Below are 121,896 nucleotides of genomic sequence, written 5' to 3'. Positions count from 1 at the left end.
TACTGAGGATCTGTCAAGTTGGAGCTTGACAGATCAGAAAAGAGTTTTCAGCGACTGAAAACCGGCTTTTACGATGCCTTCCCGGTCCGTACACACTCCGTACGGACCTGGGGAGGCCGGGATTTCTGGGCCTTTATGTCCACCTGAGACAGCAGACGGTGGAGGGGGGACTCCTGAGGTGCGATCCGAAAGACAGCACCTCCGATAGTCCAGCACTCTCTCCGCACTGGAGATGTTTGTAAGTGCTTAAGTCTCTGGAGTAGGACTTGACTCAACGAACCTCTGACTCAGAGGCGAGGGTGCTTCCCACTGAGGAGGGTGGGGTTGAGAAAGGGAAAGCTCCCCAGCCAGCAGCTCCAGGACGGAACCCGAACTGCGTCTCCCCACAGCAACGCGACCGCGCGCAGCCGGCGCTCGCTCCCGCGCTGGCCTGCCTGACGTGCGCGGCCCCGCCTCCGGGCGGTTGAAAAGCTCACGTGATGCGTTATCCCGTCACACGGCGCGGCGGGACGATGGCGGCCGCTTCGGTTTTTCATCGGCTGCGGACCGGTTCCAAACTGGGGCCGCAGTACGACCAGGAGGGCAACGTCATCGAGGTAAGGCCACGGGGAGGGAAGCGGGCGTCACTGGTCCTCTTTCCTGGGGCAAAAGTCTCTTCAGCAAGCAGGAGCTTGGAGCCCGGAATAGTCGCCCGCACCCCGGGAATGGGTGTTTTTCGTGTCTGAAGTACATTCGCCATTTCTGTTCTTTATATGGGCTGCCCAGTTTGAGATTGTCAGCCCAAAGAGGAAGGACCAAGGTTACTCGCAGAGCGTAGGAGACTTGCTGTCGCTTCGCACGTTTTAGCTGAGTGAGGAGAGGAGCTTGTGCAGCCGGTCGATCAGCTGGCTGAAGCAGCGCTGTGCTGGACTAATTGTCACAGCACATCTGGCGCTGCTGTGCACGGGTCGGGCCAGCAAACCGCTTTTGCTCACGTTAAAGCAGAACCGTATAAACTAAAGCGGTCGCAAAGCTACTGCCGCTTGCCGGCGCTCTTCCGATAGCCTGTTTTTTAAATCTTTCTTTGCTTCAAATATTCATTGGCTCTGCCTCAGCCACTCACTGGCAAAGCATTCCATGCGTCACTCCTGCTCTCTTGCTCTCGTGACATTTTTTTTAATTGATTAGTATTTGTCACCGACTCGCCAAACAGTGGAAATAGTCTTTTTGTTTTATCCGGACCCCTCATAATATAAACCACCTATCAAATCACTTGTTTTCTTTACTCCAAAGGAAATATTCCCCTATCTCTGGTCTCTCTCCATAGCTATCATTTCCATCACGGGTATCATCCTGTGCTGTATGTTCTCTGTCAGCCGGTTGCACTATCGCACTTGGCTCCTTGATCGCGATCACTGACGCAGTGGTAAGTTAGAACAGCCCAAGCACCCACACTACAACCATCAGTCTGCCAAATGAAAGATTTCAATTCCTGGTTGGGGGAAGGCCAGGGTTCCTTGAAATCATTTTGTGATTCTTACTAAAATTAAAATACATCTTTTTTAGGTGTCAGCCACAAGTAAAACAGTTATATCCAAAATATATTTCCAACGTTTTATTAAGTGAACCAATAAAGTATTTCTAGCACTCTCTTGTTCAGAAGATCATCGTTTAATTTTATTCCATTACCCAATTGTGCCAATAGTAACAGTCATTCCTATCCATCCTAGTTTCATAGGATGCACAATAATTTAAAAGGCCTCTGGTTCCTTGGTACAAGTATTGTCCAGTGCACCTAATGCTGGGCCAACTTTCATCTATGTATATGTTTGTTCCATACCTGACTTGATTTTAATATGTGGTTTGTGTCCTTCAGGTATGCGCTCCACTCTGGTTTGAAGGTAGCTTGCAACTGCCACAATAGCTTTTATATTTGCATTCTGGCAGTTTTTTTTCTCCTAGTGACTGCATTTTTCTATCTCCCACTCCTACTGTATTTCTACATGCTACTGTTATGCTTTTTAATGCTACACCCAGTTTCTTAAAATAAATTGCACACCTCTAAGCTCCCATGACTCCTTTTCCCAATTCTTAAAATTATATATGATTTTTATATATATCCTACCTTTTTAGCCCATCACTTATTTTGTCGTAACAACGCTAACTCCCTCTTGCCTGCTCAGACCTCATCATCCTAACACATTTTCTACGCTGAGCACTCCGAATGTTTGACACCTCCATCACTTAAGCATTACGCCCCAAACTACCCCTACATCCATTACATGTCCAATTTCACAAATATAAAATTCTATTGATACTTGGTAATATTATCTGTAAACAATGAAAAGAAAAAGAAAGACTTGATTTATATATCATCATCATAGGCAGTCCCTCGAAACCGAGGAAGACTTGTTTCCATTCTAAAAGTGAGTTCTCTGGTGAATTTACAGTCTCTCAGATGGGACAGACAGTTGTTGAAGGAAAGGATGAGTGGGGAGTCTGGTTTTCCAAAAGGTCTGTTTGGTTTCTGCATACTCTCTGCAACGAGACTCGAGGTGTTCAGCACCCTCCTGGATGCTCTCCCTCCACTTAGGGCGGTCTTGGACCAGGGATTCCCAGGTGCCGGTGGGGATGTTGCACTTTTATCAAGGAGGATTTGAGGGTGTCCTTGAAATGTTTCCTCTGCCTACCTGGGGCTTGCTTGCCGTGTAGGAGATCCAAGTAGAACTCTTGCTTTGGGAGTCTCGTGTCGGACATGCGGACAATGTGGCCTGCCCAACGGAGCTGGTTGAGTGTGGTCAGTGCTTCGATGTTGGCCTGAGTGAGAACACTAACATTGGTGCATCTATCCTCCCAGTGGATTTGCAGGAGCTCTCTGAGGCAGTGCTCGTGGCGGTACTTCAGCACTTTGAGGTGTCTACTGTATATGGTACATGTCTCTCAGCCATATAGGAGGGTGGATATCACTACTGCCCTGTAGAACATAAGCTTGGTGCCAGATTTGAGGTCCTGGTCTTCAAACCCTCTTCCTCAGGTGACCAAAGTCTGTGCTGGCACACTGGAGGTGGTGTTGGACCTCAGAAACATAAAAAATAGGTGCAGGAGTAGGCCATTTGGCCCTTCGAGCCTGCACCACCGTTCAATAAGATCATGGCTGATCATTCCCTCAGTACCCCTTTCCTGCTTTCTCTCCATACCCCTTGATCCCCTTAGCCATAAGGGCCATATTTAACTCCCTTTTGAATATATCCAATGAACTGGCATCAACAACTTTGCGACAGGGAATTCCACACGTTAACAACTGAGTGAAGTTTCTCCTCATCTCAGTCCTAAATGGCCTACCCCTTATCCTAAGACTGTGTCCCCTGGTTCTGGACTTCCTCAACATCGGGAACAATCGACCCGCATCTAACCTGTCCCGTCCCGTCACAATCTGGTATGTTTCTATGAGATCCCCTCTCATCCTTCTAAACTCCAGTGTATAAAAGGCCAAGTTGATCCAGTCTCATAAGAACATAAGAATTAGGAACAGGAGTAGCCCATCTAACCCCTCGAGCTTGCTCCGCCATTCAACACGATCCTGGCTGATCTGGCCGTGGACTCAGCTCCACTTACCCGCTGCTCCTCGTAACCCTTAATTCCCTTATTGATTAAAAATCTATCTATCTGTGATTTGAATACATTCAATGAGCTAGCCTCAACTGCTTCCTTGGGCAGAGAATTCCACAGATTCACAACCCTCTGGGAGAAGAAATTCCTTCTCAACTCGGTTTTAAATTGGCTCCCACATATTGAGGCTGTGCCCCCTAGTTCTAGTCTCCCCGACCAGTGGAAACAATCTCTCTGCCTCTATCTTGTCTATCCCTTTCATTATTTTAAATGTTTCTATAAGATCACCCCTCATCCTTCTGAACTCCAACGAGTAAAGACCCAGTCTACTCAATCTGTCATTGTAAGGTAACCCCCTCATCTCCGGTATCCGCCTAGTGAATCGTCTCTGTACCCCCTCCAAAACTAGTATATCCTTCCTTAAGTAAGGTGACCAAAACTGCACACAGTACTCCAGGTGCGGCCTCACCAATACCCTGTACAGTTGCAGCAGGACCTCCCTGCTTTTGTACTCCATCCCTCGCAATGAAGGTCAACATTCCATTCGCCTTCCTGATTACCTGCTGCACCTGCAAACTAACTTTTTGGGATCTAAAAGAGTTTCATGCACAAGGACCCCTAGGTCCCTCTGCACCGCAGCATGTTGTAATTTCTCCCCATTCAAATAATATTCCTTTTTTACTGTGTTTTTTTCCAAGGTGGATGACCTCACATTTTCCGACATTGTATTCCATCTGCCAAACCTTAGCCCATTTGCTTAACCTATCTAAATCTCTTTGCAGCCACTCTGTGTCCTCTGCACAACCCGCTTTCCCACTAATCTTTGTGTCATCTCCTCGTATGTCAGTCCAACCATCCCAGGAATCAGTCTGGTGAACCTTTGCTGTACTCCCTCAATAGTCCTTCCTCAGATTAGGAGTCCAAAACTGAACACCCCATTCCAGGTGAGGTCTCACCAAGGCCCTGTACAACTGCAGTAAGACCTCTCTGCTCCTGTACTCAAATCCCCTAGCTATGAAGGCCAATATACCATTTGCCGCCTTTACTGCCTGCTGTACCTGTATGCCAACTTTCAATGACTGATGAACCATGACACCCAGGTCTCGTTGCACCTCCCCTTTTCCTAATCTGCCGCCATTCAGATAATATTCTGCCTTCGTGTTTTTTCCCCCAAACTGGATAACCTCACATTTATCCACATTATACTGCATCTGCCATGCATTTGCCCACTCACCTAACCTGTCCAAGTCGATGTCTGCCCTTGCTGATGGTAGGCTCCTGAGGTATGGAAAATGATCCATGTTGTCCAAGGCCGTGCCATGGATTTTGATGACCAGGGAGCAGTGCTGTGATGCGGGGTCAAGTTGGTGGAAGACCTTTTGCTTTACGGATGTTTAGTGTAAGGCCCATGCTTTCGTACGCCTTGGTGAAGAAGTTGACGATGGTTTGAAAATCGGCCTCTGTGCACAGATGCAAGCGTCGTCCTCATACTGTAGTTCGATGACGGAGGATGCGGGCGACCTTGGATCTAGACTGGAGGTGACGAAGGTTGAACAGGTTCCCATTCATTCTATAGTTTAGTTCCACTCCAGTGGGGAGCTTGTTGAGTGAAATGGAACATTGCAATGAGAAAAATTGAGAAGATTGTTGGCGTGATGACTCAGCCCTGCTTGACCCCAGTGTGGACGTGGATTGGGTCTGTGGTGGATCTGTTGATTAGGATCACAGCATGTCTTCGTGGAGCAGGCGGAGGATGGTGACAAACTTTTGGGGGCAGCCAAAACCGACAAGGACGCTCCATAGTCCCTCATGGTTAGCAGTGTCAAAGGCCTTTGTGAGGTCAAAGGCGGCCATGTACAAGGGTTGGTGCTGTTCCCTGCATTTCTCTTGTAGTTGTCGTGTGGTGAAGAGAGGCAGTCAGGGCCCACTGAAAGGAGCACTTCGAAGATCTCCTTAATTGAGATTCTGCCTTTGACACGAGTGTCCTCTACTCCATCCCGCAGCATGCTACCCGCCACCATCTCGGGGGGGAAAACCCCAGCCCTGCACGAGGAAACAGAGGCCATCCGTCAGCTCAAGAACAAGGCATCAGGAGCAGATGGAATCCCCACCGGACGTCTCAAAGCGCTTTACAGCCAATGAAGTGCTGTTGTAATGTGGGAAATGCAGCAACCAATTTGCATACAGCAAGCTCCCACAAACAGCAATGTGATAATGACCAGATAATCTGTTTTTGTTATGTTTGAGGGATAAATATTGGCCAGGACACCGGGGATAACTGCCCTGCTCTTCGAAATAGTGCCATGGGATCTTTTGTGTCCAGCTGAAAGCAGACTGGGCCTCTGTTTAACGTCTCATCCGAAAGACGGCACCTCTGAACAGTACAGCCCTTCCTCAGCATGGCACTGGAGTGTCAACCTAGATTTATGTGCTCTAGTCCCTGGAGTGGGACTTGAACCCACAACCTTCTGAACTCCAGCAAGTGTGCTACTCACACAGTTGACAATTATACACTTAAATGCAATCATATACACTTAAACTTGAACATTTTCTTCTTGCATCTATAAATATTTTTTACTGTGCTATTTATATATTTTACATACTATCAGACCAGCTGCAAACTCTGTACTGATTGACTGGAGCAAATGAAATTTTACACTGATATTGCAGCTTTAGACATTAAAAATGAACTGTGATAATCATGTGCTACAAATGGTACTTCATCAAATTATCTTTTTTTATTGATTGCTTCCACTGATTGCTTAACTTGCATTATTTGTGGCTTATAGTGTTGTGTAATATTTAATTTTGGAAGCTCATTACTTAAGACAAACTTCTGAAGACCCATTTTCTGCTGTAAATTACTGACATCTTTAGACAAAAAGGATTAGATTGTATACTTTTCAATTTTTAATAGAATTTTCATTGATCATGTTTGAGAGTTGTGCTTCAAAGCCGCCTCAGTTGATGCAACAGATCATGTAGCTGGGAATTCATTGTTAGGATTGTTTGTGGGAATGGGCAAATAGATTTGAGTTTTGGGGATAAGTTGAAACTGTCAGCTATACTGTTGCTCAATGTCAGTGCCACAATTGAGCACAGTCTTACCCTTGAAATTAATACCCTCTTGCTCTGCTGTCAAGGTTGGGCAGTAGAGCACCTCATCAGGAGAGACTCTTTCAAACCTCTTCTCTCAAAAGATTATCATCTGCTTTGGAGCATCCTATTGGGACTAATTTACATAGGCTTATCCCTCGGTTCATAAGAGCACCTTGGAATCTTAACTTTTCCAGCCATTGATAGTTTTGCTGTTGACTATATCAAAGCAAAGAGGTCAATATATAACTCGCATATCAATTGCCTTAGTGATTGATTTTATTAGTGTTATGTTTCTTGCATTTCCTCAATGCCAATCGAATTCACCTGTCTAAATGACCAGTAAGGTAAGACCCTATTGAAGAAATGCTTGGTACTGTTGAGGCACACACAATTTCCATATCGATCTAAACATACCTGAAATTAGATGACCCAGTTCTTGCACTGTGGCAGATTCAGGGTACTTAACATCATCCCAGGGAGGCTTCCAGGATATGATCAGTTTGTCCTTGATAGCTAGATTTCCTGACTCTAGTGCCATAATACCCATTTGACCTTTCAGCTTTCTAGTGAAGGATTACCTCTACCGGCTACAGAATCTGTACAGCCATATGCTCATCTTTTCATATGAATGCCCAGGATATCTTTGATCTACAGATAGCAGCATTTTAATTGCTTTTGAAGCAAAATAACTTCCCTGACTAGGATTTGCCCAAGAGGACCATGCTGCCAAGGCTCTCTGAGGTTTTTCTTCAGACACGTTCTGAAAATCCAGAGGGATTTCTGGAATTGCTTACCATTAAAGCCTTTCTTTGCATTAGATTAGCCTGACTGTACAATTCTCTACTTGTGTCGTATTCATGTATTCAGAAAGTTTGCTTTGATCTCTGCCACAGAAAACCCCGAACTCCGATTCTTTGAGAGTTCTTTACTCATACTTTGCAATGCTTGGCCTCTGTAAAGTAGAACACAAATTGTGGAAAGGCAGCCACAATTATATACAGGACTATTGAGATTCAGGCTGAGGCATTTTCAGTTTTACATGGTATTCTTGTTTAACATCTCTTCTGACTATATGTATTCAGGCAATGTGCACATTCTTCTAGTTAATTGCTATGATACAGTTCCATGAGTTTTTCCAGCACTGTGCAAGTGAGTCTTAACAATTAATATAGGCAGGCTTTTTGATTGGGGTGGGGAAAAGGAACATTGTAACCAAGGCTGATTTTATCTTTGCTAACTATATATGCATATTCCCAGCATGGGTTGCTGAAAATTGATCAGGAGGAAAATTCCTGTTTTCTCAATGTCCAAACTTTTTGTATTGCCTGTCGCTTCTCCAGGCTGTGATTGGCTAACTCCGCTTCGAATAGGGAATCAAATCTTCAATTTTCCTACTTTGTATGGCACAGCTTCTCATTGCATAATCTCTTTGGGGTCAAGTTTCGGCTGGAGTTGCTCCTATTTTTTTTGGAGCAACTGGTTTAGAATGGAGTATCTTAAAAATTGCAATTCTCAGCATTTAGTTTGGTCCAGTTCTAGTCAGTTAAAACAGTTTCATTTTGGATCAGATTTATTTTTTCAAAAAGGGCCGTGTCCGGCCATTTACACCGGTTTTGAAAGTTTAGGCAGTGAAAACTTACTCCAAACTAACTTAGAATGGAGTAAGTCTAGATTTTTGTACGCTCAGAAAAACCTTGCCTACACTTTAGAAATCAGGCGTAGGGAAGTAATTAAAGTAATTAAAACATTCAACAGTCTTACTTATACAAATAAAGAGCCACCCTGAATAAAAAATCATAAACAAAGCAAATAGAAAATATTGAATATTCCTACCTGTGTGAAGCAGCAGCAGCAGCCTTCGAGCTGCGGTGCTTCAGGCAGACCTTCCATCCATGTAGGAGACGGGTGGCCTCAGTAGCTCGACGGCAGCCAAAGACACAGCAAGCGGCCTTTGAGCTGCGAGGGAAGCTGAGGCATTCGGCCACGGGATAGAGGCGGCGGCAGTGGCTGATGGCAGCCGAAGACACAGCAAGCAGCTTTCGAGCTGCGAGGGAGGCTGAGGCTATTCGGCCAGTGACAGGGAGAGGCAGCCAGATAGCTAGTTTGAAACTTAAATTTGTAATTGTAGAATGGATGCTGCATTGTCAACACCACGGATTATGCAATGGCTCGCCAGCAATTCACTGCATAGGAGAGAATTAATTAGAGCTCACGCACCAGGAACATCATAGCCTGTAGGCTGATGGGCAGGAGACCTTGCCCACGTCTGCAATATCGAGCTAGGCGCTCGTACCTGGACATGAGCGAGGCTGATTGTGTCAAAAGGCTGCGTTTCCACAGAGAAGTTATCGTTGAGGTCTCCGATATGCTGAGAGCAGATTTGCAGCCCAGAAGCAGAACGCCAACTGCCTTGTCTGTTGAAGTGAAGGTAACCGCTGCACTTGCCTTTTATGCCTAGGGATCGTTTCAGGCTACAACTGGAGCTGTGTGTGTCATGTCAACATGCAATACATGCCTGCATTTACCAGGTCACGGCTGCACTGTATGCGTGGAGGAATGACCATCAATTTCCCAATGACCGCACAAGCGATCCATGAGAGCTGTGGGCTTCTTCAGGATTGTTGGCTTCCCAAAGGTACAGCGCTGCATTGATTGTACCCACATAGCCTTGCGAGCACCTGTGGAGGATTCTGAGCAGTACAGGAATAGAAAGGGTTTCCACTCCATTAATGTGCAGCTCGTGTGTGACGACAAGCAACACATTATGTCAGTCGATGCGAGATACCCTGGCAGCACCCAGATGCGTTCATCCTACGCGACAGCATTATATCTGACATGTTTGAGTAGCAGCCAGAAGGGCAGAGCTGGCTACTGGGAGACAAAGGATACGGCCTGACAACCTGGCTCATGAAACCCCTACGCATGACACGGACAGAAGTTGACCGTCAACACAACATGGCGCACATTGCGACACGCAGCACCATTGAGAAGACCACTGGCATATTGAAACAGCGTTTCCGATGCCTGGATCATTCCGGATGCCACTTGCAATACTCTCCTCCAGATTGTCGTTCACTTCACTGTTGTGTGCTGCATGTTCCATAACTTAGCCATCATGAGGCAGCAGGAGCTGGTAGTGGAACCAGAAGACCCACGTAAGCCTGATAGTATTTTGGAAGAGCAGGATGAGGATGATTACCACGATCAGGAAAGCATGCAAGTGCCTGATGCCGGAACACGAGGTCAGAGGAGTGCCGTCCATCGTGCTCCTTTAACGATTGCTCGAGCCCTGCGCCAGCAGCTCATCCGTGAACGCTTCAACTACTGATGCCTGAGGACTCTGCGACCACTTGCACATGGACATGTTTATTCTTTGGACTTATTCCTATGTTGTGTTGTGTTAATGGAAGATGATTCAGTTTTAATGAAAATATTTTATTGAAAAGTTAACGTCACTAATATATTTGGATCAAATTTTACTTTAATATGACGCTTGAAGATCACTGAAATGGTTTTGTAACTTTCCAAGTTTAAATGTGAAAAACCTTACACTCAAGATTACTTAAACTTCAAGATCACTTTAGGTGCAAAATTAAATAAGATACAAAATGTGAGCGTTTACACTGTAAGATCACTTAAAAATCCTCAGATCACTTAAGTTGTAAAGTTACAAAACAATTTCAATTTGAAAAACTCTACTACAGCTACATCAAGAACAAGAATAAAAGTAGTAAAGAAAGGCGGCAACCATCTCTCATCCACATCTCCGTGAATGTTCACTTCTTCATGGGGGTGTCATTTGATTGACAGGGCTGTGTGCCCTTATTGCAGCAGCTTCCTCCATGAGGGCCTGTGCCGTCACTTGCATGCCCCTCCCTGACGGTCTATGCCACCGATTGCACTCCCTCGGACATTCCTTCAAGTTCCCGTGTCATTACTGCTATTTCTCCCGTCGGGTCTGTCGCCTCTTCATCCACTGCACTGACGCTACTGATGAGTGATCGGGTAAGCTCATTGGTCTCCATACCTAATGCCACAACCTGAGCCGCATCTGTTGCACACTGCAACTCAAGAGAGCGTGTCTCCAATCTCATTCTCCTCTGCCTGGGTCTGCCTCGCGGCACCACTGCACTGGGAGCCACAGGCTGGGACGGTGGGACGCTCGGTGTTCCAGACAGCAGTACTCGCATGCGAGCCGTGGGCTGGGATGGTGGGTGAATGGGTGTAAACTGCTCCATGATATCACCAGCACCACTGGGACCCACAATGTCGGAATCAAAACCATGGAAGGTGGAACCAGAACCTATGCAAGGGGTTGAAGCTCTGATGCCCCTTAATGGGGGCTCATAAACATTAATTTGGAAGCACTCCCCTGTAGACATTTGTCATCGCCGCTATCATCCAGTCTGGATCGTCCGCATCTGGTTGTACTGGTTCTTGTTCTGTATCTTCAGGATCCTCAGGGTTGGCGGCAGCAGCATCAGAATAGTCAAATGTTTAACGGTAAGGGAGGGGGCAGGATGGGTGGCATGAGTACTCACACATAGCAGGCCAGGCAGGTTGATTTGAAGTGCCACGATGCATTTTCAGGACTTGCCCTCTTCCTCGCATGCGGGCCCAGCTTGTGCTGTACTGATTGCTTTTCTCCATTTATGACTCATCATAGCAGCTACCCTCTGTTCCAAAGGTGTCAGTGGATGCAGATTGGGCGTGCCTCCTCCTGATCGAGTTGTTTCCCTTTTTGTTCTGCAAAGAGTAAAATATAACTTTTTACAGAGTGCGTCTTTCTGCAGGGTGGAACATATAGTCACATTACAATTACGATTACATTAAAAAAATGAAAATATTACTTGCACTAACTACTTAACCAAGGTTGTGCCATTTCTTTTTACACTGGCTTCCAGATCTCATGGTATGCACCACTGCGCAGTAATCTTCTGCAACTTGGTTCCAGCGTTTCTTCATTTCTTTAGGTGACACTTTTATGCGACCTCTGTTGCTGGTACCTAGCTCCTGCCATCTCTGCTCAATGACGTTGACTAATATCTCCCCTTCCTCGTGCAAGAAATTCTTTGTTCTTGGACCTTGTTCCATTGCTGTATTGAATTGACACTCTTATTTTTCAAAACACAGTCCTTATTTTGCATGCACCTATGCAGCACCTGTTCTGGAAGCTTAGCAGTGAAAAGCAGCACTCACTGATTTCAGCAGGTGATTTCTTCATCAGTGCTGCTAAAAGCACTCTTTCAGACACCAAAAAAGCGCCAAAATTCAATCCCAAGCCTTTCCAGAGGTCTGAGACAAATCAGCACTTCTTTAAGTTCCTTTTTTAAAAAAAAAAATAGCTGAGTGCCAAGGTTTATGGGCTACTGCGCATATGCACGCGCTCCAATGCGCATGCGTAGGGCTGCCGGCACGACGTGTTCTCATTTGACTTGGTCCCGCCTCCCTGGACTTGCAGAATCGGCGCGACTCTGTGGCTCCGCGCTGAGCTCCGAGGGACCTGCAGGGAGCCCAAGAATTACGAGGTACATTTTTGTCGCGCTTTTAGGCGCGAAAAACAGGCGTCCATGTCGGAGAACGGCACGGCCCGAAACTTGACCCCATTGAGCCATTGGGGAGAATTTTGAGTCCTTTTTGTGCCTTCTTTCTAATTGAACATTTCATTGCACAATAGTTTTATCATTCTTGATGTTTCATCAATTCCTGTAATATTTGACAATGTAGAGATCAAAGGGTTCAGTCATCTCAATCTTAATATTTCTAAACCAGATAATGTTTAGGTGATTGTATACATTTACATGTTGTATGCATCCCTGAATTTCTGAAGTCCTGAGTTAATTGTGACCTAAATGTTAAATATTTGTCAAACATAACCTAATCTCATTTAATTAATATTCCATACTTTGTGAAGTAATGGCATGAATACAGTACAATCTTTGTAGGAACCAACAATATGTAATTTTTCTACTTAAAGGTTGAAACTCGTGAAGATGAGGAACAAAATATCAAATTGACAGAAATTTTAGAACTGCTGGTTGCTGCTGGATACTTCAGGGCAAGAATTAAGGGACTATCACCATTTGACAAGGTGAGAGCTGCAAATGCAATTTTCTAATACTTCTCTACCAGGTTAATAACTTGACAGTAGCAAAGATATTTCATGATTAACATTATACTTTGGGCTGGCTGCCAATTATAAAGTAATGCATGTGTTGGGATTGATGTAAAAATTAAATCTGACTTTTGTGCCAGACAGCCACATCATAATGGTCAATTGCACTTGGAATTTGGAAATCATTGTGATTGATGTAAAGGTGTGACTTGTGCAAGATTACGGTTTTTAATGACATGCAGACATCTTTGGAGAGCATCTACAGTTACTGTGCTGGGTATAGGATATTTCTGCATAGCTAGTTTGTAATATAGTGGAGATGTCTGAAGAGGTTTGTACAATGGTGACTTTTCCCATTGTAGTCAAAGATCTGAATAATAGTAGGCAAGTGTGAGATCCTGAGATGAGCTTGTATGGGAGAACAATTGCAGCCATAATTATCAGTGGCACGTTGGGTACGTTGTCTCCTAACTTCTGTTCAAAATTGCTGTTGTCACTTTTGTAGATTTGTGTATGATGGGCAGAAATACAAATTGGAATATATACATTGTTTCACATCAAATGAATAATGCTCATTAAATCTCTGTTAACCAGCAATTTGCTTCAATGTTCATTTCATTTGACAACTTTGTAAGGAAAAGACACTTCAATTTTTTTTCCACAGGTTGTGGGTGGTATGACATGGTGTATTACAACATGCAACTTTGATATTGATGTTGATTTGCTTTTTCAAGAAAATTCTACAATTGGTCAGAAAATGTAAGTTGCTTGAAACATATATTTTTCTGTTGCTTGAAATATTTTGACAATCTTTCTGATTGAATGTAATGGTTCAAGTTTAAAATATAATGACTAGAACAATTACGTTCATTTGGGTAACACCTTTAACATAAAATGCCTCATGGTGCCTTGCATAGGTGAGGAGAATTAACCAAGCAATACTAGAAGAGTTGACTGAGTACAATTGCAAAGAGAGGTTTTGCGGTGCTTTTAAAGCTAAGGCGTGATGCAGCAAGGGAGATAAGCTGAATGAATGACTGATTTCAAAGGTAGGATCTGCAAGCAAGTGAGGAGCGGTGGAACTGGATTGGTCAGAGTTAGAGAGCTGTAGGATGTGGGCTAGAATATAGGGCTTCAGGACGTAAAACTGCACTTTAGAACATTGCAAGACTGCGTGAGAGTATTCCTTTGTGGCTTTTGAGCTAAACACTCGCCTTATAGCAAAGTAACATTCTTCCCCTGCCCCACCCCCCCATGAAATAACATTGAGGCATTATAGAGGACGTTTTTAGTATTTTTAACATTTTATAGCTAATATGTTTTAAAACTCATCTGAAAAATATTACGTTACTTTTTACATGTTAGAGCATTGACGGAAAAAATTGTATCTGTTTTGCCAAATATGAAGTGTCCTCATCGCTTGGAACCACATCAAATCCAGGGTCTGGATTTCATACACACATTCCCTGTTGTGCAGGTAAGGATTTTGTTTGAACAATTATTGAATAGCAATAACATTTATTTGAATCTCTTGTTGAACGTCTGACTTAAACTAGACTTCATTTTTCTGAATCTTGTAACCTATATAATATGCTTGTCATTTAAAAAGTTTGACATCATATGTCTCATCGCTGAGAGCATGCAGAAACCAGGCGCAGGCAGCGGAAGGAGTGTGTGGCAAACCTGTCCCACCCACCCTTTCCTTCAACGACTGTTTGTTCCATCTGTGACGGAGACTGTAATTCCCATATTGGACTGATCAATCACCCAAGAACTCACTGATTTCGAGGGACTGCCTTTGATGATTATGATTACTACTATTCCCTACACACATGTAGTTAACTCATTTGAAGATTAACAGCCATTTTTCACAACAAAGGGAAACTTCAAATAACTCCATAATTGACGTTTTTAACTTGTCAGGTTGCTATAAAATTATTAGCTCAAGTAATCTCATAAATTAAAAGCTCTTCTATATATTGAGCAGGCAGCAGTAAGTAGCCAGCATAAAAGGGAGAGCTATCATTCACAGTTGAACAAATCACTCAATTTTGCTTTAATTTGTATCATTGGCCATGTTGCCTTGAGCCACTGGTTGTGTATATCTAAAAATTAAATTTACTAAAGATTTAAGAAATTTTAAATCCCAAATCTTATTGTGTGATGCCATAATCTTGGATCAAAAAGAAAGCCCTTATTTGTTTTAGTTGATTTTGGGAAGATTGTTTTGCATCAAATTTGACCATTCTTATCATAACAAGCTCCTTTCTTGTCTTAGCGAGGTATTTTCTCACCAGAGAACCGTTAAGCTATTTTGTTCTTTAGGACACAGTTGTAAAGGCCCATATTCTGAGTATGTGAAAATCTGTAGATGAATTTAATATCGGCAGAAAAACTTTTGTAGAAAGGCATCATTATTTTCTTGGTGAGCCATGAGTTTTGGGCTAAAATTTCCTGCTTTCATTTCCCCCAATTCTTCCACTTTGTTTAAAAATAATTATTGTTTTTCTAAAAGGTTTCACATATGAAAGTCTTCAGGTAGCTGTTGTAAGTTTACTTTTGTGATTTATTTGTGACCTTTAGTAGATTTTGCAGCAAATTACAAATCTTTACACCTATTACTGAGTAACACTCAACTCTTATTATTTTTTTTAAGTGGTTGGTAAAACGTGCAATTGAGACCAGAGAAGAGATGGGAGATTACATTCGGTCTTTTTCAGTATCTCAATTTCAGAAAACTCATAGTCTACTTGAGGTGAGTTTCCCAGTCCATTTAAATTCTAAAGTATTGTAAATGCTTTAATATAGAAATGGGTGTTCGTGAAGTTGTAGGAATGTACAAGGAAGGATCTGTCAACAGGCAACTTGCAAAAATATTTCAAATTTGCATTTTGCTTTAGTCATTTCAATTTAAGTTCTGATGCTTAACTAGGAAATTGAAATAGTTTAAATTTTCAACAATTGCTGCTAACAGGGGACTCCAATCGTTAAATATATTGAATTTTCACATTTTATTACTTTTTAATGTAGTCTGAAATGTTTGATTTTGATCACCAAGATTAGATTTATTTTGTCTTCTCGGAATAAAACTAATTCTGGAGATGTTGAGTCTAGGTCAAAGGATAATTTTTTTTCTCCAACATTTCTTCTAGCTTTGGCTAAAGTAACTTTATTTTAAAGCACAAGTTGCAACTTTAAAACATTACCATAGAATTCTAAATTGTAGCTGTATTTAAATAATTTAGGCATTCTATACTTTAAAGTGACAAAGTGTAAAAACCAAGAAGCACAGTAATGGTAGGAAGGATGTTGAGTTATCAACAATCAGAGTGACTGCTGAGCAGATCAGTGAGCATCTGATAGTCAGTAGATTATTGAACGTTACGTAATCCAGTGTACTTGACCCTTTGTGATCAGCTATTTCAGTCAGTTCTGTAAAGAGCTCCTAATCTGGCCATATAGTGAAAGATCACCATCCAAAATACAAACTTTTTATCTAAAAGATAAAGCTAAGCTGTATTCAATATTCAGGAAGGAAAAGGATGGGACTGGAAGGCCGATAAATCCCCAGGGCCTGATAATCTGCATCCCAGAGTACTTAAGGAAGTGGCCCTAGAAATAGGTGCATTGGTAATCATTTTCCAAAATTCCATGGACTCTGGATCAGTACGATTGGAGGGTAGCTAATGTAACCCCACTTTCTAAAAAAAAGGAGGGAGAGAGAAAACAGGGAATTATAGATCAGTTAGCCTGACATCAGTGGTGGGGAAACTGCTGGAATTAATTATTAAAGATGTAATAGGAGCGCATTTGGAAAGTTGTGACCGGATCAGTCCAAGTCAGCATGGATTTATGAAAGGGAAATCATGCTTGACAAATCTAGAATTTTTTGAGGATGTAACTAGTAGAGTGGACAAGGGAGAACCAGTGGATGTGGTGTATTTTGACTTTCAAAAGGCTTTTGACAAGGTCCCACACGAGATTGGTGTGCAAAATTAAGGCACATGGTATTGAGGGTAATGTATTGACGTGGATCGAGAACTGGTTGGCAGACAGCAAGCAAAGAGTGGGAATAAACGGTTCCTTTTCAGAATGGCAGGCAGTGACTAGTGGGGTGCCGCAAGTTCAGAGCTGGGACGCCAGCTATTTACAACATACATTCAATTCCTTCGTCTAAATCATTAATGTAATATCTCCAAGTTTGCAGATGACACTAAGCTGGGTGGCAATGTGAGCTGTGAGGAGGATGCTAAGAGGCTGCAAGGGTGACTTGGACAGGTTATTTGAATGGGCACATGCATGGCAGATGCTGTATAATGTAAATAAATGTGAGGTTATCCACTTTGGTGGCAAAAACAGGAAGGCAGATTATTATCTGAATGGTGACAGATTAGTAAAAGGGGAGGTGCAATGAGACCTGGGTGTCATGGTACATCAGTCACTGAAGATAGGCATGCAGGTACAGCAGGCAGTAAAGAAAGCAAATGGCATGCTGGCTTTCATAGCGAGAGGATTTGAGTACAGGAGCAGGGAGGTCTGACTGCAGTTTTACGGAGCCTTGATGAGACCACACCTTGAGTATTGTGAGCAGATTTGGTCTCCTAATCTGAGGAAGGACATGCTTGCTATTGAGGGAGTGCAGTAAAGGTTCACGAGACTAATTCCCGGGATGGCAGGACTGACCTATGAAAGACTGGATTGGCTAGGCTTATACTCACTGGAATTTAGAAGAATGAGAAGGGATCTCATAGAAACATATAAAATTCTGATGGGACTGGACAGGTTAGATGCAGGAAGAATGTTCCCGATGTTGGGGAAGTCCAGAACCAGGGGTCACAGTCTAAGGATAAGGGGTAAACCATATAGGACCGAGCGATGAGGAGAAACTTTTTCAGAGTAGTGAACCTGTGGACTTCTCTACCACAGAAAGTTGTTGAGGCCAGTTCGTTTGATATATTCAAGAGGGAGTTAGATGTGGCCCTTACGGCTAAGGGGATCAGGGGGTATGGAGAGACGGCAGGAGTGGGGTACTGAAGTTGCATGATCAGCCATGATCATATTGAATGGCGGCGTAGGCTCGAAGGGCCAAATGGCCTGCTCCTGCACCTATTTTCTATGTTTCTATGTATCTCCAGTAAATCAGAGTTTGGAACCAATTCTTTAGGTCTGCCCGAGATGAGCAATATGAAGGAGAGAATGGGGGTGAGGAGATAACAGGCAAAATAGAAATAACATTTTGGAATTTTTTGAAGCCTATTTAACATTGCAAGGACTACACTAAATACTGCACCTGACATTTCCTGCCAATTGCGCACAGCAAGCTCCCACAAACAACAATGTATTCATAACAGAAGAAATAGGAGCAGAAGTAGGCCATTGGCACCTTGAGCCTGCTCCACCTTTCAATACGATCATGGCTGATCTGATCCTAGCCTCAACTCTACTTCCCCGCCTGCTCCCCATAACCCTTCACTCCCTTTTCTTTCAAAAATCTGTGTCTCTCCACCTTAAATACATTCAATGACCCAGCCTCCACCGCTCTGAGGTAGAGAATTCCAAAGATTCACGACCCTCTAAGAAGAAATTCCTCCTAATTTCCATTTTAAATGAGCGACCCCCTTATTCTGAAAGCTCCCTGGTTCTAGATTCCCCCACGAGGGGAAACATCCACTCTGCATCTATCTTGTCCTGCTCCCTCAGAATCTTATGTTTCAATAAGAGCACACCTAAGTTTTAACTCCGAGTATAGGCTCAACCTTTCTTCATATGACAACCCCTTCATCTCAGGAATCAACCTCGTGAACCTTCTCTGAACTACCTCCAGTGCAAGTATCCTTAAATAAGGAAACCAAAACTGTACATGGTACTCCAGGTATTATCTTTGCCTTCCTAATTACTTGCTGTGCCTACATGCTAACTTTTTGTGTTTCATGTACAAGGACCTCAGATCCTTCTGTACCACCGCATTTTGTAATCTCTCTGCATTTAAATCATTTGCTTTATTTTTCCCACCAAAGTGGATAACTTCACATTTTTCCACATTATACTCGATCTGCTAAATTTTTGCCCACTCACTTAGCTTTTCTATATCCCATTTGTAGATTCTTTGCATCCTCCTTACAACTTGCTTTCCCACCTATCTTTATCAGCAAATTTAGCTACATTGCATTCTGTCCCTTCAACCAAGTCATTAATATAAGTTGTAAATAGTTGAGGCTCCAGCACTGATCCCTATGGCACCCCACTAGTTACAGTTTGCCAACCTGAAAATGACCCATTTATTCCAACTCTCTGCTTTCTGTTAGTTAGCCAATCCTCTATCCACGCTAATAGATTACCCCCAGCCCCGTGAGCTCTTGATCTTGTGCAGTAATCTTTTATGTGGCACCTTATCGAATGCTTTCTGGAAATCCAAATAATGGACAGATAATCTGTTTTTAGAGATGTTGATTTGAAGGGTAAATATTGGCCAGGAGGCTAGGGTTAACTCCCATGCTCTTCTTCAAAATAGTGTCATGGGATCTTTTACGTCCACCTGAGAAAGCAGACGGGGCCTCGGTTTAATGTTCGTCCGAAAGATGAAACCTCTGACAGTACAGCCCTCCCTCCCATATTGCAATGGAGTGTCTGCCTAGATTGAGTTCAAGAACTATCACTGCTATATTTCTCAGTCTCATGGGTGAAAGCAAAAATCTTAAACCTTGAAGGAGTAGAGCTACTGATGCTGTAAGTTAAGTACACTCCCAGTGGTATTGGTGAATAGTATTAGTAGTGTCTGTTGAGATCTCTTCCCCACCCCTACCAAATAAACAGAGGCAGAGAAACATTTATTTTACCATCAAAATACCGAGGGCCGGATTTTCAGCTTATGGTTTTTTTTTGCCAAAAATGGTAGCGATACGTGAAACTTATCATTTCACTATCATTTTTAGGCCAAACTTTCGGGTTTTACGTCTTGGTAATGGGGACGTTGCACAAGGATTCGCGGCGCAAAAACATGAGTTTTGCCAAATTTAGTCTGGGGACGGGAGCGCTGAGTGAGGGGTCTTGGGTGGGGGGGAAGGGGGTAATTGCAAAAAAACACACAACCCTTAGCTAGCAAATCGCTGAAAGTTTTTATTAAATTCTAATTTTTTTTTTTTTTTTTTTTTGCAGCTTTTCATACTTACTTACCGCTGCTGGCAGGACTGTACCGACAGCCTGTCGGTATTCTGGGTACAGCGTACGGGTTGGGAGAGTGCCAAAAGTACGACGGTAATGCAATCTGTGTCGTTGCACCTCTCCCTGGCGGCACTTGAAACTGCTGCCGCAAATAGGTACCCGAGGATCCCGTCTGGGCTTTGCGACCGGGTTTTTGCCACGGTGAGTCAAATCGTGGCAAAAACCTGTCAAATCCGGCCCTCATGAGTTTTCATTTGCATCTATCATTAGAAGTAGCTAGTGAACTTTTGTATAATATCTTAAAAAGTGATGCTGTATTTTTCAATAAACTAAATGTGTACGTTCAATTTTCATCTGTAATAGGATGATGACTTCAAAGAACAGAAAGGCAAGGCTATGAAAACCGTTGTAGAAGTTTCTGTAAGTAGAGATTGCTCGTTTCTCAATTCCAACACTGTGAAACGGCAGTCAATATATCACCTACTTTAAGTGTTTCTATATCTTTTAACATTTCAAATTCATTCCTTCATGTCTTAAATTACTGTTTGCCTAACTTCACCCAAAGCATTTTTTGATTGAAATCTGCAAAGAATATCACCAAACCGTGCTAGTATCAAACTGTATTGCACAAAAGAACATTACATTTTGCAGTCGCCTGCTATTTGTTGTGTGTATATTGTGTATATGCACAACTTGAATTGTATTAATTTTTTTTTAGGGACTGGTCGATCACCTGTGGAGTCACAAGCTGAATCATGGTCAAGTGAACTATTCAGATCAAGAAAGATTAGGGGGTGGGAGAATATTTGTAGAGAAGAGGGCCAAGAGAATAATCTCTGGATTTTCATCACAGCAGGGGGATGTCACAACTTCAGTTCAGGCCTAGAATTCGATCTCCGAAGTGCCCCAAATTTAGTCTCTGGGGTGGAGGTGGGTGGGGTGACATAATTAATTATTCTCAGTGGAGGTAGGGTTTCAGTCAAGATTTTATCAAGCTTGATTTTTCTATGGAGTGAGAGGTATGGTGGTGGGGATTTAGTTGGATCCCTTGATCTTGACTATCAAGACTTTTTTTTTCTGTTATGGGGAGGTGTTCTTGCCTTTATCAAATCGAGATTTTTCCCTCTGGTGAGGTAATGGGTTTATCCAGTTCAGTCTTTTCTCCACACTGAAGGGGGGGGTGGTCTGGTTACCTGTCTAATGTTCGTCTGGCTCAATTTTTTTTTCTCACTTGCTGTTGTGATCTCATTTTTATGTTCTCACTTGCTTTTTTTGTCCTGTGCTGATTTATTAAGACCTCCTGTGGGTTTGTTTCTGCTTGGGCTTTTCAAGTATTGAGTGGGGGTGGGGTGAAAAAGTCATGCAACCATTAAGAGGGCTGGAACATAGTCATCTATGTTTAAGTTCACAGGCAGCTGGAGGAGATTAGGACAAGAGGTTGCTGGCGAGCTAAAGAAGATGAGCGAGTGATTTGTTCATGCACCTTAACTAAAAAAAAATTGCCATGCATTTGAAACTGTTGGTGTAGAGCCACATGATGGCCAATACATGTCGTGCACTTCATTCTCAAATGACCGAAAAAACAACATAAGAACATAAGAATTAGGAACAGAAGTAGGCCATCTAGCCCCTCGAGCCTGCTCTGCCATTCAACAAGATCATGGTTGATCTGGCCGTGGACTCCGCTCCACTTACCCACCTGCTCCCCATAACCCTTAATTCCCTTATTGGTTAAAAATCTATCTATCTGTGATTTGAATACATTCAATAAGCTAGCCTCAACTGCTTCCTTGGGCAGAGAATTCCACAGATTCACAACCCTCTAGGAAAAGAAATTCCTTCTCAACTCGGTTTTAAATTGGTTCCCCCGTATTTTGAGGCTGTGCCCCCTAGTCTCCCCGACCAGTGGAAACAACCTCTCTGCCTCTATTTTGTCTATCCCTTTCATTATTTTAAATGTTTCTATAAGATCACCCCTCATCCTTCTGAACTCCGAGTAAAGACCCAGTCTACTCAATCTATCATCATAAGGTAACCCCTCATCTCTGGAATCAGCCTAGTGAATTGTCTCTGTAGCCCCTCCAAAGCTAGTATATCCTTCCTTAAGTAAGGTAACCAAAACTGCACGCAGTACTCCAGGTGCGGCCTCACCAATACCCTGTACAGTTGCAGCAGGACCTCCCTGCTTTTGTACTCCATCCCTCTTGCAATGAAGGCCAACATTCCATTCGCCTTCCTGATTACCTGCTGCACCTGCAAACTAACTTTTTGGGATTCTGCTAAAGACAACTTTTAATGTGGTTGCAGCCAACACTTGCACTGCAACTAATCCCAGCCTTGTCTCTTCCGCTCTTGCATCCGGTCCAGGGTGTCCTTGGAGATGGAGCTCGCGGCCTTCCGCGAGAGGTGGGCACCGGAGGGACTGGAGTGCATCATCACGCCCGGCAACCAAATTTTAATTTGATTTTACGTTTTAAAGTTTAATTTGTTTTAATTGCCGGTGCTTTTAGTGTCCCCCTTCCCTTTTATAGGGGGCACTGGGGGAAAATTGTGATTTTAGTGCCCAAAATAAAAACCAAAAAGAAAAAGAAAAACACAAAAAAAACAAAAAAAGGGAAAAAAAAAGGGCCTTGTAAATGTCTGGTGTGTCACCCAGGTAGGGTGGCACGGTTTAATGTCTTTTGTTTTTGCAGATAAACTCCAAAAAGAGTTTCATGCACAAGGACCCCCAGGTCCCTCTGCACCGCAGCATGTTGTCATTTCTCCCCATTCAAATAATATTCTCTTACTGTTTTTTTTTTCCCAAGGTGGATGACCTCACATTGCAGATATTCAAGTGAAGTGTAGTTTAGGGAGTGGGGAATAATTGAATTGGGCAAATAGGAAGGTAGAGGTAGGGGAGGAAAAGGCAGCATGGGAGTGCAAGAGAGGACTGATGATGGGGAAAGGAGGTTGGAGACTTTCCCATTTAAGTTCTATTTCTGGAAATCTGCCAATTGTCTCAAGTAATCTCATTTAGAGACTTTTAAGTAGTATAATGCAGTTAGACTAATCCTGAATCAGCAGTAACTTTCTGCTCTACTGGCAAAACATTAATACAACATTTGAATTGCTGTTCTTTAAAATGTAGCCTAGCCTATTGTATGGTTTGCATTGAAAGAACATTTTCCTCCTGGCTAATGATCACTGACTTTACCCAATTTAATCTCTTAAGGAACAATGATGTGAACATTTTCTCTACCTTGATTGTCCACTTTCTGTAGCATGCTGTTTTTTCATAGAATACTTGACAATCTCATTTTATAATTCTATTTTTAACTAGAATTTAATCCAACTCTAAGTTAATCAACACTGCATTGACTGCTCTTGCTGCAGTTTCAGTGCAAGATACTTTCTTGTACATCTACATCTGAGCATTGCTTTGACACTGAATTGTTTAGAAAATTAGTTTGAAATGGAATTTGAGTGTGGTTAATTGGAAGTTTTGGGAACAGGCTAGTGAAATTCACCATATACTGCAATTTCAATTACACACCTAATCATTAATAGCTAGTCAATTGCAATCTTTTCCTTGGACCTCAAAGTTTGCAGTTCAAGGTAAATCATTAATATGGTCAACTGTTTCAAATAGAGTTAAGTACTTAAAATTCCTTCTACTTGCCCTTTGCATGCTATGATTCTCCTTTTAACACCATCTCTCTCTACTGCCTCCACTGTCTGACATCCAGTACTGGATGAGCAAAAATTTCTTCCAACTAAATATTGGGGGAAGACCAAAGCCATTGTCTTCGGTCTCTGCCACAAACTCCATTCCCTAGCCATCCCTCTTCCTGGCAACTATCTGAGCCAGAACCAGACTATTCGTAACCTAGTGCCGTATTTGACCCCAAGATGAGCATCCAACCACATATACGCGCTATCACTAAGACTGCCTACTTCCATCTCTGCCCTTGCCCTCAGCTTATCTGCTACTGAAACCCTCATTCATTCCTTTGTTACTTCCAGACTTCCAATGCACTCCTGGCCAACCTCCCGTCTTCCACTCTTCATAAGCTCATCCAATACTGCTGTACATCCTAAATTGCACCAAGTCCCGTTCACCCCTTTGCTCGGTGACTTACATTGACTCCCGGTTGAACAATTCCAATTTATATTTATTAAAAAAAAAAATTCTCATCCTTATTTTCAGTTCCTTCCATGGCCTTACCCTTCCTATCTTTGCAAACCCCTGCAACCCTCAGATATCTGGGCTCTTGCGCATCCCTGATTTTAATTGCTCCACCATCGGTGGCCATGCCTTCTGCTGCCAAGGTTCTAAGCTCGATGTGCTGCCCAAAACCTCTGCCCCACTATCTCTCGTCCTTTTAAGACGCTCTATAAAACCTACCTCTTTGGCCAAACTTTTGGTCATCTGCCCTAATATCTCATCGTGTGGCTCAGTGTCAGATCTTGTTTGATAACCCTGTGCAGCACCTTGCGACATTTTACTACATAAATGCGCTACATAAATGCAAGTTGTTTTAACAGTTGATTTCATGTTGAATCCTTTTGCTTTCAAAGGATGTTTATAAACCACAACGTAAGTACAAACGGTTGGCTGCAGCAGGAGAGTTGGTGGATGAAGAATCCAGAGTCCATTCTACCCTTCTGGAGTTTGGCCGGTAAGGTTTGAAGAGAATGATATCTTAATTTTTTTTTTAGTGTCTAATTGTAGATGACCTGTATTTAGTGTCTCTTAAAGAAGTTAGGTGTATAGACAGTTAATTTGGGCTCTATATAGAGCAGTTGCAACTGCAGGTTATTCAAATTACATTAGTAATTATCTCTTGCCTATGTGACTTTGTTTAAGCTTTTTAAAAAAAAAAATTGTGAAGTGTGCTGTCAAGCTGCTTAATGCATATATGTATCTTTATTAAATAAGATTCATTGGTCATCTGTTTTTATGAACTGGTTGTTCTATTCATCATGGCTTTCTCCTATCTTGTAGATCCAATGTATTTCATTGATATGAGATGGGGGATATACCCGAGAAGGGAGGCACACAGTGCTATTTGTATTTTTTTGATAAACTTTATCTACCAATAGAGGGTTCTAAGTGAAAAGCACTGCCGTCTCACTCCTTGATGGAGGAGACATATGTTGCCAAAGCCCCCAGCTTAGTGTGCTTATTAGAATCTATAAATATTTACAGGAGGAGCAGAGAAGAAATGGACATCTTTGTTGCTTCAGCAATGAGAAAAAGCAGATCCATGAATCTGTATTGTCTGAGCTAGAAAATGGTTTGAAAGAAAAAAACACATAATTTATATAGTGTCATGTCCTCGGTGCTGTAAAGATCTTCGCAGATGATGACTACTTTTTATTAATTGTAGTTGGTTTTATTACATAATTAGACATTTCAGCCAGTTTGCAAAGCGCAGTTCCACATACAACAAATTTACTTCTGGTTCCCCTAAGGTAAAGCCACATTATTCAGAGTACATTAGTTAGTAAAAAAATCAAGCCATAGACAATTAGGTATGCGCATTGCCACTGGTTGGTGCAGAAGACTTTCAGGTTATGCTGAGGATCCTTCTGCATTTGTTGGTGCCAGGAGTTGACTGACACCAAATTCTATATAACTTAACAGCCAAATTATACCCTATTGTTTCATAGAGCTAACGGCCACTCAATTACACGGGATCCAAACAAAGCAAAAGTTATGCTAGGGCTTGTAGACCTTTATTTTTCAGACATGACTAGAGGATCCCATTGTCTTGCAGGAGAAATGCGTGCTCTCAATTGGAGTGCCAAATACTTTATCCAAAACTGGAAAACATCTGGTTGATGAACTTGTCACTGAAAGCATGATTGGCAGATACCTTGGTTAGTTCCTGCAAGGAATCCACTAAGAGTTTATTATACAAAATGGGACTATGTCTGTTAGTCCAATATTCTGGAGTGTCTCCAGTATCTGTTCAACTTTGGTTTAAAGTCTAGGTTTTTTTTTGTTAATATTTCAGTCTTTCATAGCCCATTTGCAGTGGATTATTAGATCACCACTAGTTGTTTCATTTGTGTACGAGCTATTTGGAAGAGTACCTACTTTGGCTCTCATTGGTTTCCACTTGGGAATTTGATTCTTCAGGTTGTTTTACTCGCTGTTACGGCCATACGGTCCCTTGAGCCTGCTCCCGTTCAGTAAGATCATGGCTGATCTTCAACCTCAACTCCACTTTCTCGACCGATCACACATTTACATTTACTAATCACATAAGCATAAGACATCACTGCTGCCAAGACTTAACTGCAGTACATAATGATGCCTTTGGCAGTTCTGCTTTGACATCTGGTGTTTATAGATCCTGCAAACAGGCCTCTGCTGCCCTCCTAATTTTATACTACTTTGGTACATTCCAATGAAATGTCGATGATGCAGAAAGCTAGATGCATAGCGCTATTATTTTTTAAATGATATGCATCCACAATCCCTTTTATCCATGTGGCCAATCAGGTATAGATTTTTTTGCGGTTGGTTAGCTTGATATAATGGTGTTCATCCCAGGGCTTTATGTGGTGCAGCAATAGAAGGCCACATTAGTTCTGCAATATCATATTTTAATGTGCATTCTCAGCAGTTGGTTTCTCTAACTTACTGAGCTAGATTACACTGCTACAGTGTGTGAAGGGTGCATGTCACTTGATAAAGCTCCTGCCAGGTAGGTAATCTGATTTGTGGCAGTAGGGTGAGAGGCAGAAAATAGTCCCTGGTATATCTCCAGTTCGAGGGGCTGTATGGCCTACTCCTCCTATTTCTTATGTTCTTGTGTTTAGGAAAGGAGTGGAATTCGTTAAGAAAACTGAGGATATAAGTAAGAGTCTCGCAACCTTGTATGGAAATAAAATGCTATTTTCATCAGAGCAGGAAAGACCAGCACAAAACCAACAATGAGACTTGCAAGTAGCAATGATGCAGCTATTGAAGCATTTAAAGGGTATCGTCAAAATATCGGACACCTGGAAGATGAATCCAAGTTGATCCTTGGAGGTGGAAAGATACTTTACTAATGCAAAAAAATAATTAACAAGGCATATGCTACAGACCACTTGGGCAGCATAAGAATGAAGCGGTTTCTTTTTTTGAAGAACAGGAAGGATATATAAGCACCCTCTACTATATTAATGTGAATGTTTCGATTTTAAACCTCTGCTAACCTTTTTGAGCAAGTTTGTTTGTTTTGTTTTGTGTTGAGTCCATACCCATTACAAACTAGATTGGGGCTGCAAATTCCTTTTACTCCAGAAGTTGTAATAGAGGAAGAAGGCTTTTATCCCATTGTTGTGTTGGGTTTAATCACGTGTACCAGAAACTGAAGCTTTTTCAATGCATTTTACTATCCATCTGATGCCTAACTGTCTCATTCCATCAACTGGAATTTGATTGTTTATTCCTAGTTGCAGTATTCATGTTGATTTTGTGTTATCATAAATTTGCTCCAAACAAAAATCTGTTATTTAAAAACAGAAAATGCTTGGGCCAGACAAGTTAATGTTTCAGGTGTAGACCCTTTATCAGCATTGTTTTCTTTTGACCTCTAGGGAGCATTATACAATGAGCAATACAATATATTTTCTGTTTGTATATTCATGAATTCTGTCTAAAAGAAAACTTGCCCATCATAAAACGCCATTTCCAGTGTTTGTAATTTAAAACTGTTGGACAAATCTGACTTTTAAAATTGCAGGTGTCTTTGAGTTTTAGCAGTTTGAATTTGGACCCTTTTTTAAATTGAGTGGCATGTGAACTGATGAAAATCAGGGGTCACGGTCTCCGAATAAGAGGTCGGCCATTTCGGACTGATGAGAAATTTCTTCACTTGGAGGGTTGTTAATCTTTGAAATTCTCCACCCCAGAGGGCTGTGGAAGCTCAGTCATTGAGTATATTCATGACTGGGATCAATAAATTTTTGGATATTATGGGGATAGTGCAGGCAAGTGGAGTTGAGATCGAAGATTAGCCATAATCTCATTGAATGGCGGAGTAGGATCAAGGGGCCAAATGGCCTACTCCTGCTCCTATTTATGTTTTGTGAATCTGCATATTTTAACAAACTTTTGTATGGGAATTTGAAAATTGGTCTCAACTGGGCAAGTACAGCTCTTTTCACAGAATCTGAACAAGTCAGAAAGGTCATCATAAATATAGGGTCCGATTGGAATGGAATTGGTGGCACTATCTATCCATCCATTGAAAAATTTGAGATTCAAATTGATTGAATTTATTTATCGTGAATTAGAAACATAGAAAATAGGTGCAGGAGTAGGCCATTCGGCCCTTCGAGCCTGCACCACCATTCAATAAGATCATGCCCTCAGTACCCCTTTCCTGCTTTCTCTCCATACCCCTTGATCCCTTTAGCCATAAGGGACATACCTAACTCCCTCTTGAATATATCCAATGAACTGCCATCAACAACTCTCTGCGGTAGGGAATTCCACAGGTTAACAACTCTCAAGAAGTTTCTCCTCAACTCAGTCCTAAATGGCCTACCCCTTATCCTAAGACTGTGTCCCCTGGTTCTGGATTTCCCCATCATTGGGAACATTCTTCCTGCATCTAACCTGTCCAGTCCCGTCAGAATCTTGTAAGTTTCTATGAGATCCCCTCTCATCCTTCTAAACTCCAGTGTATAAAGGCCCAGTTGATCCAGTCTCTCCTCCATTTGTCAGTCCCGCCATCCCGGGAATCAGTCTGGTGAATCTTCGCTGCACTCCCTCAATAGCAAGAATGTCCTTCCTCAGATTAGGAGACCAAAACTGAACACAATATTCCAAGTGACACCTCACCAAGGCCCTGTACAACTGCAGTAAGACCTCCCTGCTCCTATACTCAAATCCCCTAGCTATGAAGGCCAACATACCATTTGCCTTCTTCACTACCTGCATGCCAACTTTGACTGATGAACCATTGCACCTCCCCCTTTCCTAATTTGCTGGCATTCAGCAAATAATCTGCCTTCGTGTTTTTGCCCCCTAAGTGGATAACCTCACATTTTACACATTAGACTGCATCTGCCATGCATTTGCCCACTCACCTAACTGTCCAAGTCACTCTGCAGCCTCTTGGCGTCCTCCTCACAGCTCACCGCCACCCAGTTTAGTGTCATCTGCAAACTTGGAGATATTACACTTAATTGCTTCATCTAAATCATTAATGTATATTGTAAATAGGTGGGGTCCCAGCATTGAGCCCTGCGGTACTCCACTAGTCACTGCCTGCCATTCTGAAAAGGACCCATTTATCCCAACACTCTGCTTCCTGTCTGCCAACCAGTTCTCTATCCACGTCAGTACATTACCCCCAATACCATGTGCTTTGATTTTGCACACCAATCTCTTGTGTGGGACCTTGTCAAAAGCCTTTTGAAAGTCCAAATACACCACATCCTCTGGTTCTCTCTTGTCCACTCTACTAGTTACATCCTCAAAAAATTCCAGAAGATTTGTCAAGCATGATTTCCCTTTCATAAATCCATGCTGACTTGGACCGATCCTGTCACTGCTTTGCAAATGTGCTGCTATTTCATCTTTTAATAGTTGATTGCAACATTTTCCCCACTACTGATGTCAGGCTAACCGGTCTATAATTACCCCTTTTCTCTCTTTTAAACAGTGGTGATACATTAGCTACACTCCAGTCCATAGGAACTGATCCAGAGTCGATAGACTGTTGGAAAATGATCACCAATGCATCCATTATTTCTATGGCCACTTCCTTAATCTGCATCCCAGAGTACTTATCAGGACCCGGGGATTTATCGGCCTTCAATCCTATCAATTTCCCTAACACAATTTCCCACTTTATAAGGATATCCTTCAGTTCCTTCCTCCTCACTAGACCTTCGGTCCCCTAGTAATTCCAGAAGGTTAATTGTGTCTTCCTTCGTGAAAACAGAACCAAAGTATTTGTTTAACTGGTCCACCATTTCTTTGTTCCCTGTTATAAATTCACCTGCATCTAACTGCAAGGGACCTATGTTTGTTTTCAAACTAATCTTTTTCTCTTCACATATCTATAGAAGCTTTTGCAGTCAGTTTTTATGTTCCCGGCAAGCTTCCTCTCATACTCTCTTTTCCCCTCCTTATTAAACCCTTTGTCCTCCTCTGCTGAATTCTAAATTTATCCCAGTCCTCAAGTGTGCTGCTTTTTCTGGCCAATTTCTATGCCTCTTCCTTGGATTATTTATAGATTTGACATGTTCAGTGCTGTACTCTTGCTTCCCCCTTGACTCGAGGAAACGTCAGGAAGCAGAGTGAGGTGGCAGTATTATGAAAGTGATTTGTTTCTCACTGCAGAGTCTGATTTAATAGTGCGAGGTATGCGACTGAAATCCAACCTGCATTAAAATGATTGGTTAACTTGGGGAAGAGATGTGATCCCTTAACTGCACCTAATCTTGTGACTAAATTATAATGTTATGAAGTTTGAAAGTGAGTAGTGTCCATCAGTTGTCAAAGCTAGTGTTTTCTTCCACAACGTAATGAGAATTATTGTATTGCTTATTTTATACTGTAATTTGTTATCGGCACACATTTAGGTATTTTCTTTTCTTGCCACTGCTTTTTTCTTTCTTTTGTATTTCAATACTACTGATTTTAATGGCTATCAAATCTCTCAATTACTTACAATTTATTCTTTCTGTTTTGTTTAAACTCTTCTTTTCTCACTCCTTTTTTTGTTTTCTTGCATTCTTCATTTTCATTAGCTTTCCCGATTCCCTCATGTGAGTATTTAGTCTTAATTTTCATTTGAAAGCTATCTATAGCACAAGTTTAAAAAGCTAGTACACATTTTTAAAACTTTGCACTTCATTATACCCAAATTTAGTATTGTTGCTTTCTTAATTATTACTAAATCTACAACAACTTGCATTTATATAGCACCTTTAACTTGGAAAATTTCCTGAGGTGCTTCACGAGAGTGTAATCAGACAAAAATTGACACGAGCTGAAGGAGATATTCATAAGAGTGACACACAGCTTGGTCAAAGAGAGATTTTAAGGAAGATCTTTAAAGGTGTAGAGGAAGAGAGGTTTAGAGAGAGAATTTCATAGCTTAGGTTCTAGATGGCTGAAGGTGTGGCTGCCAATGATTGAGTAAGGGAGTGGGGGATGCACAAGGGGTCGGAGTTCTTGAAAGGGTGGAAGTAGTTACAGGGAAGGATGGGACCATGGAGAGATTTGAACACTGAGTAGGAGAATTTTTAAATCGAGGCGTTAATGGACTAGCAGCCAATGTAGGTCAACGAGCACGGGTTTGATGGATGATCAGAACTTGGTCGGGTTATGATACTAGCAGCAGAGTTTTGGATGAACTCAAACTTGGAAGATTGAAGATGGGAGGCTGGCCAAGAGAGCATTTGAATAGTCGAATCTGGAGGTAATAAAAACCTGGAAGAGGCTGGGATGGAGATAGGCAATGTTACGGAAATGGAAGTAGGCTGTCTTCCTAATGGAGGATATGGGGTCGGAAGCTCAGTCAATTAAGGCACCAATGTTGTGATCCAGTCTAGTTCGGCTTGAGATGGTGGCCAGGGAGAGAGATGGAATCTGTGCCGAAGAACAAAATCTGTGGTGGAGGCTTTCGACATTGACGTTTTTTCCCCAATTGGAGGAAATTGCGGCTCATTCAAGACTGGATGTCGAGCAAGCAGACTGACAGCATGTGCGTAGCGGAGGGGTTGAGCGAGATGATGCTGAGGTAGAGCAGGGTGTTGTCCATATACATGTGGAGCCTGTCTTCAGATGAAGTCATTGAGGAGCAGCATGTAGATGAGAAATATAGGGTCAAGGATGGGGGACTCGAGGTAACAGGGCGGGAAGAGAATCCATTGCAGGAAATTCTGTGGCTGCGACTGGATAGGTGAGTGGAACTAGGCAGGGCCATCCCACTTAGCTATGAGGAAGAGGAGGAGGATGACGTGGCTTATTATGTCAAAGGCTGCAGAGAAGTTGAGGAGGGATAGTGCACCACAGTCACACAGGATGTCATTTGTGAGTTTTGATCAGGGCTGCTGCAGGGGTGGAAACTTTTTTTTATTTCATTGGAAATATTAATGCACTTTGTGCAGTTTAAATTTAGAGTAATAAAGCTGCATCCCGTTCTTTACAAAGAAAACTTACATTCCAAAATTATTAGCAAAAAATCTATTCTTTACAAAGTATTGCAATACTTAATTGTATTTTGAAATGTCTTCTGGGATGTATGGAATGTATTTACGAAGCAAAGATAAAACATACCATATTTATTATAGTTAAGAAATTCAAATTTTTCCAATTCAAACACCAGTTATAAGTTTCTAATTGAAATAATTTGTGTCTTCATACAACAGGTACTGGTCTCTGACTAGTACTCGGTGTGATGCACAACAGCAGACCTGAGTTATATTGACAGTTGTATGTTGCACTGTGCCTGTCAATGAACTCTGCAGATGTGTTTGGTGCATGCTTCCATACATGCACAGTACTCTGCTTGCTGGCTAGTTGTATTTTAGTGTTTGAAATACTTTTAATGTATTTAAAGTACCAAGTTTCCAGTGGGTCACTGGAACTTTTTAACCTTGACTGCACTGAGCAAGTTATACTGGTTTGAAGCTCTTCACCTTGTCAGATCATTGTCCTGACTCACTCCAGTTAATGCGTATCCAAGGTTATTTTGCAAAGCCAGTAACATAATGGTATGGTAAGTGGTTAATTAACTGCCAGCTTTAGAAGTCTACCCAGCTTATTACTACTTGAAATTGAATCATACTTAGAAATTGTTTTCAAATGATGTGGGAATAGCTGGGCACTGCATGTGATGGCAGCTTGAATGTTGCTACTTGAATATGATCGATATTGGTTCTAAAGCTAGTATATTAATATGATGCAATCACCTTAATGGAGATGCTTCTGATCATTTGAAGAATGTCCTTACTCAAGTATTTTTCCCCTCTTTCTGCAGTAAGTATGGTTTCAGCAAACAGTCTAAAACAGAAAAGGTAAGAATTTAATTTGAATAATCTCATTTATTCAAAAGGTTTAATTTTATCTTAAGTTTAAGAGTTTTCCTTTTCATTTGCTTTGCTCTGCTCCATCCAAACTGAATTATAGTATATATTGGTTAAAATAGTTTTGTTCAATAAATCCTAAGAGATTCCCACAGTAAGCAGTATTTAAAGGATAGTTTTTTTAAGTTTCTCCCTACAGCCACATAATTTTAGGGGAGGCAATCAATAGGAATTAGTTTGTGATAACTCCTTGTGGAGATAGCTTTTAAAGTATAGTCACTTCTATAACCTGCCAACAATTTGCATCCTTAAATGTTTGAAATCGGAAAAAGACAGTTTAATCAAACTTGCCACATACAAATATGTTATAGTTTACTGATCTGACCAGATTTGCTGATGCTATAATCACTTTGAGGAGATACAATCGAAAATGATTATGCAGTTGAGTAATGTATGTTTCAATATGACTTTACAGACTGAGGACAAAAAAGGAGCCCTGACAACAGGGCTGGCAGCTGGGATGACTGAAGTGTCTGAAGAAGATGATCTGCAGGCTGTTGAAGAGGTATATTATGCATACAGTCTTTGTAATAAATAATATCCTGAAGCATTTGCCTTTCCTTCTTTTCCCCCACGCCTTGTATAATTCTACAGCTAGTTCAGATAATTCTACGGCCACAAATAACATTTCTTTTACTTTGCATATTTCAAGTTGTGGATACTGACCATTTTGCTAAAAATGGTCCTTTTCAACCCTCAGAATATGCAATACAAAGCACAAATTGCACTGAAATTGTGTGGGCTTTGAGGGCTAGATTGCCTACGCTCTTGACTTAGATCAGAATTGCATAGCCCAATATAAGTATAAGATTTTATTTTCTTGAGTAACATGGCAAGACCTCTCATCTGCCCAAAATGCTTTGTTTTTAAAAAAAAAAAAGTTTTCTCCAAATACTATAAAAGCTCATCTCATGGCTCTGTATTTGGCTAAAGGTGTTATAGTCCAAAAATTATGTTTTAATCTTCCATAGTAATCACAGGGTCATCTTGCTGATTTTACTTTAGTTCATTGCCAAAGTATCAATTGCATTCTGGAAAGGAAATTGCTACATAATTCAATAGAAATATTTCTTTCCGCAGGCCAGAAAACATGCTAAGTTATTAATACACAATGTGAAGATGACCCAAAAACTCCTCTGCAACTTCGTAGTCACAAATGGATACATTCTCTCTCTTTTTTTAAAATTCTATCAAGTTTTGCTATTGGACATTATTATTACAACAGTATTTGTAGACTCTCCATTATGTAAACTTTATCCACATCAAACTAAAGTCATACGAAACTTATAGCAGATGTTTAATTCTCCTTGTTACCTTCAGGAGGAAGGAGGACTAACTCTCACTGAGGAACAGTTCCACAGGCACCACCTGTCCTCCTCTCCTGTACCTTGCTCAAGTGACCATTTTTCACAATTGCAGCTTGGGCAGTGTGCTGATCGTTTTACTTTTATTATTTTTCCAAAATTTGTTGGCTGGCTGTTTGCTTGTCCAAGTTTGCAGTTACATCATTAATTCAAATGTTACGGCTTCTATCAGCAATGTGCTGCTGATCAGAGTCATGGAGCCTGCCTCATCTGTGTTTCCTGCTTGCACTTGCTTACTATAGGCCACCCACACACTCACTAGCTACCATCAGAAATTGTTTTTTTTTTTAAATTGAAGGTTTTGTATAGCACTTATAATTTTCGTTTCAATTGAAGTTTCGTGAGAACTTTTGCAGACTGAAGCAATGCTAACAATCCCCTGGGGTGATGCTAACAGGTATATATTGATACGGCAGCACCGATCAGTGTTCTACCTATACAAGATGTACAGTGTTTTAGGGTTATTTCATGACTAATCAAAGTAGTTCGATATAATTAAATGCCATCTTAGCAGAGAAGAGTATTTGCTATGCAGGGGTACATTTTGATGAACTATTTAAGAATTGTGGACTTGATAGCCAACAAATTGAATTTTATCCCAATGGAACAAATAATAATGTTTAGAATATGTGTCGAGTATCCGATTAATTTCACTTTTTTTTAAAACTTTTTTGTGGCTTCATGACTTAAATTATAGAACAGAATAGTTTATGCTCAGGTTCTGATTTTGAATCTTTAATTATCTTATAATTGACATTTTATTTGCAGCTTCGTATTAAAACGCTGATGACTGGAATGGCTGCAATGGCAACTGAAGAGGTAATTCATTTTAAATGCTGAAGGACAATATACAAATGCATATGTATAATTCATGAGGTTTTTTTTAAAAGAATTGATGATTCCAGGTTTTAAGACTTTCTTGTGCATAACTGTTTCTTCTGAATTTTACTAATAAGCTGCAAAAAGGAAACGGTTTTAGGTTATTGTTGCTTGTTTCTAGAGCTTGTGTGTGTAACATACAAGCCTAAAGGTTTGAGGACTAAATAGCATTTCTATACCATATCCAGAATGACAAGATTTAGAATTGTGTATTTTCTTGCAAAAAGCTTTGCAAGGTTCTTGCAGAATCTGATTCCAATCCAATGCGTGTAGAAATTTAAAAAAATTAATCTTGAAGCAGAACAATTCCGAATTTTATATAAAACACTGCCAGTAATGAAATGAGATGTATTGGATTTTTGTGTATATGCAAATTTAAAATGCAGTGTTATTTATGCAGGGACTCATTCACAGACACAAGCAGGTTTTTCCATTACACTCAAGTCTGCCAGGTTTTTGGAAATGGTTCACATTCCCATCAAAGTGACAGCAATGTAAGACAAATTTAATAAAACAAATGGCAGCGATTATCTATTGCTCTTGGTAATCATCAAAAAAGTGGGGTTCAGTCGGCTTTTATTTGCTTCTCCCATTTGTGCTGAAGAATAGCAGGTGCATCATTAATTCAATTCCAATCTATTTGCTGTAATAACTCACTATAGCCGATTTAAAAAAAAAATACTTACTCCACAATAATTTATTTTTGGATGCTTCTATCTTGTTCACATTCCCAGTAGTATACCATGCATTGCATTTTCCAGAATTCTCTCCCTACATTTCATATCTTGTATCTCTCATCATGCTTCCTGCGATCATTAAACCATTGCGGTGTGTGGAAAGTTGCTGAATTGGAACCAGATCAACAGGCTATACATCTGGTCTTTACAATTTGAGGTGCATTTAATCCCACTGAAATGATTGAAGATATCAAATTGACAGCAAACTACGTCTGTGTCTTAAACAGAAACTGCTGTAAATCTCAGCGGGTCAGGCAGCATCTGTGGAGAGAAAAACAGAGTTAATGTTTTGGGTTGTGACCCTTCGTGAGAACTGGCAAATGTTCGAAAAGAACGCATTCCTAAGAAGCACTGAAAGGGGGAGAGGGAAGAAAGAACAAAAGGGAAGGTCTATGATTGGATGGAAGGCAGGAGAGATTAGAGAGACAAAAGGGATGATGGGCCAAATTGAAATGGATGATGGGCCAAATTGAAATGGTTTTGCTTTTGTGTAAGTCTGTGTCTTTGTTTGAACCAGACTGTTTATACCCTTTGCATTCTGTTTGACCCCAAGTTGAGTTTCCAGCCCATATCCTTGCCATCACAAAAACTGCCTGCTTCTACCTCCATAATACTGCTCACCTCAGCCCATCGGCTGCTAAAGCCATTCATACATGTCCTTTTCCAGACTCAAGTACTTCAAATACTCACCAGTATTTCCTGTTTTTACTTCACATGCTCTGCTTGCTATCTTCCCATCTTACTCTCTCCTTAAACACCAGCTCATCAGAATACTGCTGCCAAAATCTATCCTGAATTTTTGTTTGTCAACCCATCCTTACTCACCTACTTTGCCTCTAGTGGTAACAGCATTTAATTTCCAAATTTTTAAAAGCTGTATTCAAATTCTCAGTCATTTGAACTTATGTTCTCTAGATTACTAGTCTAATACCATAACTACTACATGACCCCACACAATCTCTATAACCTACTGCAGCCATCCCCCATTCCACCATCCAAAACACACTTTTTTACACTCCTAATCTTGTTTTGCGGTTTCTCTTCCACTTTCCTTGCAACTCTGAAATTCCTTGGAATATTTCTCTATATTAAAGTTGCTTTATAAATGCAAGTTGTTATTGTTTAAGTCTTCGTAATTTCCTTTGTAAATTGTAGTATTGTATCATTGATTACATTCTCTCAAGTATCCCAGCATATTCTTGTGCAGGGATTGAAGGCACTTTGAATTGTTTTTTTTTTTAAATTAATGAGAATTCTTCAAATGGATAGTGCCATAACACGAGTGTGGTGGGAATAACATAGCTGCTTGCAGCTCTATCTGACACTAAAGACCCATCGTTTCTATTCTGCCACTTCAGCCTTTCTCTTCCACATACCAAAAAACATCTGGCAGTTGACTGTAATCATAGGAAGCCATGAAATCAATGCCGTGAATAAACAGTGTTAATGAAAGCACTTGCCAGCATGACTAAGCACTCACTTTGCCCCTGTCCAGGTATCCTTTTTATTAAGGTGGTAAAGTTGTCTTAGAAACTAGTAGTAAAATACTGTATCCATTTGCTCACCCTAACACTGCAATACTGTTAATCATAAAAGCATGCTTAAATGTAGCCCAGTGGCACCATTTGACATTGAGCTGTTTAACTTCTTGCTATCCCAAGAAGCAACAACTGTCAAACACTGAAAAATTTAAAGTGATCTTGTCATTCTAACTTTAGAACCTTTACAGTTTATAGCTTGTTGCTTGACATTTGCTTCATATTTTATGACTTTCAGGGAAAACTGACTGCCAGTACAGTGGGTCACATAGTAGGGCTACAGTCAGAAGAAATTAAGCAGATTGCATCAGAATATGCTGAAAAGGTAAGGTACCTTATCACATCCTATGGACATTCCAATGCATTTCACAACCAATAAGTTACTTTTAAAATGAAGTCGCTGTTCTTGTATAGGTAATTTCGCCCACGATAAATGGCAAATTTGATAATTTTTCAAAAATTAATTCTGGGATGTGAGCGCTGCTGGCCAGGCCAGCATTTATTGCCCATCCCTAATTGCTCTTGACAAGGTGGTGTTGAGCCACCAGATCACTTTTTTTTTATGCAGTCATCATTGGGCCAGGATACCAGAAGAACTCTGCTGGTTGAATAGTGCCATGAGGTTTTTATGCCCACCTGTACAGACAGATGGGGGATTTGGTTTGACACACAATCTGAAAGACAGCACCTCCTGAGAATGCAGCATCCACACAGTACAACATTTAAAATCTAAGCCTAGATTATTATTCAAGTGCTGGATCACAGTAACAAGATTTGTATTGCTTTTAAGGATGTGGAGATGGTCAAGATGTAACTCAGATATTGTACTGAGAAGACTAAAGTTAAGTACTTGGGAATGCAATTTAAAGGAAATTGAATATAGAGTGGACAAGATTCGATGATTAGACAGTTCTTTTCAACTAGATTGATGGGATGAAGTGTCCTGCGTACCACAATAAGGGTGCGAAGTGAAATGTCTCAATTCAGTTTCTCATAGCTGAATCCATAGTAATTTTGCATGACCTGTCTGGCTAGCAAGATAGCTGGTGTGGAAATTAAAAATGTTACCCTTGTGTAATAGGTAATTCCTTGTTTAGGTACATTATTGGGGCAGTGTATTACAAAAACTTATCCATTTATTTCCCCCATCCATCCACACACACACATGAGAGATGCAACTTTAAGTGTCAAGTTCCCAAATTGAACTGCATATTTCCCAACAGGTATATTTTCTCTCCTCCCTTACTCGTCCCTTGGTTGCAGTCATGTGCTAACTGTTTCGCTGCCCCACAGTCTTGATCACATGTACCTTTGGGAAGATGCTACGCTAAAATAAAATGAAAGGGGGAGGAAATAATTCACTTTGGATCAGCCAATGTCACTAAGGATACCTAGTTGCATAGGGCCCAAGTTTTGGGCCGCGCCTAGAACGGTGCAGCCCCGACCTGGGCGCCCATTTTTCGCGCCACAAAATGCGCCTTAAAAAAAAACTTACAGATTCTCCGGCTCCCTGCTGGTCCTCTTGAGTCTGGCGCGGCGCAGCACAAGCTGTGGGGGGCAGAGCCAGGTCCCTGCGCTGAAAACAGTGCCGAGACCGCTGCACATGCATGTGCAGTAGCTCCAGGCGCCCAAAACTGTGTGGGAGGGGCCCGAAGCACGCAGCCCCTAGCCCTGGCCGAATGGCCTCACTGGGGCTGCGTGCATAAGGCTGCCTCCCACGCCCAGCTCCTGCTTCCTCCCAACCCGACTCGACTCCCGCTTCCCCCCCCCGCCCCCGGACCGAACCGACCCGCGCGCTCTTTTTTTTTTTTTTCCCTCCCCCCCCCCCCCCCCCCCCACCCGACCTGACCTCTTTCTCCCACCCACCCCCCCAACCCGAACCGAACCGACATCCCTCCCACCACCCCCCCGACCTGACCCGACTCCCGACACCCCCTCCCTCCCCCCGACACGAACCGAGCTGACCTCCCTCCGCGCTCTCGACCCCGGACCCGACTCAACACCACCTACCTGTAAATCTGCTGCTGCGGACTGGCCCTGCCCGAAGTCTTGGGCCTGGCCCGTTCAGCTCTCCCTCCTCCCTCCCCTTCTCTCTCCACCTCCCTCCCCTTCACCCTCCTCCTCCCTCCCCTTCTCCCTCCTCCTCCCTTCTCCCTCCCCTTTTCCCTCCTCCCTCCCCTTCTCACACAGACACAGAGAGAGAGACACAGACACCGAGAGAGGGGGGGTGGGGGAATCCCAGCACGCTGTTGGAGGGCTCCCGGTGCTGCAGTCGGTAAGTAGAAAATGTTTTATTTATTGATTTCTTTTTTTTTTAATTATTTCTTATTAATTTTTTTTGATTGATTTATTGATGTTTTTATCATTTATTATTGATGATGGCTCTATTTGTAAAACTGAAGTGTTTAATGTTTGTAAACTTCCCTTTAAACCCCCCTCCACCCCCCATTCCCTACCCCTGATTTGTAACCTACGCCTGATTTTCTAAAGTGTAGACGAGGTTTTTTCGAGCGGATAAAAATCTTCACTTGCTCCATTCTAAGTTAGTTTGGAGTAAGTTTTCACTGACGAAACTTTGAAAACAGGCGTAATTGGCTTTTTGAAAAAAAAATTCTGTTCCAAAGTGAAACTGTTCTAACTGACTAGAACTGGAGCAAACTAAATGCCGAGAATTTGAATTTCTAAGATACTCCGTTCTACACCAGTTGCTCCAAAAAATCAGGAGCAACTGAGGCTGAAACTTGGGCCCATAGTATCTTCACGTATAGTTGAGTAGTAAACGGGTCATTCTGCAATCTCATTAGAAATCTAGTAAATCTGGGCTAGTTTTGGGTGTCAGTTGGGATATATTTGAGCTTGGAAAATTAAGCACTAGGCTAATACTGAATTTTCTGTGATTTAAATTAATTTTGATCCTGCCTACTTTCTGACTGAAATCAAAGCGAAATATATGCTTGCGACCTCATCAAAGGTCCCCCACAGGGATGTTTAAAATGTTCTCTCTCTGGGAGATTTTGGTGCTTGCTTTATAATCTGGCACTTATACCTTCTGACTTACTCTGTTCAAAGAACCACATAGGACTGTACTTCAAGAAACTTGACTGTCTCGAAGTTGAACTTCAAACAAATTCATTACAAAACTGTAATAAGTGGGTAGTAGAGTGTAGTTTTTCTCTTCCATTCTTCTTGTCACAGTCACTTCATTTGACACTAATTATTTTCGACACTAATTATTTTCAACACACACGTGCAGTTCCTTTGTGACTCAGCAGCAAGTAGTTGTATTTATAGGTATTGATGTGAAGTGATCCGATTATTTAAAGTGGAAATTTTTATAATTGCAGCAATCTGAGCTTTCCGCTGAAGATCGCCCTGAGCGGCTTGGAGCTGCTCAACAGCATCGAAGAAAAGTTGCATCTCTCAACAAACAAATCTTTCAAAAATCAAAGCAGCTGGAAGAGGTAGATTTCTAGAAATGTTTCCTATATTTTTAAAAGGTTGTTTTTTTTCTCAATATAAAGCTTTGCTGTCAAGTGATCTAATCAAAACTGTGAAATAAGAATTACTGAAGCTGCTATTGGGTCATACTAGGTGTGATTGACTGTCAATCAGGTGATGACTTGAGTAGAAATAGCATGAAAATTAGTTACGCAAGGCTCTGTTGAAGTAGTTAGGGGGGTATGTGGCAAGGCAGAGAGGTTTAGGGAGAATGTTCCAGATTACTCTGCCATCAATCATAGAATGAAGAAAGGGCCCAGAATGTAAAAGCAGGGATGTTTCAGAGATAGGCAAGAACAAGGCTGAGAAGGAATTTAAGACCAAGGTGAGGATTTTGGTATGTGTCGTGCATGCGTGTACACTACCCAAGACACCTTGGATTAATAAAATACATTCTTTAAAATAATTGAAGGATTAGACAGTCCAAGTGAATAGACTATGAGCTAGATAGGTTGGGATAGACCAGGGGATGTGAGTATAAGTCACTAAAGTACAAAGCTAGGTTAGATGTTGGGTACTTTTTGCAGAGGATAATTGACCCTCTGGAAAGTTGTGCATATGTGCAGTGAGTGCTGATTAATTCCAGACATTCAAAACTGAGCTGTTAACTCTTGGGTTATAGCTGTGACTGTATGTAAATGACCAACGAGGGCAATGAAATTATAGTGAATGTTTATGCTCCAATTTCTCAATAGCTTCAAGCTAAATATAAGGAGATTCAGGCTACATGTCAGGAAGAAAAGAAGAAACTGGTGGAGGTAAGATTACTGCATTTTACATAACCAGCAAATCTAGCATCTAGAAATTGCCTGAATCGCTTGTAGAATTGTACAATAGTACAGCACAGAAGGAGGCCATTTAGCCCATCGTGTCTACGGCAGCTCTTTCGAAGTGCAATCCAGTTAGTCCCACTCCTCGGCTCTTTCGCCATATCCCTACAATTTTTTTTTTTCTCCAAGTATTTATCCCATTCTCTTAAAAGCTGTTTCTGCCATCCTATCAGGAGTGCATTTCAAATCCTAACCACTTGTCACGTAAAAGTTCCTCCTGTCTCCTTTTGGTTCTTTTGCCAATCACCTTAAATTTATGTGCTCTGGTTATCGACCCATCAGCCATTGGAAACCGTTTCTCTCTCTTTACTCTATCGAAAGCCTTCATGATTTTAAACACTCCTGTCAAATCTCCTTGTGGCCTTCTCTACTCTAAAGAGAACAACCCCTGCTTCTCTTGTCTATCTACATAACTGTAATCCCTCATCCCTGGAACCATTCTACTAAATCTCTTCTGTACTATCTCCAATACCTTCACATCCTTCCGAAAGTGTGATGCCCAGAATTGGACACAATACTCTAGCTGGGGCTGAACTAGTGTTCTTTATAGGTTTCTGTAGTTAGCATAACTTCTTGGCTTTTGTACTGTGTGCCTCTATTTATAAAGCCCAGGATCCCATATGCTGTATTAACTGCTTTACATAGGATAAGCAAGCCATTTGACCAAACCAGTCCATGCCAGCGTTTATGCTCCACTTGAGCCTTCTACCATCTTTTCCCATCTAAATCTATCAGCATAACCCTCTCTTTCCTTCTCTCTCATATGCTTGTCTAGCTTACCCTTAAATGCATCCATACTATTCGCTTCAACCACTCCCTGTGGTCATGAGCTCCACATTCTCATCACTCTTTCGAGTAAAGAAATTACTTCTGAATTCCCTAATGGATTTCTTGGTGACTATTTTGTATTGATAGCCTCTAGTTATGCTCTTCCCCACAAGTGGAAACATTCTCTCTCTCCACTCTATCAAACCCTCTATTAGGTCACCCCTCAGCCTTTTTTCAAGAGAAAAGAAACCTGGCCTGTTCATCATCCTTTCCTGATACATATACCCCCTCATTTCTGGTGTCATCCTTGTAAATCTTCTGCACCCTTTCCAGTGCCTCTTCTGGTCACCATATTATAAAAAGAACTGTACACCATACTCTGTGTGATCTAACTAGGTTCGATACAGGTTTAGCATAACTTCAATTCCTTCTGGAAATAAACCTGAGTGCTTGGTTTGCTTTTTTAATGGCCTTGCCAACTTGTGTTACAAGCTTTAGTGATTTGTGTATGTGTGCTCCGATATACTTTTGTTCCTCTACCCCACCTAGACTCGCACCCTCCAAGTAATGTGACCTCCCTATTCTTCCTACCAAAATGTAATACCTCAAATTTATCTGTTGAATTTCATTTGCCAATTATATGCCCATTCTGCAAGTTTATTAATGTCCTCCTGTTATTTGTTGCAGTCCTCCTCCATATTGACTATGCCCCCCCCCCTCCCGTCTCCGTCCCCAATTTAGTGTCATCCACAAATTTAGAAATTGTTTTTGATTCCAAAGTCTAAATTATGAACAACAGTGGTCCTACCACTGATCCTTGTGGAACACTGCTACCCACCTTCTGCTGCTGTGAATAGCTACTCTATAGCTCTACTCTCTGCTTTCTGTCTTGAAGCCAGCTAGCTATCCATTCTGCTACTTGTCCCCTGACTCTGCATTCTCTGACCTTGTTCATCAGTCTATTATGGGTGGATAATTGAAGGCCCTTTGAAAATCTCGATAAATTACATCTACTATATTACCATTGTCTACTCTGTTACCGCTTCAAAAAATTCAGTGAGTTTGGTCAAGTATGACTTTCCCTTTTGAAATCCATGCTGACTATTATATTTTTGGTTTTGAGATGTTTTTATTTTCTCGAGTAGTGATTCCATCATTTTTTTTTTCTACCACCGATGTTAAGCTGACTGGTCTATAATTCCCTGGGCATGTACTATCCCTTTTCTTAAATGTAGGTATTACGGTAGCTTTCTGCCAGTCTTCTGATGCTACAGCTTTTTCTAATGTATTAAATATGTGTAGTAATGCCTCTGCTATCTTGTTCTTAGATTCTTTTAAAATGTGTGGATGCAATCCATCTGGACTAGGGATTTCATCCTAAGTTTGATTAGTTTATTTAATATATACCCTCTTTATTTTAACTGTACTTATCTCATTACTAATTTCCTCATCTGATATCATGTCCACCTGTTCTATCTCCCTGGCGAATACTGAAGCAAAATAGTTATTATTTCTACCATGCCTCGATCATTACCTGTGGTATTATTCTGTCTATCCCTTAATCTGCCTATTCCCATCCCAACCTTTGTTTTATTGATGTGCCTGTAAAATATTTTACTATTTTGTTTTATGTTCCTTGATACTTTAATTTCATAGTTCCTCTTTGCCACCTTAATTGTTTTTTTGACTTCTCTCCTAATCTTTGTGATCTCCCCTATCATGCTGTCTTTGTACTTTTATTTTTCTTGCACTCTGTTGAACACCATTCTAAATGTTTCCCATTGCTGTTCTGCATGGTTTTTTGCCAATATTGTTGCCCTTTTCTATTCTCAGCCCCTCAATCAGCTTTTCTTCAATCTGTTATCCTGGTTTTCGTCATACTGATGTCCTTCTCAATTATAAAGTGTATTATATTATGGTCACTATTGCCTTGATGTTCCCCTACTTTTGCTTCTCTTATCTGCTCTGGTTCATTCCCCATTACTAAATCTAATAGCGAATCCTCCCTTGTTGGGCTTTTTACGTTTTGGGTTAGAAAGGAGTCCAATACACATTGTAGGAACTCCATTCCCTTATCCACTTTACCCTCATCTGTCCAATTAATATCAGTGTCGTTGAAATCTCCCATGATTATTCTGTGTTTTGCTCATTTTGCCAATTTGTCTGCATATTTATTCCTCTACCTCCCTTCTACTATTGGATGCTGTGTTAACCTGTCCTGCCACCTTCAAAGATTTGTGCACAAATACCCCAGAATCTCTGTCCATGCACCCCCCTCCTTAATTGTACCATTTAGCCTGTATTGTGTCTCCTCGTTCTTCCAACCAAAATATATTGCCTCTCTTGTACACTTGTCCTTAGTTCCTTGGAAGACTAAGCCATTTAGATAAAATGATAAATGTAATACTAATATCTTCTGCCAGCAGCTACAATTACCAAAGCAAAGGGTACAAATGGAGAATCTCTGTGGGTATTTTGGTTGGGAAAGAGGGAGAGACAATGAAGAATTTTGGATAGGTTGACTTGATTTATGAAACTTTCTATTGGAAAAATGGAACTGTCATTTGCACTGATGTGGAAATTAGTTACTGTATCAATGTCCTGAAAGTTCTAAATTGAAGAATGCAATATTTTATCATTTATTTTTCACATCTGCATTCAAAATGAGTGTTTTAATTTTATTTAAAAGTATTAAGTCTCCATTCTACATCCTCCACACATTCTGATGTATGGCCTAACTTGATGGGTTCTGGGACAACTACATAATGAGCACATGCATGAAAATGTTATGATTAGATGGTGCTGTACATGGTCTACCCATGTTATATAAAGCCTCAAGAATTATGCCAGTTTTTCTCTCCAGCTAAAGGACCATTTACCAAAGTTTGGGAAAAGTCTCTAGCCTCTTCAGAAGTACATTAAATGAGACTGATTAGTATTAAATTCATCATTTATCTAAATGGGATTGGTCTTCCTAGGAACTAAGACAAGTATACAAAAGAAAAAATGTTGCAGCTAATATAGTAATGTCATAGACCAATCTTTTGCACCTTGAATGACGATCAAGAGCAAACAAAACTATTGGCATACAAGGTGTTAGAAACAAATTGTAATTTTACATTTCGCACAAGTGTGTAGCCCAGCTGGAGTATTGTCATATGGTATGCCCTTCATTGATCCATGCAGTACATTGTCAGCATTACAATTAAAGAATAAAATAGATGAACATAGCAAGCCCAAGTATCATAAAAGAAATCCAGTTGGGTGTGGATGAGCACATATCAGCACCAATTGGTACTAAGGACTTTGAACAGCAAGGGCTTCCAACAGCATGGACTTGCTCACATTGGACAACAACAACTGATACTGAATTCCATGTATTGAGCAGACTACACCTGATCCCTCCAAGGAGATAACACACTGATTAGTAACATGGCTCCACCTGCTCAGTGCAAAAGTATAATTGCTGCACATTAAAATATTATTGAAGTAACTTTGGTGGCATTCTGAGCACTTTTTTCTTTAGTATATTCTCCCCAAGATGAGTGCTGCACTGGTGGAGGTGCTGTCTTTCGGGTGAGATGTTAAACGGAGGCCCCGCCCTGGGTGCTCAAGTGGACGTAGAAGATCCTGTGACACGATTCAAGGAAGAGCAGGGGAGTTCTTTCTAGTGTCCTGGCCAATATTTATCCCTCAACCAATATCACAAAGAAACTATCTGGTCATGATAATGTTTGGGTATCTTGTTATGTACAAATTGGCTGCTGTGTTTCTCTACACTACAATTTAAAACAAAGTATTTAATTGGTTGTAAAGCACTTTGGGACATCCCCTGAGGTTGTGAAAGGCACTATATAAATGCAAGTTCTTTTTGTTTGTTCATTGGTTGCAGGTGTGTCTTTTATCACTTCCATAGAAAAGGCTGGAGATGGCACTTGGGAATGATTTCAAAACTTATCTGGTTACTATCATCATTACAGTTGAATGCTATTTTTGTTTATGCTCCATAAAGGCTATAATGACAGAGAACTTGTTTTTATATAGTGTCTTTCATAACCTTAACACGCTAAGTGCTTCACAGCCAATGAAGTCCTTGCTATTAAAAAGTAGGGATTCCAGTAAATATACCGTGATACTTTTTTTTAAGGAATCATTACTTTTTAAATTTAAATCCAATTTTAAGTTAATTATATATTACTTTGCTTTGTTCTTGCCTATTGTAGATGGACTAATTACAATATCTGATGGACTCGCCCAAATAAGCAAAGCAAAGGAGGGAGGGGTAAAAAAAACTTTAGCATGCAGCTAATTTGTTAGTGGATTCTATTACATCTGTACCCACTCACTTGAATAGCAATCACTTAGTCCCTATCCCCATTCTTTAATTTTTGATTTTTCACATATTCACTTTTCTCTTTTAAAAGCTGTTGTAGATTCCTCTTCCAAAACTATTATCCTAACCTAGTTTTTTGTTCTTTTTGCAGGGATCTTAAATTAACAACTAACAAATCTAATTAATAACTCGCTGACCAGAAATAGTTCTTGTTTGTTTCCCTTATCAAAAACCACCTTAAACAATTCTACCAGATTTATTTTATCCTTCTGTGCTCTAATGAGAAGAAGCCCCAGTTTCTCCTCTTATCTAGACCCTCATGATTCTGGACTGCAAAAGCTTCTATAGATACGTAAAGAGAAAAAGGTTAATAAAGACAAACGTTGGTCCCCTCCAGTCAGAATCAGGGGAAGTCATAACGGGGAACAAAGAAATGGCAGACCAATTGAACAAGTACTTTGGTTCGGTATTCACTAAGGAGGACACAAACAACCTTCCGGATATAAAAGGGGTCAGAGGGTCTAGTAAGAAGGAGGAACTAAGGGCAGTCCTTATTAGTCGGGAAATTGTGTTGGGGAAATTGATAGGATTGAAGGCCGATAAATCCCCAGGGCCTGATGGACTACATCCCAGAGTACTGAAGGAGGTGGCCTTGGAAATAGCGGTAGCATTGACAGTCATTTTCCAACATTCCATAGACTCTGGATCAGTTCCTATGGAGTGGAGGGTAGCCAATGTAACCCCACTTTTTAAAATGGGAAGGGGAGAGAAAACAGGGAATTATAGACTGGTCAGCCTGACATCGGTAGTGGGTAAAATGATGGAATCAATTATTAAGGATATAACAGCGAATTTGGAAAGAGGTGACTTGATAGGTCCAAGTCAGCATGGATTTGTGAAAGGGAAATCATGCTTGACAAACCTTCTGGAATTTTTTGAGGATGTTTCCAGTAGTGGACAAGGAAGAACCAGTTGATGTGTATTTGGACTTTCAGAAGGCTTTCGACAAGGTCCCACACAAGAGATTAATGTGCAAAGTTAAAGCACATGGGATTGGGGGTAGTGTGCTGACGTGGATTGAGAATTGGTTGGCAGATAGGAAGCAAAGAGTAGGAGTAAATGGGTACTTTTCAGAATGGCAGGCAGTGACTCATGGGATACCGCAAGGTTCTGTGCTGGGGCTCCAGCTGTTTACATTGTATATTAATGATTTAGACGAGGGGATTAAATGTAGTATCTCCAAATTTGCAGATGACACTAAGTTGGGTGGCAGTGTGAGCTGCGAGGAGGATGCTATGAGGCTGCAGAGTTTCTTGGATAGGTTAGGTGAGTGGGCAAATGCATGGCAGATGAAGTATAATGTGGATAAATGTGAGGTTATCCACTTTGGTGGTTAGAAACAGACTATTATCTGAATGGTGACAGATTAGGAAAAGGGGAGGTGTAACAAGACCTGGGTGTCATGGTACATCAGTCATTGAAGGTTGGCTTGCAGGTACAGCAGGTGGTTAAGAAGGCAAATGGCATGTTGGCCTTCATAGCAAGGGGATTTGAGTACAGGGGCAGGGAGGTGTTACTACAGTTGTACAGGGCCTTGGTGAGGCCACACCTGGAGTATTGTGTACAGTTGGTCTCCTAACTTGAGGAAGGACATTCTTGCTATTGAGGGAGTGCAGCGAAGGTTCACCAGACTGATTCCCGGGATGGTGGGACTGACATATCGAAGACTGTATCAACTGGGCTTGTATTCACTGGAGTTCAGAAGAATGAGAGGGGATCTCATAGAAACGTTTAAAATTCTGATGGGTTTAGACAGGTTAGATGCAGGAAGAATGTTCCCAATGTTGGGGAAGTCCAGAACCAGGGGTCACAGTCTAAGGATAAGGGGTAAGCCATTTAGAACCGAGATGCGGAGGAACTTCTTCACCCAGAGAGTGGTGAACCTGTGGAATTCTCTACCACAGAAAGTTGTTGAGGCCAATTCACTAAATATATTCAAAAAGGAATTAGATGTAGTCCTTACCTCTAGGGGGATCAAGGGATATGGCGAGAAAGCAGGAATGGGGTACTGAAGTTGCATGTTCAGCCATGAGCTCATTGAATGGCGGTGCAGGCCCGAAGGGCTGAATGGCCTACTCCTGCACCTATTTTCTATGTTTCTATTTTTCTATCATCTTTAGGGAGAACTAGAGACTTAAAATTTCCATTGTCCCAAACTAAAATAATTTATCTGTTTCAAACATTTTTAAACCATGTCCAGTAGTGTGCAGCATGTATCTATTGCAGGTGTCAAACTGAATAAAATGTTATAATTTGTACATTTGTCAGTATTGTTTGGCAAACAGTTCAAAAAATAAAATGTTACAGTGGAATGCAGTACAGGCAATATATTACAGGGATTATATAATACAATCTCACCCTTAAATTTTTATTTTCAGGTTGTAAATTATGGAGGGAAATTGGATAAAGAGTTATCTACTCTTGAAGCTGCAGAATCCCAAGCTGATTCCAGGTATGTGATGGTCACATTTAAGATATTAAATTTAGTCTTTGTAGATTTTGCAAATAAACAGTAACTGTTGCATTCCAAGCAGACCATAATTTTGAGTTCATGCAATATAACGGACGCCCAGTGGTGTCTACAGGTACTAACAATGTTTTATATTTGCTAAATATAAACATTATAAAACTTGTGGGAGAATGGAGTTATTAGTTAAATAAAATGGGAATAATGGAAAAAAGTGGCAATGGGAACTGTACAAAATAAAATGGAGAAGTGGATTGCAAGAGAGATGCAAAGGTTTTTTTTAGGTTATAAGTTTAGTACATTATGGGCCCAAGTTTCCACAGGATAAAAAACGGGCGCCCCTCTGAGCTGGGCGCCCATTTTTCGCGCCTAAAACGGCGCCAGAAAAAAAACGCGCTATTCTCGAGCGCTTTGCAGCTCCTTGTCTGTTTGGCGCGGAGCCTACACTCGTGCCGATTTTGTACGTGGGAGGGGGTGGGTACTATTTAAATTAGTTTTTTTCCTGCCGGCAACACTGCGCGTGCGCATTGGAGCATTCGCGCATGCTCAGTGTGAAAAAACATTGGCACTCAGCCATTTTTGTAGTTCTTTGTAGCTGTTTAATTTTTGAAAATTTTTTAATAAAATCACATTGCCATCAGCACTGAGGCTACCCTTCTCACTGTCTCCTTCCCCTCCCTCCCCTGCGCGGCAACAAGCCGCTGTCTCCTTCCCCTCCCTCCCCTCTCTCCACGGCAACAAGCCGCTGTCTCCTTCCCCCTCCCTTCCCTCCCCTGCGCGGCAACAAGCTGCTGTCTCCTTCCCCTCCCTCCCTCCCTCCCCTCCCTCCACGGCAACAAGCCGCTGTTTCCTTCCCCTCCCTCCACGGCAACAAGCCGCTGTCTCCTTCCCCCTCCCTCCCCTCTCTCCACGGCAACAAGCCGCTGTCTCCCTCCCCTCCCCTCCCCTCCACGGCAACAAGCCGCTGTCTCCTTCCCCTCCCTCCCCTCCGCGGCAACAAACCGCTGTCTCCTTCCCCTCCCTCCCGCTCAGCGGCACAGACGGCTTTCTCCCCCCCCCCCCCCCCCCCCCCCCCTCCCGTTCAGCGGCACGAACGGCTGCAGAATTTTCCCTGGCTGAAGCACTTTCACACAGGTAGGAAGATGGTTTATTTAATCTTTTCTTTGCTTATAAATGTTTATTCAGGTTGGATTTATTTGTATAAGTATAAATAAGGATTTATTATAGAATTTAATGACTTCCCTTCCCCCCCCCCCCACCTCGTTCTGGACGCCTAATTTGTAACCTGCGCCTGATTTTTTAATGTGTAGAACAGGTTTTTTCAGTTCTACAAAAATCTTCACTTGCTCCATTCTACTTTAGTTTGGAGTACGTTTTCACTGTGGAAACTTTCAAATCAGGCGTCAGTGGCCGGACACGCCCCCTTTTGAAGAAAAAATTCTGTTCCAAAGTAGAACTACCTGACTAGAACTGCAGAAAAAAAAATGTGGAGAATTGCGATTTCTAAGATAGTCCGTTCTCCACCAGTTGCTCCTAAAAATCAGGCGCAAATCATGTGGAAACTTGGGCCCTATAAGTGTAGTACATGACTAATAAGGCTGAATGTCTTGCAGACAAATGGAATTAAATTACAGATAGTTAGAAAATAGAAGTATTTACAAATGATGACTAGACAAATTCCAGATCCAGTAATAATTCAAGAATGTAATACATACAGACTTCAGAGATTTTGTTACAAGGGAAAAGATGCAGATGCGGCATCTGGACCAGGGCTAGAATCCCAGAAATAATGGCATCGACAAGAGTCTTCAACTTTTTTAGGAGCTCTCGTATGAGAGCTGTGCCTGAGGTGGAGGATAATGAGACAAAGTATGAAATGATTGCAATTTCCATTCACTTCACTTGTACAATCTGTTCTATCTTGGATTCTTCCCAAACCATTTAATCTACAATGGAAAATATTTTCCATTTTGCTCTCTATCCTCATGGAGTAAATCGAACTAACTCTCCATGCCACTTTGGTTCTGGTTGCTTGGTATATTTCCATGGCCCTAGCAATTCAGGAACTATTTGGTTTTACAGGACATTGAATTATCTGAAACCAAAACAAAACTCTGGATGCTGGAAATCTGAACTATCAGGCAGCATCTGTGGAGAGAGAAACAGGTCAATGATCTTTTATCAGAACTCATTAGCTATCGTATTCAGTTATCTGTCTTTACTTCTCACGGACATCAATCCTGCTCCTGAGCAGACATTCATCTATCTGTCTTAAGATATGTTAATTGATACAGCATTATCCGTCTCTATTTCGGTCTATTTCACACATACACCACTTGTTGAGGAAAGGTGAATTCCTTCTAATTTGAATCGTGCATAATCTTGTTGTATTCATGTCCTCTAATATTGAGCAGACTAAGCTATAAAGTTATTTAATTTGAATAAAGACCTTGATTATATCATCTGTCTTTCTCTTCTCTTAATAAATCATAACTGAGTCTTGGGAATCATTCTTGCATAGAAGATACAACACAGAAACAGTCCATTTGGCCCAACCAGTCCGTGTCAACATTTACCCTCCACATGAGCAAATCACTTTTACCTGCACTGTTCCTATATCCCTCCAACCCTTTTTCTTCCATCTATTCAATTTAATTTTGAATGTTTCTGCCTTGGACACTAACCTTTGAAATGAATTTCATAGCCTCTCAATTCTGTGAAATTTCTTCTGCTCTCTGTTCTGAATCTCTTTTTTGTACTCTTTATACCTATGGGAACAGTGTGCATCTATCTAGTCTGCCCCATCCTTTCATAACTTTAAAAAAAACTTCTATAGTAACGCTCCGTAATCTGCATTCTAACAAAAAGTCCCAGTTTAAGTCTGCATAGTTGTATTTCCTCATACCAGGCAGCATCCCATTGAATCTATGTTGTACCTTTTCAGGGCATGAATATCCTTGCTATAGTGTGGAGCCCAATGCTGCACACCATACTTATTGTTGTTCAATATGTCTGGCTTCCAAGGTGACCTGCACAGCATATTCCAAAAATTACCTTTGCCCATTGATCTGCATTGTACTGGTCATGTATCTTTCTTGGCCACTGTTGGTACTATATCAAGGTGTGCCACCAAAGGCACAGCAGTGGGCGACTCGTAGGTGTGCCTGGCCAAGTGTAAAAGGCAGGCCACCAGGTGTGATCCTCACTCTGGAGTTAACTAATAAAGGACTAAGGTCACTACAGTTCAAGTACAACAAACTGCCTCGTGGAGTCATTGTTGGAGCATCTAAGGACACAACAGTACTGAATAACTTGCATCAATGGCCCAGAAATTGCAGTCGGAGGCTTCCCGCGGGCGGATGCCTCTGACCTGAGAAATTTCTACAAATCCACCTGGTGGTGCTGAAGGTTCGGAGACTTGCGGTCCTGGCCCTCCAAGCGATATGCATCAATGTGATCACGGGATCCCCATTCATACTTATGGTGATTCTATATACAGAATCATCATAAATATGAATGGGAATACCCCCCAAAACACAAACACTGACAATAACTTTTTTTTTAAACCATCACATATTTCAAATTAATTAATTATTAAATTAATTATTTAAAACACAAATTTAAGTGTTTGAAAAATAAATGTACACATTTTAAAGGATCTAAAAATAAACTTGCCTTATTTAACAGGATTTTAAATGTTTAAATTATATTTTTAAATGTCTTTTTCTGTACTTTTAAGAGTCATACACTGAAAAGCAGGCCATACACCTTTTTTCAGTCCTAAGAATTTGAAGGACATTCGCTGGGCAGAAGTTGGACAAATAACCCAACTCTCTGCCTGCGGAGGCCTTTTACTTCCAGATGTGTGTGATCTGTCAAAAGATGCATGCGCTTTGCATACCTAAACCCGGAACTTTCGGGGACCCCATGGGTGCGTGCGCACCTCATACACGTCCGTGGGAGCGTGATTTTGGCCCAATGTCATCGTGAATAATATAACCTTCAAATAAGAAAACTATTGAGATAGAATACCAGAATACCAGTAGGTCTAATACATATCTTCCTCCTTGTTCCTGTTCTACTTTCTACTTTTTATGACACACATTTTAATATTTTGTGCTTGCAAGATCCACAAATGTGATTTCAAATGAAAGGAGCTGCAATATCCTTTTTTCTTGCTGACCTTGATGTGTTTTAATGTAAATTTGTGTTTACACTGGTATAATACAAGTACCCTGTTCCCAATTAGCATACTGGAGAAGCTGAGAGCATTGGTCACAATGAATGAAGGTCTAAAGGACCAGGAACAACAGTTTAGGAATCATTGCAGGGTAAGAATGTTTTACATTTTGTATTTTATGTATAATTTGGCATTGTTTAGATTAGCAGGTCACTGAAGTGGCAAATGTCTTTAAGTGGCTTAACTGGCTGGATGATGTCATTGAGCCTTTAAAGAAGTTTACCACAAAAGCTGATTTTTGTAAGTTTGTGTATCTTGCAGCAATCCCACTGGTCCTGCTCCGGTTATGCAGGAGACCTGGGGTCCTCTTTCCCCCCCCCCCCCTCCTTTTCTGCCAGTAATAGCCAACTGTGGGTATTCCAGGTCTCTGTTTTTCCTTACTACCTCTCGCCCTCATCAAATGATGTGCTTATAGTTCAAATGGCTCTTTTTTTTTCAACTTGTGCTGTTTTTTTTTAAATCTAAAAATTGCTCTTTTTCAGATCTGAGTGTGCATAGATCACTTAGTATTTTACTGTAGAAGGTGGACAGACTGGCTACAAAATCTGAATTCTATTGCCACAGATATTGGCCTTTTTTATTTTCTCTAAGCACTTACAACCTCACACAATGTGTTGTACATGTCCAGTAAAGTTAATTTATAATGTCAAAAAGTTGGCAACATAGCATTATTCTCAAACTGGTTGATGTGTTCTTTTGCAATAATGTGAGATGCTAAGTTTGAGCATCTTTTATGATGAGCATCATCTGCTCCCATAGTCTGTACAGCCATACTATTTCTTCAGTTGAGGTCGTCTCATCCTCTAATCCATTTCTTCCATTGCTTTTACGTTCAGCAGATCAAGCTCCTGCTTGTTTCTATAATGAAAAATATTTTTCTTTTGTGGCCATGTCGTTGTTCTGACTGGGGTGGGGGGGGGAAGGAAGAATTGCCACTCTACTCCCATCTGATAAGAGTGCCTTGCTGGATGTCAATCCAGTATTCAGAGGCTGTATTACTAGTCTCCTATTCATCAGGGCTACAATGGGGGAGCCACTCCTTACATCAGATGCGAGTACCCCGCTGGATGTCAACCCGGTATCCAGAGACCGAAACTCTCGTCTCTGCTCTCCAGGGCTGTATAGAGTGGGGATTGAACCGATAACCTTCTGACCCAAGTCAGTAAATCTACCACTGAGCCAATAAACTATATGATATTAAGTTACACTTCCTATAAATATTTGTTATTGAACAGCAGGTGAAGTGTGGGATACTGCAAAAGAGACATGGGTGCAATAGTTGCATTTTATTAACATGAGTCATGTGTTTTTAAATGTGAATTGAGTTTCAATATTTTGCTGAGTAAAGATTACCAATCTAGCTATTATGACACGACCACTTGCTTATTAATAGAAGGGACTTTCAGCTTGATTGCAGGCAGCTTGCATCACGTGATTTTTGAGCTGTTTGTTTGTAGGAGGAAATGGTTCGATTGCAACTGAATATCGAAAACCTTAAAGGTTTAGCAGGGAATGAGGAAGCTGAAGAAAAGGTATGTGGCACTTTGTAAAATGATGTATGCCTTAACGAACAGATTATCTCTACTAATATGAGTAGATTTTTCATGAAATAAGCAGAACAATATGGAGATGTCCAATTCGGACCATAAATGAGTACTGAAGTCGGCATGACCCATAGTGAAAGTTTTAGAGAAGGTTGCAACATCTTTATCTGCCCTTCTGACGAACACTGTTCTCGTGGTATTTCTCCTCCAGTAGAAAATAATTGAAGAAATCAGCTGTTTGTATAGAAGTGTAGAATTTACAGCACAGAAGGTGGCTATGTGGTCATTGTGCTGTTAGTTGTTCAACTGGAGCTATCTAAACTAATCCCATTTCACTCTAATTCCATATCCCTGCCATCTCACCATTTCATTTTGTATTCATACTGTCACTATATAGTATTGAGAAGTCATAATTTATTTTAGCCCAAGTGCTTTTTTTTCCCAATTTGTTCAGTCCCACACCATAACCGATAGGCTCCATACCCAAAATATTCTCTCACAAATATCATGGTCTGTATTTTGCTGCTTTAAAAATTCATTCTGAATATTTTGCATCCAGTTCCTGGGAAGGTCAAAAAAATGACCAAAGAACCTAAAATGGTTTCAGTATTGTCCTCCAGTATCTTGCCCTCTTGCTCGCATGGAGAAAAGCTTGTCAAAAGGCATTGTAAATGCATTTCATCATGTCAATCATGCCTATGTCATTTTAACATGATGAACACAAGAAAAAGAGTAGTGATTCTACTTTCTGTGTAGAGTGAGGTCCTCTCACTGATCGGAATAGACAATGGAAAAGTAATGAAAGAGCTAACTTGCATTTATATAACGCCATTCATGACCTTGAGACATCCCAAGCACTTCACAGCCAGCTAAGAACTTTGGAACTTTTATAACATGGCAGACCGTATGGTCCCACTAACTGTAATGAGATCAATTATAAATGGCTGGATCTATTTTAGTGATACTGGTTGATAGATAAATGTTGGCTGGGACGCTGGAGGAATCTGCCTGTTCTTTGAAAGCCATGGGATTTTTTTGCATCTGCCTGAGAGGTATGGGGGGATTCTTCATTTAACGTTGTTTCAAAAAGATGGGGGAAAATGAAAGTATCTACATCTATAGAGTCAGAGAATGATTTTTAAAAAGGCCATTCGCCTATTGTGCCTGTGCCAGCTCTTTGAACGAGTTATCCAATTAATCCCACTATCCTGCTCTTTCGCCATATCCATGCAAAGTTCCCCCCTTCAAGTATTTATCCAATTCCCTTTTGAAAGTTATTATTCTGTTTCCACCAATCATTCAGGCAGTACATTCCAGATCATCATAACTCACTGCATAATTTTTCTTTTCCTCATGTCATCTCTGCTATTTTTGGTACTCTAAGTACCCTTAAATCTGTGTCCTTTGGTTACCAACCATTCTGGCACTGCAGACAGTTTCTCTTATTTACTCTATCAAAACCTTTCATAATTTTGAACCCCTCTATCAAACTTCCGATCACCATCTCTGTTTCAAGGAGAACAACCCCAGTTTCTCTCCTCTCCACATAACTGAAATTTTTCATCCCTGGTACCATTCTAGTAAATCTCCTCTGCACTCTTTGACATCCTTCCTAAAGCATGATGCCCAGAATTGGCCTTAATACTTCAGCTGGGGCCTAATCAATGTTTTCTGAAGGTTTAGCATGACCTCATTCCAATATATTCTTAAGTTATTCGTATTGAATGATTTCAAAGCCATGTCAGATTGGTTAGACTATGCATTAACCACATTTGATTTGATGCTCTGAATACTGGACCAGTGATTCTCTATCAGAGCCTAAGAAATTAATTGTGATACCTTTTGATCTCCAGAATTGTATTCTGGCAGATTAAACAGTTGGTAGCCACACCAACTGCTTTCCTTGCTTGTATTCCACTAGCAGCACCAATATAAAGTACATGAGGTTTTTCTACCAATTCAAGATTGGTTCATTCTCCTCTGCGTTTTGTGTTTACAGGTTACTTTACGTTCCTGATACCTTATCATTGGTACAGGAGGAATTATGATCCAAATGGTAGCTAACTCTTCCCTCCCTCCTAGTTAAATTTTACTTCTAATAGTCATATGCTGTTCATGGTAGTTTCTCCTGGAAGACTCTTCAGTAGGTTAGCAGATTCAAAAGGAGAATAATTTCCCCAAATAAGAAATCCCTGGGATGAGACGTGCTATACAACACATTCTGCAAATGAGGGTGACCCAATAGTACTGGAAATGTGTAAATTGTTGATCCTACAGTGAATACTTTAGTAATTGGTGATGTCAAGTGTATTTAATTTACTTCTAGCAGTTAATAGTTTGAATTGCAAAAAAAGGTTTTCAAGGAATTTGCAGGATAGTGTCATATTAAAGCTGTTAACAAGGTTTGTTTAAATTGTCCTAAAACTATCTGTTTTAATTTTAACTAGGAACACAATGAATTAATAGAGCAACAGTATAAAGCAGACAGAGAAAAACTTCAGAAAATACGACTGTTGTTGGTAAGAAGAGTGGTACCTTTTTTTATTTTTATAACCATACAAACAGATATAAATGTGAATGAAAAATGGCATTCAGGCCATCTTGGCTTATCTATCTAGAAAAAAAAAAACTAGTTGTTTTTCTCTCCTTCAAGCCCTCCTCCCTAAAATCACAACATCCAGCTGTCTTGTTAAAGGATTTTAGGTATTTTCCTTCCGTTGCCCTACCAGAAGCCCATTCTACGTCTTATTGCGTGAACACAACTCGTGACGACATGACTGCATTTTCCAATTTGAACCTTTATTTCCCTATCTTACTGTCACAGTTTAAACTTGGCAGTGTTGTGCATTTTTTTTATACCATTTATTATCTTGCAAAATTCCAGGTGAGGAGCCCAAGTTTCTCTAGTCTCTGTTCATAATGCGGATGCTCGATGGTAGTCTTGTGGCTATTCACTGTAGAGCTTCAACGTCTTGAATGACTCCTTTTATGTCTTGTCAAAGCTAGATACAATATTCAATTATGTGCTCTGAACAAATATTTTTTTTTCTTTTATACTGAAAATCCTTGCTGTATCCCAGATGAAGTACATGAATGGGATAGCATTCATAACTATATATTTAAATGGCCTACATTAATCATTGGTCTGTGCTAAGTTAGCTGATAGCAAGGCAAAATCATTTGCTGCAATTTATTCCTGATTTAATATGTAGATTCTGTTGGCTCATTTTATATCAATATAATCAGTCAGTACAGGGCATAAAATTATTGAAGAAAATACACACTACACTTCTGTCCATCAAGTTGCTGTATAGGATGTCTAGTTTTGAGATTTTGGAAACCAAGGTAACTTGTGAATAAATTTGCTTGTTTTCAGGCCCGACGAAATAGAGAAATTGCTGTTTTGCAACGAAAAATTGATGAAGTACCAAGCAGGGCTGAATTGACGCAATATCAAAGACGATTTGTTGAGCTCTACAACCAAGGTGTGTATTTGATCTGCCACATTTTTAACCTCTTAAAATAATGTGTATCCTTTGCTAATTACTTCTTTGAGGTCTATTAATGGACATATGTATATGACCACTAACCCTTCTAAATGCTGAGAAAAAAAAAGTACTTGCCTAATGCACATCCGTACCCAACAACTAATGACATTAGTCAGGATTTTTAAATTTTTTTTTACAATAACTGCATTTCGATAAGTCATCATGTGTAAAGAGATGTCTTGGAGAGCTTTACATGTCTTTGCATAGTGCTATAGAAATGTAAATTATTGTAAACACTTTTTTTAAAATTCCAACTATCATGATATGGGCTTCAGAAATCCATCTCTGGACCGTTTGCTTCGAATCCAACTGAGCTACAGCTGGATGTTGCCTGGACAGAGCAGAGATGAGTAGATGGGATGCAAGTGGGTCAGAAACCTGCAAGAGGGAGTTGAGGTTGGGACACTGGGGTATATCATGGGTGATCTTTCAAAGAGAGACTATTTGAGGAAGTGTAGTGTCTGGTGTGGCAGGCAGGAGCGGAACCAGAAGGGAGCAGTGCTATGATTTTGGACTGTGGAGGAGAAATGTCCAAGAAGGATGGAGTAGTCACCACTATTTAAAGAAAGCAGAGAGGTCCAGGATAATAAAAGTTCACTACTATGGTTGCAGTTACGGAAGGTATTGTTGAATTATGCCAGTGTGGTTTTTGTGGTACAAGAGGCGCAGATGCCTGATTTTGGAGGGCCTCAAAAAATAAAATGGGAATGTAGTTACAAGGCAGCAGTACATTCCAGAACTTTAGAAAGGAAAGGTTGAAGATCGGGTAGCAGTTGAAGATTTGGGGGGGGGGGGGGGTCACTGAAAATATGTTTTTTGAAAGATGTGGGATCTCTTGGCGACAACATTTATTGCCTTTCAAATAAAAAGTGAAAGATTCCTGTAACATTTTGAAGAACCCACTTGTAGATTACATTTTACAGTAATAAGCATTTAAAATGTTCTTTGAGTCTATTGTGAGTTCCTCCTGAAGTGGTGGATTTGATCGAATTAGCCTTTAAGCTACTACTGGTGTCAATTTGTTCTATTGCAGTTGCAGCAACTCACAAGGAAACAAAACAGTTCTTCACACTATATAATACACTTGATGATAAAAAAGTGTACTTGGAAAAAGAGGTAAGAAAATCAAAGCCAACCTTTTTTTGTTTCGTATCCTAAGTTACTGTTTAACATTTTGAAATAATAATACCCACTAAGCCACTCGAACTTAAATTATGGGGTTTTAATTACTCCGTTCACCCTTCCCATCCCTCTGGAAAAACCCATAGATTTGGGGAAATTAGTAAACTAGTTTGTGATTGAAATATCCATAATTGAGCTCAAAATAGGTTCTTGTTTATGTCTACACCCTTTTTGTGATTTAGTCCTGTTTTTGTAATTATTTTGCTTGGGGAAGAGGAATGTGTTGATCAGTGACGTCTGTACCACAAGGAAAGGAGAGTTATCCACGTATGAGCACAATCAAATTCATCACCTCTGCTTGACTGGCTATAAAATTTCAACTACTAAATAATTGTAAATGGCCTGAATGTATACGGAAGCAAGTGGCTGTTTCACCCAAAGCTCTCTGGATAGCAAATTCGTTTTGAGTATTTGTATCTTATCTAAGTATTTTTGAAGTCGTAAAAGCTTGAAGGGCTGAATATAGTAATGCATAATTTTAATTAGAATATATATGCAACGACAGTCATTTTGGGAAATAGTTTTAGTTGTACCCTGTACCAATAATGAGATAATTGACTTTAATTTGATTTCATAAATTTGAGATTTAAATGAATCCAAAGTTTAGTTGTGTAAATTAGTTATACGGTAATTATTGTGACTTAGATGGATCAAATTCCCACCCAAAAAAAATCAAATATCAAGAAGCATTCACCAATTCTGTTAATAGAAAGATGCCCTTGAAATCTAAGTTGAATATTAATCATCCAGCAAACAGTGGTCAACATCATTCAGTTTAGCATAATTATGAAAAGAGAGCAGAAAGTATCAAAGGTAAAAATGGCTAACTGGCGAGAGCTAATTTCAGTGATTTAAAGAAGGGACCCTCGCACAGATGGATTGAAAAAGATGATGGCAGGGTAAAGCAGCAACTGAGCAGTGGAAACACTCTGAAGAAATCGTTCAGGTACAAACCAGGCATATTCCATTTTGAGGGGAAAAGGTAGAGCATCCAAAGCTTAATGTGCCCTGGATGACAGGGAAATAAAAGTTTAAAATAAAACCGAAAAAGGAGGCTTTTGGAAAGTACAGGAGGGAATTGGAAAAAGTTAATACGGAAGGCAAAGAAAGGTTACAAGAAGATTAGCAGGCAACATTACAAAATGTTTTAGGGTTCAATTTAAACACAATGTAAGCGGTTAGCTAGGAAAATGTTAGGCCTTCAGGACCCAAAGGGAAATCTTAATGTAAAGGCAGAGGACATGGCTAAAGTATTAAGTAAGTACTTTACATCTGTCTTCACAAAGGAAGATGATGATGTGAAAGTTGCACTGAAAGAGGAGAGAGAAGTTCTGGACAAGATAGTAATAGATAGAGAAAATGTACTAAAAAAAAATTTGCATTACTGAATACAAAAGCAAAATACTGCAGATGCTGGAATCTGAAATAAAAACAGAAAATGCCTGACCCGCTGAGATTTCCAGCACTTTGTTTTTATATTGGCATTACTGAAAGTTGGTAAGTCACCTGGAATGCATCCAAGGTTGCTGAAAGAAGCAAAGACTATGAGCACTAAATAAGAATGTTTCATTTATCATTATGTATCAAGGACTGATCCAACTTTCTTTGTTACCAGGTTAACCTATTGAATTCAATTCATGATAACTTTCAACAGTGAGTACCATGCAAGTTGGTTATATTGTATAAATGTACACTGGGAGGGACAGTTAGCCACACTGTTTTGTACCTATGCTGAAGCTATAAATGTTCATTTGTTAATCATGCTACATACTTTGGGAATATCTTTTTGTCTGGGGTTGGTAGGTCTACTCTGCCTGTGTGCTTCTTGTGTGTCCACCGTGTGCAACCCTTGAGGGAATTTGTTTCCAAAAACAGATAAGCACTTTAAACTGGTATCTTGCTCATATTAGTTCCTCCAGATTAGTGAAATTATTTTATTCTTGGATATCTTGCAGACTGAGGATAAACAACTGCATTTTCATAATTAAATGCAAAATCCCATAAGATCATCAAAATAATTCTCAATACATGCAAGTAAGGTTCGTACTAAAAAGATTAGCATTACTGAACGTTGGTAATTCACTTGGTTCAGCTGGAATGCATCCTTGGTTGCTGAAAAAAGCCAAGACTATGCGCACTTTAGTTGGACATAGTTCTTTTAGTTGAGCATGGAACTTGTCAGTTTTGAATCAAAGGAATAATCCAATTAATCATTATCCATGTTTTAAATGGGGGTGTTCTTTTTCATTTGGTTATCTCCCTCCCAACAATGGTTTTGACCAGTGATTGCAAGAATAAGACTTGCAAACCTGGTCATTCAAGTGTTGTACAATCGCCTCCCTTAATTTCCATACTGCATAGATACTGTATTTTTGTTCCACTCCTAATCTCTTTCTCTAGTCCTTTAGTATCGCCATTTGCTTTCTTGTGTGATGGGAAGGATGGGTAAGAAAGTATTGGGTTTGTTGTGTGTAATTGTCACTGTTTCTTTTCCACATCTTGAAATCTAAAATCCTTACTTAACATATGTATTCTGCCTTTGGAATATTTCTGATCTGAACAAATAAGGAATATTCCATAATTTGGAGAAACTGCAGGATCGTGACCTTTTTGAGTCTGGTGCCTAGCATTACCATTGCAGGAAGATTTTGATGTAAGCCCCCCACTGTAGCATAAATATGGGCTGTGTCACATGGCATCTGTCTATTTTCCTTGGATGGGTGCACAGATCTAATCCATTGATGTGCAGGGATAAAAATTTACATTTTAAAGAAGCATGAATAGGAGTATACTTTAATTGTTTTCTTTCAATTAGCACTATATTAAACTTGCTTCTGGGATCTGATTGTTTCTAGTTTGATGCACTGTGGAATGTTTTAGTAAACTTGTATTTTGAAATATGTTTCAGGGCTATGGCCTCTACGACTGCTCGAGATCAGTTCTTGCGCCAGATGGAACAGATTGTGGAAGGTATTAAGCAGAATCGCATGAAGGTAATAATCTAGTTAATTTCAGAATATTTCATTTAGCAATATAATATGAAACTATTGGGCAACACAATTTTAATTGAGAGAAGATGGGAAGAGAAACCTGAGCCAGTTGGAGTGAGGGTGATGGTACAATTTAAAAAAAAGGATTTTGAGAAGAACGTTCATGGCAGGGATGGAGGTAACTAGGCCGAGTTCTAGAGTGCCGAGCATAGTTACTGAATTAAGTGGTCGATTGGAATAAGTGGGAGGAAGCTTGTGTTTTTTTGTCCTTGGTGCAGAAATGCTGGCTGTATATTTCTTCTTCGCATAAATAAAACACCTGGAACTCTGCAGAGCATCTGAACCAAACAAGATGTTTCTTTGAATTATTAGAGTATGCAAAACTAACTTTTGATATTTTCTGCAGTGCTATAAATTACAGGTCTGTTTTTGAAAACTTGAAAATAGATAATGGAAAGGAAGAAAGCTTGCATTATATATGATAAGCAATGTCGCAAAGTGCTTCACTCCCAATTAATTACTTTCTGAAGTGCTATTACTTTGCTATGTAGGTTAATGAAGCAGCCAATTTGCGCACAGCAAGACCCCACATACAGCAAATGAGATGAATAACCAGTTAACATGTTTTGGTGGTTGGGGCACAGATGTTGGCCAGGACACACAGAACACCCTGCTCTTCAAATAGTGTCACAAGATCTTTGTCCACTGAACATACAGACTAGCCTTTCAAGTTCACATCTTATCCAAAATGCACCACCTCCAACAGTTTTTTTTTTAAAGTGTAGCAGCATGTTCTTTACATTTTTAATATCCATATTTATTAGACTCTTTTGCAGGTACTAGATTAACTTAAATGGAATGAAAAGTCCTCATTAATTAATGGCTAGTGATTTTAAAACTCTTTACTGTTTTATTTTTTCATTCTATTCCTTCTCTCTTCCATCCCATCCCCAACCCAAGTTGGAGAAGAAAAAGCAAGAGAACAAAATGAGACGTGACCAGCTGAATGATGAGTACCTTGAACTGCTGGAGAAACAGCGTCTGTACTTCAAAACTGTCAAAGAATTTAAAGAGGTAATACATTATATCACCTTGTATAATGAACTATGAACATTTGTAGAGTTGTAACATTTTTTTGTAATTATGCATTGTTTGAGTGTTGTGCTTTGGGAATTATGGGGAGGAAAGGACAAATGAGGAGAGGATGATGAAATATGTTTAGGATCTTTCAATCCAAGTTTTAGCATGCTTCAAACATATTTTAGTAGTATAAATCTTAGTTAAACAGCATTTTGGTGTAATATTGTGTAGTTATAGAGCAGTAGACATGGATTTGTACCCAGGGGTTCTTGTATGGTAAAACTATACCATCTGGAAGAGACAGAGATGAACTGAAGCACTCAGTTGAATAATTTTGGCAAACGTCAAAAAGCAGATTGCTTCACTAAGTGGGTGAATGGCCAAAGGAACAAAAGGGAACATAGTGTGGAAGAGAAGTGTAAATCCGCCGTTGTCAAATCTTCAGTGATAATCTTGTATGTCTATTTGCATAAATTAGTAATATAATTGGAGATGACCATTTCAGTAATTACGTGAAACCACAGAATGCCTTGATTTAAAAGTACTACTGACATGGCATTGTGCACTGACAAAAAAGAGAGTCTATTCCAAATCTGCCTCTTTGCTTTTTTCATCTCACTTTTTGTATTTTTTAATTTTTGTTTCTGTATTTTTATTTACATCTTCTCATTCCCATCATTGAATCACACATTTGTTTCCTATGGCTTGGTCTCGCGTCTCTTTCCACTCTTTCTTCCCGCCCCGCCCCCCTTTTTTTTTCTCTCACTGGGAGTGAGTCAGATCTTTGCTACCAGGTGTGGGTCAGGAGTAAACCGGATTAGTGGAGACCCCACCACACACACACACATACCCACAACTCACCAAGGCTTCTTCGGCAGCACCTCCCAAACCTGCGATTTCTACCACCTAGAAGGACGAGGGCAGCAGGCGCATGGGAACACCACCTCCATGTTCTCCTCCAAGTCTCGCATCATCCTGACTTGGAAATATATTGCCATTCCTTCATCGTCACTGGGTCAAAATTCTGGAACTCTCTCTCTAGCAGCACTGAGAGTACCTTCACCACATGCACTGCAATGGTCAAGAAGGCAGCTCACCACCATCTTCTCAAGGACAATTAGGGATGGGCAATAAATGCTGGCCTTGCCAGCGACTCCCACATACCATGAACAATTTTTTAAGTCCAGGTGTGAGGAACAAATATTATTTTATTCACTTTTTTTAAAGTCCAGGTTAGAGGGAGCAGGGTGACTGGAACATGAGACTCCAGCATGGAGGGACAGGGACAACTAGGGCTTGGATACAATGTGATGATACAGGAGCAAGGGAATTGGTTGCTGATAATTGCAGGAGCGATAATGCATTAGCGACCATGTGGTTAGCACTGACCAATTTGATTTGCAGCTTACAACGGTCAACCAAATTAATGAAATACTTGAACATGCTAAATTTATGTAAATTGCCCAATAAATCAAATTACAAATGACTACCTTTAAAAATTACATTGCAGGTGTCCATAAATGATCAAAAACGACAACCGAAAAGTGACTGGTTTTCATGGTTTCTTTCTACCTCACAATGTAATACTATTTTTAAAAGGCTACTCAGTATTTACTCTCCACCATCTTTGGATTCTGGTGGGATTGGAGAGGCTGGCTGCACTCGGTCAGGTGGAACAGTTAACTGATTGATTGTTTTGATCGTGGTGGAGTAGGGCTGAGCCAATAGTTGGAAAGGAAGTAGAAATGTGGAGGCAGAACTTGAAACACTCTGGGTGGATCTTGGTGGGAGAAAGTGGAGCCAGAGGCCGAAGATGGATCAAGTGCTGGTGGATGATTAATATGGCGTGGAGAGGTGAAAAGGTGGCAGAAAATAGGTTGAAAATTATTTTCTTGAATGCATGTCAGTCTGCTATCGCCTAACTACCAATCAGTGATGTTAAAGGCACACTGCACTATTATAATCTTGCACAAGATTCTTAATGTCAATTGTTCTGCTCATACAAAAAAGTTTAATGGTAGTTTTTGACCAAATCAGATTCAAATAATTGTCTTTTCAAGCTGTCAACACTTCTTGTGGTTAAACATGTACTTCCTTATAAACAAGTGTCTTCCTTAAAACTCTTTAATGTTTAATTTGTTTTCATCTGCAGGAGTGTCGTAAGAATGAAATGTTATTGACCAAAATGAGAGCAAAGGGTGCTTCCTGAATGAATTCACCAGGGATCCAAAGAGTGGACTTGCTATGTTCTTCCAGTTGATAGCCTGAGTTTATTATTTAATAAAAACTAAAATGCAAGCATGGAACTGATTGCATTTCATCACCTTATGTTTGTTTAAGTGTAATTTGATCAAATGAAAAATTAACGCATCTGTTTATCAGTGACTCAGTAAGATGATCTGAGCAAACATATTGTATTACAGTTGTAAAGCAATCTGTTGCATAATAAAAACAATGGCAATATCTTTTCTGAATTTGAGCAAATTACAAGGTTCTCGACTACTAAAGCTGAACTGACTTATGCAAGTCACCTGTGCTGCTGCTTACAGTAAGTCAAAGGGTACACTGTTGTGCGACAGGAACATGTGCTTGTGTTTTGCTGCTAAAATGTTGGTGCTTTATAGCTGTAAAGTCTAATTGATGAGTAAACATTGGATGAGTTCATTCAAAGGTTAATTACCAATGTGGCTCTAGCATTTTCAGATCCTGCTGTTTTTCAGTACATTGCCTTTATTTTTTGTATTGTAATACGGAATTTTTCACTGGGTAGCCTGCATCATCTGAAGTGTGATAGACAGGAAATGTGCCCATATATACAGGTAACTCTCGATTATCCGGGGCCCTCGGGGATCGGGCTATTCAGGGTAAACGATTTTGCTGCTAGGGCGAGTGCATGTACTTGCCGAGAAAGTTTGCGTCCCAAATTTATACAGTACTTTGATGCTTTTCTGCTTCTGTGCACTCCAGGATGGGATTGTCCACCTATTAATTTTAATATAAAGTGAAGAGACCCATGTTATGTGTCTACTTTTTCTCAAAATGGCCAGTCTAAAGGCTTCAACCGCTGGAGGTCGAATGAGACTCGGCTTTACTTACCCCCGAGGCGGTACCCTCAGTGATACTCCAGATGCACAAGTGCACATTCACCAAGATCAGAAAACGGAAAGACAGCGGGGAAGGGAGGAAGAGTTGGATAAATCTTTTGCCCCTCTGAACTTACTTCCAGCGTGATGATCTGGACAGTGCCCTAAAAGAGCAGGGTTGGGAGCAATGCCTTCGATCTGATAACGTGAGGATGGGTCGCAGTATGAGCAGACAGACTATCCAGGTCCAAGTTAATTTGATTGCTTTACAAGGATTCCTTTAAGGTCGAGACAGCATTAAACTTTATTATAAAATAAAGCCCTTCCTCTGTGTGTAGTGATAATGCTGTGTGTCAGCGCAGGTCTGTGTATGGGGTGGTGTGCAGCTGTACACGGGACAGAATCACAGTTTTTAAAAGTGCCGTTGCAGCGGGTTCTCCGTTAGATCTGTGTACGGATAATCGAGAGTTGCCTGTGGTTTTAATAAGAACTTTTAGCATCATGCATAACTTTTTGTGAGCGGACTATGCACCTTGAACAAAGGTTGTGATTTAATATTTTTGTTCTATTTTATCTAACACTCAACTTCTCTGAACCTGCTTCTCCATTTCCTGACTGATCGTCCTAGTCACTGTTGACTGATGTATATTGACTTAACATTGTACCTAATAGCGTCATTCATGGCTCAGTGCTGGCACACTAGTTTCTCAGTCAGTAGATCATGGGTTCAGAGACTTGGAACACATACTCCTAAAAGATACTTCAGTTCCATATTGAGGAGTGCTGCACTGTCAGAAGTGCTTTCTTTCGGATGAGCTGTTGAACTGAGATCCCCTCTGCCCCCTCACTATTTGAAGAACAGGGAGGTTCGGTTGTCCTGGCCAATATTTACCCCTCCACCCACATCACAAAAACTGATTATGTGGTTATTTCCAGTGCTGCTTTGGGACTTGTGTGAAAATTGACTGCTGTGGTTGCTCACACTAAAAAATTCAAGTATAATTTATTTTAAAGAAAGGTACTTCATTGGCTGAGAAGTACTTTGCCACATGGGGTGAGGACCTAAAATATGATGTATAAATGCTCGTTCGTTCTAACAAATACTTGTGACGTTGAGAATTTAGGTATTCTGCTCTAACAATTGCAAATGCTTTTTGTAGAAATTATTTGCCATCAACTATGTTTAGTTGGGGTTCTCCTGAGTCCATTCTGGCCTGTTTAACCCATCAGGATTGATTGTCATCATCCAATACTGAAATCACTTGCCACTAGTATAGCTAACCTGTTGAGGACCTGTTCCAGCTTCCTTTGATCCATCAGTTTACCCTAAAGCATAGTCTGCTAGAATTGCTACCTGTTTTAACTAGGTTGTTCCATTTCTCATAATATCCATAAAATTGTAGTATTCGTGATTCTTTTGCTTTAGTGTCAATTATCTCATGTGGGGATCCTCCAGTCAATTTTCTACAAGGATGCTGAATCTAACTAAATACAAAGTGGGCAAGTGCAAATCACAGCAGAATGAAGGTAACTACAATATGTTGATACAAAGGCTAAAGGAGATGTGTAGATCAGCCCTTTTTGTAATCTAAGAGACAGACCAGATTTTTGACAAGCACATGAAGGAAATAATAATGGATCAAGTCTCATTCAACTAGATTTTGAACAATATGCCCTGTCTAGCAGAATATTTCTAAAAATATATATGGAGTAAAATATTTCCTAATATCTAAATTTACTTCTCTCCAATGTAAGTTTTTTAAAACTTAATATAATTTAAAATATTAAATACCTGCATACCTGTGGAATATTAATAGGATTTCAAGAATTAACAAAATCCAGAAATCTCTTGTACTGACTAAGAATGACTTGGAGTCTTCAAAACCACACTTCTCTATGGAGGAGAAATCTGCACTTCAAGATCTTTACAAATGAGCTAGAAGTAAAAGGAAAATTTAGTTGGGCAGCTGGCATAGATTCAGGGAGGGGAGGTTGTGCTTAACTAAATTGCTAGACTTTTTTGCTGCTATGTTAGGAATGTAAGGGATGTTAAACTTAAATTTTCAAAACTTATTTGTCAAAATTCCATGTTAAATGTTAATCACAGATTAAGAGACAAAATATTGTGCTGGATGATTTAGTTTAGGAACAATAAACAGAAGGTGGTCAGAAATGAAGTGTTCAAGCAAGAAAGGAGCACTCTGGTCTGAGGCCCCTGCTGAGTTTATATTATGAACAAATTACTTCAATGAGGATATCAAAAGCAAATTTTCTTAACAGTTCATAGAGTTTCAATTGAGTTAAATGAGATCGTGTTCTAGCTCCTACCTTGTTTAGTACATTGTTTGCTTCTGTGCTTGTTTATGTTCTCAGGAATTTGGATAAAGGAGTGTATATTTACTTCAGGACAGGGTACAAATTGTACAATCTCCATCTCCTGCAGTCCAAAGCCAAGACATCTGAAGAACTTGTTTGCTGATTATTGTGCTCTTGTTCCCCACGCAGAAGAGGGCATGAACTATTTCTCGGATGCTGGTAAGACATTTGGCCTCTGTGAAGAAGACGGTAGTTATATACCAGCCTGCCCCTGGAAAATCTTATGTGCCACCCAATAATACCATCAAAGGGCACACATTGTACAGTGGATAGGGTTGCCTACCTTGAGCGCACCATGTCATGTGATGTGCTCCTAAATGATGGTGAGCTACAGACTAAAACCAGTAGTGCTTTTGGAAGGCTGTGATGAAGTTATGGGATAAAAGGGGCACTAAACTAGCAACTGAACATACGGTCAACAAGGCAATAGTTATAACATTCTTGCTGGATGTGTGCTAGCTGGACCACTTACAGTTGCCATATCAGAAAATCAAATTATTTCCACCTAGGTTGTCTCAAAGATAATGACAATTTGATACTGGCACAAGAGTCAGGGCTCCAATGTCCTCAGAAGAGCAAATATGTCATGCAGCGAGGCAATGATAAGATAGGCTAGTCGCTTAATCCGAATGCCTGATATCAGACTTTTTAACCAACAAGATGTTCTACAGAGAGCTGAAGCTTGGTAAATACTTGTGGTCAGTTTTTTGAAAAAAAGGATTGTCTAAAGACCAATCTAAAAATATGTAGCATGATGCTTGAGACAGGAAAAAGTGGCAAAATATGATTCACGATGGTACGATAAAGCAAGTAGTATCCAGCTAGCTGGAAAAAAAAAGAGCCCCAAGGAAATCAATGAAAGATCAGACCTTTCGGCCAACCTGACATCTGATGTCCTGTGTGGGGAAAACCTTCCTCTTGAAAATTGGACTTTACAGTCATACAAGAATCCACAACCTGTATTAATTAGAGATGAAAAGAATTATTGACTCATTAACAATGGACAAAGCATCTTATTGAGCTTAATGTCACTTAAATTGAGGCCAAAGAGGGAATTCATGCAGAATTGTTTCGTAAAGGTAGTAGGCATAAGTAAATCGAGGAAAATCACAAACTAATAGTATGAAACATTTTGAATTGTTACAGCCAGGGTTAGCAAAGTAATATTTTACTGGAAATATAATTAAGTAACTGATTTATGTAATTTCAGTACTACAGAAATCTTAACATCTATTTTAATAAAATATTTATTTTTTGTATCTGTACAACTGTGACTCAATTGCATTTATGAAAATGAAAGTTTCTTCCAGCAAAGCACTTGACATTTATGGGCTGTGGGAGGTGTTATACACTTAACTGTTTTTGTTCTTTGTTTTCTTATTGTTATGGTAACTCTGATCAAAAGATATCAAAATATAGTGGTACTCTGGTAGTATTTTTGGTTTCTGATGTTGGCCCAGGCAAAGAACAGCATTGTACCAGGACTCAATTGCACTGATTCATTGTTGCATTAACCACCTGAGCCACCTTATCTGTTTATAAAATGCAAGCATTATAATAAAAGTAATTACACTGCACCCTTGTGCAGACCAGTGGTAATGGTCTTTTATTATATACTAGTGGATCTCCTGTGCTGTTGCTTTTGATAATACCGAGGGTTTTATAAGAAATGGATGTTATGCCCTTATCAGGACTGAGGGTGGGTCCTGCCCTCTGCCAGTACTGTGATGGGGTCTCAGGACCTTTTTGAGCATAGAAAAAAGTATTCAAGATTTTGGGGGAACATTGGCATGGGATGTTCATGGAAAATTGGGGCAGGTCCTGGGATCTGGGAAATGTGGAAATGGCTGAGACCTTAAACAATTATTTTGCTTTGGTCTTCACAGTGGAAGACACAAAAACCATGCCAAAAATTGCTGGTCACAGAAATGTGGGAAGGAAGGACCTTGAGACAATCACTATCACTAGGGGGGGTAGTGCTGGACAGGTTAATGGGACTCAAGGTAGACAAGTCCCCTGGTCCTGATGAAATACATCCCAGGGTATTAAAAGAGATGGCGGAAGTTATAGCAGATGCATTAGTTATAATCTACCAAAATTCTCCGGACTCTGGGGCGGTACCAGCGGATTGGAAAGCAGCTTATGTAACGCCTCTTTTTTTAAAAAAAGGGGGCAGACAAAAGGCAAGTAACTATAGGCCGGTTAGTTTAACATCTGTAGTGGGGAAAATGCTTGAAGCTATCATTAAGGAAGAAATAGCAGGACATCTAGATAGGAATAGTGCAATCAAGCAGCTGCAGCATGGATTCATGAAGGGGAAATCATGTTTAACTAATTTAATGGAATTCTTTGAGGATATAATGAGCATGGTGGATAGAGGTGCACCGATGGATGTGGTGTATTTAGATTTCCAAAAGGCATTCGATAAGGTGCCACACAAAAGGTTACTGCAGAAGATAAAGGTACGTGGAGTCAGAGGAAATGTATTAGCATGGATCGAGAATTGGCTGGCAAACAGAAAGCAGAGTCGGGATAAATGGGTCCTTTTTTGGGTTGGAAATCGTTGGTGAGTGGTGTGCCACGGGGATCGGTGCTGGGACCACAACTGTTTACAATATACATAGATGACCTGGAAGAGGGGACAGAGTGTAGTGTAACAAAATTTGCAGATGACACTAAGATTAGTGGGAAAGTGGGTTGTGTAGAGGACACAGAGACTGCAAAGAGATTTGGATAGGTTAAGCGAATGGGCTACGGTTTAGCAGATGGAATACAATGTCGAAAAGTGTGAGGTCATCCACCTTGGGGGGGGGAGAAAACAGTAAAAGGGAATATTATTTGTGTCATGTATTCAACCAGCATTGTAACCCATGTATAAACTGACCTAAGTTGTACACTGTGAGAACACTGACCACTAGGTGGGAGACACTCCTAACCTTGACCTTCAGGTATAAAAGGGGAAGCTCCACCTACCTTCATCGCTTGAGTGCTAAGGAATAAAGGACAGGTCACACACTAACCTTCTCTCAAGCATGGGCCTCTTGTGTATTTATACTGTGTAGTAAGGACGTATCAATGGCGACAAGAAACTGGGATTTAAACCACGTGAGCATGGCCACTAGCAGAACAGACGGGAGGTACTGTGTTAAGGAATGGTTGGGACAGAGATTCAACATTGTTAAAGCAGCACACAATTCTCCAGGCAGACAAGGGCAGTCAGGCATACCCTAACATGTAGTCGAACCCAGAGGGGGAGTTCGACAGAGAGAATGGCAAGCTTAAACAGCGATTCACGCCATTGCAAGGGACAATGCGGCCAGTAATGGGGCCATCGACACCTGTTAATGGTGCACTCAAGGACATTAACAGGGGCAGTCAGGGACAATCGACTGGCAAGGGACCTTTCGTTTCAAACCGCAACCCATGCTGAAGGCGTGGAGGCATACATTCAGCCGGAGTTTGCAGAGATGAGCAAAATACCGGCAGAAATGGACACTGGGGGAAATCGCTGGAAGCTAAAGTTCAGCGAGTTCATGTGGAGCACGTATACAGTTCATACACCAGGACGCCACCGATAATGATGAAAGTGCTCCTCAATGGCATCCCAGTATCAATGGAGTTAGACACGGGTGCCAGCCAGTCCCTGATGGGTATCAAACAGTTCGAAAAGTTGTGGCCATCCAAGGCCAGAAGGCCAAAATTATCGCCGATTGACGCATAGCTACGGACTTATACAAAGCAGATCATTCCGGTGCTAGGCAGCGCCACGGTAGTCGTGACCCACAAAGATTCGGAGAACAGGTTGCCACTCTGGATTGTCCCAGGGGACGGTCCCGCACTACTGGGGAGGAGTTGGCTTGCTGTCATGAACTGGAAATGGGGCGATGTCAATGCAATTTCCTCTGTGGAGCGAGTATCATGCTCACAGGTCCTGGACAAATTTGACTCATTATTTCAAGCCGGCATTGGCACGTTCATGGGGGCCAAGGTAGTGATTCACATAAACCCGGACGCCAGACCAGTACACCACAAGGCCAGCACGGTGCCATACGAGATGCGGGAAAAGATAGAAGGCGAATTGGACCGCCTGTTGAGGGAAGGCATCATCTCGCCAGTCGAATTCAGTGACTGGGCGAGCCCGATTGTGCCGGTGCTCAAGGCGGATGGGTTGGTCAGGATATGTGGCGATTACAAGGCCACAATCAATCGGGTGTCACTCCAAGACCAGTACCCGCTACCGAGAGCGGAGGACCTCTTTGCGACACTATCCGGTGGCAAACTTTTTTCAAAATTGGACCTGACCTCAGCTTACATGACCCAGGAGCTGGCGAGTGAGTCGAAGAAGCTGACCACCATCACGACACACAAGGGGTTGTTTGAGTACAACAGATGTCCGTTCGGGATTCGCTCGGCCGCCGCGATCTTCCAACGAAATATGGAAAGCCTCCTCAAGTCGATTCCAGGGACGGTGGTTTTTCAGGAAGACATCCTCATTACGGGTTACGATACTGAAGAACACCTCCACAACCTGGAGGAGGTGCTACGCAGACTGGACCGGGTAGGTCTGCAACTGAAAAAGGCGAAGTGCGTCTTCCTAGCTCCAGAGGTAGAATTCCTGGGGATGAGGGTAGCAGCAGACGGGATCAGCCCTACTGCATCCAAGACAGAAGCGATCCAGAGAGCACCCAGACCCCGTAACACAACGGAGCTGCATTCGTTCCTGGGGCTCCTGAACTATTTTGGTAACTTTCTTCCCAAATTGAGCACGCTGCTAGAGCCGCTACACGTGCTCCTACGCAAAGGTCGTGAATGGGTCTGGGGGGACAGCCAGGAAAGGGCTTTTAATCGAGCACGCAATTTGTTATGTTCCAACAATCTGTTAACGCTATATGACCCATGTAAGAAACTTGTGTTAACGTGCGATGCGTCGTCCTATGGTTGCAGCATGTCAATGCCAAGGGTCAGTTACAGCCGGTAGCTTATGCCTCCAGGAGTCTGTCCCAGGCAGAAAGGGGCTATGGGATGGTAGAAAAGGAGGCGCTCGCATGTGTATATGCGGTAAAGAAAATGCACCAGTACCTATTTGGCAGGAAATTTGAGCTGGAGAAGATCACAAACCCCTAACGTCCCTTTTGGCCGACAACAAGGCCATAAATGCAAACGCATCGGCCTGCATACAGAGGTGGGCACTCACATTAGCTGTCTATGACTACACAATCCGGCACAGACCGGGCACCGAAAACTGCGCCGATGCACTCAGCAGGCTCCCACTAGCCACCACTGAGGGGGCTACCGAGCATGGTGCTGAGATGGTCATGGCTGTTGCAGCTTTTGGAAGCGAAGGTTCACCCGTCAGATTAAAGTCTGGACAAATAGAGACCCGCTATTGTCTCTAGTCAAGAAATGTGTTCTGAATGGGGACTGGGCAGCCACGTACAGGGCATGCCTGAGAAATTTAAACCATTTCACAGGCGCAAGGATGAACTCTCGATTCAGGCCGATTGCCTACTGTGGGGAAACCGCATAGTCATGCCCCAGATGGGCAGAGAGGTGTTCATCAGAGAACTCCACAATGGGCACCCGGGCATTGTCACGATGAAGGCAATTGCCAGGTCACACATTTGGTGGCCAGGGATAGACGCAGATCTGGAACTTTGTGTTCGCAGGTGCAACACGTGTGCCCAGCTGGGCCATGCGCCCAGGGAAGCCCCCCTTAGCCCCTGGCCATGGCCCGCCAAGCCTTGGTCACGCATCCATGTGGACTACGCAGGTCCTTTCATGGGGAAAATGTTTTTGGCTGTAGTAGATGCCTACTCCAAATGGATCGAGTGTGACATTTTAAATTCAAGCACATCCTCTGCCACGGTAGAAAGTCTACGGACATTGTTCGCCGCCCACGGTCTACCGGACATCTTGGTCAGCGACAATGGCCCGTGCTTCACAAGCACTGAATTCCAGGACTTCGTGGCAGGCAATGAAATTAACCATGTTAGAACGGCACCGTTCAAGCCAGCCTCAAACGGCCAGGCAGAACGAGCAGTGCAGATAATCAAACAGGGGATGCTCAGATTCCAAGGGGGTTTCCTACAAACCCACTTATCATGCCTTCTGTTGGCCTATAGATCCCGACCACACTCGCTCACAGGGGTTCCACCCGCAGAGCTACTAATGAAAAGGACGCTCAAAACCCGATTATCCCTTATACACCCCACCATGTAAGAAATTGTCGAGAGCAGGCGCCAATCACAATATCACTACCATGACAGGAATGCGAGGGCGCGAGGTATTGATGTAAATGATCCTGTTTTTGTCCTCAACTACGCTGCAGGGCCCAAATGGCTCACAGGCACTGTGGTTGCCAAAGAGGGAAATAGGATTCTGGTAGTTAAACTTACCAATGGACAAATCTGCCGCAAACATGTGGATCAAACAAAAAGGAGGTTCAGCAACCCCATAGAAGGAGCAGAGGAAGAACACGATATCGAGTTCACTCCACCACAGGTGACTGAACACCGGAACCAAAGGGAGGAGAGCCCAGTCACTGTGGGCAGTCCGGACAGGCCTGAGGCACTGCAAACAGCAGACACTCAGGCCAGCGCCCAACAACCGGAGCCCCAACTCAGGCGCTCTACAAGGGAGCGTAAACCACCAGAGAGACTCAACCTGTGATCCCAATAAGACTTTGGGGGGGGGAGGTGATGTCATGTATTCAACCAGCATTGTAACCCATGTATAAACTGACCTAAGTTGTACACTGTTAGCGTTAGTGTTTTCTTAGAAGAATCACTCAACACTCAGGGTCGGTTCCAATGCTGAAGCAGCTTTTATTACGCTCAGCGGGAAGGAAAAACTCAGGACCGTATCCAGGTTTCTCTTCACAGAACAAAGAGTTACATGTACCTTTATATGTTTTACAACAGTTACAAAAACAGCTTACTGCAGTTACACAGCTCATCACGGCTGGACACAAGCCAATCACAACGATTATAGATTACATATAGGTTCTTTAATCCGATAGAATTCTCCTAGTAACCAGGGAACCATTGTCAATTTGGGTTGATCGATGACTTTATATGTTCTCTCCCTAGTTCTTTCATCTGGGAGAAATAATTGGTTTGTAGCCTGGTTTACAGCAAATGGTTTCCCTCTTATCTTTCTTCCTGGGGAATTAATTGGTTTATGGCCTTGTTCACAGGAGATGGCTTCCTTCTTATCTCTGCCTTCCCAGGCATTCCTACAGTGGGCCTCACAGGGTTATTGCTCGGTCAGTGAACGTTCAACAGTTCACAGCTTGACTACCTGGTTTCCCATCATGCCTGGGCAGCCATTTTATGTGTGTGTCCATTTAAGCTTATGTGAGTTTTAAATATCCAGCAGGTGCCTAATGCCTAAGTCTATATATATCTACTCTCTACAACAATTCCCCCCTTTCGGTAAAGGGACTAGTCCTAGTCCCCTTTTAACCGACCGTACTGCCTTTATCTGATATTTGTGCACTGCCCGGTACTCCCTGCCTCAACGTGCTGGCCAGTCACGCGGTTTCAGGAGTCCCGGTTGCTTAAATCGAATTGACAAAGGCCAAATCCTCCTGCCCCCTTATAAAACAGGCTTGTTTAGTATCCAGGGAACGGTGATTTGTCCGTCTTCGTTGTGCGTGGTGCCTGCATGCCTGGCAGGCCATTACGCCCCATGTTATTGCTAAGATCAATTGTATACCGACCAGTGTGTGTGAAATAATTCGGATCCATGGGTGGATGTTCACATTTATTCCCCAGTCCCAGACCTTTCTCCACCAACTCTGACTTTGTAAGTCTACCTCGGTATCTTCTTCCAGTTCTTTGATTTTAGTTTGTAGCTGGTGATAGAGTTTTACGGATTGCCCCACTCTGAGCCTTAACTCCCGTAATACCTCCGTGAGATGTGGGATAGGGACCTGCTCTGGCTCGTCATAATCCTGCAAATGATCATGGAGCTGATCAGTTACTTCAATAACTTCGGACTTCCGGCGCCTAACCTGGGTGAAATGTGCTTGCCCGATCGCGACAGGTCGTAGTGGTGTGAAGCAAAAGTTGGGCTGCGGTATAGGGCACTGTAGGTCATTATACTGGTATGAACGCTCTGTGGTAGAGACGCAGTATCTTCCCCTCCCTCCGTAGCCCGCCCTCGCGAAGTGCATGTGTGCGGGCACTATTTCTAGTACACACCCGTCGGTTCGGTTAAACCCGCACTCGTCTAGTTCCCCTCGGCCCACCGGGTGAGGGCATACTGTGATTTCCCCCCTTTGCTTGCAATCTGCTAGGGAAATCCCGGTAAGTATGTTGTTTCGACGAACGGCAGAGGTGGTGGTTAGGTAGTAGCGTATGGAGACATTTTCCCGTATTACTCCGATATTCTCTAGTTGGTATAAGGGGAACGGCCCTGAGTCCGGCGTTGCTATAGGGATCAACAGGACTATCCCTATCCCGGTAGTCCTACCCATCTGGCAATCTAGAATTGCGGGGTATACTCGGTCAGTCCCTTCAGAGTACAATTATCCAGCGTCCCCCTTTGGTTCGCCAACTGAGCTAAATGTGAACTGTCTATCCAATCGGGTACTTCCCCGCGTTGGATCTGGTCGAGGTTGTGGCGGATCTGTCCCACCATCCACAGACCATAAGCATGACAGAGTTGCCCCTGTCTTTGCTTTATTGTATCTTCTTGTTCTCTATCAATGAGGTGATTGATGGTTTTAGCTTGAGCTTCCAGGACTGAGATGCCATCCAACTGGATTTCGACACCCTCCTTTCCTAGGTTGGCCTGGTCTTCCTGGTTTTGCTCCACCCTCTCCAATAACCCCTTCATCACCCCTTTAAGCTGTTCTACCCTCTCATTTAGCCCTTGTATGTCTATCGAGTTAACTGCGGAGGTTCCTGTATTGAAAACGGTAGCAACATCATTTACTATTTCCCTCTTCACCCTGGGTGCTAACCCCTGTCCCCGGAACTTACTGGCACCCATTGCATCGGCAGCCTGCTGCATTACGACTTTACTTAATACATTGTACATCTTCCTTGACTGTTCGGTACAATATTCCGGCATCTGGATGCCTGAAATATTGATCAGAACAGGCACAAATTCATGTTTAACATTATCATACAACAGTTCCCCCTCGTTGTACATTACAATCCCATTTTCTGGTCCCTTAGTAGTTATTGCTGGGATTGTCCCGGAGGCGCGCAAATTATGCCGAAAGTACATTCATCAGGCCCTTTGACATCCCTCCGTTTAATGCATCTGCTCTTTATACCCGTGGAGCACTGTACACATATTCTTATTCTTATTAGGATTCTTATTAGGATTCACTTGTAACCATGCATTAAAATAAGTCCTGTCCTTGCTCCAGTCCTTGGCTGCTGGGATGCACATTCCGTCCGTTAAATTAAACAAGACTCCATAGTTCATATAGTTGTTTATTTCCAGCGTGCTCTGCTGTCCGTCGGTGTTGCCCAGGGTACGTGCATGTCGCAGGGCTATCCATATTACGAGTAGCGCCGTTCGTATTCCCATTCCGGTAAGTATTATCTGTAATTTTAAACAGACGGCCTGGTCGTCACCAGGGGTTAAGTTTTTTTGCTCTACGAGTGTCCCTGTCACCCTGCAAAATCAGAAGGACAAGGTTATAATCGAACCATTTCGAGCTGAATCTGTAGGGCGTGCGCCCGTGTCTTTACCCACTTAAATATTACCCAAACTCCTATTATGACCAAGGCCAAAGCTATTCCTCCAAACATCGCTGTCTGCTTTACCGTTAGGTTGGGTTTGTGGACTGATCTTTGGGTAATAGTACTGCCTCCCAGGTAGCTCGTCGCGCATCTGACACTGTTTTTAACCTCCCGGTATTTAGCAATTCCACTATGGTGTGCTTCGTGTGTAAAATTATCTGCCCCGACATTGTGACTGGTTCGCATATCCTGGCAGCCCAAGCGGCACAATCGAGGGCAGCCACACACCGATGGAGTCCCTTCACTACCGGGGACTCTTGTGTTGAGTAATACGCTACTGGTCTCATTACCCCCCCTTTCTCCTGGGTTATGATGGCGCTATAAAAACCTCCATCGAGATCGTAATGTACATGGAACGGCTTTGTCATATCCGGTAGCTTCAGCGCTGGGGCTGCCACCAATTCGGCTTTTAATTTCCCATAGGCTTCCTCTTGCTCCGATCCCCAGTCTACCTGCTCTGTTCCTGGTTTTCCTCCCTTCACTAGTCGCTGAATGGGTTCGGCTATGTTCGCAAATTGAGGAATGAAATTCCTGCAATAGTTGAACAAACCCATCACCCGCCGCACTGCCCGGACTGTAGTTGGTCGGGGCATATCAACGATGGCTGTCTTTCGGTCTGTCGGAAGAGTCTTTTTTTTTTTTTTTTTTTTTTTTTTTTTTCCCCTGACTGATATCGTGTCCCAGATGTCGAACCGTGGCTTGTCCGATCTGCGCCTTTTTTTTGGATTTATTTTAAACCCTGCCTTATCTAGAGTCCTTAGGACCATGGCTACGGCCCCTAAATGCTCTCGGTCACTTGATGAGGCTATTAGGATGTCGTCCACGTACTGAAGGATTGTACTATTATACGGGGTTAGGTTACATGATTCCAAAGCGTTACTCATGACTCGGTGGAAAATGTTCGGGCTGTTATGGAATCCCTGAGGGAGTCGGGTCCATGTGTATTGTCTATCTCTGGATGTAAATGCGAATCTCTCCTGAGACTCCGGGTCCAGCGGGATTGACCAAAATCCGTTAGCGATATCTAAGACGGTGAAAATCCTATGTTCCGGATTCAGACCGTTGAAGATAGTCGCTGGGCTGGCCACAATCGGGTGTTCCCTGGATGTAACTTTATTCAGGGCTGTGTAATCTATCGTTAGTCGGTAGCTTTCATCCGGCTTTTTAACTGGCCACATCGGGGAGTTTGTGACTGACACGGTCTGTCGTAGTATGCCCTGTTCTACCAGGGCTTGTATTATCCCCTCAGTGGCCCGCATGGCCTCTGGTTTAATAGGGTACTGCTTGTGGGGAGGGTGTACCGGTCCCGTGACCTTCTCCGGTGTCATGTCCACAAGTCCGCAGTCCTGTTTGCTTTTTGCCCAAACTCCCGGGATAGCCTGACACAGTAATCCCAACATCCCGTCCTTAGACCAGTCTCTCTTCAGAGTATCCGTTTTACCTAATGTGGCTATGTTCTTTACTAGTGCCCATTTCCTGGCCACTTTATCCTTATACCCTTTCGTACCTTTCCAGGTTACCCGTTTTCGCTGCGCATCCACTATTGTTCCTAATTCGCGGAGTAGGTCCATCCCTAGTATAGTTCCCTCTGAGTTTTTTTTCTATTAAGAAATCCAAATTAATAATGTTCAGTATAAAACGGCTGTCAATGGAAAGGGTTAACTCCTTTCCAGGTTTGTAAGAAGACCTGATGTCATTACGTGACTTCACGTAATCATCTGAAAAAAAAAGTCTTTGTGCCTTCAAAACTGGCTTCGAAATTAGAAATCCGTTAAAAACAGCATAAATCATTAGAGTAAATTCCAATGTTTTCTTAACTTCTAATTCAAGTACTTGCCAAAGAATTTTTTTTTTTAATTGTTTTAAAACAAGACCACACATACAATAGCGATTTTGTTTACTGAAATTCAATTCTGTTTTTTTTTATTTCTCTCTTTCTCCTCGTTATCTTCAAAACCCTCCTGCTTGTTTAGACTGTTCGGGACATTTTTGATAAACACTGTCCATTTTAGAAATCTTTTCAAACTGCATTGAAACTTTTGAAAATTCGAATCCATGTAGAGTGTTTTTTACTTATTCCAATTATTTTTTTTTTCTCTTCTAATTAAACCAATATCTTTTTCACAGCAAACATCAACTAGTATCTTTATTTAAAACTTTTTTTTTTAGAAGCTCTTTTTTTTTTTTAAAGCATTCTTTATCTCATTCCGAGACTAAATTTATGTCTTTCAACCCAATCAATCATTGCATGTTTTCTTTCGGCAAGTAAGTGAGCATGTCAAATAAATATTTTGCTCAACAAACCTATTCTTTATTTGTTTATTCTCCTAGCTCCGTAACTTATCATCCGAATAAATCCACACCTGCGTTTCTAACTTAAATGTCTTAAAACTTCCCACATACAGGACAACATTACAAAGGGTTTAAAAAAAAAGACTTTCACTCTGTTTCTAAAATAAACAGACACTTGCATTCCTCTTCCAACCAGGCTTTCGGAACATGAAAACATAAAACAAAAATTCATTCTGCAGTCAAAAATCACACAGACACTTCTCACTCAACGATCAGACATTTACAACAGTCTCTCTTCTTGTTTTAGCCGGCTCTATTTTTGGATCCATGACCTTTCAGGGAATTCGTAGTTTTATCTAAATAATTCCTCACATAACTAATTCCTGAGGATTCCACCCTGCTTTAATCATTTTTTCAATTAGCTTCTTTTGTTTTTCCGCCAGGTGGCGGGTAAGCGACCCTTCTGGTCCCCACTCGAGTTTACTTGTTTTCATGGCCATTCCTGGGTAGGACTGGTATCGTTAGGAATCTACTCTCAGCGGTCCGCTTTCTTTCTAGCGCGACTTGTAGTAAACTGTCTCTTGGCTACTGTCAGGTCACAAGTTCTGCTGTTACACAAACTTATACAATTCTTAAAAACGCGTTTAAGCAATTCCCGCAGTGCTCTACATATCCTTAACGACTACCTACCACCGCTCAGCCCGTTGGTCCGACCCTGTTCACAGGTTTGGATTCCGTTAGCCGCTGTACACTGCTTGGTTCTATCCCGGGGTATTTCAAATTACACTACTGGGTCCGGAAGATGTCTCTCGGTATCACGATCCCACGGTCTAAGTGTGTTCCCTACGCCTACTTGGTTCCTGGCCGTCACGTGGGACAAAAGTCCTCTTAATTCAGGCTCAGGCTAGGCGTTTGAGATATTAGACCGTCTCCTCATGTCGATCAACCAGCTTCCACCTTCCGCACCCTTTATACTTGTTTTTTATACTCACCCGGGTTTTTTCCAAGGGCGTCCAGCGACTCCGGGAAATCCCGTCGACTACGCCATTGTTAGCGTTAGTGTTTTCTTAGAAGAATCACTCAACACTCAGGGTCGGTTCCAATGCTGAAGCAGCTTTTATTACGCTCAGCGGGAAGGAAAAACTCAGGACCGTATCCAGGTTTCTCTTCACAGAACAAAGAGTTACATGTACCTTTATATGTTTTACAACAGTTACAAAAACAGCTTACTGCAGTTACACAGCTCATCACGGCTGGACACAAGCCAATCACAACGATTATAGATTACATATAGGTTCTTTAATCCGATAGAATTCTCCTAGTAACCAGGGAACCATTGTCAATTTGGGTTGATCGATGACTTTATATGTTCTCTCCCTAGTTCTTTCATCTGGGAGAAATAATTGGTTTGTAGCCTGGTTTACAGCAAATGGTTTCCCTCTTATCTTTCTTCCTGGGGAATTAATTGGTTTATGGCCTTGTTCACAGGAGATGGCTTCCTTCTTATCTCTGCCTTCCCAGGCATTCCTACAGTGGGCCTCACAGGGTTATTGCTCGGTCAGTGAACGTTCAACAGTTCACAGCTTGACTACCTGGTTTCCCATCATGCCTGGGCAGCCATTTTATGTGTGTGTCCATTTAAGCTTATGTGAGTTTTAAATATCCAGCAGGTGCCTAATGCCTAAGTCTATATATATCTACTCTCTACAACATACACCGTGAGAACACTGACCACTAGGTGGCAGACACTCCTAACCTGGACCTTCAGGTATAAAAGGGGAAACTCCACCCACCTTCATCACTTGAGTGCTAAGGAATAAAGGACAGGTCACAGACTGACCTCTCAAGCATGGGCCTCTTGTGCATTTATACTGTGTAGTAAGGACGTATCAATTTGAATGGGGAGAAATTACAACATGCTGAGGTGCAGAGGGACCTGGGGGTCCTTGTGCATGAAACTCTTTTGGAGTAAACAAAAACATTAAACCGTGGCCCCCCGATCTGGGGGACGCACCAAACATTTACAACGCCCATTTTTTTTTTTTTGGCACTAAAATAATATTATTTTCCTAAGTGCCCTCCTTGTGCATGAAACTCTTTTAGGGAGTTAATGGAAAAAAACATTAAACCGTGCCCCCCGATCTGGGGGAAACACCAACATTTACAATGCCATTTTTTTTTTTTTTGGCACTAAAATAATATTATTTTGCCCTCCTTGTGCATGAATCCCAAAAAGTTAGTTTGCAGGTGCAGCAGGTAATCAGGAAGGTGAATGGAATGTTGGCCGTCATTGCGAGAGGGATGGAGTACAAAAGGGAGGTCCTGCTGCAACTGTATAGGGTATTGGTGAGGCTGCACCTGGAGTACTGCGTGCAGTTTTGGTCACCTTACTTAAGGAAGGATATACTGGCTTTGGAGGGGGTACAGAGATGATTCGCTAGGCTGATTCCGGAAATGAGGCGGTTACCTTATGATGTTAGATTGAGTAGACTGGGTCTTTACTCATTGGAGTTCAGAAGGATGCGGGGTGATCTTATCGAAACATTTAAAATCATGAAAGGGATAGACAAGATCGAGGCAGAGAGGTTGTTTCCACTGGTAGGGGAGACTAGAACTAGAGGGCACAGCCTCAAAATACGGGGGAGCCGATTTTAAAACAGAGTTGAGAAGGAATTTCTTCTCCCAGAGGGTTGTGAATCTGTGGAATTCTCTGCCCAAGGAAGCAGTTGAGACTAGCTCATTGAATGTATTCAAGTCACAGATAGATTTTTAACCAATAAGGGAATTAAGGGTTACGGGGAGAGGGCGGGTAAGTGGAGCTGAGTCCACGGCCAGATCAGCCATGATCTTATTGAATGGTGGAGCAGGCTCGAGGGGCTAGATGGCCTACTCCTATTCCTAATTCTTATGTTATGTTATCTGAGGACCATGGGAGGAAAGTCTTAGTGTGAGATGGTCTTGGGGTCAGGGAGAACCAGGAATGTGGTCTAGACATCATGCACTGAGGGGTCTTGGGATCTTAAGCGGTGGTCGGATTTAGAGCAGTGGGGAGCAGAAGTCTTAGTTCTGATGAAGAGTCATCGACCTGAAATATTAACTCACCACAGATGCTGCCTGACCTCAGATTTCCAGCATTTTCTGTTTTTATTCAGATTCCAGCATCTGCAGTATTGCTTTTGTAAGAGTCTGTAAATATTGATTGCTGGCATCTGGCAGTTTGGAGGCACAGGTGAAGGGTATCTAGATCAATTAGGCCTCAACCGTGCTTCTCCCCTGACTTGTCTAGACCTTTTTGCACGATCAAACTCTACCACACCAGCTGCTCAGCACCATTTTCCCCATCACTTGGTTCCTATCTTTTTATCTTACCTCATTAAAGCATTTACAACCCCACTCTCAAATATCCAACTGCCAAGCCTTTGGCTTTCCATTCACATGATACTTTTCCAGCTGCTGATTTTTCAAAACCTCTCATTCACCTCCACCTTGTCTCCACTAAAACTTTTATGCTCTCTGATCCTTGGTATGGCCACAACTTTTGCTCCCTAAAGTGCAAGGGGTTCAGACTTCAGAGTATCTGCCACCCAAATGAATTCCTTTATTTGATTTCTTGGTGTCCATCTTATATTGATGGCCTCTAGTTATGCACTTCCCCACAATTGGAAACACTCTAAAATTATGAAAGGTCTTGATAGAATAGATAAAGACCTCCTAAGGTCACCCCCTCAGCCGCCTTTTTTTCAAGCAAAAAGAGAACCAACCTGTTCATCCTTTCCTGATGGGTATACCCTCGCATTTTTGGTATCATCCTTGCAAATCTTCTCTACACCCTCTCCAGTGCCTCTATATCCGTTTTATATTATGGTGACCAGAATTGTATGCAGTACTCAAAGTGTGGTCTAACCAAGGTTTGATGCAAGTTTAGCATAACTTCTACTTTTCACTTCTATCCTTCTAGAAATAAACACTAGTGCCTGGTTTGCTTTTTTGTGGCCTTGTTAACCTGTGTCGCTACTTAGCAATTTGTGTATTTGTATTTTGAGATCCTTTTGCTCCTCTACCCACCCAAACTCGCACCCTCCAAGTAATAAGTGACTTCCCTATTCTTCCTACCAAAATGTAATCCCTCTCATTTGTATGCGTCGAATTTCATTTGCCAATTATATACCTATACTGCAAGTTTATTGATATCTTCCTCTAATTTGTTGCAGTCCTCCTCAGTATTAACTCTTCTTTCTCTTATTTCTCCCCCCCCCCCCCCACCGAATTTGGTGTCATCCGCAAATTTAGAAATTGGGTTTTTGATTCCAAAGTCTAAACCATTAATATAAATTGTGAACAACAGTGGTCCCAGCACCAATCCTTGTAGAACACCACGACCTTCTGCCATTGGGAATAGCTACTCTTTACCATGCTCTCTGCTTTCTGTCTTGAAGCTAGCTAGCTATCCATTCTGTTACTTGTCAGAGAATGTGGAGTCAGGAGAGCTTATTCATTAGTCTATTATCAGGCATCTTTTGAAAATCTATTTAAATTACATCCACTGCATTACTCTTGTCTACTCTGTTACTTAAAAAAATTCAATGAGGTTGGTCAAGTAAGACTTTCCCTTTTGAAATCCATGCTGACTGTTCATTATGGATGAAGGTAAGGAATAGGAGGGGACTAAATCAATCCTTGGGGGGCTTCAGAGGTAACAAAGTGGAGCGGGAAGAGAGGCTATTTCTACACCTACCTACTCCTTGTTCCCATGTATCCTGCTCTCCCCTTTGGTCTTCTGTTACTCACCTTACTCTTAGCCTTGTGAGGACAAGTGGCTGGAGTGCTGTGACTAGAGGCCAGAGATCCCCAACCTCAACCTGTTTCCCATCTCTCTTCCCTTCCTCTCTTTTTCCTTCAATGATTTTGTTCATTTTCCAAATTCAAATAGTTTTTTTAAATCAAATTAGAATGCAAAAAATTTCTCTCTTGCTCTCTCATACATTAGCAATTAACATCTATCTTTAACACCAATGTTCTTTCCTTTTCCAGCTGCAGAAGTCTTTGACTCCTTTTTGGGGGATATCACCAGTACTTTGTCCAATTGATCAATATTCATGCTGCTCTTAGTCCTTTTTCTCCCACCTGCTCCCATTTTCCTCCAGTGATCTCTTGCAACACTATTTTCATTAAATAGATGTTCCTTTGCTTGTCTTGATCTTGAACAGATCATATGTGTGCATTTAGCAATTTAACATGAATGAAAAGATCAATCTGAACTGTGAAAAATATTGCAGGCTGATGTCAGGTCCCCCTTCAAATTGGGGGCGCTCGGTTGTCATTGTTGAACATTTTGCTATTACTTACTATTTGGGGGATAGGAGGACTATCTGTGAAAGTAGACACCAGCAGGAACTACTATCTTCAGATAAGGAGAGAAAGGACTGGAAAGGTTTTAACTAGTAGCATCGGGCAACCCAACATTTAAAATATGCACCCTCCAGTTTTAACACTCCATCTACTTTACACATACAGCTAAATATATTCCTTTGATCCTCTTGGTGCTTCAGAAATTGGACTTTTTGTCACCTTGTGTCTTCAAAATTATTTTTGACAGCCTTTACATTTTTGTGAGCCTGGCTTGTCTTATGTTAGTTCTATTTCTCATGGACATATACTTTCCAAATCGCTAAAGTAGCTTTCCTGTCATTTTATTTAATTTTACCTGCCATTTAAGCCTTTGTAGTCAAAGTCTTACAGATTTGTATTAATGTTGTTCTTTGATGTCACCGTAATATAAAATTAAGAAACATAATGAGTGCTAGAATCCAAGTATTCATCGGTTTCTAGGTCACTAATCAATATGGTGGGCTAAGCACTAAAATATAATGCATCCACTCCAGTACCCTGCTTCATGTATTATATTAAAAACACAACTATTGAATTATCAGTCACAAAGGGTGATGCATATTTGAAATGGCCCATTGTCTTATGACCTTATGGTATCATCTGTTTTTGCTGTGGTGCATGCTGCCAGTTAGATGGGTCTGTTTTTCTGATTGAGATTTAATGAGTGTAATATCAAAGGAACAATTTAATGGACTTTTCATTTAGGATAATTATAGAATGCTCTTTCATTTCCATCCAGACTATGGGTGGTACTATGTTAATGTTGGGTGTTAGAGATCTATTAACACAAACCAACATCAATAAACCACAATCCTAGAAGATAGAGGTTCAGCTTTTGGAGTAATTCAAAATATCTCAACTGCATATTACATGTTAACTTTAGTTATTTGATATTTAACACTTAGAATACAAATGCATCTCAAATAAAGGCTTGTTTTGAGTAAGGTTTATTTTCACTAAGGAAGAAACAAATAACCTCCTGAAAATACTAGGACTGAAGGTCTAGTGAGAAAGAGGAACTGAGTGAAATCCTTATTAGTCAGGAAATGGTGTTGGGGAAATTGATGGGATTGAAGGCCGATAAACCCAGGGCCTGATAGTCTGCATCCCAGAGTACTTAAGGAAGTGGCCCTAGCAATAGTAGATGCATTGGTGGTCATTTTACAACATTCCATGGACTCTCGATCAGTTCCTATGGAATGGAGGGTAGCTAATTTAACCCCACTTTTTTTTTAAAGGGAGTGGAGAGAGAAAAAACAGAATTATAGACGGGTTAGCCTGACATTGGTAGTGGGGAAAATGCTGGAATCAATTATTAAAGATGTAATAGCAGCGCATTTGGAAAGCAGTGGTCAAAGTCAGCATAGATTTATGAAAGGAAAATCATGCTTGACAAATCTAGAATTTTTTGAGAATGTAACTAGTAGAGTGGATAAGGGAGAACCAGTGGGTGTGGTGTATTTGGACTTTCAAAAGGCTTTTGACAAGGTCCCACACAAGAGATTGGTGTGCAAAATGAAGGCACATGGTAATGTATTGACATGGATAGAGAACTGGTTGGCAGACAGCAAGCAATGAGTGGGAATAGACTGATCCTTTTCAGAATGGAAGGCAGTGACTAGTGGGGTATCGCAAGGTTCAGTGCTGGGACCCCAGCTATTTACTATATATATTAATGATTTAGACAAAGGAATTGAATGTTATATCTCCAAGTTTACAGCTGACACTAAGCTGGGTGACAGTGTGAGCTGTGAGGAGGATGCTAAGAGGCTGCAGGGTGCCTTGGATAAGTTAGGTGAGTGGGCAAATGCATGGCAGATGTAGTATAATGTGGATAAATGTGAGGTTATCCACTTTGGTGGCAAAAACAGGAAGGCAGATTATTATCTGAATGGTGACAGATTAGTAAAAGGGGAAGTGCAACGAGACCTGGATGTCATGGTGCATCAGTCACTGAAAGTAGGCATGCAGGTACAGCAGGCAGTTAAGAAAGCAAATGGCATATTGGCCTTCATAGCGAGAGGATTTGAGTATAGGAACAGGGAGATCCTGCTGCAGTTGTACAGGGCCTTGGTGAGACCACACCTTTTGTGTGCAGTTTTGGTCTCCTAATCTGAGGAAGGACATGCTTGCTATTGAGGGAGTGCAGCAAAGGTTCAGGAGACTGATTCCCAGGATGGCAGAACTGATACATATGAAGAAAGACTGGATCGACTAGGCTTATATTCACTGGAATTTAGAAGAATGAGAGGGGATCTCATGGAAGCATATAAAATTCTGATTGCAGGAAGAATGTTCCCAATGTTGGGGGAAGTCCAGAACCAGGGGTCACAGTCAAAGGATGAGGGGTAAACCATATAGGACCAAGATGAGGAGAAACTTTTTCACCCAGAGAATTGTGAACCTGTGGAATTCTTTACCACAGAAAGTTGTTGAGTCCAGCTAGTTGGATATATTCAAAGGGGAGTTAGATGTGGCCCTTACAGCTAAAAGGATCAGGGGGTCTGGCGAGAAGGCAGGAGTGAGGTACTAAAGTTGCATGATCAGCCATTATCATATTGAATGGTGGTGCAGGCTCGCAATGTTTCCTGCATGTACACTCCTCCTAAGTAATACCGAAGACCGCGGTTGTGAGTAAGAATATAACTAACTTCTCAATTTCCATACAAGTTGTGGGAAATAATTATATTCTTCCTGGGGCTGCATTATATTAGTATTGTATTGCACCATCTTGCTCTATTAAATAGTAGAAAAAGCACTCAGGAAAAATGATAAGAATGCTGACGCTAATTTATTTGGTATTTAGTTGCCAATAAATGTATTTTGTTTTAGTATTTGCCCCAGCTAGTAGTGCCTAGTTACGACGAAGGGATCGGCCATGGAAGGGACATTAACGTGGCCAGACAGACTGTTGATCAGCCTGCGAATCCGTCCACTACGTCACACACTTTCCCAAAGAGAACAGCAAAAAGACACGAGAAGACGACTATTAAGTGATGTATTTGATCTTGAAAGGTTAATATATTGCAATTCGTTTTGTGTTTTTGTTGAACTGTTTTTCCTTCAAATTGCTACTGTATTATGGATTGCTCTGTTGGTTTAATTGGCCTTTTGTTTATCCACCTACACCGTGGATAACACTTGCATCGGCTATCAATGCTTCTCTTGTGTTCCTCATCAAGCCTTCCACTTGCTATATGCTAGTGAAAGAAATGAAACCGCCTGCATCCATTGCTTTTGTATTGAATTTACCTCAATGCTATTGAATTTAGTTATTGTTCCTTGTGCTGTCTGCTGCTCCTTACAAAATCATTTCTTGTTGGATTGCTCACTTTATCCTCCTTTTTGTTTTTGTTTCCGTTGCTGCTCATTGTTCCACTTATTTCTTTTTAGATTTAACCTGCGTCCTTGCTCTTTTGTACGTTGTTTATATTAATTTCACCACTCCTCGTTTCTGGAAGTGAATATTTGAATAGAACTTCTTGTAGAAGACTATTTTCCGCAAGAAGGTCTTCATTTCATTCACGATAAACAGTCGACTGCAACCAGTGCAACAGCAATGCGATGTGCTGAGCAGCAAATGAAAACGATGCAATGTTTTCACAAAATACGTACGAGTAGGGATAGACATTCAATGCAAGTATTCAGTATTTCAAGATCAACAACTATTGGAGTAGTAATTTTGGCATGACATATGCGATTCAAAGTAAGAAGTAAAAGTTTTCTTTTATATAACACAATCCCAATTTCTTACGGTGAAAGCTGGGGTATGATGCCTATATCTACATTTGTTCTATGGAGAGAGATAGAATCGAGGTCGACCAAAAAACCTGATGCGTTCTCAGGTGGCCAAAATGTGAACGGAGAAGGCAGCTGTTCTCTCTACTTTCTGTAGTGTTGCCAAAGAGTTTGCATGGAAAACAGTCTTTGATCTTGTATTTAATTATAGAGATTGAAGCCTGTTTGAGAAGTACAACGAATGACAATATTTATGTATTCATAAGGTGTGAGATCAAGTACTGTATTCTACTGGCTTATTAAGGATTGAATTGTACATACTAAACGCATTGCGAGTTTAATAGGTATTTAAGAACTCCCATAACAAATAACAAAACCAATATCCTGAGAGCACGGAATCTCAGATCAGCGAACTTTCTTGGAATTTTGAAAAGCAGCTGCCAGGAGAGGATCCCGAGAGCTCTGGGTGGATTCTGCTTTACTGCAGCTTCAAACTGGCATCATTAAACTGTGATAAGAAGCTGAGCCTGCCGCATCTGTTAAATCCTGTCGAGCCGACCCTACAAAGTGGAGTATTATGTTGTTCCTGGTATTACTAATCTATGCGTTTATTGCATTTAGTCGTTGTTAATAAAGAAAGGGATTGATTAGAAATCTTGTTTCCTATTGACCGAGAATCACCTTACCGAGGCTGCGGCAGCCAGGCGTAAATAATTATGCACTGTAATGAAGTTCTATTCTTAAATGGAAAATTAGCACAATTTAGTGTCTATTCGTGATTTGCAATCAATCTGAATTCAATTATTTAGCACTAAATTCCTGCTTAATTCAGATTAATGAATAATTCACATTTTCGGGCAAAATATCTTTGACCGTTTACTCCAGATAATTTAAACACTTAGAACATCAGTTCAGCACCTTGAAATAAAAACACTGCAAACTACTGATATCACAGTGGTAATTTTATATATTTTAAATAGTTTGGTATGGTCCTATCTGAACAATTCATATTCAAGCACAATGTAAATAATATCCATCAATAAATATAAGGCATATCTCCTGAGTTTAGCCACTACACTGATATTGCCATTTTAGCAAATCATCCTCGACTCCGAGGGACTGCCTAAGAAAAAGAATTATATGCAAGTCTGACATAACTAACTTTATTATTTACCTCAACCTACTCCATATAATAAAATTTCAATTCTGTATCATTTCAAACTGAATTTTCATTGAATAAATAAATGTACAATACATTGCCTGTGATGGAGAGTTATGACTTATTTCATGTGTAAAGTATCTATAACCCACAAACACTGCAAATGTGAATGAGCCTTTTGAACAAGGTGAGATTGCTGGAATTTGCTATCACTGGAGATATAATGGATACTTAAAGGGGGACATTGTTAATATTTAGTTGACTACTTTTATTTGATTGTTTTTATTCTCCTTGGGGTGAGGGATGTTAACACTGAAAAAATTTTCAATTTTCAGACTTTCAGTGCAGATGCAGCAAGTTGGATGTAACATAACAAAATGCAGAATTAGACAGTGTTCACGCTATAAGTATTAGACAAGCAGAAATGGAAGTGGAATCGACCATCTGGTCCATCAAGACCACAACACCCAGAAGTGTTGCTACCTTGTACAATTCTCAACTTCCCCCATAACTCCCACCCACGGTTATACAATCTCCTAAGAGACAGTCGATAGCCAATTTAGGACAAAATACTTTCCCCCTGAGGCACTCAAATAAGCTCCAGAAGACAATGGTAACTCATGAGATAAAAACAGAAAATGCTGGAAATCTTAGCGGGTCAGGCAGCATCTGTGGAGAGAAACAGTGTTAACGTTTCAGGTCGATGACCCTTCGTCAGAACTGGCAAAAGTTCAAAATTAACAGATTCTTAAGGAGCACTGAAAGTGGGAGGAAAGGAAAGAACAAAAGACAAAGTCTGTGATAGGGTGGAAGATAGAGATTTGAGAGACAAAAGGGATGATGGAGCAACTTGAGATGGTAATGACAAAAGTTAGAAAAAGATGAGTCTAGATATTGAGAATGGTGGAATAATGACCAGCTGCCATGGGAAAGAGAGAAAAAACATAAGATTGGGGGCGGGGGCGGGTGGCGGTGAGAGTAAAAAGAACAAGGAGGAAAGGGAGCAAAATATGGGCAGAGATTATGGTCTGAAATTGTTGAATTTGATGTTGAATCCAGAAGGCTGTAAATGCCTAAAAGAAAGATGAGGTGTTGTTCCTCGAGCTCATGAATTTCCTTATTCCCAGCTACCTGAAATGTCCTTTTATATTGTACAGTGTAGCATTGGTGCAAAGCAAAACTATTTTACATCAATGCTGCAGTTATATGGGCTGAAATTCACCGTCCCTGAAGGGATGGCTACCACAGGGTTTGGGTGGATGATCAAAAAAATCAATCAGCCGTCATGGTCAGAATAATTTTCCCACCCCGAGCTATATTCCGCTCCCGGGAGGAGTTGGGATTTGAGCGATGCTCACTTCTGCCGAAAGTGGCGGGGTGAAGCCAAGCTCTGCAGCATGCAGGCCGCTGAAAAGTGGCAAGGACAGGAATTTTCTGCTGCAAAAAGGTAAGACTTTTTCCGGCAGTGCCCCCACGATGTAAAGGATGCAGTGCTCGAATGCAACACCACTGAAATGTTGCCGTGATCGGGGCCCTTTGGTAGGGAAATAGTTTTATTAATTTATGTTTTTATTTCAGATTCCATCATCCACTGTATTTATCTTATCCTACAGTTTTACTAATTGTTTATGCTCCATTCAACCTGCTGAGTGCTGCTCAGAGGTTTGTACATACATTTGTACAAATTTCAGGTCTGACTCTTTTTAGTGGAGGCCTGTGGGCTGCAGAGATATGTTTGGCAGGGTACACCCTGAGGATGGGAGGAGTGTTGGGAGGGTGACACCTGGTGCACTTGCTCAGAAGCAGGGCTGCACGCAGGAGGAGACATCGCCATCAGCACCATGCAGAGAGGCGGTGGGCAAGGGAGGCAGCAGCCATAATTCATTCATTCTGCACCAGACCGGTGTGCCCGCTGTCTCGATTGGCCCAAATCAGGATTCTGGTTGGCTGCATGGGGACAAGGGATATTCCATGTCCACTAGGCTGCTCACTCCACTGTGGAACACCAGGACAGTGCCAGAGCATGCACACAATGGTGCTCATTTTGCCACCTTGTGTATCATCGAGCAGTGCATAGGCATCCTTAAGCAGAGGTTCTGGTGTCTGGGATTGTTTCTTAGAACAGTATGTTACAGAACCTACAAGGGAGCAAGCTATCTTAGATCTGGTCCTGTGTAATGAGACAGGAATAATAAACGATCTCCTAGTAAAAGATCCTCTCGGAATGAGTGATCACAGTATGGTTGAATTTGTAATAAGGATTGAGGGTGAGGAAGTAATGTCTCAAACGAGCGTATTATGCTTAAACAAAGGGGACTACAGTGGGATGAGGGCAGAGTTGGCTAAAGTGGACTGGAAACACAGACTAAATGATGGCACAGTTGAGGAACAGTGGAGGACTTTTAAGGAGCTCTTTCATAGAGCTCAACAAAAATATATTCCAGTGAAAAAGAAGGGCGGTAAGAGAAGGGATAACCAGCTGTGGATAACCAAGGAAATAAAGGAGAGTATCAAATTAAAAACCAATGTGTATAAGGTGGCCAAGGTTAGTGGGAAACTAGAAGATTGGGAAAATTTTAAACGACAGCAAAGAATGACTAAGAAAGCAATAAAGAAAGGAAAGATAGATTACGAAAGTAAACTTGCGCAAAACATAAAAACAGATAGTAAAAGCTTTTACCAATATATAAAATGGAAAAGAGTGACTAAAGTAAATGTTGGTCCCTTAGAAGATGAGAAGGGGGATTTAATAATGGGGAATGTGGAAATGGCTGAGACCTTAAACAATTATTTTGCTTCGGTCTTCACAGTGGAAGACACAAAAACCATGCCAAAAATTGCTGGTCACGGGAATGTAGGAAGGGAGGACCTTGAGATAATCACTATCACTAAGGGGGTAGTGCTGGACAGGCTAATGGGACTCAAGGTAGACAAGTCCCCTGGTCCGGATGAAATGCATCCTAGGGTATTAAGAGATGGTGGAAGTTACAGCAGATGCATTCGTTATAATCTACCAAAATTCTCTGGACTCTGGGGAGGTACCAGCGGATTTGAAAGCAGCTAATGTAACGCCTCTGTTTAAAAAAGGGGGCAGACAAAAGGCAGGTAACTATAGGCCGGTTAGTTTAACATCTGTTGTGGGGAAAATGCTTGAAGCTATCATTAAGGAAGAAATAGCGGGACATCCAGATAGGAATAGTGCAATCAAGCAGACGCAACATGGATTGATGAAGGGAAAATCATTTTAACTAAGTTACTAGAATGCTTTGAGGATATAATGAGCATTGTGGATAGAGGTGTACCGATGGATGTGGTGTATTTAGATTTCCAAAAGGCATTCAATAAGGTGCCACATAAAAGGTAACTACAGAAGATGAAGGTACGCGGAGTCAGAGGAAATATATTAGCATGGATAGAGAATTGGCTGGCGAACAGAAAGCAGAGAGTCGGGATAAATGGGTCCTTTTTGGGTTGGAAATCGGTGGTTAGTGGTGTGCCACAGGGATCGATGCTGGGACCACAACTGTTTACAATATACATTGATGACCTGGAAGAGGGGACAGAGTGTAGTGTAACAAAATTTGCAGATGACACAAAGATTAGTGGGAAAGCAGGTTGTGTAGAGGACACAGAGAGACTGCAAAGAGATTTAGATTGATTAAACGAATGGGCTAAGGTTTGGCAGATGCCTTATTTAAAATGTCGGAAAATGTGAGGTCATCTACCTTGGAAAAAAAAACAGTAAAAGGGAATATTATTTGAATGGGGAGAAATGGGGTGCAGAGGGACCTGGGGGTCCTTGTGCATGAATCCCAAAAAGTTAGTTTGCAGATGCAGCAGGTAATCAGGAAGGTGAATGGAATGTTGGCCTTCATTGCAAGAGGGATGGAGTACAAAAGCAGGGAGGTCCTGCTGCAACTGTATAGGGTATTGGTGAGGCCGCACCTGGAGTACTGCATGCAGTTTTGGTCACCTTACTTAAGGAAGGATATACTGGCTTTGGAGGGGGTACAGAGATGATTCACTAGGCTGATTCCGGAGATGAGGGGGTTACCTTATGATGATAGATTGAGTAGATTGGGTCTTTACTCGTTGGAGTTCAGAAAGATGCGGGGTGATCTTATAAAAACATTTAAAATCATGAAAGGGATAGACAAGATCGAGGCAGAGAGGTTGTTTCCACTGGTCGGGAAGACTAGAACTAGGGGGCACAGCCTCAAAATACGGAAGGAATTTCTTCTCCCAGAAGGTTGTGAATCTGTGGAATTCTCTGCCCAAGGAAGCAGTTGAGGCTAGCTCATTGAATGTATTCAAATCACAGATAGATAGATTTTTAACCAATAAGGGAATTAGGGGTACGGGGAGCGGGCGGGTAAGTGGAGCTGAGTCCACGGCCAGATCAGCCATGATCTTGTTGAATGGCGGAGCAGGCTCGAGGGGCTAGATGGCCTACTCCTGTTCCTAATTCTTATGTTCTTATGACTACTCTGGTGACACCTTGCATTACTTCCTCAATGGATCTCCATCATCGTTGTGGTCTGCTGCATGCTGCACAACCTGACCATCATGAGGGGACAGCTGCTGGAGTCAAGCCAGCGGGACCACCTGAGGAGAAGGAGGAGGAACTGGTCGCCCCAGAGCTAGGAGGTGTCAATCCATCGACACCCTAGAAGGGCCGGGTTCAAATTGACCAGCACCTTGGTGCGTCCTCACATAATTGAGGTGCCTGACATCTCCCCTACAATCTCCATCCATGCCTTATTTAAAAAGGCCAGGGAGCAGCTGGCTCATTATAAAACCTTACCTGCATACTGAATTTCCCAGTGGTGATAACGCTCAAATTAAGACAGAGACACTGCTGAATAGCACTTTGGAAGTGTTCATTAGCACTGGAACCCATTTGTTCACTTTTGGAGCTGAATATGGGGTGACCACGAAAACATTTTGGCGCTAATGGCCACAAAAAGGCAGGGGGAACACCAGATTTCCAGTGGTACTGAATTTGAGGCCAATAGTGTGAATACAACCTGAATCTGGAGTCAGGACCTAACTGGAGCAAAACGGAGGGAGTTGGAAGGAGTCGGCTTCACTCTTGAGTCAGAGCTGGCCTTAACACTGGATTTATTCTGTGCAAATTTAGTATCAGTAGGAAACTGAAATCACTTTGTAGCTACACTAAACTTGTAACGTAAGCACACCCTTGTACTATATCCAGGCGGGACTGTATTTATTTTGCTTGACTTCCATCTGGCTGGAATGCTTAACTATCCTGCACAGGAGAGAGCTCTGTACATGTCTGAGTTCATGTATGTGCAGATATTTAGAGAGCAGGAGAAGATATTGCTCTCCAAACTTTTAAATTAAGGTTAGTTACCTTTGATACCATGCTGCAATTGTACTCAATTTGGGGGAAACCCAAGCAGTATAAAGCTTGCTCCACCAGGGAATATCACTCCACTTTGTTCCAGAGTCAGGTTGAACCAAGGCTCCAGATTCACACTGCAACTTTATCATTGGTGCAAAGTCAAAATTGCTTCATGCTGACAGTAAAATTGCAGGGTAAATGAATAAAGCTTTACTCCAACAATATGCCTTAGTTCCTACTTCAGAAGAGAACCCCTGAGCTTTGCCAGTGAATATTTGCATTTCCCACACTAGACATCCTGGTTGCTTTTCTGTGTGGGATTGCTGGTTTGTCAATTTCGATCTGTTGGGCTTCTCCCATTAGGAACTGTGTTGGAAATACACAAAGTAATTTCATGTAAGAAATGTTTATAGACAGCAGAGAGAGGGAATTCTCATTCCATTAGTCCAAACTGGATCTGAACCCGCCTTACAAAGTCTGCTGAGCCACCCCACCACCTAATCCCCCAGTGACTAATGAACGTTTTCTTTGTAAGTGAATAACACTTGAGTATTCAACTGATCCTTATTCCCAATTGCACATGTACAATATGTGTGGATTCTTTATTAAGTCTAATAAAAAATATTTTTCTTTCATTGTGATATGAATTGTACAAGCATTAGAGTATTAACACTATTATGTCATGTGAGCTTTTAGTTGTAATTGTATTGGGATGGGCTCAACAGTGATAGTAAAACTATTTGTTTCATGTTGCTGTGGAGTCTCAACATTCACGTTAAGATTTTGGAATGGGCATCAAACTAGTAAGTATGATTCACGGGTTGTTTTGGCCTAATTACTACTTGTTTTATCAATCAATATTGATAGCAGTATGAGTATTTACCTCAGCAAGTTGACTGTACTTTCAAATTAATTGTTGTCTTTTGTGTGAAAAAGCCACATTTGTTTCAGTTCCATAAATTTGGATGGGTTCAAGTATTACATTATTGCTGTAAGGCACATCACTATGGTAAATTTATAACAATATAGAATAACAGAAAGAAACTATTCAGCCCATTGTGCCTATGCTGGCTTTTTGAAAGAGCTATCCAATTAGTCCCACTTCCCTGCTTTTTTCCCCATAGCCCTGCAATTTTTCCTTTTCAAGTATATATCCAATTTCCTTTTGAAAGTTACTTTCAGGCAGTGCATTCTAAATCATAACAATTTATGCGTAAAAAAAGTCATCTCCTCCTGCCATCAGCCCCCCGCCCCCAGGTTCTTTTGCCAAGTATGTTAACTCTGTCTCGTTTTGTTACCGACCCTCCTGTCAGTGGAAACAGTTTCTCCTTATTTACTCTATCAAAACTCTTCATAATTTTAAACATATCTATTACATTTCCCCTTAATCTTTTCTGCTCTAAGAACAATCTCATCTTTTCTTGTCTCTCCACGTAACTGAGGTCCCTCATAGCTGATATCATTCTAGTAAATCTCTCTGCAACCTCTCCAAGGCCTTGGCATGTTTTCTAATGTGTGATGCCCAGAATTGGATGCAATACTCCAGCTGAGGCCTAACCAGTGCTTTTTAGAGGTTCTGCATAATGTCATTGCTTTTGTATTCTATGCCTCTATTTCTAAAACCAAGGATTCCATATGTTTTTTTTAAATTTTATCAACTTGTCCTGCCACCTTCTAAGATTTGTGTATGTGATTCTCCAGATCTCTCTGTTCCTTTTTAAAATTATAAAATTTAGTAGCATTTTGGGCTGTGCTCGCTAATTATTGAATTGAGGCTGTAAGGGTAGCTTTTTTGGGGATGCAGGAGCAAGTGATGTCTTAACAAATATTGTTTATACGAATTATGAAGCTAAACATTCTTATTTGGTTCATGACTCTGCTAATCAAATCAGGTCTGTACCACACATAGGCCACAATTTCCTCTACCTCGACGGGTTCGGTGCGGCTGGGATCAGTGGCGGGTCCCGGCCTCGCTGCTGCCTCCAGCCCGCTCTCTGAAATGATTTTTACTCTGATTGGGCTTGGACTATGACCCCTGGTTCTGGACTTCCCCAACATCAGGAACATTCTTCCTGCATCTAACCTGTCCAATCCCGTCAGAATGTTATATGTTTGTATGAGATCCCCTCTCATTCTTCTAAATTCCAGTGAATATAAGCCTAGTTGATCCAGTCTTTCTTCATATGTCAGTTCTGCCATCCTGCCCTGTGCGTTTCCCAGCCAATTGAAGGAGGCGAGCCTGATGATGTCACTTGATGATGTGTCATAGAAACATAGAAAATAGTTGCAGGATTCAGCCATTCGGCCCTTCAAGCCTGCACCACCATTCAATATGATCATGGCTGATCATGCAACTTCAGTACCCCATTCCTGCTTTCTCTCTGTACTCCTTGATCCCTTTAGCCATAAGGACCACATCTAACTCCCTTTCGAATATATCTCATGAACTGGCCTCAACAACTTTCTGAGGTAGAGAATTCCACAGGTTCACAATTCTCTGAGTGAAAACGTTTCTCCTCATCTCAGAGCTAAATGGCCTACCCCTTATCCTTAGACTGTGACCCCTGGTTCTGGACTTCCCCAACATCGGAAACATTCTTCCTGCATCTAACCTGTCCAATCCCATCAGAATGTTATATGTTTGTATGAGATCCCCTCTCATTCTTCTAAATTCCAGTGAATATAAGCCTAGTCGGTCCAATCTTTCTTCATATATCATTTCTGTCATCCCGGGAATCAGTCTAAATCGCTGCACTCCCTCAATAGCAAAAATGTCCTTCCTTGGATTAGGAGACCAAAACTGTACACAACATTCAAGGTGTGGTCTCATCAAGGCCCTGTACAACTGCAGTGAGACCTCCCTACTCTTATACTCAAATCCTCTCGCTATGAAGGCCAACATGCCATTTGCCTTCTTCACCGCCTGCTGTACCTGCATGCCAACTTTCAATGACTGATGTACCATGACACCTAGGTCTCATTGCACCTCCCCTTTTCCTAATTATCAGACGGTTTCCTTAAAGGGACCATGCACAAATTAATTTTGGCAGTTGTGCTGTCAGTGTTCTTCAGCATTGAGGTGCTGCAAATACTGACAAGCACAGAGGTGCATTGCTGCATCTAGGCTCTCCCATGACTCCCATGACTCTCCCATGACTCCCTCCATATGCTTATGAAGGGAGTCACAGCACACAGGCAGGTTCTCTTCCCTTCCCATGGGCAGAAGAAACCTCCCCAGGAGACCAATGCAGCCTGGTTGTACATTACACAGGAGGACCAGGCTGCAGTGGTGCAAACCTTTCAATAATCATGAAATGTTGCTGCAAAGCCACACCCAAACTCATCCTGCTGTGACACTCATCACATCCCCATCACTCTGCCTTCCCTGCCCTACTCCTGTACATCCTTACACTAACTTACCTTGCACCTCCACCCATCCCTCTCTATCTACATTATCACTTTCCCATCTAACTAGTCACCCCTCACACTCACCCTTATCCTAGTCTAATCATACCAACTAACAACACAAAAGGGTAGGCACTTTGGGTCTTTTAGCCAATGTTCATGTAAAGTTTCTGTTAATGTGCTGTCAAACATTGAAATCTTTATTTTCAACACTTTGCATTCTTCGACAGATTTGTGTGCACCTTTGGAAGTGGCTTAGTGAGTTGTAGTGAATGGTGAGACAAAACGGTATCTCCCCACAATGATGATGAATGCAAAAGGAATGGCTTTGTATTATAGGGATACTTTATGGTGTTGGTGTCGGGAGGTGCCAATATGGCGCATCATGTGGCAGCCAGGGTGTACAGCATCGTAAAGTAAATCTGGCCATGGTGAGGCCATCCCTGGCCTCCCGGGCAGCAATGTGGTCATCTGCTGATGCCCTGTGTCCTATGCAGCATCAGTTGATTGTGGAGAAAGTTGGTGGTGTTGTTGGTGCTTCTGGTGTGCCTGGTGAAGCTGGTGTTGGGGCTGATTGTGGTGAGATTCTGAGGACCAAGGTGTGATAGTTTTAAGGGCATTGATGCCAATGTAATAGATGGCAGGTAAACTTGAGATGACAGAAGCAATCTGTCAATGGTGAGAGAGGTTGTTCCAATGAGGTGACACTAGATAGAGAGTTTGCTTCAAACACTTGCAACCTGCATAAAGCTCAATCTGTCTTCCAAATGCAGTAAGCAACAGCTTTTGATCTTGGAAAATGAATAGCTGTGAGATGGGAGCTTTATTAGCAGAATTGCCACTGTTAAGTAAAGAAGTGAATTCATGGTCACACAACTCTTGACGTCCTTTCCTGACGTGATCCCCGAGCAGGATATATCCCATGGACAATCTGGTAAAATGGTAAGTTCAGCTCAAAATTATTTTTAACAGGCTCTTAACAAGGTCATAATAACCCAAGTTGCCTCCCCCACCGCTGCGTGTTGGGTCTGTTCAGTCTTGACAGACCTGACATCTGGGAAAGTAGCATAGTAGTGGTTTGACAGCGGTGTCCTGATCCTCTGTCAGAAAAAAAAAATCCCACCCGATCCACCACCGTTGGACCCCTGGAAAATCTCGGCCATGGTGTCATTCCTAGATTTATGTATACATGTAGCAGAATAGAACTTGTACAAAGCAGAATTGATAGAGAGCACCTTTCACAACAAAGCACTTTACAGCCAATTATGTACTTTTGAAATGTTGTCACTGTTTCTGTGTAGGGGAACACACAGTAACGCAGCCACAAACAGCAATCTGATAATGACCAGATAATCTGTTTTTGTGATGTGATGTCCGCCAAGACACCGGAGGAATTCTCATGCTCTTCTTCAAAGTCTGCAATAGAATCTTTTACATCCATGTGTAAGGGAAATAGAGCCTTGGTTAAACATCTTACCCAAATGGACCATCATCATTAAATGACAGCACCTCTGAAAGTGCAGCACTCCCTCAATACTGCATTGAAGTGTCAGCCTACATTATATGCTCCAATTTCTGGAGTGACCACAACCGTTTGACTTGGGAGGCAACAGTGCTACCATTGATCCAAGTCTAAAATCAGTCGTATAACTAACCACTCGTTAGTAGCTATGGTAAATACATTGCTCATAATATAGCTGCTGTACATAATCTTGTCTCCGTGAATTATACTGCCTCTGACTCAATGGATTTATTATCAAGATATGATAAGTGTACATATTTAGGGCCGTAATTACCTTATACTCTGTCAGCTAGGAATTTAGGATTCTTTTTGGAGACTGAACTGTGTAAAGGGAATCATTCGAGTCGTGATCTGATCTCTTCTGTAACAGGTATGGTTCTGCAGATGATAAGTAATTGAATACAGAATTTCCAGCAAGGGGGTGAGCTGCATCAGCTGGTGATTACAGGACGGGAAGGAATGAGAGTTATTTGCGGCATTAGAGTGTGAAATATAAATAGTTAAACTAACATTATAACAAATTATTAAAGTATACTCTTTGGCTCAATTAAAGTAGGAAATTAATCTGTTCCTATATTTGAACAAATAACGTAATGATCTGCAGTCCAACATTGGTCGTATAAATGTCGTTTATTCTATAGATTACAATCTCCATGTATGGTCATAACATCGAATAATTCTGAAATACTATGAAAAGAATAACTAATATTGTCTATAAAATTATTTCTTGCAGTCGCAGAATGAGAAATAGTGAATGTTAATATGTATTTGTAATGTGCATATGCGCATTAGAAATAAAACTGCAAAAACTGGAAATCTAAGATAAAAACAGAAGCTGTTGGAAATGTATAGCAGTACCACTCGGCCGCTTGAAAGAGAAAATACGAATATTGCGTGTATACCCTTCATCAGACCTGAAGACTAAAAGATAAACAAGCATTTTAGTAAGGTGGGGGGAAAGGGGGTGTAGAGAAAGGAATCATCAGATAAACCAATCAGAGAAGGATTTAATAGGTTGCATGATCTGATGTACAATTCATAGAAACATAGAAACATAGAAAATAGGTGCAGGAGTAGGCCATTCGGCCCTTCTAGCCTGAGTTCATGGCTGAACATGCAACTTCAGTACCCCATTCCTGCTTTCTCACCATACCCCTTGATTCCCCTAGTAGTAAGGACTTCATCTAACTCCTTTTTGAATATATTTAGTGAATTGGCCTCAACAACTTTCTGTGGTAGAGAATTCCACAGGTTCACCACTCTCTGGGTGAAGAAATTCCTCCTCATCTCGGTCCTAAATGGCTTCCCCCTTATCCTTAGACTGTGTCCCCTGGTTCTGGACTTCCCCAACATTGGGAACATTCTTCCTGCATCTAACCTGTCTAACCCCGTCAGAATTTTAAACGTTTCTATGAGGTCCCCTCTCATTCTTCTGAACTCCAGTGAATACAAGCCCAGTTCTGCCTTACTGATGCAGAGCCATGTACAGAAGTAGTTTTGATTATGGGTAAGAGGCCGCATCTGCAAATTTACCAGTTACCAGCTTCAACAGTCAATGGAGCACAAAGAATAAATAGTATTTATACCAGTTAACAGCCTGTAAAATGAGTAGAATGCAGCCAGCAGTTCAGAGCAGACACTAGAGAAAATAAAGCGAAGCAGTAACTCAGATTTAGGAGGCAAACGTGAATCTTCAATCATTTAAACACCTGACCCACAGTGGCAAACTCCAACCATTTTAGTTTAAGATCAATGTTTTCCAATAGTAACATAAATAATTATTATAAATAATGAAGTAATGTATACCCAGATAAACTATCGCAATTTGATTAGCAATGGTACAATTTACAGGTGTATGATAATACAATATATTAAAAGGTTGCTATTTTGTATCTGCGTAACTTAAACTCTCATATTAAAAGCAACTGGATGTGTGACTATGGACTGGATGAGGCTCAGCTGTGAACACCTCACCCCTCACTATGCAAAAGCCTGCTGATACCGGCAAGGCTCAGGCATGAATGATCAGTTGAGGTCAAATATCAGTGGACAGTAGGCAGCACTGATAGCTCATAAAAGAGTCAACACCTCCAGGAGAGATGGGGATGGAGAACTGTGTGTGGTGGAAGGGCAGACAGTAGATTTGTCCTGGAATTATTTTACAAAACATCCTACAATTTCAGTATTGCGTCAGAGCAGTAAATTTACTAAACCGTGACCATAAACCAACTATCCATTTAAAAACGATCATATTATCAATAAAATACTACTTTAACATTATCTCAGCCTATCTACTAAGAGCACATTTATATTCTAGGCGTATGAAACAAAAGAATTGTATACATCAATACACAAAAAAGATTTACAGTTCACTCAGTTTTAAAGCTGCAATTATTCCATCATTTATTAAAATACCAACTTCTTGAAAATATAACTAAGAATATTATATCATTTTAAACAGCGACAATATCTTATATAATAAAATAGCGATGTGTTTTATTTGGGATTGTTTGAATAATATAGCCCGGGAGGTGAAAGATGTTAGTGTCCATGTATGGGCGAATACGCTTTCATTGTAAAGTTAGCTACAGTCGGTAATTCTGTTCCTCGAAGGGGATCCCCCCCCCCCCCCCACCCCGACATCACATTTAATTTAACGAGACTTTTCGAAATAATAATTAAATCGAGTATTGCAACAACTCACGGTAAAATAGCTGGTTTGATATGTTTTTATAATTCAGACTTGAGATCTCTAACCTTTATAATCAGAGATTAAACATAATTAAGTATTGGGCGTGTTTTATCAGTTACAAGGGCGGAATGGTACTGTTGTTCAGTGACTTCAGGACACCGCCAAAGGGCAGATTCATCCGTTTACATCTAATCTTTTATCGCTGCTTTATGAATAAATATCTGAAAGCGTTGTTGTAATTCTTGTTGAAAGATGTGTAGATGAGAGGATTGAAGAAGGAATTGGAGTAACCGAGCCAGACAAATATACTTTTCCAGGCAGGGGGGATGTTGCAAGAGCACAGAGGACTGATAAGTTCCGTGATGAAGAACGGGGTCCAGCACAGGACAAATACCCCGATCAGGATCCCCACCATCACCGCTGCTTTCTTTTCCTTCTGCTGACGCCAAGCTTCTCCGTCCGCCTGGAAGGTCAGGGCAGCGTGGCGGACCGCACACTCCATCTGGGGCTGGTGACTGGCTTCTTTCACCTACAACAAGGTTCACAAATTAAAAACATCATCCGCAGGGAGCAGGACACAAAACTTCTGCGCTCAATGTTCAAATCTCACTGAATACTGTACCCGAATATCATTATTACTTAAATAATAACCCCTGGAGGTGTTGACTCTTTTATGAGCTATCAGTGCTGCCTACTGTCCGTTGATATTTGACCCCGGCTGATCATTCATAATACTAACCATTTAAGCCATCCGTATGGTGTATGTTGTCACTATATTACCATTCAGAAATCCATTTGCCTGTTTGTACCTATGTAATTCTAATGCCCTGTCCTCGTAACACTGTACTTCAAGAGAACGGAAACCAACGTGTAAAGGACTGGGGTTAAGGGTTACGAATTATTAAAAATGATTGAGATCTGCATTCTAGGCTCAGCACCACTTTCCCAACCGAGGGACTTAATATCAGAGAGAAAGACCAATGACAAGTATAAATTCAGATCATGTAACACATTGTGAGAGTTATTGGGCCACTACTCTCTTCTAGGGCAGAATAAATCATTGCAACATTCAGAGTTGTCCGGAAACACACGGCTCTTGCTGCGTTATTCCACCACTATCATATCACGCCACCAACTCGCCGACTGATGCAGGCTGCTCCGTCTGCCTTTTCATCACCCCGGTCAAGTTGCTGACTCCGCGACCCTGCTTGTTTTCGGATAGGGAATAACCCAAACGAGAGCCTTGTCCGCTAACCCCTTCTCCCTTCAGCACAACTTTATTTATCCGGTTGCACATACTGTGCGCGTCTCACGCCCAGTCCCCTGTCCACAGTCACAGCGCCTGCCGGTCACTCGGTCAGCTCAGTGAACCTGTGACTGAAGCTCACTTTGAAGCGCTCTCGAGACCTGACCTCTGATTTTATCTTGTGAGAATCTCGACAGCAGTTCGACCATTCGGCATTTTAAAATCTATTCCAAGAACTTTACTTTTAGAATTGGGAAAGAGAGCGCGAGGTAAAAATCCGTGAAAGTGTAAACTGTGGATAAGTTTGCCAGGTTAATGATACGCATGTTTTCCGGTTCGTTTTTTTATAGTTTTTATATAAAAATAGTTTAAATTGTACCGATATTGCACTTTGAAAATAATATGCGCTTGTTTTTGACCTGATTCTATTGCCCGAGTTTAACATTCAATTATTTGAAAGAATGCTGCGACTGAGAGGAAAGTCCCAGCACCTGCCCTCGGGGTTTGGGAAGTTTTAAGAAGCTCCAGAAGCCACATTGCCGTCTGCTTTCAGCCTCCCTGTCTGTGTTCATCATTAGCTGTCATTTCGCACCAGTTAAAACGTGACGATTTCACACCAACAAATCCAAAATACACTTCGATAGGTGTTATAGACATATATGGACGAGCATTGTGAGGCTTTTAAGATTGCACTAGAAGAAATATTTTACCAAAATATATTTGAATGATCGTTCTAATGGTGTAATCTGGCTAACCGGGTGACAGGAAGGACAGACCCGTGCGTTTGTTAGAGAAGTACTGACAGGAGGTGCCTTTATGGTCGATGGATATCATCGCTGCTGGATGTGGGTCTGCACATGAGAGATCTGATCGTTTTGGAAGAGCGGCAAAGACACAAACACTTTTACCTGCAGTATTTCGGCCATGGGGACAACAGCATTCCTCCTGCGGCTCCCTATCCTGAACTTGGCAGCCTTATAGATTTTCCAATAGACGAACAAAACCACGCATAGAGGCAGGTAGAAGGCCCCAAAGGTGGAAAAGACGGTATAGGAGGGCTCCTGGCTGACGTGGCAGTTCTCTTTGTCGGCGGAGTACACTTCTCCCCATCCAAAAAAGGGAGAGATTGAAATGACAGCGGAAAGCGCCCAAGTCAGGACGATCATGATATTGGAGATCCTCTTTCTGGTCTTTAGCGTGTACTCGAGGTGCCTGGTGATGGACCAGAACCTGTCCAGGGCGATGGCAGTAACGTTCCAGATACTTGCCGTGCAGCAGAGGACATCGAAGGAAATCCAGACATAGCAGAGGAACCTGCCCAAAGCCCAGCGCCCTCCCAGCAGCTCGTTTACCAGGCTGAGCGGCATCACCAAGGCGGCCACCATCACATCAGAGACGGCCATGGAGGCCACCAGGTTATGCGGGACTCGGTGGAAGGTCTTCACTCTCAGGATAGTTACCAAGACCAGCAAGTTCCACACGAAGGTGGCGATGGTGAGAAGGGCCAACAGAGTCACGATCAGGATACGAAAGGCAGTAAAAGATTCCCACTTCAGTCTGCTGCCCTCCGAGCTTTCATTGAGGAACACGGATCTGTTGATGCACATGATTCACAGCTTTACCTTGCTAAACAAATGCACATTCTAGGATAGTTCAATTCCGCATATAAACATCCGATTGAAATAATACGCAATTTAACTTCATTCCCAACAACCTGCAGTAATAAAATGCCCTCTTTCAGCGAGTTGAGTTTATATATCCCGCCACAGCAAATTAATGCCCTACATTTTATATATTTTATTTTATATATCTTGCATGGTTTTCAACTTGGTCAAACACGACCAGTGAATCCTGGATTTTTCAGTTGGCGCATCTATTTACCAAACAGTAAGAGAGCGAGCTTCTTTAGTATTACCACTTCAAAGCTCTGCCAAGAAGCTTACACCTGATGCTCAGCGGAGCACCGCCGCTCTATGCAAATATCCTTCAAGTACTGAGCAATTTGCGACTAAAACGCGCCGCGTGATGACCCTGTTGACGAGGCACAGAAATAGAAGAAACCTGCTCCCAAAAAGAGATACGGAGTTTTGAGATCACCTTGTGTCCGTATCTAACTCTTTACATACTGGCTTAGGACCAACTGCCTGTTACCCGGTGGCATGGTTTCCCTCTAATTCAAACATTGCTAACAGTATTGTTTTGGGATTTATTATGCGCATTAAAAGCATGATAATGCACTTAACATCAGTGAAAGTATAGTAACAATAGGATTCATTAAGCCTGCAGGTAAAGGGCAAATGTAATTTTTTGCTTTACGTATACTTAGAACATGCCCTCTTTCACTCTTATCGCAGATTTACCACAGCAGGGAGGAAAATAGATCCGGATGAAATTACCACTGTCCATTGCATGCAGTTACTTCCCAACACGCTCCTCCACCACTGTTAAAGCTTTATGTGGCAACGAAAGTATTAAAGTCTGGGATGTGCACGAAGCCTTTCTCACCTCAAGCTAACCTTTTGTGTTTCACGTATAATCAATATTTACATCAGTCATCCTGATCCATTCCACAATCACCCTCAGCACCCCCTCCCCTTCCCACGACACCTTTCCGTGCAAGTGCAGGAGATGCAATACTTGCCCTTTTACCTCCTCCCTTCCCACTGTCATGGCCCCAGACACTCCTTCCAGGTGAAACAGCGATTTACTTGTACTTCTTTCAATTTAGTATACTGTATTCACTGCTCACGATGTGGTCTCTTCTACATTGGGGAGACCAAACGCAGATTGGGTGATCGCTTTGTGGAGCACCTCCATCCATTCCACAAGTGTGACCCTGAGCTTGTCACTTTAATTCGTCACTCCATTTTCACTCTGACCTCTCTGTTCTCGGTCTCCTACACTGTTCCAACCAAGCTCAACACAAGCTCGAAGAACAGCACCTTACCTTTTGTTTAGGCACTTTACAGCCTTCTGGACTCAACATCAAGTTCAACAATTTTAGAGCATAGCCGTTGCCAATCTTTGGCTCCCCTGCCCTCCGCCAATCTTTGGCTCCCCTGCCCTCGCCCCCCCCCCCCACCTCATAGAAACATAGAAACATAGAAAATAGGTGCAGGAGTAGGCCATTTGGCCCTTCGATGAGTTCATGGCTGAACATGCAACTTCAGTACCCCATTCCTGCTTTCTCGCCAGACTCCTTGATCCCCCTAGTAGTAAGGACTACATCTAACTCCTTTTTGAATATATTTAGTGAATTGGCCTCAACAACTTTCTGTAGTAGAGAATTCCACAGGTTCACCACTCTCTGAGTGAAGAAGTTTCTCCCCATCTCGGTCCCAAATGGCCTACCCCTATCCCTAGACTGTGACCCCCTGGCTCTGGACCTCCCCAACATTGGGAACATTCTTCCTGCATCCAACATGTCCAAACTCATTAGAATCTTAAACGTTTCCATGAGATCCCCTCTCATTCTTCTGAACGCCAGTGAATACAAGCCCAGCCGATCCAGTCCTTCTTGATATGTCAGTCCCGCCATCCCGGGAATCAGCCTGGCAAACCCTCGCTGCACTCCCCCAACAGTAAGAATGTCCCTCCTCAAGCCAGGAGACCAAAACTGTACACAATACTCCAGGCGCGGCCCCACCATGGTCCTGCACAACTGCAGCAGCACCTCCCTGCCCCCGTACCCAAATTCCCTCGCCACGAAAGCCAACATGCCACCCACCCTCCCAACCGCCCGCTGCACCTGCACGCCAACCCCCAACAACTGATGCACCATGACACCCAGGCCTCGCCGCACCTCCCCCTTCCCCAATCTGCCACCACTCAGACAATAGTCTGTCTCTCCGCTTCCACCACCAAAGTGGACAACCCCACATCCATCCACACTACACCTCATCTGCCATGCACTTGCTCACTCACCCAACCTATCCAAGTCACTCCACAGCCTCACAGCACCCTCCCCACAGCTCACACCGCCACCCAACCCAGCGCCATCTGCAAACCCGGAGATATCACACCCAATCCCCTTGTCCAAATCATCAATGTACAATGTAAACAGCTGGGGCCCCAGCACAGAACCCTGCGGTACCCCACCAGTCACCACCCGCCACCCTGAAAAGTACCCAACTACTCCCACTCTCCGCTTTCCGTCCGCCAACCAGCTCCCAATCCACGTCAGCACACCACCCCTAATCCCATGTGCTCCAACCCTGCACACCAATCTCTTGTGTGGGACCCCGCTGAAAGCCCTCCAAAAGTCCAAATACACCACATCAACCGGCTCTCCCCTGTCCACTCCACTGGAAACATCCTCAAAAAATTCCAGAAGATCTGTCAAGCATGACCTCCCCCCCACAACAAATCCACGCCGACCCAGACCCACCATGTCACCTCTTTCCAAATGCACCGCTATGACATCCTCAACAATTGACTCCATCATTCCACCCACCACCGACGTCAGGCTGACCGGTCCACAACTCCCTGTCTTCTCTCTCCCTCCCTTTTCAAAAAGTGGGGCTACACCGGCCACCCTCCACTCCACAGGAACCGATCCAGAGTCTCCGGAATGTTGGAAAATGACCGTCAATGCATCCGCTGCACTCCCTAAATAGAAAACACATCCTTCCTCAGATTAAGAGACCAAAACTGCACACAATACTCAAGGTGTGGTCTCACCAAGGACTTGTACAACTGCCATAAGACTCCCTTGCTCCTATACTCAAATCCTCTTGCTATGAAGGCCAGCATGCCATTTGTTTTCTTTACTGCCTGCTGTACCTGCATGCCTACCTTCAGTAGGTACTCAGTGACTCAGAGCCTGTTTCTTTTTTTCTCCTTGTCTCTAACCAAGCTCAGCGCAAGCTCGAGGAACAGCACTCACCTTTTGTTTAGGCATTTTACAGCCTTCTGGACTCAACATCAAGTTCAACAATTTCAGAGCATAGCTGTTGCCAATCTTTGGCTCCCCTGAGGCGTCGCTGAGTCGTGAGTCCGGGGATCGGTGAGAGGCCTATAAAGGCCGCGAGTTCAGCAGTTAGAGGTGCGTTGCTGAGGCGTGAGTCCGGGTATTGGCAGAGGCCTATAAAGGCCGCGAGTTCAGCAGTCGGGAGGTGCGTCATTGAGGCGTGAGTCCGGGGATCGGCTGAGGCCTATAAAGGCCGCGAGTTCAGCAGTCGAGAGGTGCGTGGAGAGGTGTGAGTCCGGGGATTGGCGAGAGGCCTATAAAAGGCTGCGAGTTCAGCAGTCGGGTGGTGCGTTGCTGAGGCGTTAGTCCGGGGATCGGGAGAGGCCTATAAAGGCCGTGAGTTCAGCAGTCGGGAGGTGCGTGGAGAGGCGTGAGTCCGGGGATCGGCAGAAGCCTATAAAGGCTGCGAGTTCAGCAGTCGGGAGGTGCGTGGAGAGGCGTGAGTCCGGGGATCGGCGAGAGGCCTATAAAGGCCGCGAGTTCAGCAGTCGGGAGGTGCGTCGCTGAGGCGTGAGTCCGAGGATCGGCAGAGGCCTATAAAGGCCGCGAGTTCAGCAGTCGGGAGTTGCAGCGCTGAGGCGTGAGTCTGGGGATCAGCAAGAGGCCTATAAAGGCCGCGAGTTCAGCAGTCGGGAAGTGCGTCGCTGAGGCGTGAGTCCGGGGATCGGCAGAGGCCTATAAAGGCCGCGAGTTCAGCAGTCGGGAGGTTTGGCGCTGAAGCGTGAGTCCTGGGATTGGCAGAGGCCTATAAAGGCTGCGAGTACAGCAGTCGGGAGGTGGGTCGCTGAGGCGTGAGTCCGGGGATCGGCGAGAAGCCTATAAAGGCCGCGAGTTCAGCAGTCGGGAGGTGCGTTGCTGAGGCGTGAGTCCGGGGTCGGCGAGAGGCCTATAAAGGCCGCGAGTTCAGCAGTCGGGAGGTGCGTTGCTGAGGCGTGAGTCCGGGGTCGGCGAGAGGCCTATAAAGGCCGCGAGTTCAGCAGTCGGGAGGTGCGTTGCTGAGGCGTGAGTCCAGGGTCGGTGAGAGGCCTATAAAGGCCGCGAGTTCAGCAGTCGGGAGGTGGGTCGCTGAGGCGTGAGTCCGGGATCAGCGAGAGGCCTATAAAGGCCGCGAGTTCAGCAGTCGGGAGGTTTGGTGCTGAAGCGTGAGTCCGGGGATCGTAAGAGGCCTATAAAGGCCGCGAGTTCAGCAGTCGGGAGGTGGGTCGCTGAGGCGTGAGTCCGGGGTCGGCGAGAGGCCTATAAAGGGTTGGGAGGTGCGTCGCTGAGGCGTGAGTCCGGGGATCGGGAGAGGTCTATAAAGGCCGCGAGTTCAGCAGTCGGGAGGTGCGTCGCTGAGGCGCGAGTCCGGGGATCGGCAGAGGCCTATAAAGGCCGCGAGTTCAGCAGTCGGGAGGTGCGTTGCTGAGGCGTGAGTCCGGGGTCGGCGAGAGGCCTATAAAGGCCACGGTTTCAGCAGTCGGGAGGTGCATTACTGAAGCGTGAGTCCAGGGTTCGTGAGAGGACTATAAAGGCCGCGAGTTCAGCAGTCGGGATGTGGGTCGCTGAGGCGTGAGTCCGGAGATTGGCAGAGGCCTATAAAGGCCGCGAGTTCAGCAGTCGGGAGGTGCGTGGAGAGGCGTGAGTCCGGGGATTGGCGAGAGGCCTAAAAAGGCCGCAAATTCAGCAGTCGGGACGTGCGTCGCTGAGGCGTGAGTCCGGGGATCGGGAGAGGCCTATAAAGGCCGTGAGTTCAGCAGTCGGGAGGTGCGTGGAGAGGCGTGAGTCCGGGGATCGGCGAGAGGCCTATAAAGGCCGCGAGTTCAGCAGTCGGGAGTTGCAGCGCTGAGGCGTGAGTCCGGGGATCGGCGAGAGGACTATAAAGGCCGCGAGTTCAGCAGTCGGGATGTGGGTCGCTGAGGCGTGAGTCCGGGTATCGGCAGAGGCCGATAAAGGCCGCGAGTTCAGCAGTCGGGAGGTGCGTGGAGAGGCGTGAGTCCGGGGATCGGCGAGAGGCCTATAAAGGCCGCGAGTTCAGCAGTCGGGAGGTGCGGCACTGAGGCGTGAGTCCGGGGATCGGCAGAGGCTTATAAATGCTGCGAGTTCAGCAGTCGGGAGGTGCGTGGAGAGGCGTGAGTCCGGGGATTGGCAGAGGCCTATAAAGGCCGCGAGTACAGCAGTCGGGAGTTGCGGCGCTGAGGCGTGAGTCCGGGGATCGGCAGAGGCCTTTAAAGGCCGCGAAATCAGCAGTCGGGAGGTGGGTCACTGAGGCGTGATTCCGGAGTCGGCGAGAGGCCTATAAAGGCCGTAAGTTCAGCAGTCGGGAGGTGCGTGGAGAAGCGTGAGTCCGGGGATTGGCAGAGGCCTATAAAGGCCGCGAGTACAGCAGTCGGGAGTTGCGGCGCTGAGGCGTGAGTCCGGGGATCGGCAGAGGCCTGTAAAGGCTGCGAGTTCAGCAGTCGAGAGGTGGGTCGCTGAGGCGTGAGTCCGGGGATCGGCGTGAGTCCTATATAGGCCGCGAGTTCAGCAGTCAGGAGGTGGGTCGCTGAGGCGTGAGTCCAGGGTCAGCGAGAGGCCTATAAAGGCCGCGAGTTCAGCAGTCGGGAGGTGGGTCGCTGAGGCGTGAGGCCGGGAATTGGCAGAGGCCTGTAAAGGCCGCGAGTTCAGCAGTCGGGAGGTGGGTCACTGAGGCGTGAGTCCGGAGATCGGCAGAAGCCTATAAAGGCCGCGAGTTCAGCAGTCGGGAGGTGCATGGAGCAGCGTGAGTCCGGGGATCGGCGAGAGGCCTAAAAAGGCCGCAAATTCAGCAGTCGGGAGGTGCGTTGCTGAGGCGTGAGTCCGGGGTCGGCGAGAGACCTATAAAGGCCACGGTATCAGCAGTCGGGAGGTGCGTTGCTGAGGCGTGAGTCCGGGGTCGGCGAGAGGCATATAAAGGCCATGAGTTCAGCAGTCGGGAGGTGCGTGGAGAAGCGTGAGTCCGGGGATCGGCAGAGGCCTACAAAGGCTGCGAGTTCAGCAGTCGAGAGGTGGGTCGCTGAGGCGTGAGTCCGGGGATCGGCGAGAGGCCTATAAAGGCCGCGAGTTCAGCAGTCGGGAGGTGGGTCACTGAGGCGTGAGTCCGGGGTCGGCGAGAGACCTATAAAGGCCACGGTTTCAGCAGTCGGGAGGTGCGTTGCTGAGGCGTGAGTCCGGGGTCGGCGAGAGGCCTACAAAGGCTGCGAGTTCAGCAGTCGGGAGGTGCGTGGAGAAGCGTGAGTCCGGGGATCGGCAGAGGCCTACAAAGGCTGCGAGTTCAGCAGTCGGGAGGTGCGTGGAGAAGCGTGACTCCGGGGATCGGCAGAGGCCTGTAAAGGCTGCGAGTTCAGCAGTCGGGAGGTGCATGGAGCAGCGTGAGTCCGGGGATCTGCAGAGGCCTATAAAGGCACGAGTTCAGCAGTCGGGAGGTGTGTTGCTGAGGCGTGAGTCCGGGGTCGGCGAGAGGCCTATAAAGGCCGTGAGTTCAGCAGTCGGGAGGTGCGTGGAGAAGCGTGAGTCCGGGGATCGTCAGAGGCCTACAAAGGCTGTGAGTTCAGCAGTCGGGAGGTGCGTGGAGATGCGTCAGTCCGGGGATCGGCGAGAGGCCTATAAAGGCCGCAAATTCAGCAGTCGGGAGGTGCGTGGAGAAGCGTGAGTCCGGGGATCGGCAGAGGCCTATAAAGGCCGCGAGTTCAGCAGTCGGGAGGTGGGTCGCTGAAGCGTGAGTCCGGGGATCGGCAGAAGCCTATAAAGGCCGCGAGTTCACCAGTCGGGAGGTGCGTCGCTGAGGCGTGAGTCCGGGGATCGGCAGAGGCCTATAAAGGCCGCGAGTTCAGCAGTCGGGAGGTGGGTCGCTGAAGCGTGAGTCCGGGGATCGGCAGAAGCCTATAAAGGCCGCGAGTTCACCAGTCGGGAGGTGCGTTGCTGAGACGTGAGTCCGGGGATCGGCAGAGGCCTATAAAGGCCGCGAGTTCAGCAGTCGGGAGGTGCGCGGAGAGGCGTGAATCCGTGGATCGGCAGAGGCATATAAAAGCCACGAGTTCAACAGTCGGGAGTTGCAGCGTGAGGTATGAGTCTGGGGATCGGCGAGAGGCCTATAAAGGCCGCGAGTTCAGCTGTCAGGAGGTGGGTCGCTGAAGCGTGAGTCCGGGGATCGGTAGAGGCCTATAAAGGCTGCGAGTTCAGCAGTTGGGAGGTGCATCGCTGAGGCGTGAGTCCGGGGATCGGCAGAGGCCTATAAAGGCTGCGAGTTCAGCAGTCGGGAGGTGCGTTGCTGAGGCGTGAGTCCAGGGTTGGTGAGAGGACTATAAAGGCCGCGAATTCAGCAGTCGGGAGGTGGGTCGCTGAGGCGTGAGTCCAGGTATCGGCAGAGGCCTATAAATGCTGCGAGTTCAGCAGTCGAGAGGTGGGTCGCTGAGGCGTGAGTCCGGGGATCGGCAGAAGCCTATAAAGGCCGCGAGTTCAGCAGTCGGGAGGTGCGTTGCTGAGGCGTGAGTCCAGGGTCGGTGAGAGGACTATAAAGGCTGCGAGTTCAGCAGTCGGGAGGTGCGTGGAGAGGCGTGAGTCTGGGGATCGGCAGAGGCCTATAAAGGCCACGAGTACAGCAGTCGGGAGTTGCAGCGCTGAGGAGTGAGTCTGGGGATCGGCGAGAGGCCTATAAAGGCCGCGAGTTCAGCTGTCAGGAGGTGGATCGCTGAGACGTGAGTCCGGGGTCGGCGAGAGGCCTATAAAGGCCGTAAATTCAGCAGTTGGGAGGTGCGTCGCTGAGGCGTGAGTCCGGGGATCGGGAGAGGCCTATAAAGGCCGCGAGTTCAGCAGTCGGGAGGTTTGGCGCTGAAGCGTGAGTCCGGGGATCGGCAGAGGCCTATAAAGGCCGCAAGTTCAGCAGTCAGGAGGTGCGTTGCTGAGGCGTGAGTCCGGGGTTGGTGAGAGGACTATAAAGGCCGCGAATTCAGCAGTCGGGAGGTGGTTCGCTGAGGCGTGAGTCCAGGTATCGGCAGAGGCCTATAAAGGCCTCGAGTTCAGCAGTCGGGAGGTGGGTCGCTGAGGCGTGAGTCCGGAGATCCGCAGAGGCCTATAAAGGCCGCGAGTTCAGCAGTCGGGAAGTGCGTGGAGAAGCGTGAGTCCGGGGATCGGCAGAGGCCTGTAAATGCTGCGAGTTCAGCGGTCGGGAGGTGGGTCGCTGAGACGTGAGTCCGGGGTCGGCGAGAGGCCTATAAAGGCCGCAAATTCAGCAGTTGCGAGGTGCGTCGCTGAGGCGTGAGTCCGGGGATCGGGAGAGGCCTATAAAGGCCGCGAGTTCAGCAGTCGGGAGGTTTGGCGCTGAAGCGTGAGTCCGGGGATCGGCAGAGGCCTATAAAGGCCGCGAGTTCAGCCGTCGGGAGGTGCGGCGCTGAGGCGTGAGTCCGTGGATCGGCAGAGGCCTATAAAGGCCGCGAGTTCAGCCGTCGGGCGGTTTGGCGCTGAAGCGTGAGTCCGGGGATCGGCAGAGGCCTATAAAGGCCGCAAGTTCAGCAGTCAGGAGGTGCGTTGCTGAGGCGTGAGTCCGGGGTTGGTGAGAGGACTATAAAGGCCGCGAATTCAGCAGTCGGGAGGTGGGTCGCTGAGGCGTGAGTCCAGGTATCGGCAGAGGCCTATAAAGGCCGCGAGTTCAGCAGTCGGGAGGTGGGTCGCTGAGGCGTGAGTCCGGAGATCGGCAGAGGCCTATAAAGGCCGCGAGTTCAGCAGTCGGGAAGTGCGTGGAGAAGCGTGAGTCCGGGGATCGGCAGAGGCCTGTAAATGCTGCGAGTTCAGCAGTCGAGAGGTGGGTCGCTGAGGCGTGAGTCCGGGGATCGGCAGAAGCCCATAAAGGCCGCGAGTTCAGCAGTCGGGAGGTGGGTCGCTGAGACGTGAGTCCGGGGTCGGCGAGATGCCTATAAAGGCCGCAAATTCAGCAGTTGCGAGGTGCGTCGCTGAGGCGTGAGTCCGGGGATCGGGAGAGGCCTATAAAGGCCGCGAGTTCAGCAGTCGGGAGGTTTGGCGCTGAAGCGTGAGTCCGGGGATCGGCAGAGGCCTATAAAGGCCGCGAGTTCAGCCGTCGGGAGGTGCGGCGCTGAGGCGTGAGTCCGTGGATCGGCAGAGGCCTATAAAGGCCGCGAGTTCAGCCGTCGGGCGGTGCGGCGCTGAGGCGTGAGTCCGGGGATCGGCGAGAAGCCTATAAAGGCCGTGGGTTCAGCAGTCGGGAGGTGCGTTGCTGAGGCGTGAGTCCAGGGTTGGTGAGAGGACTATAAAGGCCGCGAATTCAGCTGTCGGGAGGTGGGTCGCTGAGGCGTGACTCCGGGTATCGACAGAGGCCTATAAAGGCCGCGAGTTCAGCAGTCGGGAGGTGCGTTGCTGAGGCGTGAGTCTGGGGATCGGCGAGAGGCCTATAAAGGCCGCGAGTTCAGCAGTCGGGAGGAGCGTGGAAAGGCTTGAGTCCGGGGATCGGCGAGAGGCCTATAAAGGCCGCAAATTCAGCAGTCGGGAGGTGCGTGGAGAAGCGTGAGTCCGGGGATCGGCAGAGGCCTGTAAAGGCTGCGAGTTCAGCAGTCGAGAGGTGGGTCGCTGAGGCGTGAGTCCGGGGATCGGCAGAGGCCTATAAAGGCCGCGAGTTCAGCAGTCGGGAGGTGGGTCGCTGAGGCGTGAGTCCGGAGATCGGCAGAGGCCTATAAAGGCCGCGAGTTCAGCAGTCGGGAGGTGGGTCGCTGAGGCGTGAGTCTGGGGATCAGCGAGAGGCCTATAAATGCCGCGAGTACAGCAGTCGGGAGGTGGGTCGCTGAGGCGTGAGTCCGGGGATCGGGAGAGGCCTATAAAGGCCGCGGGTTCAGCAGTCGGGAGGTGCGTGGAGAAGCGTGAGTCCGGGGATCGGCAGAGGACTGTAAAGGCTGCGAGTTCAGCAGTCGGGAGGTGCGGCGCTGAAGCGTGAGTCCGGGGATCGGCAGAGGCCTATAAAGGCCGCGAGTTCAGCAGTCGGGAGGTGGGTCGCTGAGGCGTGAGTCCGGAGATCGGGAGAGGCCTATAAAGGCCGCGGGTTCAGCAGTCGGGAGGTGCGTGGAGAAGCGTGAGTCCGGGGATCGGCAGAGGCCTGTAAAGGCTGCGAGTTCAGCAGTCGAGAGGTGGGTCGCTGAGGCGTGAGTCCGGGGATCGGCAGAGGCCTATAAAGGCCGCGAGTTCAGCAGTCGGGAGGTGGGTCGCTGAGGCGTGAGTCCGGAGATCGGCAGAGGCCTATAAAGGCCGCGAGTTCAGCAGTCGGGAGGTGGGTCGCTGAGGCATGTGTCCGGGGTCGGCGAGAGGCCTATAAAGGCCGCGGGTTCAGCAGTCGCGGGGTGCGTTGCTGAAGCGTGAGTCCGGGGTCGGCGAGAGGCCTATAAAGGCCGTGGGTTCAGCAGTTGGGAGGTGCGTGGAGAAGCGTGAGTCCGGGGATCGGCAGAGGCCTGTAAAGGCTGCGAGTTCAGCAGTCGGGAGGTGCGGCGCTGAAGCGTGAGTCCGGGGATCGGCAGAGGCCTGTAAATGCTGCGAGTTGAGCAGTCGGGAGGTGCGTGGAGAAGCGTGAGTCTGGGGATCGGCAGAGGCCTGTAAAGGCCGCGAGTTCAGCAGTCGGGATGTGGGTCACTGAGGCGTGAGTCCGGGGTTGGCGAGAGGCCTATAAAGGCCGTGATTTCAGCAGTCGGGAGGTGCGTGGAGAGGCGTGAGTCCGGGGATTGGCGAGAGGCCTATAAAGGCCTCAAATTCAGCAGTCGGGAGGTGCGTGGAGAAGCGTGAGTCCGGGGATCGGCAGAGGCCTGTAAAGGCCGCGAGTTCAGCAGTCGAGAGGTGGGTCACTGAGGCGTGAGTCCGGGGATCGGCGAGAGGCCTATAAAGGCCGCGAGTACAGCAGTTGGGAGGTGGGTCGCTGAGGCGTGAGTCCGGGGATCGGGAGAGGCCTATAAAGGCCACGAGTTCAGCAGTCGTGAGGTGCGAGGAGAGGCGTGAGTCCGGGGATTGGCAGAAGCCTATAAAGGCCGCGAGTTCAGCAGTCTGGAGGTGCGTCGCTGAGGCGTGAGTCCGGGGATCGGCAGAGGCCTATAAAGGCCGCGAGTTCAGCAGTCGGGAGGTGCGTTGCTGAGGCGTGAGTCCGGGGTCGGTGAGAGGCCTATAAAGGCCGCGGTTTCAGCAGTCGGGAGGTGCGTTGCTGAGGCGTGAGTCCAGGGTTGGTGAGACGACTATAAAGGCCGCGAATTCAGCATTCGGGAGGTGGGTCGCTGAGGCGTGAGTCCGGGTATCGGCAGAGGCCTATAAAGGCCGTGAGTTCAGCAGTCGGGAGATGCGTGGAGAGGCGTGAGTTCGGGGATCGGCAGAGGCCTATAAAGGCCGCGAGTTCAGCAGTCGGGAAGTGCGTGGAGAAGCGTGAGCCCGGGGATCGGCAGAGGCCTGTAAAGGCTGCGAGTTCAGCAGTCGGGAGGTGCGTTGCTGAGGCGTGAGTCCAGGGTTGGTGAGAGGACTATAAAGGCCGCGAGTTCAGCAGTCGAGAGGTGGGTCGCTGAGACGTGAGTCCGGGGATCGGCAGAGGCCGATAAAGGCCGCGAGTTCAGCAGTCGAGTGGTGGGTCGCTGAGGCGTGAGTCTGGGGATCAGCGAGAGGCCTATAAAGGCCGCGAGTACAGCAGTCGGGAGGTGGGTCGCTGAGGCGTGAGTCCGGGATCGGCGAGAAGCCTATAAAGGCCGTGAGTTCAGCAGTCGGGAGGTGGGTCGCTGAGGCATGAGTCCAGGGTTGGTGAGAGAACTATAAAGGCCGCGAATTTAGCAGTCGGGAAGTGGGTCGCTGAGGCGTGAGTCCGGGTATCGACAGAGGCCTATAAAGGCCGCGAGTTCAGCAGTCGGGAGGTGTGTCGCTGAGGCGTGAGTTCGGAGATCGCCAGAGGCCTATAAAGGCCGCGAGTTCAGTAGTCGGGAGGTGCATGGAGAAGCGTGAGTCTGTGGATCGGCAGAGGCCTGTAAAGGCCGCGAGTTCAGCAGTCGGGAGGTGGGTCGCTGAGGCGTGAGTCCGGGGTCGGCGAGAGGCCTATAAAGGCCGTGAGTTCAGCAGTCGGGAGGTGCGTGGAGAGGCGTGAGTCCGGGGATCGGCGAGAGGCCTATAAAGGCCGCAAATTCAGCAGTCGGGAGGTGCGTGGAGAAGCGTGAGTCCGGGGATTGGCAGAGGCCTGTAAAGGCTGCGAGTTCAGCAGTCGAGAGGTGGGTCGCTGAGGCGTGAGTCCGGGGATCGGCGAGAGGCCTATAAAGGCCGTGAGTTCAGCAGTCGGGAGGTGCGTGTAGAGTCGTGAGTCCGGGGATCGGTGAGAGGCCTATAAAGGCCGCGAGTTCAGCAGTCGGGAGGTGGGTCGCTGAGGCGTGAGTCCATGGTCGGTGAGAGGCCTATAAAGGCTGCGAGTTCAGCAGTCGGGAGGTGCGTGGAGAAGCGTGAGTCCGGGGATCGGCAGAGGCCTGTAAAGGCTGCGAGTTCAGCAGTCGGGAGGTGGGTCGCTGAACCGTGAGTCCGGGGATCGGCAGAGGCCTATAAAGGCCGCAAGTTCAGCAGTCGGGAGGTGGGTCGCTGAAGCGTGAGTCCGGGGATCGGCAGAGGTCTATAAAGGCCGCGAGTTCAGCAGTCGGGAGGTGCGTGGAGAAGCGTGAGTCCGGGGATCGGCAGAGGCCTGTATAGGCTGCGAGTTCAGCAGTCGGGAGGTGCATGGAGAAGCGTGAGTCCGGGGATCGGCAGAGGCCTATAAAGGCCGCGAGTTCAGCAGTCGGGAGGTGGGTCGCTGAGGCGTGAGTCCGGGGATCGGCAGAGGCCTGTAAAGGCCGTGAGTTCAGCAGTCGGGAGGTGCGTGGAGAGGCGTGAGTCCAGGGATCGGCGAGAGGCCTAGAAAGGCCGCAAATTCAGCAGTCGGGAGGTGCGTGGAGAAGCGTGAGTCCGGGCATCGGCAGAGGCCTGTAAAGGCTGCGAGTTCAGCAGTCGAGAGGTGGGTCGCTGAGGCGTGAGTCCGGGATCGGCGAGAGGCCTATAAAGGCCGTGAGTTCAGCAGTCGGGAGGTGCGTGGAGAGGCGTCAGTCCGGGGATCGGCGAGAGGCCTATAAAGGCCGCGAGTTCAGCAGTCGGGAGGTGCGGCGCTGAGGCGTGAGACCGGGGATCGGCAGAGGCCGATAAAGGCCGTGAGTTCAGCAGTCGGGAGGTGGGTCGCTGAGGCGTGAGTCCGTGGTCGGCGAGAGGCCTATAAAGGCTGCAAATTCAGCAGTTGGGAGGTGCGTCGCTGAGGCGTGAGTCCGGGGATCGGGAGAGGCCTATAAAGTCCGCGAGTTCAGCAGTCGGGAGGTGCGTGGAGAGGCGTGAGTCCGGGGATCGGTGAGAGGCCTATAAAGGCTGCGAGTTCAGCTGTCGGGAGGTGCGGCGCTGAGGCGTGAGTCCGGTGATCGGCGAGAAGCCTATAAAGGCCGCAAATTCAGCAGTTGGGAGGTGCGTGGAGAGCCGTAAGTCCGGGTATCGGCAGAGGCCTATGAAGGCCGCGAGTTCAGCAGTCGGGAGGTGGGTCGTTGAGGCGTGAGTCCGGAGATCGGCAGAGGACTGTAAAGGCCACGAGTTCAGCAGTTGGGAGGTGCGTGGAGAAGCGTGAGTCCGGGGATCGGCAGAGGCCTGTAAAGGCTGCGAGTTCAGCAGTCGAGAGGTGGGTCACTGAGGCTTGAGTCCGGGGATCGGCGAGTGGCCTATAAAGGCTGCGGTTTCAGCAGTTGGGAGGTGTGTTGCTGAGGCGTGAGTCCAGGGTTGGTGAG

At 43.5% G+C, this 121,896-nt stretch overlaps 2 protein-coding genes across 3 annotated transcripts; one reads left to right on the top strand and one right to left on the bottom strand.

The window, feature by feature from the left end:
* The first annotated feature begins 501 nt into the window (after window positions 1-501).
* Window positions 502-66,575, top strand: ccdc93 (coiled-coil domain containing 93). Of its 2 annotated transcripts, XM_070875461.1 has the most exons (24): window positions 502-596; window positions 12,665-12,778; window positions 13,467-13,561; window positions 14,168-14,279; window positions 15,459-15,557; window positions 20,327-20,383; window positions 24,524-24,624; window positions 30,710-30,727; window positions 32,947-32,983; window positions 33,468-33,557; window positions 35,185-35,235; window positions 37,809-37,895; window positions 40,915-41,031; window positions 41,764-41,826; window positions 49,438-49,511; window positions 53,776-53,857; window positions 55,224-55,298; window positions 57,758-57,829; window positions 58,687-58,795; window positions 59,892-59,974; window positions 61,656-61,693; window positions 62,949-63,033; window positions 63,991-64,104; window positions 66,263-66,575. In XM_070875461.1, exons 1-24 carry the CDS (start codon window positions 513-515, stop codon window positions 66,317-66,319), a joined length of 1,914 nt encoding a protein of 637 aa, XP_070731562.1. In that variant the 5' UTR covers window positions 502-512; the 3' UTR covers window positions 66,320-66,575. The 2 variants fall into 2 exon arrangements, with proteins under 2 accessions (XP_070731562.1, XP_070731563.1); XM_070875462.1 differs by lacking the exon at window positions 30,710-30,727.
* A 38,512-nt stretch (window positions 66,576-105,087) lies between these two features.
* Window positions 105,088-107,744, bottom strand: LOC139254013 (5-hydroxytryptamine receptor 5A-like). The gene is made up of 2 exons (XM_070873610.1): window positions 107,046-107,744; window positions 105,088-105,420 (listed from the first exon to the last, which is right to left on the bottom strand). The coding sequence occupies exons 1-2, from the start codon at window positions 107,742-107,744 to the stop codon at window positions 105,088-105,090; spliced, it is 1,032 nt and encodes a 343-aa protein (XP_070729711.1).
* Window positions 107,745-121,896: the final 14,152 nt, after the last annotated feature.

This window comes from Pristiophorus japonicus, chromosome 3 (genome assembly GCF_044704955.1).
Source record: "Pristiophorus japonicus isolate sPriJap1 chromosome 3, sPriJap1.hap1, whole genome shotgun sequence".
In the NCBI taxonomy this organism is placed as follows: Eukaryota; Metazoa; Chordata; class Chondrichthyes; family Pristiophoridae; genus Pristiophorus; species Pristiophorus japonicus.
This window is presented reverse-complemented; position numbering and strand designations above follow the sequence as displayed.

Coding starts and splice junctions, on each gene's coding strand:
- ccdc93 (XM_070875461.1), top strand. CDS start 513: ATGGCGGCCGCTTCGGTTTTTCATCGGCTGCGGACCGGTTCCAAACTG. Junction 41,827..49,437: donor AAAAGAAGAAACTGGTGGAG/GTAAGATTACTG, acceptor TTTTATTTTCAG/GTTGTAAATTATGGAGGGAA. Junction 58,796..59,891: donor TGTTGAGCTCTACAACCAAG/GTGTGTATTTGA, acceptor GTTCTATTGCAG/TTGCAGCAACTCACAAGGAA.
- LOC139254013 (XM_070873610.1), bottom strand. CDS start 107,744: ATGTGCATCAACAGATCCGTGTTCCTCAATGAAAGCTCGGAGGGCAGC. Junction 105,421..107,045: donor CCATGGCCGAAATACTGCAG/GTAAAAGTGTTT, acceptor ACCTTGTTGTAG/GTGAAAGAAGCCAGTCACCA.